This window comes from Heterodontus francisci, chromosome 28 (genome assembly GCF_036365525.1).
Source record: "Heterodontus francisci isolate sHetFra1 chromosome 28, sHetFra1.hap1, whole genome shotgun sequence".
In the NCBI taxonomy this organism is placed as follows: domain Eukaryota; kingdom Metazoa; phylum Chordata; class Chondrichthyes; order Heterodontiformes; family Heterodontidae; genus Heterodontus; species Heterodontus francisci.
The window spans coordinates 31,976,702-32,120,880 of NC_090398.1; the positions used below are offsets into that span (position 1 = coordinate 31,976,702).

The 144,179-nt window shown below is 44.4% G+C and overlaps 1 protein-coding gene and 1 long non-coding RNA gene across 2 annotated transcripts in view; both read left to right on the forward strand.

Moving 5' to 3' along the window:
* The first annotated feature begins 7,537 nt into the window (after positions 1-7,537).
* LOC137345315 (NACHT, LRR and PYD domains-containing protein 3-like) lies at positions 7,538-106,694 on the forward strand. Its single transcript, XM_068008813.1, has 12 exons — positions 7,538-7,577; positions 18,300-18,464; positions 37,410-37,505; positions 44,522-44,688; positions 52,037-52,187; positions 52,293-52,358; positions 67,187-68,924; positions 89,262-89,348; positions 92,603-92,773; positions 92,919-93,089; positions 105,328-105,495; positions 105,666-106,694. Exons 3-12 carry the CDS (start codon positions 37,442-37,444, stop codon positions 105,751-105,753), a joined length of 2,871 nt encoding a protein of 956 aa, XP_067864914.1. The 5' UTR covers positions 7,538-7,577; positions 18,300-18,464; positions 37,410-37,441; the 3' UTR covers positions 105,754-106,694.
* A 35,472-nt stretch (positions 106,695-142,166) lies between these two features.
* LOC137345316 (uncharacterized) overlaps positions 142,167-144,179 on the forward strand; it is a 15,764-nt gene continuing 13,751 nt past the window's right edge. Inside the window, exon 1 of the long non-coding RNA XR_010968569.1 lies at positions 142,167-142,225. This is a non-coding gene — a long non-coding RNA (uncharacterized lncRNA). The remainder of the gene's footprint in view (positions 142,226-144,179) is intronic.

Here is a 144,179-nt window from a genome sequence, read left to right on the forward strand (position 1 = left end):
TCCGGGTTACACACTGTCTGATCACACTGGGTCCATCCTCCCTGGGTTACATACTGTCTGATCTCACTGGGTCCATCCTCCCCGGGTTACACACTGTCTGATCACACTGGGTCCATCCTCCCCGGGTTACACACTGTCTGATCTCACTGGGTCCATCCTCCCTGGGTTACACACTGTCTGATCACACTGGGTCCATCCTCCCTGGGTTACACAATGTCTGATCACACTGGGTCCATCCTCCCCGGGTTACACACTGTCTGATCACACTGGGTCCATCCTCCCTGGGTTACATACTGTCTGATCTCACTGGGTCCATCCTCACCGGGTTACACACTGTCTGATCACACTGGGTCCATCCTCCCTGGGTTACACAATGTCTGATCTCACTGGACCTATCCTCCAGGGTTACACACTGTCTGATCACACTAGGGGCATCCTCCCAGGGTTACACACTGTCTGATCACACTGGGTCCATCCTCCCTGGGTTACACACTGTCTGATCACACTGGGTCCATCATCCCCGGGTTACACACTGTCTGATCACACTGTGTCCAAGCTCACTGGGTTACACACTGTCTGATCACACTGGGTCCATCCTCCCAGGGTTACACACTGTCTGATCTCACTGGGTCCATCCTCCCTGGGTCACACACTGTCTGATCACACTGGGTCCATCCTCCCAGGGTTACAAACTGTCTGATCTCACTGTGTCCATCCTCCCTGGGTTACACACTGTCTGATCACACTGGGTCCATCCTCCCAGGGTTACACACTGTCTGATCTCACTGGGTCCATCCTCCCAGGGTTACACACTGTCTGATCACACTGGGTCCATCCTCCCAGGGTTACAAACTGTCTGATCTCACTGGGTCCATCCTCCCAGGGTTACACACTGTCTGATCTCACTGGGTCCATCCTCCCAGGGTTACACACTGTCTGATCACACTGGGTCCATCCTCCCCGGGTTACACACTGTCTGATCACACTGGGTCCATCCTCCCTGGGTTACATACTGTCTGATCTCACTGGGTCCATCCTCCCCGGGTTACACACTGTCTGATCACACTGGGTCCATCCTCCCTGGGTTACACAATGTCTGATCTCACTGGACCTATCCTCCAGGGTTACACACTGTCTGATCACACTAGGGGCATCCTCCCAGGGTTACACACTGTCTGATCACACTGGGTCCATCCTCCCTGGGTTACACACTGTCTGATCACACTGGGTCCATCATCCCCGGGTTACACACTGTCTGATCACACTGTGTCCAAGCTCACTGGGTTACACACTGTCTGATCACACTGGGTCCATCCTCCCAGGGTTACACACTGTCTGATCTCACTGGGTCCATCCTCCCTGGGTCACACACTGTCTGATCACACTGGGTCCATCCTCCCAGGGTTACAAACTGTCTGATCTCACTGTGTCCATCCTCCCTGGGTTACACACTGTCTGATCACACTGGGTCCATCCTCCCAGGGTTACACACTGTCTGATCTCACTGGGTCCATCCTCCCAGGGTTACACACTGTCTGATCACACTGGGTCCATCCTCCCAGGGTTACAAACTGTCTGATCTCACTGGGTCCATCCTCCCAGGGTTACACACTGTCTGATCTCACTGGGTCCATCCTCCCAGGGTTACACACTGTCTGATCACACTGGGTCCATCCTCCCTGGGTTACACACTGTCTGATCACACTGGGTCCATCCTCCCAGGGTTACACACTGTCTGATCTCACTGGGTCCATCCTCCCTGGGTTACACACTGTCTGATCACACTGGGTCCATCCTCCCAGGGTTACACACTGTCTGATCACACTGGGTCCATCCTCCCTGGATTACACACTATCTGATCACACTGGGTCCATCCTCCCTGGGTTACACACTATCTGATCACACTGGGTCCATCCTCCCCGGGTTACACGCTGTCTGATCACACTGGGTCCATCCTCCCTGGGTTACACACTGTCTGATCACACTGGGTCCATCCTCCCTGGGTTACACACTGTCTGATCACACTGGGTCCATCCTCCCTGGGTTACACACTGTCTGATCGCACTGGGACCATCCTCCCAATGGTTACACACTGTCTGATCATACTGGGTCCATCCTCCCCGGGTTACACACTGTCTGATCATCTTAGTTTGTTCAGTTTGCTTACCCACTGTTTTTTTCAGGTTTGCACTTGCTGCTGTTCAATATTGTGTATTTACACCTAATCTGTACTAATGCTTTGTCTTTCAACACACCATTAACATATTGTTTGCCTTTGCTCCGTGACCTTTTGGTCAGCTATGTGGCCTCCTTTGTTATCTCTTGCTCCACCCCCATCTCACTTGCTTATAATCTGTGACTTTTCTTATATTTGTCAGTTCCGAAGAAGGGTCACTGACCCGAAACGTTAACTCTGCTTCTCTTTCCACAGATGCTGCCAGACCTGCTGAGTGATTCCAGCATTTCTTGTTTTTATTTCAGATTTCCAGAATCCGCAGTATTTTGCTTTTGTTTTATCCTATCAATGTCTTGCTGTTTCTTAGCTCCACCCAAGCAGATTCCACATTTAGTTCTTCTGATCTGAGATCCTCCCTGACTAATGTACTGAAAACATCCCTTATTTTCAGTGCAATACCACCTCTGTATCCTTTTTGCCTTTCCTTCCTACATATTGAATATCCCTGAATATTCAGTTCCCAGTCTTGGTCACCCTATAGCCACGTTTCCGTTATGGCAATTAGATCGTACCCATTTACCTGTATATCTCTATTTGCGCCTTTAAATTATCTACCTTGTTGCAAATGCTGTGTGCTTCTTGACATTATTCTGCATTTTAAGCCAAGTTGATGCTCACCTTTGTTTTTCCTGCCTTCGAATGTCACTTGCTACTTTTCTGCCTCCTGCTACCAGCTTTACTTTCTTCCTACAAAGAGAGATTGGAGAAGATGGGGTTGTTTTCTTTGGAGAACAGAAGGCCGAAATGAGATTTGATAGAAATATTCAGAATTATGAGTCTTTTGGACAGAGTAGATGGGGAAAAACTGTTACCACTCCTGAAAGAATCAAGAACGAGACGGCACAGACATAAGGCAGGTGGCAAAAATAAACAATGGTGACACGAGGGAAAATGTTTTCATGCAGCGAGTGGTTATGATCTGAAATGCACTGCCAGAGAGTGCGGTGGAGGCAGGTTCAATCAAGACATTCAATAGGGAATTATATAGTTATCTGAAAAGGAGGAATATACAGGGTTATGGGGAGAAGGCGGGGGAATGGCACTAAGTGAATTGTTCACTCGGAGAGCCAGTGCAAACATTATTGGTTAAATGGTTTCCTGCTGTGCTCTAACAATTCTGTGATTCTGTGGTTATTGGGTAAAGGCAGTTATATAGAGTGATCAGCCATGATCACATTGAATGGCAGAAAGGGCTCTCAGGCCTGAATGACCTACTGTAGGTGTAGAGATCAGTGAGGGGGATTGTGATATACCTCAACAAATTAGCATTGGAAGGGAGAAGTATTTGCGGTTTTAGCCGGCTTAAAATTGGATAAATCCCCAGGCCCAGATGAAATGTATCCAAGGCTGCTATGTGTGGAAAAAGAGGAGATTGCAGGGGCTCGGACACAAATTTTCAAATCTTCTCTGGCCACAGGAGAAGTGCCAGAGGACTGGAGGACTGCAAATGTTGTACCATTATTCAAGAAGGGTAGCAGGGATACACCAGGTAATTACAGGCTAGTGAGTCTAACATCAGTGGTAGGGACACTATTGGAAAAAACACTGAGGGACAGGATTAATCTCCACTTGGAGAGACAGGGATTAATCAGGGATAGTCAGCATGGCTTTGCCAGGGGGAGATCATGTCCAACTAACTGGAATGAATTTTTCAAGGAGGAGACTAGGTGTTTAGATGAGGGTAAAGCAGTTGATGTAGTCTATATGGACTTCAATAAGGCTTTTGATAAGGTCCCACATGGGAGATTGGTTAAGAAGGTAAGAGCCCATGGGATCCAGGGCAATTTGGAAAATTGGATCCAAAATTGGCTTAGTGGCAGGAGGCAGAGGGTGATGGTCGCGGGTTGTTTTTGCAGTTGGAAACCTATGACCAGTGGTGTATCGCAGGGATCAGTGCTGGGACCCTTGCTGTTTGTACTGTACATTAATGATTTAGACATGAATATAGGAGGTATGATCAGTAAGTTTGCAGATGATATGAAAATTGGTGGTGTCGTAAATAGTGAGGAGGAAAGCCTTAGACTACAGGACGATATAGATGGGCTGGTAAGATGGACAGAGCAGTGGCAAATGGAATTTAATCCTGAGAAGTGTGAGGTGATGCATTTTGGGAGGACTAACAAGGCAAGGGAATAGACAATGGATGGTGGAACCCTAGGAAGTCCAGAAGGTCAGAAGGACCTTGGTGTACGTGTCCATAGATCACTGAAGGCAGCAGCACAGGTAGATAAGGTGGTTAGGAAGGCATATGGGATACTTGTCGTTATTAGCCAAGGCATAGAATATAAGAGCAGGGAGGTTATGATGGAGCTGTATAAAACTCTAGTTAGGCCACAGCTGGAGTACTGTGTACAGTTCTGGTCGCCACATTATATTAAGGATGTGATTGCACTGGAGAGGGTTCAGAGGAGATTCACCAGGATGTTGCCTGGGCTGGAGAATTTCAGATATGAAGAGAGACTGGATAGGCTTGGGTTATTTTCCTTGGAGCATAGAAGGCTGAGGGGGGACCTTATGGAGGTATACGAAATTATGAGGGGCATTGATACGGTAAATAGGAAGAAACTTTTTCCCTTACCGGAGAGGTCAATAACCAGGGAGTGTAGATTTAAGGGAAGGGGCAGGAGGTTTAGAGGGGATTTGAGGGAAAAAAATTCACCCAGAGTGTGGTTGGAATGTGGAACACATTGCCTGAAGAGGTGGTAGAGGCAGGAACCCTCACAACATTTAAGAAGTATTTAGATGAGCACTTGAAATGTCATGGCATATAACGCTATGGGCCAAGTGCTGGAAAATGGGATTAGAATAGATAGGCTTCATGGTTGCACGGTTATGATGGGCCGAAGGGCCTGTTCCTGTGCTGGATAACCCGATGATTCTATGACTCTACTGTTCTCCCTATGTTCCTAAGAGCTCCAGATGTCCCGGCTGTAGTTTCTTGGCTAATATTTGCTGAGTTTGGAGCAGAGATTGTGGTGAATGAGGAATAATTTTGTTCCACAGGAACATCCGGAAGAGCGGAGAGTATGTACAGTGATGTATGACTGGAAGGGATTAATGAAAGAGGGAGGGTATCAGGCAAGAAGAGTTTATAATAAGCAGGCAAAAATCTTCAAACCAATTTACTGGTGGATTGGGAGCCAGTGGAACTTGGCACAAAGGCAGTGAACAGGTGTGTGGAACTTTATCCAGGTCAACCATTGCAATGTGACCCTGAGAATTGTTTCTGAAATTGGCTCAGTGACAGGACACAAAGGGTAATGGTCGATGGATGTTTTTGGAATGGAAGGCAGTTTCCAGTGGCGTTCCACAAGGCTCAGTGTTGGTCCCTTGCTGTTTCTGGTATATATTAATGATTTGGACTTATATGTGGGAGGCATGATTGGGAAATTCACAGGTGACACAAAAATTGGTCGTGTAGTTGATAGTGAAGAGGATAGCTGTAGAGTCCAGAATGATATCAATGGTTTGGTTGAGTGGGCGGAAAGGTGGCAAATGGAATTCAATCTGGAGAAGTGTGAGGTAATGCATTTGGGGAAGACAAACAAAGCAAGGGAATACGCAATAAACAGGAGGATATCGTGAGGGGTAGAAGAAGTGAGAGACCTTGGAGTGCATGTCTGCAGGTCCCTGAAGGTGGAAGGACAGGGAGATAGATTGGTGAAGAAGGCATATGAAATGCTTTCCTTTATTGACCGAGGTATAGAATACAAAAGCAGGAATGTAATGCTGGAACTGTATAAAACACTGGTTAGGCCACAGTTGGAGTATTGTGTACAGTTCTGGTCACTACATTACAGAAAGGACATAATTGCTCAATAGAGAATACAGGGGATATTTACAAGAATGTTGCCAGGGCTTGAAAGTTGCAGCTAACAGGAAAGATTGGATAGGGTAGGGCTGTTTCCCTCAGAACAGAGGAGGCTGAGGGATGACTTAATTGAAGTGTACAAAATTATGAGGGGCCCAGACAGAGTTATCACGAAGGAGCTGCTTCTCCTAGCGGAGACGTCAATTACCAGGGGGCACAGATTTCAGATGATTCGTAGAAGGATTAGAGGTGACTTGAGGACAAACCTTTTCACCCAGAGGGTGGTGGGTATCTGGAATTCACTGCCCTGATCAGTGGTGGAGGCAGAAACTCATTTAAAAAGTACCTGGACCTGCACATGAAGTGCTGTAACCAGCAAGACTACGGAGCAGGTGCTGGAAGGTGGAATTAGATTTGGGAAGCTGGATTTTTTTTCAGCCAGTGCAGACACGAGGGCTGAATGGCCTTTCCCTATGCCTTAGCTTTTCTCTGGTTCTATGGTTTTACCGGAGAATAAGGACTGTAAGAGGTGAGGGAGGAATGAAAACTTCAGAAGTTAGGACCATAATAGGGAGACAAACCTGCAAGGAGTAACACGGAGACAGAGGAAAGGGAATTAGATATGGGGGAGTCAAGAGAAATATAATTTTAAGTAAGAAATTAATTTTCAAATTCCTTGAAACGCAATGAATTGAATCATCTGTCAGAATTTTTAAAAATGAAATTAAAGTATAAATTTACAGTCAGACCAATAATAGGAAATTATTCAATGTTACAGTTGTTTCACTTATTTATGACCCACATTTGCTGATTCAGTTCCAGTGAGACTTGGAGTATAATACACATGGGGGTGAACATCCTGATCAAGGATGATCAATAAACTAAAGACTGTCTGATGAATTTTATAATCATTGATCTGTTGTTAATCAATGGTTGGCTGGACATTTTATTCTGGTGTTTGATTCTAAGAATCGTGATCTTTATTCCTTGCTATCTGTGTCTTTTTATAGTCCGATAATAAGCAGGCTTTGTGGTGAACAATGAAATCGGAAACACCCTATTTCTGTGAGGTCTTCTGAACCACAGAATCATTACAGCACCGAAGGAGGCCATTCGGCCCATCATGTCGCCACCAGCTCGCTGAATGAACAATTCACCTCATATCACCCCCGTGCCTTCTCCCTGTAACACCGCACATTCTTCCTGTTCAGATAACAATCTTGTGAAAACCTTGATCGAATCTTCTCCCACCACACTCTTAGTTGAGGTGGAATTTAGTCATTGTTACCATACATAGAATCCATGACATTGGATAAAAGCTCAGTAATTCAGTTCGAATTTGACTGAGACCGTGTAGGATTCAGATTCTCCTTGCTCCAAACAACAGGGCGTGTTGTGTTGTAATGAAAAGTCTGAAGGTCATCCTTCTGACTGGAATGTGGAATTAATCTTTAACTAGGGTGTGTGCAGAACACATAACTCGAACCCACCAGACACTCTGGATCAGGAGATCAGGAGACACAACACAAGGTGAGGACCGGGAATTTACTGAACACAATTATAGTCTTTTTATGTACTCGAATGGACTCGTCGCCTTTTCTCTGCGTAGTTGTTCAATGTTATTGATTAGTTGAAATATCCACAATGGATCGAGTTGGAAAGTATTGTTTTATTCAGAAATTAACTTACTGGAAGCAGCACTGTTTAATAAAAAACTTCCAAATATTATCTCGCAAGCTAACACTGTATTGTTGTAAATAACGTTTAAATGTATGTCTCGTGTATGAAATGGAAATGGCGATCAAGTTAGAGTCTGGGACTCTTCAACATAACCCCTAACTATCACCGAAATTCAAAGTTTCCAGCCCTGAGTTTGGGGGAGGGGGTATGGGGTAATGGGAGTGGAGAGGTGGGTGGTTACGGGATTGCGGGTGGGGGCACTCTTTAATCCATATAGAGTTCAGGATGTTCGGGTTCTTCGGTACCAAAGTGAGTCAAATGCTGCCTTGTTGAGGGGAATTGCAATTACCATTTCTCTGGAATTTAACTCTTGCATTTGTGAATAAGTCTGAGTCTGAAGATTTCAGGTGCAATACGAACTGAACACCCATAACCAGGTTATTGTTGGGTCAATGCTGACATTTAAAGGCACTATTGATGAGTTCATCTATCACTTTACTGATCATTGTGAGATGGCTGATTGGGTGATAAGAACAAAGAACAGTACAGCACAGGAACAGGCCAGTCGGCCCTCCAAGCCTGCGACGATCTTGATGCTTGCCTAAAATAACATCTTCTGCACTTCCGGGGACCATATCCCTCTATTCCCATCCTATTCATGTATTTGTCAAGACGTCTCTTAAACGTCTCTATGGTACCTGCTTCCACCACCTCCCCCGGCAGCAAGTTCCAGGCACTCACCACCCTCTGTGTAAAGAACTTGCCTCGCACATCCCCTCTAAACTTTGCCCCTCTCATCTTAAACCTATGTCCCCTAGAAACTGACTCTTCCACCCTGGGAAAAAGCTTCTGACTATCCACTCTGTCCATGCCACTCATAACTTTGTAAACCTCTATCATGTCGCCCCTCCACCTCCATCGTTCCAGTGAAAACAATCCGAGTTAATCCAACCTCTCCTCATAGCTAATACCCTCCAGACAAGACAACATCCTGGTAAACCTCCTCTGTAGTTTTGACTTTGTGGATAAGATACAGCTGGTCAATGTTTTATATTGTCCATTATGCCAGTGTGAGATTCTTTGGAATTGCTTTGCTCGGACAGCTTGTTATGATGTTCAGCTCTTCAGTTGCTACTGGTGGAATGTAGTCACAACCCAGGACGGTGAGGACAGAGAAGATAGATACAAACGGAGGAGTCGAGTGATAAGTAAAAAAAAGTCATGTAAGCAAAAAAGAAAGTAATATTGAAGAGGAATATTAACCAATTGCTCGTCCAGTATTGTAGGTATCATTTTCCCAACCAGTAACTACATTTGGCGGAGACTTTGAATGGCTTTGATGAATCCTTTGCAATGGATGGGAAATCCAACATGCAGCAAGATGGAGAGGGAAGCAGGGATAGTGATCCGACTTGGAAAAGGTGGAAAGGGAATCAAATAAAGAGTTGGAGAGCAAACGGATACAGGGGCAGAATCAGCAACCATGCAAGAGGAAAGGAGAGGAATTAAGATTGTTGTAGGTGGGGCGGGAAGGTAAAATCAGGAGAAACAGGACGTCTTTTCGGCTTGATGGCAGCATCCTGTTAGTGGTGAACACCACACGTGTTGCTACTGCAGAGTAGCAACGTGAAACATCTATCTTCACCTGCCTATCACACAAATGAGTAATGTGATATATGAAATTCAATGCCAGTGTGATGCTAGGTATATAGGTCTTACGTCGCAAAGACTGGCAGATCTTATCAAACAACATGTCCCTTCCACTGTTCACAAAGGGCAAGGTACAGGCCATACCCAACCAGCCCGTGCATTCAAAACTCAAAACAAAGTGTCTAACATTAGATGTGATTCCGTGATTAGACACCATTTGCTAAATAATGCTCAGTGTGCTAAGAATTATGCTGACAACGAACTTAAGATTGTAAGTCGTGCTTGCAGTGTGGGACATTTGCATGCACTGGATAAAAACGCATATCAATGCACAGGGGCCTATTCTTTGCAGACAGAAAGAACACGTACACACATTGATCCTGTTTTAGCTAAACAAAATAAGCGACACCCATTCGCTGGTTCATCCATCAGGGCAATGCATTGACCAATCAGAGTCAAGCTGCCTGGTTTAAATTTCAATCAAAGCTTATCAGTTAACTGTCAGTCACCATAAACTGCTGCATTCTCCGCGGCAACGCCTCTACCAATCAATCAGCACTGTCTTGCCATACAGTGTAAAGTTGCTGCTTTCCCTTACATTGGTATTCTTTTGAATTTTTTTTTAATTCATTCATGGGATGTAGGCGTCACTGGCCAGGCCAGCATTTAATGCACATCCCTAATTGCCCTTGAGATGGTGCAGTCCATGTGGGGTGGGTACATCCACAGTGCTGTTAGGAAGGGAGTTCCAGGATTTTGACCCTGTTTTCCTGATGAGTGCAAGATGAAAAGCTTCGACAACATGTCTCTATTTTCAGCAATACTAAATGGAAATTATAATTCTGAAATTCATGAACATTTCAGTTTTTCAGTCTCAGAATTAATTGAATCTACTGCCAAATCTTTATTTAAATGAAATGAAAAGGTAAATTTGCAATACCACCAATAAAGGTTAACCATCCAAAGGTTTTGCTTGTTTACCACACGCATTTGCAGATTAATTTCCAGTAAGTGAAACCTGGAACCTGATAATGGTGGGTGTGAACATCCTGATCAGGGCCAACACTATTACTTATTAACTGGAGATTGTCTCTTCGATTTTATGATCATTGTTCTCTAGCTAATAACTGACCAGCTTTATAAACTAACTGTAATGATGGAGAAGGGGATTGAAGTACTCCATGGCAATCCAGATCAGGGAACATTGTAAAAAGCCTGATACTGAGATTAATGCAGCTGGGATTCTATATTGCTTTATTGGTAAATTAGAATCGGCTCCAAGAAACATCTCATGATCTAAAGGGAAGATAATTCCGAATAAATAACGTGTTCAATCAGATGGTTCACTTTACCCTTCACTATGAAGTGTGATCCCAATAAACTAACCACAATCTTTGTCCATTGCTATCTCTGCCCGTTTCTACCGAATTCAGGATAAAGATTTGATTCCAGCTACAGAACCTGGTTTCAGTGTGGGATCTTCTGAACAGTTTGGGGTCAGTTTAGTCATTGTATATGCAATTAATTTTAATAACTGGTTAAAGGATTAGGACAATCCAATCTGAATGAGACAGTGTGCGATTCAGATTCAGCCCTGTGCCAGAGAATAGGGTGGGGGGAGGACTGGGCTGATCAGGATGAAGATTGTGTTTATGACTGCATTGTGCAACTGATCTTTACCCAGGGTATGTTCATTACCTGCAGAACCCACAACACTGACTTATCCGGCGACTCTCGGGCCGGAATCAGGATAGTGACCAGACCAGCAATTATATGAGAACAATCATTATGCTTTACTGTAGAGAAATGGATACATCAATTTTTATACAGTTTTCCCCTCATATTTTCCATCTGGGATTCAGATGAGCTGATGAGCCTGCAGCTACTTCTGTAATTATTTAAATAATCCTACCATTATATTTAAATTACCACCCCCTTCCCTTCCTAGTCCCCATGTTAGTTGATATTGTTAATGGCTTCCTCTCTTCAGGAACTGTCCTCCTCCGTTTCTGTTGTCATTACCCACTCATCAACAGAAACACCCTTGATCCCTCTGTCGTTGCAAACTACCATCCTATCTCCAAACTCTCTTTCCTGTCAATCTCATGAACGTGTTGTCACATCTACAATGTATGTCCATCTTTCCAGGAACACCAGGTTTGAGCGACCGCCAGTCAGGTTTCTGCCCAAACCACAGCACTGATACAGGCCCTTATTAAAGTTACAAATGATATCCTTTGTGACTGTGTTTGTTTGAAGTTCCTTCACGACCAGTCTGCAGATTTTGACATGGTTAACTACACCATCCTCCTACAATGCCTCTCCTCTGTTGTCTAACTGGGTGGGATGATCCTCTCCTGGTTCCAATGCTCTCGGAACAATAGTAGCCAGAGAATCATCTTCACTCATCGTCAAAGGTTTCTCTTCTCACTCCAGCCATAGATTTTTCACATGGCTTGTCTGACATCCAGTATTTAATGAGCACAAATTTACCTGAATTCAATAAATATTGGGGAGACCTAAACCATTGTCTTCGACCACTGATGTAAATTCTGTTCTCTGGTCACTGGCAACATCCCGCTCCTCAACAACTGTCTGAGGCCGAGTCGAACTGTTTCCAACCTCAGAGTCCATTTTGACCCTGAACTGAGCTTCTGACCACACATACTCTGCATCACCATGACAGCTTATTTTCACCTCCTCAATATCGGTGACCTCTGCTCCTGCTTTAGCTCATCTGCTGCTGAAACATTCATCCTTATTCTTGTTACTTCTCGACTCAAGTATTTCAGTGGTCTCCTGGTCAGAATCCCAGCTTGACCCTCCATAATCTTCAGCTCATCCAAAACTCTCTTGTCTGTATTTTAATGCACAGCTTGTCCCGTTCACCAATCAACCCTGTGCTCACTGACCGACATTGTCTCCCTGTCCAGCAAAACTGTGATTCAAAATTATCTTTTTGATTTAACTCCCTCCATGGTCTCACCCCTCTCTATCACTGTAATCTCCTCCAGCCCTACAATCCTCTGAGATGCCTGCACTTCTTAAATTATGTTGCATACCAGATTTTCACCATTGGGGCAGTGTATTCAGCTGCCTAGCTCCTAAACTCCGGAATTCCCTTCCGAAAGCTTTCCTCCTCTCTACCTCTCTTCTCCCTGTGGATGGTCCTTCACACTTACATCTTTTACCAAGACTTTGTGAGATTTAGTTTATTAATACTTCATGTGAATTGGATTCTGATGAAACATTAACTCTGCTGTTCTCTCCACAGATGTTGTCTGACATGCTGAGAATTTCCAACATTTTCTGTTTTTGATTATGTCACTGGAAATGACTGGATTACCAGCAGGGAGGAACAGTGCGTGTGTTCAGGAAATGTAGGGTGTTCAAGGAAGCCAGACTGTGTTTGAGCCTGGCCGTTCTGCTAGTGATTATTTAAACAGAATAATAACCAGAAAATGTTGGAAAAACTCAGTAGGTCCGGCAGCATCTATGAAGAATGAAACAGTTAACAGCTTAGTACTGTGACCCTCGAGTTGAACTATGGGCGATAATGGTTGAACCTGCCCAGGTGTTCTGTAAGCAGCTGCATCTCTCTCAAACTGCAGAACGACCTGCACAACATTCAGGTTTGAGCTGGTAAGTGGCAAGTACATAGAACATAGAACAAGTAGCGTTCACACCACACAAGTGCCAGGCAAGCAGCATCTTCAGGAAGAGAAAAACTAACCATCTCCCCCTGACATTTAATGGCATTACTATTGCTGCATTCCCCACCGGGATAAATATACAAACATATGAAATAAGAGCAGGAGTAGGTCACATGGCCCTTCGACCCTGCTCTGCCATTCAACAAGATCATGGCTGATCTGATTGTAACCTCAACTCCGCAATCCCGTTTACCACCGATAACCTTTCACTCCTTTGCTTATCAAGAATCTATCTACCTCTGTCTTAAAAATATTCAAAGACACTGCTTCCACTGCCTTTTGAGGAAGAGAGTTCCAAAGATTCACAGCCCTCTCCTCATCTCTGTCTTAAATGGGTGACCTCTTATTTCTAAACAGTGACCTTTAGTTCTAGATTCTTCCACAAGAGGAAACATCCTTCCTACCTCTACCCTGTCAAGACCCCTCAGAATCTTATATGTTTCAATCAAGTCGTCCTTTACTCTTCCAAACTCCAGTCTAGCCTGTTCACCCTTTTCTCAAAAGGCAACCCGCCCATTCCAGGTATTAGTCGGGTACACCTCTTGTGAAATGCTTCCAATGCATTTCCATCCTTCCTTAAATAAGGAGCCAAATACTGTACACAGTACTCCAGATGTGGTCTCAACAATGCCCTGTGTAACTTTAGTATAACCTCTCTACCTTTTGTATTCAGTTCCACTCGCAATAAATGATACCATTATATTAGCTTTCCTAAGTACCTGCTCTACCTGCATACTAACCTTTTGCAATTCATGCACTAGGACATCCAGATCCCTCTGAATCTCAGAGCTCTGCAATCTCTCACCATCGAGATAATATGATTTGTTTTTATTCTTCCTGCGAAAGTGGACAATTACACATTTTCCCACATTATACTCCATTTGTCAGATCTTTAGCCAGTCACGTAACCATCAATATCCCTTTGTAGCCTCCTAATTTCGTCTTCACAACTTATTTTCCTACCTATCTTTGTGTCACCAGCAAATTTGACAACCGTACCTTCGGTCCCTTCATGCAAGTCATTTATATAAATTGTAAAACGTTGAGGCCCGTGCACAGATCCCTGTGGCACACCACTCGTTACATCTTGCCAACCAGACAATGACCAATTTCTGCCTACTCTCTGTTTTCTGTTAGCTAGCCAATCTTCTATCCATGCCAATATGTTAACCCCCAACCCCCACCCCACACCATGAGCTTTTATTTTCTGCAATAACTGTTGAAGTAGCACCTGATCAAATGCCTTCTGGAAAATCTAATCACAGTACATCCACTGGTTCCCCTTTATCCACATGTTACCTCTTCAATGAGCTCCAGTAAATTGGTTAAACATGATTTCCCTTTCACCATGCCAGCTTGACTCTGCCTGATTACCTTGAATGTTGCTAAGTGCCCTGCTATAACATTTTTAATAATAGCTTCAAACATTTTCCCGATAACAGATATTAAGCTAATCTGAGTGCAGCTCCAACAACACCCAAAAAGCTCGACACCAGACAGGACAAAGCAACCTGATTCATCAGCACCCCATCCACAACCTTAAGCATTCACTCCCTCCACCACTGGCACACATTTGCAGCAGTGTGTACCATCGACAAGATGCAGTGCAGCAACTTGCCAAGGCTTCTTTGACAGTACCTTCCAGACCCATTACCTCTACCATCTACAAGGCCAAGGGCAGCAGATGCATGGGAACACCACCATCTGAAAGTGTCCCTCCAAGTCACACATCATTATAACTTGGAATAATATCACCATTCCTTCACTGTCGCAGCGTCAGCATCCTGGAACTCTCTGCCTCACAGCACTGTGCGTGGACCTACACCACATGGCCTGCATGGGTTTATAAAGGCGGCTCACTACCTCCTTCTCAAGGGCAATTAGGGATGTGAAATAAATGCTGGCCATGACCGCGATGACTGCAATCCATGAAAGAATAAAATAAGAACTATGTAACTCAGTGCTGATCAAATGTGTGAGCGGGGCTTTGTGCTCCATGTTTACAGATTGATGGGAGGAGCTGTCAATCTCCTGATCGGAGGCAATAGGAGGAGCGGACTAACTGAGGGTCATTAATTGATGCAGAGTTCTGGCTCAGTAATGACAGTGAGCATGCTCCACCTCAGTCACCAATTGTACACAGCTTCAGTTAAATATCTGTTTAGGTAAATGAAATGTCCCGGAACTCATCTCCAAATAATTCATCATGGAACAGTAAAGAAGGTTTCTGTAGATGGAATCAGTCAGTAACTTATTGATCTATACTGACCCCGTTTATATAAACTCCCAAAGATTGAAGAGATTCTGTACTTCATAAATAATTTATTACACTATTTAATCTTCAAACTCCAATTCCTCAGTCACACCTGCTGCATCCCGAGAGTGATCCCGATAAACCCGCAGGATCCAATTCCTCAGTCACACCTGCTGCATCCCGAGAGTGATCCTGATAAACCCGCAGGATCCAATTCCTCAGTCACACCTGCTGCATCCCGAGAGTGATCCCGATAAACCCGCAGGATCCAATTCCCCAGTCACACCTGCTGCATCCCGAGAGCGATCCCGATAAACCCGCAGGATCCAATTCCCCAGTCACACCTGCTGCATCCCGAGAGCGATCCCGATAAACCCGCAGGATCCAATTCCCCAGTCACACCTGCTGCATCCCGAGAGCGATCCCGATAAACCTGCAGGATCCAATTCCCCAGTCACACCTGCTGCATCCCGAGAGCGATCCCGATAAACCCGCAGGATCCAATTCCTCAGTCACACCTGCTGTATCCCGAGAGCCATCCCGATAAACTTTTCCTACTACTTTGCTTCTCTTTGAGTCATAGTTATACAGCACAGAAACAGGCCCTTTGGCCCACCGTGTCCACACTGGCCATCAAGCACCTATCTATTCTAATCCCATTTTCCAGCTCTTGGACCGTAGCCTTGTATGCCATGGTGTTTCAAGTGCTCATCTAAATACTTCTTAAATGTTGCGAGGGTTTCTGCCTCTAACACCCCTTCAGGCAGATTCCAACCACCCTCTGGGTGAAAAATGTTTCCTCAGATACCCTCTAAACCTCCTGCCCCTTACCTTAAATCTATGCCCCTTGTTTATTGACACTTCCACTAAGGGAAAAAGTTTCTTCCTATCTATCCTATCTATGTCCCTCATAATTTTGTATACCTCAATCAGGTTCCCCATCAGCCTTCTCTGCTCTAAGGAAAACAACCCTAGACTTTTCAGTCTCTCTTCATAGCTGAAATGCTCCAGCCCAGGCAACATCGTGGTGAATCTCCTCTGCACCCTTTCCAGTGCAATCACATCCTTCCTATAGTGTGGCGACCAGAACTGTACACAGTATTCCAGCTGTGGCCTAACTAGAATTTTATACAGCTCCATCATAACCTCCCTGCAGTTATATTCTGTGCCTCGGCTAATAAAGGCAAGTATCCCATATGCCTTCCGAACCACCTTATCTAACTGTGCTGCTGCCTTCAGTGATCTATGGACAAGTACACCAAGGTCCATCTGTCCCTCTGTACTTCCTCGGGTCCTGCCATCCATTGTATATTCCCTTGCCTTGTTAGTTCTCCCAAAATGCATCACCTCACACCTCTCAAGATTAAATTCCACTACAGAAGAGAATACAAAAACATTCCAGTAATAGATGTAAATCAGGAGTTGGAAGGAAGAGGGGAACTTGGTGAAATTACAATCACTGAGCAAGCAGATGGAGCTGTGGGCTGACAAGTCGCTGAGTCCTTATGGACTTCATCCATTCATCGTCTTATAACAGGTGGCTAATAAGGTAGCAGATGCATGGTGTTAAATTTTCAAAATTCGCTAGATTCTGGAAAGGTTCCAACGGACTGGAAAGTAGCAAATATAACCCCTCTATTCAAGAAGTGGGGGGAGGCAGAAAACAGGTAAATATAGGCCAGTTAGTTTGACATCTGTCATGGGAAAGGTGTTAGAATCGATCATTAAGGAGGTTATAGCTGGGCATTTAGATCAACTCAAGGTAATCAGGAATAGTCAGCATGGTTTTGTGAAAGGAAAATCATGTTTAACCAATTTATTGGAGTTCTTGGAAGGAATCCGTTGAAGGGTGGCACAGTGGTGCAGTGGTTAGCCCCACAGCCGCACAGCTCCAGTGATCTGGGTTCGGTTCTGGGTACTACCTGAGCGGACTTTGCAAGCTCTCTCTGTGACTGCGTGGGTTTCTGTTGAGTGCTCTGGTTTCCTCCCACAGACTTGCTGGTTGATAGGTAAATTGTCCATTGTAAATTGCCCCTAGTGTAGGGAGGTGGTAGGAGAATTGAGGGAAAGTAGAGATGTGCTAGGGAATATGGGATTAATGTAGGATTAGTATAAATGGGTGGTTGATGGTCAGCACAGACTTGGTGGGTCGAAGGGCCTGTTTCAGTGCTGTATCTCTCCATGACTCTAAACCCGCAGGCTCCAACTCCCCAGTCACACCCGCTGCATCCCGCGAGTGATCCCAATAAGGCTCCACCACCCCAGTCACAACCGCTGCATCCTCAGAGTGATCCCGATAAGCCCCCAAACTCCAGTTCGCCAAGTGCTGTTCGTATTGCTAGAGATAGCGATTTGATTTCTCTTCAAACTAAGAGTAGACTGTATTTAATTACACAGTCCACTGTAAATCATTCAGTTACTGATTCTAATTTTCACTCAGATATTTTATTACAGACATGTAAATATATATTGTCCAGTTGTGCATGTAAATTACGATTCATTGTGAAAGAAAAGAAAGTTAATAGCCTTTGCCATCTAACTTTACTCATTCACTACATGCATTAAGTGGGAACTGAAGACATGGACATGTGGAACAAACTGTATCTAACCAGGGACTGAAGATCGAGACATGGGGAATGAACTGTTACTAACTGGGGACTGAACCTTAAGTCATGGAGAATGAACTGCCTCTACCTATGGACTGACTATTGAGACACGTGGAATGCACGACCTCCTCTTATCAGGAACTGAAGAATTAATTTCTCACATGTTGTGGCTGTGGTTTTAAAGGGACATGGAATGTTGGAGCACAGATACTTGAGACTGTTTATTCAATTCAATATTTATTGTATTTAAGTTTGTTACCTTTATTATTAAACATTATAGAACAAATGAACATTACATTTATCTTGAAGGAAGCAATATTGTTCTCCTTTTCTGCCCTGCCATAATTAGATCTGCTGGTGAATGATGAAGTGATGAGAAAGGTCACAGCTGGAAGTAAACAGGGATTGTAGACTGAGGAACAACAGCAGGTGAACCAGCACAGGATTGTGAGAGCACCAACCAGAGAGAACCCTTCCCATTCAAAGAGCTGTCACAGATCAACTGGGGAGAAAGGTAAGAGAAAGTCCAATTTACTCTGAGAAACACTGGTCCTGTAGACAGTACACAAAGGTTACAGTGTGAGGCAGGAAATGGTGAGACTGAGACTGGCAGAGTCTGACCACCGAGACAATTATCCAGCATGAGGCCGTGACATGGATTGTGAAGTGAGATCAATTTCTGTCTCAAAACACACAGGATTGAGTGAATCTTGCATGTATTTTAGATTTCAGATGTTTCCCGTCTTGTGATATCTGGAACTAGGGGACACAGTTTAAAAATAAGTGCTTTCCCATTTAAGACGGAGATGAGGAGCAATTTCTTCTCTGAGGGTTGTTCATCTTTAGAATTCTCTGTCCCAGAGAGCAGCGGAGGCTGGGTCACTGAATATATTCATGGCTGAGTTAGACTGATTTTTGATCTACAAGTGAGTCGAGAGTTATGGAGGACCAGCAGGAAAGTGAAGTTAATGTCGCAATCAGATCAAGTCTGATCTTACTGATTGGTGGAACAGGCTCCAGGGGCCAAATAACCTACTCCTATTCCTGCTCCTATTTCTGATGTTCTTATGCTCTGGGATTGTTTAATTCAGCAGTTAAATGGTTAATGTGCTCATGTACAGAAACAGCCTTTCCCTCAGCTCACAGACAAGACACTGATTCCTGGCTCAATCTGCAATCCTTAGGAATTCAATAAGAATTTTAACAGACAATCTCCCAGATAGAAAGTAACAATTTATTTCTCACTATTTGTCTGTTTCATTGCATTTCCCTGGAAGAAGAGATAAAATAAATTATAACTGAGGTTGTTCACAGCTGAATTGGCCACAAGTTGTCTGACTGATTGAATTCGGTTTCACTAGAAAGACCTTTCCCTGTTCTGAACCAAATGAGGAATAGTTGAGTTGAAATCCATCCTGAGGGCAGGAAGCATCTTTCACACTGAGGCTGGAACTCGGAATCTCACAGAATAAGGATCAGATCAAATTCCCAACTTGTAATTTGTTAAAATCAAACAAGGAACTTCTGCCTGATTGGTTATTTCAATATAACTAGGATAGAGCTTGCAACATCCACATGTAAATAAAGAGATATAAACTCCCTGCTTCATCAAGGTGAGGTTCATGTAGCAGCAAAGCCTCATTTGTGTCTTTACTCTTTCATTTCTCTCTTGTTTCTTCCTCTGTAAAACCTGTTATGTTGCCCGGCTGTCGGGGCTCCAGTTACTCTGCAGCTGTGGGCTTACACTGTGACTGAGGCAGCACATTTTAAACAAGGGATATCAGGGTTAAACCCTCCTGGGCTCCAGAAGTCTCTTCACAGGCACATTTGAAAAATGGTTGTGAATCAGAAAGTGGGAAAAAAAAGAACTCTGGGGATTTACCCCATTCTGGTCCAGAGGCGCCTCCTTCCTACTGTTGTCGTTCACAGTTCAGACAGACAGTGTTGGGAACCTTGTCCTTCCAACTTGGTACATTTTATTTTATCATTTTGACTCGCTGAACTGTTCCTTACCCGGTACATTTTAATTTAACTGATCAAAGGCGGGATCAGAAGTTCAGACCCACCACAATTTTCAGCTCAGTAAACTATTAACACATTTGCACTGACAAATTATCCCTCTCTGCCAAGCACCTGGAAAATCAGCCTATAGTTACTTGAGGCCGGAATGAACACAATCCAGTCACAGAATAGGAGTAACTTCCGAGAGAGAACTTATTCCCGATTCATTATTACAATGAATTATTGTTTAATGCAGCAATGTCAGTTTGTCAGTTTCAGACAGTTAGGAATGGATGTGAATGAGCTGAGAATGGAGCAGGGACTTGTGTTTTTACTGAAATAAGTTCATGTTAATGAGATCATTTGTCAAACTTACTGAATAAAAACAGATGTCAGAGATAAACAAACTTCAGGAATGTTTAGATGCCAAGCGTTTCAGGGCTGAAAACCACTTTTCACACAGATAGTCGGATCCTGATGATTAAACTTCAAATAATTAACATGCCCAAATTACTAGGTAGGAGGTCTCATCACTAATCTTTATATACAAAAACAGAAACTGCTTTTATTTCAGATTTCCAGCATCTGCACTATTTTGCTTTTGCATTAGTAGTTACATAACAAGTTTCAATCCTTCTGTTTAACTGCATTAATGGTCTCCTTCCTCCTCCAGCCCAACAAGACACCCTCTGAAAACACTCCATTCCTCTAAGTCTGGTCTCTTGTGCATTTCACCCTCTCTTCGCCCCAACTATGGTGCTCACACCTTCTGCTGGCCTGGATCTCTGCTCTCCAATTCCCACCTAAACCTCTACACCCCCCTCTCCTCGATTTGGACACTTCTTAATAGCGACTAACTTGACCAATCTTTTGTCCACACCTCGTTCTACATCCTTTATTCAGCGCCCATCTTTTGTCTGATTTGGTTTCTGTGAAGTGCTTTGGGATGCTTTCCGATGTTTAAAGTGCTGTGAAAATATAATTTGTTGTTGTGTGTTTATTATCCCATTGTGAGTGAATGAAAAAGTAGGTAACTGAATTTTACAAGGTGCCAAATTTGCTTATAAATTATTGCTGGAAGATAACTTCAGCTATAGTTTGGAGAAATTACTGATGTGACAGAATCATTTTTACCTTTCCACAGTGGGTAAAGAAAAGCACGCTGACTGATAGTTTTAATTGAACACACGGGTGAGGGAAGACACACAGTGTGACACACATGTAGTTGGAGAATTATGATTGTATACAATTGTCGATGTACACTTACACATTATTTGTGTTTTCAGAGATTGCAAAACCATTTAAGATATTCCACATTTCAACGCTTTGCATCACCTCACTGTTTAAAAAGTGACAATTACAACCTTAGTGAGACTTTTAATGTTAAAAATACGACATTTAAGCACCCAGACCAATTTAAAGAATTAAATGACAGAATTTCACGTTCTAAGACTTTTTGTAACAACTAAATTAAAAGTAATCCCCATTAACGAAGTAGTACTTTGTCAGTCGCTGATACCGCAGATTACCAAGCATGGTATTTTATTTGTATATTAAAATATTGAAAACCTCACACCACACTTTGACATTACACATTTCTCTTTAATGGCAAAATATTTGTTATTAAAAGTCTCAAACTCTTTTCAGCTGCAAAGGGATGGATCTCTCAGACCTCTCCAATATAAATTTCCTCTTTGATTACTTCGCCGAGCAAGACATCTCTGAATAAGTTGATTCTTGGTGATCCATCACAAAATCAATAAAATTTAATGGGAACCTAACATCAACAGTAGATTCTCCTTTTCAAATACAGAAATTACAGAAGTCTGGTTTTCAGCAGAGTCAACTGTGTAAAGGGGATGATGGACCGACTGAGATGAGACAGTGTGTAACCCGGGGAGAATGGACCCAGTGTGATCAGACAGCGTGTAACCCAGGGAGGATTGACCCAGTGAGATCAGATAGCGTGTAACCCGGGGAGGATGGACCCACTGAGATCAAACAGCGTGTAACCCGGGGAGGATGGACCCAGTGAGATCACACAACGTGTAACCCAGGGAGGATGGACCCACTGAGATCAGACAGTATGTAACCCGTGGAGGATGGACCCAGTGTGATCAGACAGTGTGTAACCCAGGGAGGATTGACCCAGTGAGATCAGATAGCGTGTAACCCGGGGAGGATGGACCCACTGAGATCAGACAGCGTGTAACCCAGGGAGGATTGACCCAGTGTGATCAGACAGTGTGTAACCCAGGGAGGATTGACCCAGTGTGATCAGACAGTGTGTAACCCGGGGAGAATGGACCCAGTGTGATCACACAACGTGTCACCCAGGGAGGATGGACCCACTGAGATCAGACAGTATGTAACCCGTGGAGGATGGACCCAGTGTGATCAGACAGCGTGTAACCCAGGGAGGATTGACCCAGTGTGACCAGACATTGAGTAACCCGGAGAGGATGGACCCAGTGAGATCAGACAGTGTGTAACCCGGGGAGGATGAACCCAGTGTGATCAGACAGTGTGTAACCCGGGGAGGATGGACCCAGTGTGATCAGACAGTGTGTAACCCGGGGAGGATGGACCCAGTGTGATCAGACAGCCTGTAACCCGGGGAGGATGGACCCAGTGAGATCAGACAGTGTGTAACCTGGAGAGGATGGACCCAGTGAGATCAGACAGTGTGTAACCCAGGAAGGATGGATTCAGTGAGATCAGACAGTGTGTAACCCAGGGAGGATGGACCCAGTGAGATCAGACAGTGTGTAACCCGGGGAGGATGGACCCAGTGAGATCAGACAGTGTGTAACCCGGGGAGGATGGACCCAGTGAGATCAGACAGTGTGTAACCCGGGGAGGATGGACCCAGTGAGATCAGACAGTGTGTAACCCAGGGAGGATGGAGCTAGTGAGATCAGACAGTGTGTAACCCGGGGAGGGTGGACCCAGTGAGATCAGACAGTGTGTAACCTGGAGATGATGGGCCCAGTGAGATCAGACAGTGAATAACCCGGGGAGGATGGACCCAGTGAGATCAGACAGTGTATAACCCGGGGAGGGTGGACCCAGTGAGATCAGACAGTGTGTAACCCGGGGAGGGTGGACCCAGTGAGATCAGACAGTGTGTAACCTGGGGAGGATGGGCCCAGTGAGATCAGACAGTGAATAACCCGGGGAGGATGGACCCAGTGTGATCAGACAGTGTGTAACCCGGGGAGGATGGACCCAGTGAGATCAGACAGCGTGTAACCCGGGGAGGATGGACCCAGTGAGATCAGACAGTGTGTCACCCGGGGAGGATGGGCCCAGTGAGATCAGACAGTGTGTAACCCGGGGAGGATGGGCCCAGTGAGATCAGACAGTGTGTAACCCGGGGAGGATGGACCCAGTGAGATCAGACAGTGTGTAACCCGGGGAAGATGGACCCAGTGAGATCAGACAGTGTGTAACCCGGTGATTTAAAAAAATCTTTATTGGGATGTCAGTTTCAGCTAATCTTTCACCTCAATCCATATAGCCACCTTTTCCTGATATCCCTTTAAATGTTTAGAGAAGAGAAATCTATTAACGTGAGGTGTAAATTTAGCATTTGGCCCAGCATCAATTGGTGCTTGCAGCGGAGAGTTCGAATTTTCTACCGCCCTTCACACTTACAAATGTTTCCACACCTGATTCTCTAATTTGTAGACTATATCCCCTCACCCCAAATTCTCCAACCAGCAGAAATGGCTTATTTCTATTTACCCTAACCGATCCCACAATGTGTTGAAAGCTTCACTCAAATCACCTTCTTAATCCCAGGGAATGCAACCCGAACTCTGGAATCTCTCCTTGAACTTTAACCCTTGAATTTCATGTATCACTGTAGTGAATCTGCACTGCACTCCCTCCAATATATCCTTCCTAAAAAGTGGTTCCCAGAACTGACCACAGTACTACAGGTTAATGTGTGTCCGGCGAAATGGTGCACGAGAGAGTTTTAGATTCTGGAGGTAAAGGGATACGTCTGATGCAGAATAGACTTGTAGAAGATGGAGCGGTTACACCTGAAGAGAGCTGGCATCAATGTCCTCACTGTATAGTTCACTGGTACTTTGGGGGAGGATTTAAATTAATTAGGCAATGGGGTGGGCACCAGAACAAAATGTTGTGAGGGGAAACTAATGCACAGAGGACTGGGAAAGGCAAATAGCACTAATGTTAAGAATCGTGCAATAATACAAGGGATTGGACAGCAGCCGAATGTGAAGCAGTCTGGGATGTGTTTGGAGTGCAGATACCTGAATACATGTGGCATGGTAAATAAGGTCGGTGAGCTGCAAGTGCAAGTCACCACATGGAAGAATGATCCAATGGCAATCTCCGATACTCCATAAAGGAGCAATTTGGAACTTAATATTCCTGACTGCAAGGTATTCGGGAAAATTAAGAAGAAGGGATGTATTTGCAGCATTAATTTTAAAAAAGTCTATTGTAGCTCTGGAGAGGGTTGATGTTGTTGAGTTGAGAAGAGCAAAAAAGTAATAAAGATATAGGAAGTCCTACAAGAGAAGGGGCGGTACTGGACCTAATCTTAGGAAATGAAGCTGGACAAGTGGTAGAAGTGTCGGTGGGGGAGCATTTCGGGGATAGTGACCATAAATCTGCAAGATATAAAGTAGTTATGGAAAGGGACAAAGATGGACTAGAAATAAAAGTACTGAATTGGGAGAAGGCGGATTTCAATATGATAAAACAGGATCTGGCGAAAGTGAACAGGGAGCAGCTACTAATCGGAAAGTCGACATCAGACCAATGACAGTCATTCAAAGAGGAATGAATGAGAGGTCAGATCCAACATGTTCTGGTAAAGGTGAAGGGTAGGGCCAACAAGTCCAGGGAATCCTGGATGTCAAGGGATATGGAGGATTGGATAAAGAAAAATAGGAACCTTATGGCAGATCAGAGGGCTGAAAACAGCATAGGCCTGAGAGGAGTATAGAAAGTGTAGGGAGTACTTAATAAGGCAATTTGGAGAGCGAAGAGCGAGCATGAGAAAACACTGGCAGGCAAGATGAAGGATATTAAGGGCAAGAGGATAACCAGGGACAGAGTAGGGCCTATTAGGGACCAATTAGTGGCAATTTGTGTGTGGAGCTTGGTGAACTTGTCCATAGATCACTGAAGGCAGCAGCACAGATAGATAAGGTGGTTAGGAAGCCATATGGAATACTTGCCTTTATTAGCTGAGGCATAGAATATAAGGGCAGGCAGGTTATGATGGAACTGTATAAAACGCAAGTTTGGCCACAGTTGGAATACTGTGTACAGTTCTGCTCGTCACACTATAGGAACGATGTGATTACACTGGAGAGGGTGCAGAGGAGATTCACCACGATGTTGCCTGGGCTGGAGCATTTCAGCTATGAAGAGAGACTGAAAAGTCTAGGGTTGTTTTCCTTAGAGCAGAGAAGGCTGAGGGGGGACATGATAAAGGTATGCAAAATTATGAGGGGCATTGATAGGGTAGATAGGAAGAAACTTTTTCCCTTAGCAGAGGGGTCAATAACCAGGGGGCATAGATTTAAGGTAAGGGGCAGGAGGTTTAGAGGGATTTGAGTAAAACGTTTTTCACGCAAGGGGTTGGAATCTGGAACACACTGCCTGAAGGGGTGGTAGAGGCAGGAACCCTCAACATTTAAGAAGTATTTAGATGAGCACGTGAAATACCATAGCCTGCAATGCTACGGGCCAAGTGCTGGAAAATGGGATTAGAATAGTTAGGTGCTTGATGGCTGGCATGGACACGATGGGCCGAAGGGCCTGTTTCTGTGCTGTATAACTCTATGACGATAATGAATTTGATTACAATTAAGCAACAATAGAGGAGCTATTGCATTACTGAGTAATATAGGCCACCAAATAATGGAAAAGTGATTGAGGAGCAAATTGCAGGTAAGTTATAGGAAAATGAAAGAACTGCAGTGTAGTTGTGAAGGGAAATTTCAATCATCCTAATATAAACTGGGATAGTAACAGTGTAACCTACAAAGAGTGGGAGAAATTCCTGACATGTATACAAGAGAACTTCCTTTATCAGTGTTTCCAGCCCAACAAGGAAGAACGTATTGTTGAATCTAGCTTGATTAAGGTAAGAACATAAGAAATAGGAACAGGAGGCTCCTTGAGTCTGTTCCAGCATTCAGTACGATCATGGCTGATCTTCTGCCTCAACTCCACTTTCCCGCCCACTCCCCATATCCCTCGATTCCCTGAGAGATCAAAAATCTATCTCGGATTTAAATATTCTTAATGAGGAAACATCCACAACCCTCTGGGATAGAGAAATTTCAAGATTCCCTCTGGGGAATAAAGTGGAGAACTGTAGCATGTTTTAGTGGGAGAGCATTTGTGGAACCATGATCATAATCTCATCCAGCTTCGAATAATAATAGTAATGGAAAAGGACAAGGTACAATCAAGCATAAAAATACTTCAGTACAGGAGGACTCACTTTATTGAGTTGAAAAGGGATCTGGCTCAGATGGATTGGAATCAAAAAGTGGTCGTCAAAACAATAATGAAAAATGGGAGGACGTCAAATAGGAGATGCTTCATCCAGAAGAGACACATTCCTATTGGAGTGCAGGAAGGAAGGAAGGAACGGCATTCACACCGAGAGCAGCCTGGGTGATAAACGATATACAGGTTAAAATGAGATGGAAAAATACAGTACATGGGAATTGTAAAGTTCGTACTACAGTCGAGAACAAACCTAAATGTAGAAAATGCAAAGCAGATCTTAAAGGGAATATGAAGGGCCAAGACAGCGTATGAGAATAGATTAGCAGCTAACATAAAAGGGAATCCAAAATTGTTTTATAAATACATAATAATGAAAGGGTAGTCAAAAGGAATAGTGGGCCTGATTAGGGACCAAAAAATGAGAATTTATGGAGGCAGAGGGCATGGATGAGATACTAAATGAGTAATTTACATGTGCTTTTACTAGAGAAGAGGATGCTGTCAATGCAGCATGGAAGGAGGAGGCAGCAGTTTTTTTGATTATTCATTCATGGGATGTGGGCGTCACTGGCCAGGCCAGCATCTATTGCCCATCCCTAATTGCCGTTCAGAAGGTGGTGGTGAGCTGCCTTCTTGAACCGCTGCAGTCTATTTGGGGTAGGTACGCCCACAGTGCTGTTAGGAAGGGAATTCTAGGATTTTGATCCAGCGACAGTGAAGGAACAGTGATATAGTTCCAAGTCAGGATGGTGTGTGACTTGGAGGGGAAGTTGCAGGTGGTGGTGTTCCCATGCATTTGCTGCTCTTGTCCTTCTAGTTGGTAGAGGTCACGGGTTTGGAAGGTGCTGTCTAAGGAGCCTTGATGCGTTGCTGCAGTGCATCTTGTAGATGGTACACACTGCTGCCACTGTGCATCGGTGGTGAATGGAGTGAATGTTTGTAGATGGGGTGCCAATCAAGCAGGCTGCTTTGTCCTGGATGGTGTCGAGCTTCTTGAGTGTTGTTGGAGCTGCACCCATCCAGGCAAGTGGAGAGTATTCCATCACACTCCTGACTTGTGCCTGGTGGACAGGCTTTGGGGAGTCAGGAGGTGAGTTACCCGCCTCAGGATTCCTAGCCTCTGGCCTGCTCTTGTAGCCATGGTATTTATATGGCTACTCCAGTTCAGTTTCTGGTCAATGGTAGCCCCTAGGATGTTGATAGTGGGGGATTCAGCAATGGTAATGCCGTTGAATGTCAAGGGGAGATGGTTAGATTCTCTCTTGTTGGAGATGGTCATTGCCTGGCACTTGGGTGGCGCGAATGTTACTTGCCACTTATCAGCCCAAGCCTGGATGTTGTCCTGGTCTTGTTCGTAGTGATATTGAATAAGATGAAAATAGACAAAGGGAATGTACTTAAAAGGTTGGCAGTCCTTTAAAGTAGAAAATTCATCAGGCCTCATTGGGATGTATTCTGAATTACTGAGGGAAGGAAGGGTGGAAATTGTGGACCCTGTGGCCACAATATTCCAATCCTCCTCGGATGAGGGGTGGTGCCAGAGGACTGGACAATTGCAGATGTTACATCCCCGTTCAAAAAAGGGAAGAGGGATACACCTGCCAACAACAGGCCAACCAGCCGAATGTCAATGATGGGGAAACTTTTGGAAACAATAATCTGGAATAACATTAATTGGCGCTTGGAAACATATGGGCCAATAAATGAAAGTCAGTCCGGATCTGTTAAAGGCAAAATGAGCTTGCCTAAATTCATCAACTTCTTCAATGAAGTAATGGAGTGGGTTAATGAGGGTAGTGGGTTGATGTTGTATAGATGGACCTTAATGAATACTTTGCTTCAGTATTCACCAGTGAGAGGGACCTTGTCGTTTGTGAGGACAGCGTGAAACAGGCTGATATGCTCGAACAGGTTGATGTTCAGAAGGAGGATGTGCTGGAAATTTTGAAAGACATGAGGATAGATAAGTCCCCGGGGCCAGACGGGATATACCCAAGGTTTTTACGGGAAACGAGGGAAGAGATTGCCGCGCCTTTGGCGATGATCTTTGCATCCTCACTGTCCACTGGAGTAGCACCAGATGATTGGAGGGTGGCAAATGTTATTCCCTTGTTCAAGAAAGGGAATAGGGATAACCTTGGGAATTACAGACCAGTTAGTCTTACGTCGGTGGTGGGCAAATTATTGGAGAGGATTCTGAGAGACAGGATTTATGATTATTTGGAAAAGCATGGTTTGATTAGAGACATTCAGCATGACTTTGTGAGGGGCAGGTCATGCCTCACATGCCTTATTGAATTCTTTGAGGATGTGACAAAACACATTGATGAAGGAAGAGCAGTGGATGTGGTGTATATGGATTTTAGCAAGGCGTTTGATAAGGTTTCCCATGGTAGGCTCATTCAGAAAGTAAGGAGGCATGGGATACAGGGAAATTTGTCTGTCTGGATACAGAATTGGCTGGCCCATAGAAGACAGAGAGTGGTAGTAGATGGAAAGTATTCAGCCTGGAGCTCGGTGACCAGTGGTGTTCCACAGGGAAATGTTCTGGGACCTCTGCTCTTTATGATTTTTATAAATGACTTGGATGAGGAAGTGGAAGGCTGGGTTAGTAAGTTTGCCGATGAAACAAAGGTTGCTGGAGCTGTGGATAGTGTGGAGGGCTGTTGTAGGTTGCAACAGGACAGTGACAGAATGCAGAGCTGGGCTGAGAAATGGCAGATGGAGTTCAACTTGGAAAAGTGTGAAGTGATTCATTTTGGAAGGTTGAATTTGAATGCAGAATACAGGCTTAAAGACAGGATTCTTGGGAGTGTGGAGGAACAGAGGGATCTTGGGGTCCACGTCCATAGATCGCTCAAAGTTGCCACCCAAGTTGATAGGGTTGTTAAGAAGGCATATGGGGTGTTGGCTTTCATTAACAGGGGGATTGAGTTTAAAAGCCGTGAGGTTATGCTGCAGCTCTCTAAAGCCCTGGTTAGACCACACTTGGAATATTGTGTTCAGTTCTGGTCGCCTCATTATGGGAAGGATGTGGAAGCTTTAGAGAGGATGCAGAGGAGATTTTCCAGGATGCTGCCTGGACTGGAGGGCATGTCTTATGAAGAAAGGTTGAGGGAGCTAGGGCTTTTCTCATTGGAGCGAAGAAGGATGAGAGGTGACTTGATAGAGGGGTACAAGATGATGAGAGGCATAGATAGAGTGGATAGCCAGAGACTTTTTCCCAGGGAGGAAAGGGCTATCACCAGGGGGCATAATTTTAAGGTGATTGGAGGAAGGTTTAGGGGAGATGTCAGAGGTAGTTTCTTTACACAGAGAGTGGTGGGTGCGTGGAATGCATTGCCAGCGGTGGTAGTAGAAGCAGATACATTAGGGACATTTAAGCGACTCTTGGATAGGTACACGGATGATAGTAGAATGAAGGGTATGTAGGTAGTTTGATCTTAGAGTAGGTTAAATGTTCGGCACAGCTTCGTGGGCAGAAGGGCCTGCACTGTGCTGTACTGTTCTATGTTCTATGTTCTACCCTGCTACCAGGGAATGTGATCATGACACAGGAACCAGTACCAGTGAACAAAGTCAGATTCAACACCCTGCTACAAGGGAAGGTGATCAGGACACAGGAACCAGTACCAGTGAACAAAGTCAGATTCAACACCCTGCTACAAGGGAAGGTGATCAGGACACAGGAACCAGTACCAGGGAACAAAATCAGATTCAACACCCTGCTCCAAGGGAAGGTGATCAGGACACAGGAACCAGTACCAGTGAACAAAGTCAGATTCAACACTCTGCTACAAGGGAAGGAAATCACAGAATAATACAGGGCAGAAGAGGCCCTTCGGCCCATCGAGTCGGCACCGATGCATTAAAGACACCTGACCTGTCTGCCTCATCCCATTTGCCAGCACTTGGTCCATAGCCTTGAATGTTAGGACGTGCCAAGTGATCATCCAGGTATTTTTTAAAGGATGTGAGGCAACCGGCCTCTACCACACTCCCAGGCAGGGCATTCCAGACCGTCACCACCCTCTAGGTAAAAAGGTTTTTCCTCAAATCCCCCTTAAACCTCCCGCCCCTCACCTTAAACTTGTGTCCCCTCGTAACTGACCCTTCATCTCAGGGGAACAGTTGCTCCCTATCCACCTGTCCATGCTCCTCATAATCTTGGACACCTCGATCAAGTCACCCCTCAGTCTTCTCTGCTCCAGCATAAACAACATAAGCCTATCCAACGTCTCTTCATAGCTAAATATTCCATCCCAGGCAACATCCTGGTGAATCATCTCTGCACCCCCTCCAGTGCAATCACATCCTTCCTATAATGGGGCGACCAGAATTGCACACAGTACTCCACCTGTGGCCTTACCAAAGTTCTGTACAACTCCAACATAACCCCCCTGCTTTTGTAATCTATGCCTCAATTGATAAAGGCAAGTGTCCCATATGCCTTTTTCACCACACTATTAACCTGCCCTTCTGCCTTCAGAGATTTATGGACAAACACGCCAAGGTCCATTTGTTCCTCAGAACTTCCTAGTGTCAGGCCATTCATTGAATACTTTCGTGTCACATTACTCCTTCCAAAGTGTATCACCTCAAAATTCTCAGGGTTAAATTCCATCTGCCACTTTCTGCCCATTTGACCATCCCGTCGATATCTTCCTGTAACCCAAGACACTCAACCTCACTGTTAATCACTCGGCCAATCTTTGTGTCATCCAGAAACTTACTGATCCTACCCCCGACATAGTCATCTATGTCGCTTATATAAATGGCAAACAATAGGGGACCCAGCACAGATCCCTGTGGTACACCACTGGACACTGGCTTCCAGTCACTAAAACAGCCATCCGTCATCACTCTCTGTTTCCTACAGCTAAGCCAATTTTGATTCCACCGGATCAAGTTACCCTGTATCCCATGTGCATTTGCTTTCTCAATAAGTCTCCCATGTGGGAGCTTGTCAAAGGCTTTGCTGAAATCCATATAAACTACATCAACTGCACTACCCTCATCTACACACCTGGTCACATGCTCAAAAAATTCAATCAAATTTGTTAGGCATGACCTCCCTCTGACAAAGCTATGCTGACTATTCCTAATCAAATGTTGCCTCTCCAAGCGGAGATAGATCCTCTTTTTCAGAATTTTCTCCAATAGTTTCCCTACCACTGATGTGAGACTCACTGGTCTGTAGTTCCCTGGCTTATCTCTGCAACCTTTCTTAAATAGTGGGACCAGATTAGCTGTTCTCCAGGACTCTGTCACCTCCCCTGTGGCCAGAGAGGAATTAAAAATTTAGTTCAGAGCCCCTGCAATCTCCACGCTCACCTCCCACAGCATTCTGGGACACAAATCGTCCAGACCTGGAGATTTGTCCACTTTTAAGCCTGCCAAAACCTCCAATACCTTGTCACTTCCTATGACAATTTGCTCAAGAACTTCAGTCTCTGAGTTCCATATCTACATCCACATTCTCTTGAGTGAAGACAGATGTGAAGTATTTGTTCAACACGTAACCAATATCCTCTGGCTCCACCCACAGATTTGCCCCTTGGTCCCGAATGGGTCCTACTCTTTCCCTGGTTATCCTCTTCCCTTTGATATACTTAAAGAATATCTTGGGATTTTCCCTACTTTTACCAGCCAGAGCTTTCTCATATCCCCTCTTTGCTCTCCTAGTTGCTTTCTTAAGCTCCTTAAGCTACACTTTCTGTGCTCCACTAATGCTTCCGTTGATTTGCTCTCCTTGTATTTGCTAAATGCCTCTCTTTTCCTTCTCATCGTACCCTGAATGTTTCTGGTCATCCATGGTTCTCTGGGCTTGTTGCTCCTACCTATTATCCTACAGGGAACATGTTGGGCCTGTACCCTCCCCATTTCCTTTTTGAATGCTTACCACTGCTCTTCTGTATATTTCCCAACAAGTAACTCTTTCCAGTCTACCTTGGCCAGATCCTGCCTTATTTCACTAAAACTCGCTCTCCCCAGATCCGAAATCTTTTTTTTTTTTGCAACTTGTCTATTTCTTTCTCCATAACAAGCTTAAATTGTACCATGTTGTGGTCGCTATCACCAAAATGCTCCCCCACCAACTCATCAACCACCTGTCAGGCTTCATTCCCCAGAAGTATGTCCAACACTGCAGCCTCACCTGCTGGATCCTCTAGATGTTGAGCTAAAAAGTTATCCTGTATACATTTTAAGAACTCCACTCCACCTAAGCCCTTAACACGATGACTATCCCAATTAATGTTGGGAAATTTGAAATCATCTAATATAATTACCCTATTATTATTTTTACACACCTCTGCGAATTGCACACATATTTGCTCCTCAATTTCCCACTGACTATCTGGGAGTCTATAATAAACACCTCGCAATGTGGCTGTCCCTTTTTTATTCCGAAACTCTACCCATAAAGCTTCATTTGATGCCCCCTCCAAGATATCATCTCTCCTTACTGCAGTAACTGACTCCTTAACTAATATTGCAATTCCCCCTCCCCTTTTGCCCCCTCCCCTTTTTCCCCCTCCTCTGTTTAGCCTGAAGATTCTATATCACGGGATACTGAGCTGCCAATCCTGCCCCTCCCTCAACCATCTCTCCGTGATGGCTACTGTATCACAATTCCACGTGTCAATCCTTGCCCTTAACTCATCCGTTTTACCTGTAATACTCCTGGTATTAAAGTAAAGACCATCCATCCTGGTCTTACTCCCTTGAAACTTACTTCTGCTGTATTCCCTCTGACTTGTTTGCTTACCTGTGTTTAGCTGTATCCCTATTCTGCTGGGAGTCTGCATCGCCTACCCCTGCCAAAATACTTTAAACCCCTCCCAACAGCATTAGCAAACCCGCCAGCATGGAACTTGGTCCCCCTCTGGTTCAGATGTAGACCCTCCCGCTTATACAGTTCCCACCTTCCCCAGAAACGGTCCCAGTGGTCTAGGAATCTAAAACCCTCCCTCCTGCACCAACTCTTAAGCCATGCGTTCATCTGTGCTATTCTCCTATTTCTATACTCGCTGGCACGTGGCACTGATAGTAATCCAGAGATTACAACCCAAGAGGTCCTGCATTTTAGTCTACTGCCTAACTCCCTGAATTCTTGATGCAAGACCTCATCCCTCTTTCTGTCTATGTCATTGGTGCCAACATGTACCATGACCTCTGCCTTATCACCCTCCCCCTTCAGGATGCCCTGCAGCCATTCAGTGACATCCCAAACCCTGGCACCAGGGAGGCAACACACCATCCTGGAGTCACGTTGACGGCCACAGTAGCGCCTTTCTGTTCCCCTGACTATAGAATCCCCTATTATTATTGCTCTTCCTCTCTTTCCTCCTTTCTGTGCAGACAGGCTGCTTGTGGTATCAGAAGCTTGGCTCTGTCCGCACTCCCTGGAGGAACCAGCCTCAGCAGCCTCCAAAATGGAATACCGATTTTCAAGCGAGACCCCAGGGGACTCCTGAACTACCTGCCTGTTTCACTTGGACTGCCTGGTGGTCACCCATTCCCTTCCTTCCTCAAGTCCCTTCAGCTGCGGTGTGACCACCTCTCTATACGTGCTATCCACAATGCTCTCAGACTCGCGGATGCTCCACAGTGTTTCCAGCCATCGTTCCAGCTCGAAATCCGAGCTTCCAGGAGCTGCAGCTGGATACGCTTCCTGCACACATGCTGGACCCGGGCATTGGAAATGTTCCCAGATTCCCACGTGCAGGAAGAGGAGCAAGCCACGGCTTTAAGCTCTCCTGGAATGACTAAACCCTTTAAATGTAAAACTTTAGAAGACTATTATAATAAAAAATCAACTAAGTCTTGCTAAAACAATGACTTACAATTCAATCCAGTTTGAAAAATACCCATCCGGACTTACTCACCAGTCAGCTGTGCTCTTTGGAAACTCTCGGCTCCCCTCACGCTCTTTGAGGACAGGTAGGAAACGAAAGGAGCTCCTCGCTCCCTCCTCACCAGACTCTCTCTGTCACAAACTCCCACTTTAGCACTCTAATACAGCCCCAGTTAGCACTCCAGTGCAAACAAGGTCAGCACTGTAAATTGGCCCACTTTTATACTGTCTGAACCTCACCCCTGAAAACTGGTTTAATCCAATTATCGAATTAACAAGGTGCAGCTGCAAGCAGAGCCTGAGTGACCTCCATTTAAATCTAGTCTAAACCTCACCTTCTCCAACCCAAACTGCCACTGTTAAGTTAATCTGCTAAATAAAAGAAAGACTAAACTGAAGATAAAACTAACCTTTAGTTTTCCTCAGTCACAGAACTCCCACTTTAGCACTCTAATGCAACCCCAGTCAGCAGTCCAGTGCAGATCAGGACACAGGAACCGATACCAGTGAACAAAGTCAGATTCAACACCCTGCCTCAAGGGAAGGTGATCAGGACACAGGAACCAGTACCAGTGAACAAAGTCAGATTCAACACCCTGCCACAAGGGAAGGTGATCTGGACACAGGAACCAGTACCAGTGAACAAAGTCAGATTCAACACCCTGCTACAAGGGAAGGTGATCAGGACACAGGAACCAGTACCAGGGAACAAAATCAGATTCAACACCCTGCCTCAAGGGAAGGTGATCAGGACACAGGAACCAGTACCAGTGAACAAAGTCAGATTCAACACCCTGCCTCAAGGGAAGGTGATCAGAACACAGGAACCAGTACCAGTGAACAAAGTCAGATTCAACACCCTGCTACAAGGGAAGGTGATCAGAACACAGGAACCAGTACCAGTGAACAAAGTCAGATTCAACACCCTGCTACAAGGGAAGGTGATCAGGACACGGGAACCAGTACCAGTGAAAAAGTCAGATTCAACACCCTGCTGCAAGGGAAGGTGATCAGAACACAGGAACCAGTACCAGTGAACAAAGTCAGATTCAACACCCTGCTACAAGGGAAGGTGATCAGGACACGGGAACCAGTACCAGGGAACAAAGTCAGATTCAACACCCTGCTACAAGGGAAGGTGATCAGGACACGGGAACCAGTACCAGGGAACAAAGTCAGATTCAAGGACCTGCTGCAAGGGAAGGTGATCAGGACAGAGGAACTTGTACCAGTGTTGGTGATCCCACTGCAGGAACTGGTCCAAGTGTAGCGACTCCTTCCAGAGATTTAAGAAATGAGAATCATCCAAGGCTTGACCAAGAAACAGTTTAATGAAATAAAAATCATTTCAAATAAAACAATTCCGAACGTTTCCACTATTACAGCATAAGTTAACCTATTCACTTATTGACCAGTAAAGAAATAGCACCGATAAAAATATTAATTCCGTGTGGTATATCTTGTTTTCTATCCCTGTCTTATATTACTGCACGGTTTTCAGATAAAAGTCCTAATGGTGGAGTAATTGCTTTTATTACACAGAATCGACACCACGATCTAAATGGCAACCCAATCATGTGGCTACAAAGAAAGCCAGAACTGTGCCCATCCCTTTCATTAAAATGAAATAAGCAGATTATCAGCATCACCTGTGCTGCTCATTGGAGGTTCGCAGAATGATAGAAATCAACTTCACCATTGCTAATGCTAAATAATAACATCCAGGACCTCTAAATGTGGAGGAGCACTTTGACTAAGAGCAACTGCAAGTGAACCCCATTGGCACAGCGGTTAGCACCACAACCTCACAGCTCCAGGAACCCGGGTTCAGTTCTGTGTGCTGCCTGTGCGGAGTTTGCCAGTTCGCCCAGTGACTTTGTAGGTTTCTTCTGGGTGCTTTGGTATCTTCCCACATGACAAAGACTTGTGGGTTGATAAGTAAATTGGCCATTGTAGAAATTACCCCCAGTGTAGGTAGGCTGTAGGAGATTTGAGGGAAGGTGGGGATTTAAGAGGGAAAATGGGTTTAATGGAGGCTTAGGCTAAATGGGTGGTTGATGGTCAGCGCAGTCTTGGTGGGCCAAAGGATCTGTTACAGTGCTGTATGACTCGATGAAGTTTGTGGGCAATTACAGACATAGTGGACCCCTCAAGAGTCACCCAGTGTCTGCATAGAAACATCTTCAATCCACAAAGCTGCAAGAAGATATCCAGGCAAATTGTGAATGGGTTCAGGTGGTAGAAATCTGGCCCACTGCTGCAATAGAGGAAGAAGTTCCGTGTCCTCACTATGATACCTAATGTAAGCATAATAACTCACTACACCATTACTCTTTCCTTATCCTTGTGTTACCTTTTTTTTCTTCTTTCATGGGATGTGGGCAGAGTTGGCTGAGGTGAGGGTTCTTGTGAGGGTGCAGAGGAGATTTACCAGAATGGTCCTAGGGATGAGGGATTTTAGTTACAAGGTTATTTTGGAAAAGCTGGGTTTGTTCTCGTTAGAACAAAGGAGATTGATAGGAGATTTAATAGAAGTGTCCAAGGTTATGATAGGCTTAGATAAGTTAGACAAGTAACATTTGTTTCCATTAACTGATGGTACAAGGACTGGCGGACACAGATTGAAGGTTTTGGGCAAGACATGCAGGGGAATATGAAGAAGAACTTTTTTACACAGTGAGTGGTAATGACCTGGAACTCGTTGCTCACAATAGAGGAGGTGGAAGCGGAGACAACCAATGACTTCAAGAGGAAATTGAATGGCCACTTCTGGGAAATAAACTTTGAGAGCTATGGGGATCAAGTAGGGGAGTGGGACTGACTGGGTAGTTCCGTGGAGAACTGGCAGGAACTAATTGGGTTGAATTACCTCCTTCTGTGTCGTAAATAATTCTATAATTCACTGGGCAGCTGTTTGTGTTATGTCTGATGTGGAGAGTTGATCATAACGCTCGAGAATTATTCGGTCCCAGAGCTAACAGCTATTGTACTAATCGGGGAGGAGGGACTGATATCATGTTTAACAAGGCAACGTTCCACCTCTCATTTTCATTTTTCTGTGTAACCTTCCTATTAATATTGTATTTATTACAGAATATCCGAATCTGGGAACGCCTGTCACCACCATGGCTGAAGGTTCAAACAGGGGAGAAGATCCAACATCTTCAACAAGAATGAGAATGGACACAGGTAGGTTCACAAAATACTTTAAATATAATTTCTGTCCTGATAAAGGTATCCAGGTCCTGAGCAGGAAGCTGCAGCTCACATAGGAAGAGGGAACAGGACAGGGACTGAGTGAGTGATCATCTAGAGGGGCATCATATTGAAAGGTGGACGGAGCCCCTGAGCACTGGAACTGTCCAGTAGATACCTGGTATTGGGACTGTAAGGGGGATAAAGAAATAGGCAGGATTTTCCATCCGGGGGAAGGAAACAGTGGTTGGGATTGTTTCCGTGTGCCAAACCCGCCCACGGGGGAAGGAGTCACAAGCCCTAGTTTGTGCCAGACAGTTAATGGCCAGAGAGGGCAGGCTCACCGTCTAATTAATGACAGCAGACAGACTGTCGAAGCTGGAGGGTCTGTCAGAGACCGTCGAGCTTGAAAGGAGTAGCAGGCTGTAATAGAGGGTGATGATGCTTCAAAATGGAGGCACTCTCTCTATCCTCAACTTTTCCAAACTTAAATTTAAAAATAATGGATCTTGCAGCCAAGCCACCACTGTTAGTGGGGGAACCCCTCTCCTGGGCAGAGTGTGGCTGTTGCTTCACCCAAGCAGGCAGGGTGGGCCTCTAGACATTCCCGGAGTACTGGCCTTCCCGGTCTGCCGCTGGGAGGCTGCCTCCAGGCAGTTAAACTGGCTCCTGCTGCCTGCAAGGATCTGAAGGCCAAATGGAAAATCCCAATTGACCTCCTTTAATTGCCCGCAATAGGCTCTTCGTGAACTAGTCAGCTAACCGTCACATATGGTGGGGTCGTCCTGCTGCCCCCTCCCTCACCCCCATCCCGTCGCCACGAAAATGGCCTGAAGCCAGGATGGAGCTGAGGAACCAGTGTGCCAGATGGAGGGGCTATTTTAGCACCCTCCCATCCACATCCAATCCCAGCCCCGAAAGGGGTTTAAATCAAGCCCAGTGGGGTGCAGTGCGGGGCTGGGTGAGTGGGTTAAGGTGCAGGGCAAGGTGAGTGGGTTAGGGTGCGGAGCTAGGTGAGTGGGATGAGGTTGCGGGGCTGGGTGAGTGGGTTAAGGTGCAGGGCAAGGTGAGTGGGGTGAGGTTGCGGGGCTGGGTGAGTGGGTTAGGGTGTGGAGCTCGGTGAGTCGGGTGAGGTTGCGGGGCTGGGTGAGTGGGTTAAGGTGCAGGGCAAGGTGAGTGGGGTGCGGGGCTGGGTGAGTGGGGTGCGGGGCTGGGTGAGTGGGATGGGTGCGGAGCTCTGTGAGTGGGGTGAGGGTGTGGGGCTGGGTGAGTGGGTTAAGGTGTGGAGCTCAGTGAGTCGGGTGAGGTTGCGGGGCTGGGTGAGTGGGGTACAGGCGCGAGGCTGTGTGAGTGGCGTCTGGGTGCGGGGTCAGATTTGGAGAAGTGCAGAGATGTTGAAGGCTGGTTGGGGTGGAGATGTTTATGTTGATATCAGAAGCTTTGTTCTCATTCTGCAGCCTGCATTAAACATTGTGAAGACTGAGGACATGGTCTTCACCCACCGCTGTGAATTCTGTACCATCGTCAGTGACTCTATCCCCGTCCCAGACAATGTCTCGGATTGGACCAGACTGTTCATAACCTCAGTGTTCTGTTTGAGGCCTGGCTGAGCTTCCGAGACGATATTCTCTCCATCATAATGACCGCTTCTTTCCACCTCTGTAACATTGTCCATCTTCACCCTGCTTCAGCCCATCTGCTGCAGATCCCCGAATCCATACTTTTATCACCGGTAGCCTCGATTTCCTGAGTAACTGTTCTCCTTTCATCTTTCGTAAATGCAAGTGAATCAAAATCCCTGCTCGCTGATCACCCTGCCATTCTGAACCTGTATTGAATCCCGGTTCCCAAGGACCTGCAAATTAAACCTCTCAACCTCATTTAATCGTCTTTATGGTCTCATCTCTCCATGTCTCTGTAACCTCCTCCAGCCCTGCAATCCCTCCACCATCTGTAACCTCCTCCAGCCCTGCAATCGCCCCACCATCTGTAACCTCCTCTAGCCCTGCAATCCCCCACCATCTGTAACCTCCTCCAGCCCTGCAATCGCCCCACCATCTGTAACCTCCTCTAGCCCTGCAATCCCCCACCATCTGTAACCTCCTCCAGCCCTGCAATCGCCCCACCATCTGTAACCTCCTCTAGCCCTGCAATCCCCCACCATCTGTAACCTCCTCCAGCCCTGCAATCCCCCACCATCTGTAACCTCCTCCAGCCCTGCAATCCCCCCACCATCTGTAACCTCCTCTCGCCCTGCAATCCCCCCACCATCTGTAACCTCCTCCAGCTCTGCAATCCCTCCACCATCTGTAACCTCCTCCAGCTCTGCAATCCCCTCCAATCACTGAACCCCGCTCTTACTCCAACTCTGACCACTTTTACATTTCACCCTCTCCTCACCCATCTGTGTTGGTTGTACTTTGAGTTGTCCCAGCTCTCTGCTCGGCATTGCCGTCCTTAAACCTCTCAACCTCCTTCTTCTCAATCTGGACTCTCCTCTAATTCAGATCTTTGCCCAATATATTGTCCACTGCTGGTTCTACCTCCCTTTATTCAGAGTCTATCTTTTGTCTGATTCAGCTTCTGTGAAGTGCCTTGGGATGTGTTTCAATGTTTAAAATGCTGTGGAAATGTAAGTTGTTGAGTTTTTATTATACCAGTGTCAGCACGAGTGAAACAGCAGAGAAGTGATTTTTACTTTGTCTCAAACCTGGTTATAAATTACTGCTGGAGAATAACTTGAACTGTAGTTTGGTGATATTATTGATCTGAGACGGAATCACTGAGCAAAACACTCCAGTCTGCTTAACAAGAGCATTATCAATGCAAAAAATGACACTGAGACACAGAATGAGATATCAGAGCACAGGACCAAAGCCTGGTCAAAGAGGTCGGTTTTAAGGAGAATCTTAAAGGAGGAGAGAGTGTTAACGAGGTGGAGAGGATTAGGAAGAGAATTCCACAGTTTAAGGCCTTGGTAGCTGAAGGCACATCCTCCCATGATGGAGCATTTAAAATCAGGATGCACAATGTGCCAGATTTGGAGAAGTGCAGAGATGTCAAAGGCTTGTAAACTAGAGGAGGTTACAGAGATAGGAAGGGGGAGGTTGTGGAGGGATTGGAAAAGCAAGGATGTGGATTTTAAAATTGAGGTGTTGTCAGACTGGGAGGCAATGTACATCAGCAGCCACAGGTGATGGGGAAATGAGACTTGGTGCAAGTTAGGATAGGAGCAACAGAGTTTAGGAACATTAGTAAGGTAAAGCTGCGTGTCATTGACAGGAGCACAGGAACATAGGAGTAGCTATTCAGCTCATCAAGCCTGCCCCACCATTCAATATGATCATGGCTACTTATCCACTTCAATGCCCCTTTCCCACATTTTCCCCATATCCCATATGTCATTTGTATTTAAAAATCTGTCAATCTCTGCTTTAAACATACTCAATGACTGAGCTTACACATTCCTCTGGGACAGAGAATTCCAAAGATTTACAACCCTCTGAATGAAGACATTTTTCCTCATCTCTGTCCTAAGTGGCTTCCCCCTTATTTTGAAATTGTGTCCCCTGGTTCTAGACTCCCCAACCGGGGAAAGATCTTAGCTGCATCTACCCTGTCTATCCCTTTAAGTGTTTTGTAGGTTTCAATTACATACCTCTCATTCTTCAAAACACTTCTTCGATTAAAGGCCCAGTTTCCCCAATCTCTCTTCATAGGACAGTCCTGCCATCCTGGGAAGTAGTCTGGTTAATCTTTGTTGCCCTCCCTCTATGGCAGTAATATCCTTCCTAAGGTAAGGGGACCAAAACTGCACACAGTACTCCAAGTGCGGTCTAACCAAGGTTCGATACAATTGAAGCAATACTTCACTACTCCTGTTCTCAAATCCTCTTGCGATAAAGGATAACATACCATTAGCCTTCTTAATTGCTTGTTGCACCTGCATGTTAGCTGTCGGTGACTTATTGACAAGGACACCCAGGTCCTTTTGTACATCTACACTTTCTAATCTTTTACCATTTAAGAAATACTCTGCACGTCCATTCTTCCTATTAAAGTGGATAATCTCACATGTTTCCACATTATATTCCATCTGCCACATTCTTGCCCACTCACTAAGTCTGTCCAAATTCCCTTGAAGCCGCTTTGCACATTCCTCACCACACATTCCGACCTAGTTTTGTGTCATCCGTGAACTTGGAAATATTACATTTGGTCCCCACATCCAAATCATTGATATATATTGTGAACAGCTGGGGCCCAAGCACTAATCCCTGCGGTTCCCCACTAATCACGGCCTGCCAATGCGAGAATGACCCGTGTATTCCTACTCTCTGCGTTATGCCAGTTTAATCCGTGCCACCATATTCCCTCTTATTCCATGTGCTTTAATTTTGCTAACCAATCTCTTGTGGGGAACTTTATCGAAAGCCTTCTGAAAATCCAAGTATACCACATCCACCGACTCCATTTATCTATTCTGTTAGCAACATACTCAAAAAACTCCAACATGTTCGTCAAACATGATTTTCCATTCATTAATCCATGTTGACTATGCCCAATCAGATCATTATTACACAACTATTGACATCATTTAGAATAGATACTAGCATTTTCCCAATGGTTGATGTAAGGTTAACAGGTCTGTAATACCCTGTTTGCTATTTCCCTCCCTCCTTAAATAGTGGGATGACATTTGCGACTTTCAAATCTGCAGGAACCGCTCCGGAATCTATAGAATTTTGGAAGATGATCACCAATGCATCCACTATCTCCATAGCTACCTCTTTCAACACTCTTGGATGTAGAATATCAGGTCCTGGGAACTTATCACCCTTCAGCCCCATTAAGTTCTCCAATGAAACCTTCTTATTAATATGAAGACTAATTGCCTTTGATTCCTCATTCCCCCTAATCCCTTGGATCTCTAATTCTGGGAGATTTCTTGTATCTTCCTCAGTGAAGACAGACAGAAAGTAATCATTTAGCTTCTCTGCCATTTCTCTATTCCCCATGATAAATTCTCCTGACTCTGCCTGTAATGGACCCAAATTTGTCTTAGCCAAACATTTACTTCTCGATGTATATGTGAAACCTAATCCTATGTTTTCGGATGATGTCGCCAAGGGGCAGCAAGTTGATGAAAAATGGAAGGGAGCTAATGATAGATCATTGGGGACTCCAGAGGTAATGGTGTAGGAACAGGAAGAAAAGCCAATGCCAGTGATTCTCTGACTATGATTTGATAGATAAGAATTAAACCAGAAACCACTGACACAGTTCCACCCAGCCTGGCCGATGGAGGATGATGGTGTGGCCAACCGTGTCAAAGGCTGCAGACAGGTTGAGAAGGATTACAGTAAATCATATACCACTGTCAGAGTCACAGAGGATGTTATTTGTGATTGTGATAAAAGCTCTTTCAGTACTGTGGCACTGTTGGAAATTTAATGGGAGGGATTCGAACATGGACTTCCGGGAAAGATGGGCATGGATTTGGGAGGCAACAACATGTTCAAGGACTTTGGAGAGCAAAGGGAGGCTGGAGATGGGGCAAAAGTTTACAAGGACAATAGGGGTCAAGATGGACTTTTTGAGGAGGGGGTGATAACAGCGGATACATTGTGAAATAACTGTTAAATCTGTCACCTATATCTTCATGGCATTATGTGAGATTGTAAATTCCTGAAGATATTTCTAAAAACAAATTGCTGTGCAACATCTCACTGTTTAAAGTTCTTGTTTCAAGTCTTTCACATTTTTATGTATCCATCCAACTGTCCTCTTTTATATTTGTTCATGGATGTCAAGATCAACTTTATTGGCCTTGGGAAGGTGTTGTTGAGCCACCTCCTTGAACCTTGCAGTCCATCTGGTGCGTGTACACCCACACTGTTGTTAGGGAGGGAGTTCCAGGATTTTGATCCAGTGACAGTGGAAGAATGGCGATATCGTTCCAAGTGAGCATAGTGTGTGGTTTGGAGGGGAACTTCCAAGTGTGCAAGTGGCTGCTGCCCTTGTACTTGGTGGTGGAGGTTATGTGTTTGGAAGGCGATGTCGAAGAAGCCTTTATGAGTTATGGTACAGACCACTGCAACTGTACGCCAATGGTAGAGAGAGTGAATATTTAAGATCGTAGATGGGGTGCCGATCAAGTGGACTGCTTTCTCTTGGATGATATCAAGCTTCTTGAGTATTGTTGGAGCTGCACCCATCCAGGCAAGTGGAGAGTATTCCATCACAGTTCTGATTGTGCCATTTAGATGGTGGACAGGCTTTGGGGAATCAGGAGATGAGTCACTCGCTGCAGAATTCCCAGCCTGCAATTTGTTTTTATAGCCATGGTATTTATGTGTCAGGTACAGTTAAGTTTCTGGTCAATGGAAATCCCTTGGATGTTGATGGTGAGGGATTCAGTGATGATAATGCAATTGATCATCAAAGGGAGATGATTAGGTTCTCTCTTTGGTGCTGATCATAGCCTGGCACTTGTGTGGCGCAAATGTTACTTGCCACTTCCCATGCCAAGCCTGAATTTGTCCAGGTCTTGCCTGCGGGCACGGACTGTTCCAGTACCTGAGGAGTTGCGAACGGAAAAGGAAGAAAACACATTTTTCAGTTGGTTTTACAGACTATCAAGAATGGAGATGAGATGGAGGGGGAGGGGGTGGCATGGATTGTGGAAAAACTCCTGGAGTCTGTTTCGAGTTTGAACTAGTGACCATTCAGAGACACAGGAGGTGGCTTGGGGAGTGGGGTTCAGGTGCAGATCTGGGAAGCTGGAGCTGATAAGTTGAAGGTCAGTCATGTTTGACAAACTTGGCTCCTGTTTTTAAGAAGTGACTATACAAGTCAGTGGAATGTGATACATGTGGTGTTTCTGGGTTTTCAGAAGTTGTTTGCTAATGTGGCTCACGGGAGGTTTCAGCTGTTTGGTATCAGAGGAAATGTAACAGTCCGGATAGAATACCAATAATGTGTTTAATTTTCTCCATTTGTGTTCACAGATCCGAACTCCACAATCACTGAATTCCTGACAAAGTACGACGATTACCAGCTGTTCAAGTTGATGAAATTCTACCAGGACAGACTAGAACAGGTGATTGAAGAAGGAGTGGAGGGACTCAGTCTCATATTAACAGGCGAGGACCATTTCACTGGACAAGAGTATCAAGTAAGTGGGAGGGATACAGAATGAGATTAATTTATTCTAACATTACAGAACTGATGGAATACAGTAACATGGGAACATTGGAAATTCTGGTTGAAAAATAACCTAGGTCTGACTCACCTTCTAACATCCAGGTAGTCATATACTGCACTGATAATGGAGTTGTTAACTGATTTCTGAAGGAAATTGGATGGGCAGGTGAAGGAAATAAACTCGCAGGGCTACAGAGATCGAGCGGGGGAGTGGGACTGACTGCATTGTTCCATGGAGAGCTCGCATGGACTTGATGGGCTGAACAGCCTCCTTCTGTGCTGCAATTGACTCAGTCGACCCCGCAAATTCCTCAATACCACCTAAAGAGTTGTAACAATATTTGACAGAATTTGTACCACAGTTTAGTCAAACAACAGGCTGACATGGGCATGATTCTGTGAATATGACCATCAATAAACATCCCAGATCCCTCCATTACTATTCACAGGTCTGTCCTTTCCCACCAGATAGACTGACGGGAGATGGTGGCCCAGTGATATACAGTAAACAGGGTTGGTCCTGAGAGTCCCCAGCTTTGATTCTGGACCTTGTGAAATCTCATGGCATGAGGTGAGACATGGACAAGGAAACCTCTTGCTGATTATTGTCCTCTCTCAGTTGATGAATCTGTATTCCACCATGTCACCTGGAGGAAGCAAGGCCACAGAATTTACTCTTGTGAGGGTTGATGGTGGAGAGGGTAGTGCTGGGGAACTTCAATATCCATTATCGAGTGGCTCAGTAGAACCACTACTGACCGAGCTGGCCAATCCTGAAGGACATGTCTGCCAGACTGGGATTGCAGCAGATGTCAAGAGAGTCAACACGAGGGAAGAATCTACTTGTCTTCACCCATCTACCTGTTGCAGATGCATTTGTCCATGACCATAATAGTAGGAGTGATCACCCCACCTTATGGAGATGAAGTCACGTTTTCGAATTGGAGACACCGCCATCATATCGTGTGGCAGTATCACCATTCTAAATGTGATAATACAGAATAGATCGACCATCTAAAACTGAGCATCCATGAGGTGCTGTGAACCATGAACAGCAGCATAATTGTATTTCACCACAATCTGTGACCTCATGCCTTGTGTATTCCTCACTCTGCCATTAGCATCAAGCCAGGGGACCAACTCTGGAGACAGTGTCAGGAGCAGCACCAGGCATATCTAAAAATGAGGTGCCAACCTGGTGAAGTTACAACACATCAATACATGTATGCTGAACAGAGAAAGCAGCATGCTATAAATAGAGTCAAATAATCCCACAACCAACGGATCATAAAACTTTACAGTACTGCCACTCCAAGTCATATAGTGATGGACAATTAAACAACTAACTGCAGAGGTTCTTCCACGAACATTTCCATCCTCAATGATGGCGGAGACCAGGGCATGAAAGACAAGGTTGAAGCATTTGCAGCCATTTTCAGCCAGAGGTGCTGAGTGGATCTCGGCCTCCTCCTGAGGTCCACACCTTCACAGATGTCAGTCTTCAGCCAATGTGAGTCACCCTACGTGATAAAGGAATGGCTGAGCGCTCTGGACACAGCAAAGTCTACGGGCCCCAACAATATCCTGACTGCACTGCTGAAAACTTGTGCTGCAGAATTAACCAGATCTCGAAGCTGTCCCAACATTGGCATCATACCTGACAAATTGGAAAAAATTGCCCAGGTATTTTATTTTATTTAGAGATACAGCACTGAAACAGGCCCTTCAAGTCTGTGCTGACCAAGAACCACCCATTTATACTAATCCTACGGTAATCCCATATTCCCTGCCACCTACCTACACTAGGGGCAATTTACAATGGCCAATTTACCTATCACTTGCAAGTCTTTGGCGGTGGGAGAAAACCAGAGCACCCAGCGAAAAACCACACAGTCACAGCGAGAACTTACAGACTCTGCACAGGCAGTACCCAGAATTGAACCCAGGTCCCTGGAGCTGTGAGGCTGCGGTGCTACCACTGCGCCACTGTCCGGCTCGACAAAACGCAGAACAAATCCAATCTGGCCAGTTACTGCCCATTAGCCCACTCACAATCAGCAAAGTGATGGAAGGGGGCGCCAACAGTGCTTTCAAGCGGAACTTACCAATAACCTGCTCATCGACGCTCATCCACCAGGGGCACTTGGCTCCAGTCCTCATTACGGCTTTGGTTCAACCTTGGCTAAAAGAACTAAATTCCAGAAGAAAGGTGAGAGTGATTGCCCTTGACATCAAGGCAACATTTGACCGAGTATGTCACCAAAGAACCCTAGTAAAATTTAAGCCAATGGGAATCGGAGAGGTGGGGGGGGGGGACTCTCTGCTGTTTGGAGTCATACCTAGCACAAGGGAAATTGGTTGTGGTTGTTGGAGGTCAATCATCTGAGCTCCAGGACATCACTGCAGGAGTTCCTCAGGGCAGTGTCCTCGGCCCAAACATCTTCAGCTGCTTCAGCGATGACCTTCCTTCAATCATAAGGTCAGAAGTGGAGATGTTCGTTGATGATTGCACAGTGTTTAGCACCATCCGCAATTCCTCAGATACTGATGTAGTCTGTGTAGAAATACAACAAGATCTGGACAACATTCAGGCTTGGGCTGATAAATGGCAGGTAACATTCCTGCCACACAAGTGACAAGCAATGGCCATCTCCAACAGGAGATAATCTAATCGTCTCCCCTTGTCATTTAATTGCATTACCATTGCTGATTCCCCCACTATCAACATCCTGGGAGTTACCATTGACCAGAAACGTAACTGGACAAACCGTATAAATACTGTGGCAACATGGTCAGGTCAGAGGCTGGGAATTCTGCGGTGAGTGACTCACCTCATGACTGCTCAAAGTCCACCATCAACAAGGCACAAGTCAGGAGGGTGATAAAATACTCTCCTCTTGCCTGGATGTGTGCAGCTCCAACAAATATCAAGACGCTCGACACCATCCAGGACAAAACAGCTTGCTTGATTGGCACCCCATTTCCCAGCTTAAACATTCACTCTCTCCACCACCAATATACAGTGGCAGCAGTGTATACCATCTACAAAATGCATTGAAGCAACTCACCAAAGCTCCTTCGACAGTACCTTTCCAACACGTGACCTCTCCCTTCTAGAAGGACCAGGGAAACGAGTGCAAGGGAACATCACCACCTGCAAAATCTCCTCCAAGTCACACACCATCCTGACTTGGAAATATATTGTCATTCCTTCATCGTCACTGGGTCAGAATCCTGGAACTCTAACAGCAGTGTAGGTGTACACATGGACTGCAGCGGTTCAGGAAGGCAGCTCACCCCCACCTTCTCATGGGTAATAAATGCTGGCCAGGCCAGAGGCATCCACATCCCATGAATGAATAAATAAAAACTGTCATATCTTAAATTACACTAATGGTACATCTCAAAATGTTATTTTCTGAAATATATCTGTCTAATTCACATTTGAATGACTCAATACTAACTACAACCTCCCTAGGGAGTGTGTCCGACAGACTGACTGTTCACTCTGTAATATTGTTACGAGAGATTAGTTGTGAATTTACCCTCCTTGAAGCTCAGGCTGTGTCCTCTGTTTCTACTGTACTGGACAAAGTGAAACAACAATCATATCACCTCTCAACATTCTCTTTTCCAGTGAGGACATTCCCAGATTACACAATAGTTCCTCAATTCCAACCACTCCCTTCTCTCAGTTATTCTAGTTGGTCAATAGCAATGTTAACGTTTGTGTATAATTCTGGTTGCCACAATACACAATCATTTAAGTGCAGTCACAGGAATGATTTTAGGAAAATAAAACCCCCCAGGTAGAACATCAGGAAATGTTACTCATTCACTGTAATTTTCTATCCACGTGCTCTTGGCGTAGAATGTTAGTCCCGAGGGGAATGCAAGGAAATTGTGATCATTGGTTCAGCAGCTTCCTGACCCTGTGGTCTTGGTGTGGAATGTTACTCCCCATGTTCCTTCTGTTCAATATTGGAAAGATTGACACCATCATCTGCGATCCCCACCACAAACGCTATCTCTTTACTTCTTGATTTTATTCCACTCCCTGGCCACTGCCTGAGACTGTCTGCGATTTTGGCATCCACCCTCAAGCTGAACTCCATATCTGATATTCTCTCCATCACGATGATCCCCTACTTCTATCTATGTAACATTGCCAGTCTCTATTCCTACTTCAGCTCATCTCCTGCTGAGCCCTCGTCCATGCCTCCAGATACGACTATTCCAATGTTCTCCTGCCCAACCTCCCACCTTACACACTCTGTAATCTTCAGCTACTCAGAGTCTGCTGCCTGTACCCTGTCCCCTCCAGGTCTCATTTCTGATATCACATGTGTGTTCACATACCTAGAATGGCTTCCAACCCTCAAACCTTCAATTTAAAACTATTTCTGTTTAAATAACTTGCTGGCTTGATACTTCCAATCACTGTAACCTTCTTCAGTACTCATACTACTGGAATTTTCTATTGCTCTGACCCTGTCCTCTTGTGCAGCCCTTCCTTCACACCACCACTGGTGACCAAGCTTTCAGTTACCTTGGGCCCCATGCTCTGAAATTCACTCCTGAAACCGATCCCCTTCCCCTCCTTCTTAAAATTACCTTTTCTTTTAACATTTAGTCAGCTGTGGCAATTTATCCTGCTTTGTCTCGGGCCTGTTGTTTGATTCTGTCCCTGTGAAACAGCTTGGGTTGTTTCTCGACATTAAAAGTCTGATATTAAATGTAAGTTGTTGATGGAAGTCCTGACTATCCATTGCTGGATATGTTCTCCCAGTTACTGATGTTTCATGCTGGCAGTGGGTGTACAAAACATTGAGTATCTGACATTTCAGTTACTGAGGGGAATATATACGGAGTGATTGGACTTTCAGTATTATTATTATTGGTCGATTCTCCTGACTGATAAATCATCAGTGGTTGTTTCAATTGGTTGGTGGTAATTTCTCAGACAGTTTTCTCGCTGCTTCCCTCAGTTTAGAGACGTCCCTTCCCTATCACTTAGAATCATAGAATGTTTAAGGCACATAAAGGGGCCACTTAGCCCATTGCATCTGTGCCATCTGAAAAACGCTCCACCTATTCGAATCCCGCCTTTCAGCATTTGATTCGTAGCCCTGCAGAGTATGGCACCTGAGGCGCATATCCAGACTCCTTTTAAATGAGTTGAAGGTTTCTGCCTCAACTATCCTTTCAGGCAGTGAGTTCCAGACCCCCACCACCCTTTGTGTGAAAACATCTTTTCTTCAGCTCCCCTCTAATTTTCCTACCAATCACTTTAAATCTATTCCCCCTTGTCACTGACCTCTCTGCTAAGGTGAAGGGACTCTCACAGTACTCAAGTTGTGGCCTAACCAATGTGTTGTACAGTTCCACCATAACCTCCCTGCTCTTGTATTCTATACCTCAGATAATAAAGGAAAGGATTCAATAAGCATTTTTATCCACCTTATTGACTTGTCCTGCTACCTTCAGGGATCTGTGGACATTCATTTCAAGGTCCCCCACTTCCTCTACATTTCTCAGTGTTTTCCCATTTACCGAGTATTCATTTGCCTTGTTTGACCTCCCCAAATGCATCACTTCACACCTTTCCAAGTTGTATTCCATTTTCCACTTTTCTGCCCGGACCATCAATATCTCCCTGCACGTACAGCTACCCTCCTCGCTATCTACCATACTACCAATTTTTGTGTCATCTGCAAACTTCTTGATCATGCCCGCAACATTTACCTTCAAATCATTAATATGCATACAAAAAGTAGGGGACCCAGTACTGAGGCCTGTGGAACTCCACTGGAAACAGCCCTCCAGTCGCTAAAGCACCCGTCAACAATTACCCTCTGTTTCCTGCCACTGAGACAATTTTGTATCCACCTTGCTGCATTTTCCTGGATCCTATGGCATTTTGATTTTTTTAACCAGTCTGTAATTTCTGACCTTGTCAAAAGCCTTGCTAAAATCCATGTAGACCGCATCAACTGTACTAGCCTCATCTATCTTTCTTGTTACTTCTTCCAAGATTCCGATCAAGTTGGTCAACCAAGATCTTCCCTTAACAAATCCACTGACTATCCTTGATTAACCTGTGCCATTCTAAGTGACAGTTTATCCTGTCTCTCAGAAAATATTACAATAATTTGCCCACTGCTGAGGTTAGACTGACTGACCTGTAATTACTCGGTCTATCCTTCACTCCCATTTTAAACAGAGGTACAATGTTAGCAGTTCTCCAAACCTCCAGCACCACAGCTGTATCCATTGAGGACTGGAAAATGATGGTCAGACACTCTGCTATGTCTTCTCTTGCTTCTTTTAATAGCCTAGGATACATTTCATCTGGTTCTGGTTATTTATCAACTTTCAAGGATGCTAATCCCATTAATACTTCCTCTCGCTCTATGTTTATTACATCCAATACTTCACACGCTTCTTCCTTAACTACAATAGCTGCATCATCCCCCTCTTTTGTGAAGACAGACACAAAGCATTCATTAGGAACCATACCGATATCTTTTTCCCCTACACATAGGTTACCTTTTTGGTCTTTTATGGGCCCTACTCTCTCCTTAGTTATCCTCTTATTCTTAAGGTATTGATAAAACATCTTTTGGTTCCCCTTGATTTTGCTTGCAACTATTCTCTCATAGCTTCTCTTTGCTTTCTAATTTCCTTTTTGATTTCACCCCTCCACTTTCTGTACTCCTCTTGGCTTTCCATAGTTTTGAATTCTCGGTGTTGGACATAAGCTTTCCTTTTCTGCCTTATCTTACCCTGTCCGTTCCTTGACATCCATGGGGCTCTAGATTTGGCCATTTCAGCCTTTTTCTTTGTGGGAACTTGTTTACTCTGAACCCTTGAATCTCCCCTTTGAAAGCCTCCCACTGCTCTGACACTGATTTACCTTCAAGTAGTTGTTTCCAGTAAATGTTTGCTTATTCACTCCTCAGTTTAGTAAAATTGGCCTTGAGTTTTGATTCGCTGCTGCTTTATTTCGGAGTGAATCACAAAGTGTGACAGCAGGAAATAAGTGTGAGAACCAAGTGGATCATATTGTCAATCAGTATCTGATGTCATGTCAAACTAATCACATTAAAACTATTGCCGATTCTCAGTGATACCTCACTCTCCGAGAGCAATACTTCTGATTTTGAATTTAGTTTTATCACATTTATTTGCCATTAATGTCTGAATCAGGATGTTTACAGAATATTCAGCCCATGTTCAGAATGGATCAGTACCTGGCCCAGTGACTGCTTTCTGTGCTCAAAACTGAGAATTCAGATATTCATTATTATTCTTTACAGAAAGTCACTGAGCTCGTGGAGAAGGGAAACTGGGCAGACAGTTCCAAACTTCTCCTAAATCTGGTGGTGGAGAAAGGCTCTCGGGCCCGAAGGCTGATGTCGGAATCCTTTGTGAAGTTGGATAAAATACTGAAAGGCATACAGGAAGTCGGTACGGTAAAATCACACACTGAATTCAACTTCAGATTCAAACACTGCAGAATTTACTATAATATTACAGAAATCTGATTTCATGTAAATTAATTGATTTTAACAGGTAATGATTCATTTGATTCTATGGATATCGCAAGAGGTTTATCTGAAGTACCCAGTGACCTGAAAGGTAAGTGATGACATGGAGATTTCAAACTGTTTATTTTACTTCCGAGAATCAGAATGATTGACTGTAGCCATTTGTTTAAGAGATGGACAGAATCTGGGAATCAGAAAATCAAAGGCTGGAGAAACAAGATTGAACATTGTTTGGATTTGTTGTCAATTCTCAAATATTCTGCGTAGATTCAAGTTACAATTCATATGATTTCTGTCATATCCTGTAAATATGTGAACATTGTATTTCACTTAATCCAGCTGCTGATCATTATTATTTCTGAAATCTTACACACATCTGGCAGGATCCTGATAAGCTGTGAATCTTAATACAAACCTCCGTGTGCTGCACGGATGCTCTGGGCTCACAGTAAAGAGCAGTGCCTTGACCCAGATGTTAAAGGTTCCCAAGAAATATGTCCCACCGAAATGATGAACAGGAAGAGACCAGATGGTCCATCAAAACTACCTCACGCCACGAAAGAACGACCATTATGGCTAAACACTTCATCCCTCCCTCACCCCTTATCCCCACAAGACACCACCCCAACAGCCAAGCAAAAAACTGGAAACACCCAGAGCCAATATGGGAAAAAGTGCTCGGTAATATTCCTCTCTGACCTACGCCCACCCCCCCACCACCCCCAGCCTATCGAATCCAATCCAGGTGATAATGCGGGCCACATTTTACCTGTAAAGACACTTATCTTCTATATTGTGAGGTCTCTGCCCCAGTCAGGAACCAGTCCATCTCCCTCTTGAAGGTATACAGAGAGTCAGCAGCCACCACAGCAGCTGGTAGCACATTCTAGAGCCTCATCATTCTTTGGTAAAGAAGAACCATCGAACATCCAGGAAAATAACTAAGGAAGGGGTCATGAAACCACTTACATAGTTTAAATGTGTGTTTGCTGATCCTCCCAATCTGATGAACTAGAATAATCTATCAATAGAGATTCTATCCAGCCATTCAGTTATTCAATTGACCTATATCAGGTAGCCTGTCAGTCTGTGCTGCTCTACAATAAGTAGTCCAAGGTCCTTGAGCTTGCCTGAGTAGCTCATATTCCCTAAGCTGTCCTGTAGGACTTTTTGAATGGCACTATATCAACCATTGTGCAGGAGGACCAACATTTGTCACTGTGTCCAGATGTGTTCTGAACAGTGATGTGTACAGTGTCAAAGTGGTGTCTTATCTTTTATACTGAGTGGTTCTATGAATGCAGGCCAATACTTTGATAGTTTTAGCTATGATTTATTTGCATTGGTCATGAACCTTCAGTGATCTGTGTGCAATAACATCAAGATCTTTTCTTCTGTCCCGTGGTCTCTCAGTATTTCTCCCTGCAAATGATACCCGTGTCCTCTGCTGGCCTGACCAATATGGGTGGCACTACATTTAGCTAAATGGAATGCCATTTGCCATGCGTAGTTCACTCTCCTAGCACATCTACAATGTTTTTGGATCTGATTTCCCTCCTCGACCGTCTTAACCCTTGCACAGATGTTGATGTCATCTGTAAACCTACTTACCATACTCTCAACACCATTCCAGGTCATTAATAGAGACTGTGAAGATTAGCAGGTCTAGGACCGATCACTTGTAACATGTCTTCAACCTGAACCACATCCGTTAATTACAACATTTTGGTTTAGGATTGAAGACAATTCCTAATCCAAAGTTTCAAATTTCTACTGATACATCAAGATTCCATCTTCTGAAGTAACCTAGTGTGAGGAACCTTATCAAAGACTTTCTAAAAGTCCAAGTAGACAATGTGCACAGGATTTCCCTCCTCCACCATGCTAGTGACTTCCTCAAAGGAAAAACTCTGCAAAATTAGTTGGGCAGAAGCTGTTTATTTTTTCAGAAGCTCTATTATGAATTTCTATTGGTCCCTCCCTTTCCCTGTAAAAATAAAGGACATCTCTTCATATCCCATCTCGCATCTTCCCAATAAGGGCTGTCAGGCTCATCGGCCTATAGTTCCTTGGCTCTGATTTGTCTCCTTTCAAACTGTAAGGAAAGAGGTGGAGAAATGTGAAACATTAAAACGTTGTCATTTAAAAGCACAGAATGAGACGTCAGAAAGTATTTGATCCAATCTGAGAATATGTGTAGATGTTCACACAATAGAACATTAATCCATGGAGAAATGTGAAGAAAAAACAATGTTCATGGTGTCTGGGAAGTAAGTTCTTGGCTAACTTACCAATGACAGTGAAAGAGAGAATCTCATTCTACTCAAAGAATAATCCTTTAACTCCGGAGTTGTTTGTGAACCCAATGTAATGACTAACAGAAACATATTTTTTAAATGTCATAAAACTGCATTATAGGAAATTCGGATCAAAATTAAACATTGGTATAATTTTTGGTAGAGCAGTTCAAGTGAATTGCAAATCTTTTCTGCTCTAACATTACACTGTGTGAGGTTGGCAGTAGTTCCATTTCTAATTCGAATTAGGAACATAACAGGATTGTTATAAAACCGCAATCAATGAATGTATGTGTAAAACTGCTGAATAGGTGTTCACGATTCCTGAAACACAATATAGCAGGAAATGGTTAGAGACAGGAAAAGGCCTCTTGGCCCAAATAAGCTGTTCCTGTTCCAGAGATGAACAAACCTGTCCCTCCACTCAGTGTATCCATACAATGACCGTGAATTGTCTCTAGACCCCACTTACACTGCCCCTTTAGTGTCCTTCCCTGGTAACTGACCCCCTGCTCTATTACCCTTTAGGTGAACAAATTACCCTGATTTCCCTTCTTACTTCTAACTTTCAATTTTCTGTGTTATTGATTACTTTGGGAATTGTGAGCCTGTTTCCTGAACTAATGTTCTGAATTCCATTAAAACATTTCAATACCAAAGTCTCTTGCCCAAATAAAATATATTAAACTCCCTCACATTCTCCTCAACTAAACATCTAATAGATTAACCATTTTTCAGCATTCCGAAGGGACCATTCCCTCTGCGACATCCTAATCCACTCCTTAATCACCCCAACAACCTTTTCCCTTCCTGCGACACCAGTTCATTCAAGCACAGGAGATGCAACACCTTCCCTTTTACCGATTCCATTCCCACCATCCAGCGTCCCAAACACTCCTTCCAGGTGAAAGAGTGATTTACTTGTGCTTTTTCCAATTGCTCACAATGCAGCCACTTTTACACTGGGGAGACCAAACGCAGTTTGCATGACCATATTATGGGACACCTTTGATCAGGCTGCAAGAGTAACTGTGAGCTTCCAGTCGCCTATCATTTTAATTCTGTGCCGCCTACCATTTTAATGGTCGCCCTCATTCCAACTCTTAACTTTCTGTCTCGCTCCTACGCTGTTCCAATGAAACTCAATTGAAGCTCAAGGGACAGCACCTCAGCTTTCGATTAGGCACATTTACAACCTTCCTGTCTTAACACTGACTTTAACAATTTCATCTCCAAGTCTCCACCACCATTTTTCTGGACAGCAGCTATTGGGAATGATGCTGCTGTTCCCATTCACACATCCTCGAGATCAGGGTTGTCCAACATACGGTCTGGAGCCAAGATCCGGCCCACCAAAGGTTTGCATCAGCCCGCGGATGTAAACTGTGCCCGAGCCGTTCCTCATCCTCACCAGGGTTCTGTGACTGGAGTTGTGAAATTTCCGTTGTCAGATCTCCTTTTAAACCATTGCGCTGTCAGTATGACAGCTGCTGACATCAGGAATCGTAGTTTCCCAACAGACTTAAGGTTTTCTGGAGAGTTCTGACATTTTGTGAGAAAAGCCCACCGGAAAACCCCAAGTCTGTTGGGAAACGGCTGTTCCTGATGTCAGCAGCTGTCAACTATGAGACTGACAGCGATCTTTATTAAAAGAACTAAGAAACCATCTGCTCGGTGTTCTGCTCTCTGCAACTGTGTGAGAGGGAGAGAGTGGGGGGAACAAGAAAGGTGGGGGGAACAGAGAGAGTGGGGGAACAGAGAGATAGAGGTGAGATCTAAGAGAGGGACAGAGAGAGAAAGGGCGAGAGGCAGAACGGGGGAGAGACAGAGAGAGGGGGGACTGAGAGAGAGAGGGACAGAGAGAGGCGGAGGAAACAGAGAGAGTGGGGGAACACTAGTCGGGGAACTGGGAAGACTGAGCGGGGAACATTGAGTCGGGAGTGGGGATCATTGGAGACATGGGGGTGGAGAGAGTGGGGTCGAGTTGGGGGGGGAAGGAGGCATAGAGGGGGGAAAAGGAGACAGCAAAGGAAACAGGCAGCTAGAGAGAGAGAGACAGACAGAGAGAGGAGAAACGGGGGAGAGACAGTGAAAGAGTTATTTACTTATGACACAAAAGGAGACCATTTGGCCCATAGGGTACATGCCGTCACTCCACGGAATTATGCAGCCAGTCCCACTGCCTAGTTCAATTCCCGTATCCATGCAAGTCCATTTCTTTCAGGTGGCCATCCAACTTCCTCTTCAAGTCATTGATCGTCTCCACTTCCACCACCCTTGTGGGCATTGAGTTCCAGGTCATTACCACCTGCTGTGTAAAAAAGTGCTTCCTCATATTCCCCCGGCATCTTTTGCGCAAAACTTTCATTCTGTGTCGCCTAGTCCTGCAGATGGCAGCGGGGGCAGGGTGGGGGGTTGTGGGTGGTGAGCGGGGTGGCGCGAGGGTGGTTGGTGGTGCTAGTGGGAAGAGAGAACGAGACACACACAGCACGGGGAGACGTGGGAGAGAGATCACGGTTTCTCCTGGCAGATGGATATCTATCTAGAATACGCTGCATCGCTACATCACGTGTGCGGGCAGAGATTGACTACATATGCAAGCAGAAACCATGCCAGATATGTTGTGAAATCAGTGTTCAATACAGTGACGAGAAAGTAAGTCAATAAATTAGTCTTCTCATTTAAAGCTTCTTCACAAAAATGCACATTTGTTGTCGTTTTCATTAGTAAACAATTTTTTTTAAGTCATTATCTTTCGAAATTTGCTCACTGCCACCCCGGGCCGAGAAAAAATCATAATGCTGCACTCTGCCTGAAAAGGTTGGACATCCCTGTTCTAGACCCACTCAAAAGCAATACACTGCAGTTGCTGGAAATATGAAGTAAAAGCAGAAAATGCTTTAAATACTCAGCAGGTCTAGCAGCATCTGTAGAGAGAGAAACACAGTTAATGTTTCAGGTTTGTGACCTTTCATCTTTTCTTCTTGTCCCATTATTATCTCATTTTGCCTGCACCATCATCCATTTTGTCATTTCATCTCCCTTCCCTCATAACCTATCACAGACCTTCCATTTTGTTCTTATTCCTCCCTCGCCTTTCCCTGCCTCTGTACTTGCTTAATATCTGTTACATCTATAGCTTTTTCCAGTTGTCAAACAGCAATCGACCTTAAACATTGGGTGGAATTTCATGCTCTCCGCCGTGGCGGGTATAGAGGTGGGAGAGCGTAAAATGGAGTGGGATGGTGTTGAGCAGGGCGGGGTTGTGGTGATGGTGGGGGAGGGCGCGGTGTGGTTGCTGCCATCATCCCGGCTCTGCTAAAATTCAGTCTCGAGCAGGAAGGACTGTGAATTGCCATCCATACCCACGGCCAATTGAGGCCCTTAACTGTGTCATTAACATCCAATTAAGGGCCTCTTTCTGCCGCAGCCACAATTGCCTGTGCAGGGGCGGCCCTGTTACTGCACGAGAAGCATGGTAGGAAAAAGAAGAAAGAGAAATTTCTCTGATGAGAACTGCAAAAATCCAAAATTATCAATTGTCCCGAAGCAGTTTTTCCCAGTGAAAATACAAATCTGGGTGCTCAGTTTCAGATGATGCAAGGTGGGAGGTTGACCAGGAGATCATTGGAATAGTCGCGTCTGGAGTTAACAAAACCACTGATGAAGGATCCAGCAGCAAATGAAGTGAAGTGGGGACAGGTGTTTATTGTGATGGTGAGGATATGGGATCAGAAGCTCAGTTAGAGTTCTGATAGGGTGCCCAGTGGAACTTATCTCCATTCACAGTCTGTTCATCACCCGATGTTAATAATCTAGATAACCTGTCCAAGGCCTACTGTAATAACAGTGGAAATGCTGACCACTCACAGTCTGTTCCTCTCCCACTGATATCCAATGTCCTATTTCCCATTGCTGCAGAAGATCAGCACCACTGACCATTGTGAAGATCGATCCACTAGAACATCTACTGTTGTAAACTAGGATCATGTGTGGATTTGTAATGAGATGTCTACAGTCTGGGGCAAGTCAGATAGTATTAACTATCAGAGGGAAAATATCACCTTCAGAGAAATCTTCAGGCTCAGGAAATATAAATCTGACAATTTTTTCAAGAGTATTCACTTTCAAGCGAGGTTTCCATTAACTAAGTTTTCATTCTAATACACACCTCTATTGAAGCTTTGAATTAAACGTATCTATTCAGTAAAATGGTATTGAATCACAGAGTCACAGAATTGTTAAAGCACAGAAGGAGGCCATTTGGCCTAATCATGTCCGCACTGGCTCTCAAAAAGCAACTCCTTCAGTCCCATTCCCCTGCCTTCTCGCTGTAACCTTGCACATTCTTCCTTTGCATATAACTGTCTAATTCCCTTTTGACTGCTTCAATTAAACCTACCTCCACCACATAGTCAGGCAGCACATTTCAGACCTTAACCACTCGTTGTGTGAAAAGGTTTTCCTCATGTCACGTTTGCCGTCTCGTTCTCAATCCTATCACAAGTGGGAACACTTTCTCTCTATCTACTGTGTCCAGACCCCATGATTCTGAATACCTCTATCAAATCACCTCACAGTCTTCTCTTCCCCAAGGAAAACAGTCCTAACTTCTCCAATCTATCTTCATAACTTAAATTCCTCATCACTGGAACCATTCTCCTGAATCTTTTCTGTACTCTCGCCAATGCCCTCAAGTATTTCCTCAAGTGTGATAATTAGACACAATACTCCAATTGAGGCTGAACTAGCGTCATCTACAAGTTCAACATAACCTCTTTGCTCTTGTACTCTATGCCCCTATTAATAAATCCCAGGATATTGTATGCATTATTAACCACTCTCTCAACCTCTTCTGCCACCTTCAATGGCTTATGCATATATGCATCCAGGTCGCTCTTCTACTGTACCCCTTTAGAATTGTACCCTTTATTCTACATTGTCTCTCCGTGTTCTTCCTACCAAAATGAATCACTTTACATTTCTCTGCATTGAACTTCATTTGCCACCTGTCTGCCCATTCCACCAACTTGTCTATGTCCTTTTGAAGTTCTGCACCATTCTCCTCACAGTTCACAATGCTTCCAAGCTTTGTATCATTTGCAAACTTTGAAATTGTGCCCTGTACACCAAGGTCTAAGTCATTAATATATATCAGGAAAAGCAAGGGTCCCAACACTGATCCCTGGGGACATCGACTACAAGCCATCCTCCAGCCGAAAAACATCCATTAACCACTAGTCTTTTGTTTCTTGTCACTCAGTTAATTTCGTATCCATGTTGCTACCGTCCCTTTTATTCCATGAGCTACAAGTTTGCTCACATGTCTGTTGTGTGGCACTGTATCACACTCCTTTTTAAAGTCCATGTGCACCACATCAACAGCATTTCCCTCATCAATCCTCTCTGTTACATCCTCAAAAAACCCCAGCAAGTTAGTTAAACATGTTTTTCCCTTAAGAAATCCAAGCAAGCTTTCCTTAAGTAACTCGCATTTGTCCATGTGACTATTAATTTTGTCCCGCGTTATTGTTTCTAGACATAGGGCGGCACAGTGGCGTAGTGGTGAGCACTGCAGCCTCACAGCTCCAGGGACCCGGGTTCGATTCTGGGTACTGCCTGTGTGGAGTTTGCAAGTTCTCCCTGTGTCTGCGTGGGTTTTCTCCGGGTGCTCCGGTTTCCTCCCACAAGCCAAAAGACTTGCAGGTTGATAGGTAAATTGGCCATTATAAATTGTCACTAGTATAGGTAGGTGGTAGGGAAATATAGGGACAGGTGGGGATGTTTGGTAGGAATATGGGATTAGTGTAGGATTAGTATAAATGGGTGGTTGATGGTCGGCACAGACTCGGTGGGCCGAAGGGCCTGTTTCAGTGCTGTATCTCTAATCTAAAAAAAAAATGTTCCCACCACCGAAGTTAAACTGACTATCCTGCAGTTGCTGGGCTTGTCTTCACACCCTTTTCTGAACAAGAGTGTAACGTTTGCAATTCTCCAGTCCTCTGGTTCCATCCCTGACTCTAAAGAAGACTGAAAAATTATGGCCTGTGCCTCTGCGATTTCCACACTCACTTCTCTTAGTATCCTTGGATGCATCTCATCCAGCCCTGGAGCTTTATCCACTTTACGTATAGACAGCCTATCTAATACTTCCTCTTTATCAATTTTAAACCCCTCTAGTGTCTGACCTACCTCCTCTTTCAACACTGCAAGGGTTGCATCTTCTTCCATGGTAAGGATAGATTCAAAAAAGCATTTAATACATCAGCTATGCCCTCTGCCTCCATGTGTAAATTCCATTTCTGGTACCTAATTGGCCCCACTCCTCCTTTTCGCACCATTGTACTATTTATGTGCCGATTAGAAAGCTTTGGAATTTCCTTGAATGCTGGTTGCCAGTCTCTTCATGCTTTCTCTTTCCTTCTCTTATTTGCTTTTTCACTTCTCTTCTGGACCATCTATATTCAGCCTGCTTCTCTATAGTATTTTCTACCTGGCATCTCTCATAAGCACACCTTTATCTTAACCTCGACCTCTTTTGTCATCCAAGGACCTCTGGATTTGTTTGGTCTACATTTCCCCTTCGAGGGAACATACCTTGGCTGTACCTGAACTATCTCTTCTTTGAAGGTAGCCTTTTGTTCATCTACCAGTCTTCCTGCCAGTTTTTGACTCCAATTTATTTGCCCCAGCTCCATTCTTACCCCATTGAAGTTAGCCTAACCCCAGTTGTTACCCCGGATTACTCTTTGTCCATTTCCATAGTCAGCCTAAATCTTATGATCACTATCCCCTAAATGCTCTCCGACTGATACTTGATTCGCTTGGCCCATCTCATTCCCAAGAAGCACATCTAGCAGTGCCTCCTTTCTCGTCGGACTATCAACATACTTTTGCAGATTTTTTTCCTGAACAAACTCCAGGAACTCTTGCCCTTCACTGCCTTTTATCCCAGTCTCTGTTTGCATAATTAATGTCCCCCATTACAACTACTCTAAAAGTTTTACATTTTTCTGTAATTTCCTTGCAAATCCTTCCATATCCTTCCCACTGGCTGGTGGCCGATAGACAACACCGAGCAATGTAACTTCACCTTCTTTGCTCCTTAGCTCGAGCTAAACTGATGCTGTCCTCGACCCCTCTGGGACATCCTTTTTCTCCAACATTGCAATACTCTCCTTCATCAATACCGCCACCCCTCCCCTATTTTCCCTTTCTTATCTTTCCTGAACACCCTGCATCCAGGAATATTTAACACCCAGTCTTGCCCTTGTTTGAGCCAGGTCTCTGTTATAGCCACAACATTGTATTTCCACATGGCAATCTGCACTGGTATCTCACTAATCTTATGAAACAAACTCCGTGCATTCACCTATATGCACATTAACCCTGATTCAGGCTTTATTATTTTCTCCCTTACTCTGACCCCACCTAATAACGTACTATTCCCTACTCTTGTGCTACCTATCTCCCCCAGTATTCTGTGTACCTTAGTATTCCTCTCTAATACTTGATCCTGGGTCCGACACCCCAGAGAAGTTACAGTTTTGCTTCCCTCCATTCCGAGCTCCCTCTCAGGTTCCCACCATCCCCCACCCCCCGACAATTTAGTATAAGCCCTGCACAACAAGACTAGCAAATCGCCCTGCAGGGATATTCGTCCCAGTTCTGCTACGGTGTAACCTGTCCATCTTGCACAGGTCCCACCTGCCCCAGAACCGGTCCCAATGCCTCAGAAATCTGACACCCTCACTCCTACCCCAGTTCTCCAGCCACGTGTTCAATCATTCAGTTCTCCCGTTCCTGTGTTCACTTGCACGTGGGACTGGGAGCAATCCTGATATTGCTGTTGTTGAGGTCCTACTTTTTAATCTCCTTCCTAACTCCATAAGATATGCTTTCAGGACCTCGTCCTCCATCTTCTGAATGTCATTGAAGCCAATGTGGACCACAACCTCTGTCTGTTCACTCTCCCCCAGGAAAATGTCCAGCAGCCTCTCCGTGACATTCTTACCCTGGCACCAGTGAGGCAACACACCATCCTGGAGTCACATAGAACATAGAACATTACAGCGCAGTACAGGCCCTTCGGCCCTCTATGTTGCGCCGACCTGTGAAACCATCTGACCTACACTATTCCATTTTCATCCATATGTCTATCCAATGACCACTTAAATGCCCTTAAAGTTGGCGAGTCCACTACAGTTGCAGGCAGGGCGTTCCACGCCCCTACTACTCTTTGAGTAAAGAAACTACCGCTAACATCTGTCCTATATTTATCACCCCTCAACTTAAAGCTATGTCCCCTCGTGTTTGTCATCACCATCCGGGGAAAAAGACTCTCACTATCCACCCTATCTAACCCTCTGATTATCTTATATGTCTCTATTAAGTCACCTCTCCTCCTCCTTCTCTCCAACGAAAACAACCTCAAGTCCCTCAGCCTTTCCTCGTAAGACCTTCCCTCCACACCAGGCAACATCCTAGTAAATCTCCTCTGCACCTTTTCCAAAGCTTCCACATCCTTCCGATAATGCTGTGACCAGAACTGCACGCAATACTCCAGGTGCGGCCTCACCAGAGTTTTGTACAGCTGCAGCATGACCTCGTGGCTCCGAAACTCGATCCCCCTACTAATAAAAGCTAACACACCATATGCCTTCTTAACAGCCCTATTAACCTGGGTGGCAACTTTCAGGGATTTATGGTCCTGGACACCAAAATCTCTCTGCTCATCTACACTACCAAAAATCTTCCCATTAGCCCAGTACTCTGCATTGCTGTTACTCCTTCCAAAGTGAATCACCTCACACTTTTCCGCATTAAACTCCATTTGCCATCTCTCAGCCCAGCTCTGCAGCCTATCTATGTCCCTCTGTAACCTACAACATCCTTCGGCACTATCCACAACTCCACCGACCTTCGTGTCATCCGCAAATTTACTAACCCACCCTTCTACACCCTCATCCAGGTCATTTATAAAAATGACAAACAGCAGTGGCCCCAAAACAGATCCTTGCGGTACACCACTAGTAACTAAACTCCAGGATGAACATTTACCATCAACCACCACCCTCTGTCTTCTTTCAGCTAGCCAATTTCTAATCCAAAGCTCTAAATCACCTTCAATCCCATACTTCCGTATTTTCTGCAATAGCCTACCGTGGGGAACCTTATCAAAAGCCTTACTGAAATCCATATACACCACATCCACGGCTTTACCCTCATCCACCTGTTTGGTCACCTTCTCGAAAAACTCAATAAGGTTTGTGAGGCACGACCTACCCTTCACAAAACCATGCTGACTATCGCTAATGAACTTATTCTTTTCAAGATGACTATAAATCCTATCTCTTATAACCTTTTCCAACATTTTACCCACAACCGAAGTAAGGCTCACAGGTCTATAATTACCAGGGCTGTCTCTACTCCCCTTCTTGAACAAGGGGACAACATTTGCTATCCTCCAGTCTTCCGGCACTATTCCTGTCGACAATGACGACATAAAGATCAAGGACAAAGGCTCTGCAATCTCCTCCCTGGCTTCCCAGAGAATCCTAGGATAAATCCCATCTGGCCCAGGGGACTTATCTATTTTCACACTTTCCAAAATTGCTAACACCTCCTCCTTGTGAACCTCAATCCCATCTAGCCTAGTAGTCTGTATCTCCGTATTCTCCTCGACAACATTTTCTTTCTCTACTGTAAATACTGATGAAAAATATTCATTTAACGCTTCCCCTATCTCCTCTGATTCCACACACAACATCCCACTACTATCCTTGATTGGCCCTAATCTAACTCTAGTCATTCTTTTATTCCTGATATACCTATAGAAAGCCTTAGGGTTTTCCTTGATCCTATCCACCAATGACTTCTCGTGTCCTCTCCTCGCTCTTCTTAGCTCTCCCTTTAGATCTTTCCTGGCTAGCTTGTAACTCTCAAGCGCCCTAACTGAGCCTTCACGTCTCATCCTAACATAAGTCTTCTTCTTCCTCTTGACAAGCGCTTCAACTTCTTTAGTAAACCACGGCTCCCTCACTCAACAACTTCCTCCCTGCCTGACAGGTACATACTTTTCAAGGACACGCAGTAGCTGCTCCTTGAATAAGCTCCACATTTCGATTGTGCCCATCCCCTGCAGTTTCCTTCCCCATCCTACGCATCCTAAATCTTGCCTAATCGCATCATAATTTCCTTTCCCCCAGCTATAATTCTTGCCCTGCGGTATATACCTGTCCCTGCCCATCGCTAAGGTAAACCTAACCGAATTGTGATCACTATCACCAAAGTGCTCACCTACATCTAGATCTAACACCTGGCCGGGTTCATTACCCAGTACCAAATCCAATGTGGCATCGCCCCTGGTTGGCCTGTCTACATACTGTATCAGAAAACCCTCCTGCACACACTGGACAAAAACTGACCCATCTAAAGTACTCGAACTATAGTATTTCCAGTCAATATTTGGAAAGTTAAAGTCCCCCATAACAACTACCCTGTTACTCTCGCTCCTGTCGAGAATCATCTTCGCTATCCTTTCCTCTACATCTCTGGAACTATTTGGAGGTCTATAGAAAACTCCCAACAGGGTGACCTCTCCTCTCCTGTTTCTAACCTCGGCCCATACTACCTCAGTAGACGAGTCCTCAAACGTCCTTTCTGCCGCTGTAATACCCTCCTTGATTAACAATGCCACACCCCCCCCCCCCCCCCCCCCACCCCTCTTACCATCTTCTCTGTTCTTACTGAAACATCTAAATCCCGGAACCTGCAACATCCATTCCTGCCCCTGCTCTACCCATGTCTCCAAAATGGCCACAACATCGAGATCCCAGGTACCAACCCATGCTGCAAACTCACCCACCTTATTCCGGATGCTCCTGGCGTTGAAGTAGACACACTTTAAACCAGGTTCTTGCATGCCAGTGCCCTATTGTGTCCTTGTAACCTTATCCCTGACCTCACTACTCTCAACATCCTGTACACTGGAACTACAATTTAGGTTCCCATTCCCCTGCTGAATTAGTTTAAAACCCCCGAAGAGCATTAGCAAATCTCCCCCCCAGAATATTGGTACCCCTCTGGTTCAGGTGAAGACCATCCTGTTTGTAGAGGTCCCACCTACCCCAGAAAGAGCCCCAATTATCCAGGAAACCAAAACCCTCCCTCCTACACCATCCCTGCAGCCACTTGTTCAACTCCTCTCACTCCCTATTCCTCGCTTCACTAGCACGTGGCACGGGCAACAATCCAGAGATAACAACTCTGTTTGTTCTCGCTCTAAGCTTCCACCCTCGCTCTCTGAATTTCTGCCTTAAATCCCCATCTCTCTTCCTACCTATGTCGTTGGTGCCTATGTGGACCACGACTTGGGTCTGCTCCCCCTCCCCCTTAAGGATCCCAAAAACACGATCCGAAACATCACGAACCCTGGCACCTGGGAGGCAACACACCAACCGTGAGTCTCTCTCGTTCCCACAGAACCTCCTATCTGTTCCCCTAACTATGGAGTCCCCAATGACTAATGCTCTGCTCCTCTTCCCCCTTCCCTTCTGAGCAACAGGGACAGACTCTGTGCCAGAGACCTGTACCCCATTGCTTACCCCTGGTAAGTCGTCCCCCGCAACAGTATCCAAAACGGTATACCTGTTGTTGAGGGAAACGGCCACAGGGGATCCCTGCACTGCCTGCTGGTTCCCTCTCCTTCCCCTGACGGTAACCCATCTACCTACTTCTTTTACCTGAGGTGTGACTGCCTCCCAATAACTCCTCTCAATAACCCCCTCTGCCTCCCGAATGATCCGAAGTTGATCCAGCTCCAGTTCCCGAACGCGGTTCTCGAGGAGCTGGAGTTGGGTGCACTTCTCGCAGATGCAGTCAGCAGGGACACTCTTGGCGACCCTTACCTCCCACATTCTGCAGGAGGAACATTCAACTGCCTTAACCTCCATTCCCTCTATTCTAAATTCCCAACAAATCTACTGAAAAACCAAAGAAAAAGGTCAAAACTTGTTAGCTTAGCAATCCGACAGACAGTCATGTTTAGTGCTGCAGAAAAGCCTGTCTGTTCTCCGAACTAACGAGTTCCCCTATCACTATTGCTCTTCCATTCTTCTTCCTCACCACCTGTGGTGCCACAAACTTGGCTCTGACGATACTCCTCTGAAGAACCATAACCCTCATTAGTATCCAAAATAGAAAACCGATTAGCGAGTGAGATCATATCAGGGTATTCCTGAATTACCTGCCAGGTTCGTTTAGACTGCCTGGCGGTCACCCATTCCCTGCATGCCTGCATGCTCCTAACTTGCGGTGTGACCACCTCGCAAAACATGATATCCATGTCGTCCTCCACCCCGTGGATGCACAACAGTGACTCCAGCTGCTGCCCGAGTTTCGAAACCCGCAGTTCAAGCGTCTTGAGCAGGTGACACTTCCTGCAGATGTGTTTGTCTAGGACACGTGGTGCATCCATGACTTCCCACATGCCACAAGCTGTACATTCCACTCGGCAGAGCTGCCTTACATACCTTAACTTTACAAACTACCTATTTTTTGAGAAATTGTTGTGTTGATACAACTAACATTGAAAACCACTTTCTGTCTGTTCTAATTGAAGATGTTCAACAGAAACACAAGGAAACACTCCGGGTACAAACTGAAACACTGAGAGTGAACACTATCCTAATAAAGGAGAAGGTTAAGATTTTCCAGCTGGTTGATCGATACGCTGAGCTAACGGTCATTTCTACTGTTCGAGATCGGACACTTGTAGAACATGAACTGCTGGCAAGAGGCCGAGATCATGATGAGTGGAGAAAGAAACATCTCCGGAAAGAAATGGAAAAAATCCGAACTGATCAATTGTTCCAGAGCAGTTTTTCCTGGGGAAAATCCAAATCTGGGAATTCAGCAGCAGTGAGTGGAGTCCCGGGGATTGGAAAAACAACAATGGTACAAAAGATTGTTTATGACTGGGCCACTGGGAAAATATACCCAAACTTTCAATTTGTTTTCAGTTTTAAATTACGGGATTTGAAAACTATTAACTGTGGAATAAACCTGAGGAATCTGATACTGGATCTGTATCCATACTTTGGGAATGTTCTGGGAGAGCTCTGGAAGAATCCAGAGGGATTGCTGTTTATATTTGATGGTTTGGATGAATTCAAGGACACGATCGATTTTGCTGACAATCGGAGAAATACAGAACCTCAGTACATGTGCACAGATCCCGAATGCTGGTGTGAAGTGTCTGACATTGTGTACAGTTTAATACAACACAAGCTGCTCCCAGGATGTTCAGTGTTAGTGACCAGTCGTCCCACTGCATTACATTTATTGGAAAAGGCTGAGATCAGTGTCTGGGCTGAAATCCTGGGATTTGTTGGTGATGAACGGAAGGAATATTTCAACAAGTTTTTTGAAGATCAGACGGTGGCAGCAGCTGTTTTCAAACACGTGGAGGAGAACGAGATCCTGTACACCATGTGCTACAACCCTTCCTACTGCTGGATCCTCTGTCTGTCACTGGGTCCCTTCTTTACACAAAGAGACAGAAAACAGCAGCAAGTTCCCAAGACCATCACCCAGCTATATTCCTACTATATTTACAACATTCTGAAAAACCATAGCCCAGAGATTGAAAACCCCCGTGATGTGTTACTGAAGATCGGTGAGATGGCCTTCACAGGAGTCTCCAGGAAGAAGATTGTGTTTAGAGATGGAGATTTGATCGAGTACAATCTGCAACCTTCCCAGTTCCTGTCTGGATTCCTGATGGAACTTTTGGAGAGAGATGATTCTGTCCAGAGTGTGGTTTACACATTCCCGCACCTCACCATCCAAGAGTTTGTAGCTGCACTCGCACAATTCCTGACTGCAGGTCGCAGGGACATCCGGAATCTCCTCGGTGACATTCACAGGAAGAAGGATGGGAGATTTGAGATATTTCTGCGTTTTGTTGCTGGTCTCTCCTCCCCACAGGCAGCTCGACCCCTGGAGGAATTTCTGGGTCCATTTCCTCATCAAACAACCTGTCGAGTGATTGACTGGGTGAAGGAGAAGGTTAAAGGACAGATTGGAAACACAGGGAGTGAAACTGGTAAAAGGAACCTCCTGAACACATTGCACTACCTGTTTGAGTCTCAGAATAAGGTATTGGTTCAGGACACAGTGGGATCTATGGAAATGCTTACATTCAATGGATTGAAACTGACCCCAATTGACTGTGCAGTCCTGTCTCACGTTATTAGTCTCTGTGATAACATAAAAAAAATTGATCTCGAGCAGTGCATCATTCAGTGTGAAGGACTCCAGCGGCTGGGACCTGTACTGCACAAATGCCAGGAGTTGAGGTAACTGTTTATTTGTCTCTAACTGTTGGGTGAATTGTAGAACAGTCACAGATTGTGTTGTTGCTCCGTAATGAAGGGAAAGAAACAGTTCTGTTAAACCAGAGAGAAACAAATTCAACATAACGTTGAATATAATAAGCGGATTCTTTAGTATTACCATCAGGACTGGAAAATCTAAAATGAATCCTTGTGAACCATTAGGGATTTTACAATTTGTATGGAATCAGTAAATACAGGTCACTGAAAGGGTCTGATAATTTAATTACAATAAATCATCATTAATAAGACCGGGCAGCAGAATGCAAATATAAAATATAAACCAGCAGCACAGAAAATTGATATCAGATATTTTCCACGTACACCATTTTAACGAGAAACAGGACAGAAACCCAAGTTTAAATAATTAACAGTTAGATATTTAATGCAATCCCATGCAGGATGTGTATGTTGAGGGAGACATTTCCTGGATTGGGAGTATTGGGAAAACAGGAATTATTTTCGCTGTAAATGTTTAGAATTATTCACAGTCCTGAACATTAAGAAAAGAGTGACATTTGGGAGGATACACTTGCTGATAAAAAGGCTCCAATTCAACGTGTTACAGAGTCATAGAGAGATACAGCACTGAAACAGGCCCTTCGGCCCACCGAGTCTGTGCTGACCATCAACCATTAATTTATACTAATCCTACATTAATCCCATATTCCCCACAATTCTTCTACCACATACCCTCGGAGCAATTTACAATGGCCAATTTACCTATTGACCTGTAAGTCTTTGGCTGTGGGAGGAAACTGGAGCACCCAGTGAAAACACACACGGTCACAGGGAGAACTTGCAAACTATGTACAGGCAGAACCCAGAACCAAACCCAGGTCGCTGGAGCTGTGAGGCTGCAGTGCTAACCACTGTGCCACTGTGCTGCCCAAATCACAGAGATCTTCATTGCCTGGCACTTGTTTGGCTCGAATGTTACTTGTCACTTATCAGCCCATGCCTGAATGTTGTCTAGATCTTGCTGCATATGAACACAGACTGCTTCAGTATATGAGGAGTTGTGAATGGAACTGAACATCATACAACCATCAGCGAAAATCCCCACTTCTGACCTTATGATAGAGGGAAGGCCATTGATGAAGCAGCTGAAGATGGTTGTCCCTAGGACACTACCCTGAATAACTCCTGCAGCAATGTCCTGAGATTGAGATGATTGGCCTCCAACAACCACAACCAGCTTCCTTTCTGCTAAGTATGTCTGCAACCAGTGGAGAGTTCCCCCCCCCCACCCCCGATTCCCATTGACTTCAATATGGCTAGAGATCCTTGATGCCACACTCTGTCAAATGCTGCCTTGATATCAATGGCAATCACTCTGACCTCACGTCTTGAGTTCAGTTCTTTTGTTCATGTTTGGACCGAGGTTGTAATGAGGTCAAGAGCCGAGTGGCCCTGGCGAAACCCAAACTGAGCATCAGTGAGCAGGCTGTTGCAGTTTAAGTGAAGTGGCGCTTGATAGCACTGTCGGCGACACCTTCCATCATTATGTGGATAATCGCGATTAACTGATGGGGCGGTTCTTGGCTGGATTAGATTTGTCCTTCTTTTTGTGGCCAGGACATACCTGGGCAATTTTCCACTTTCCACATTGTCGGGTAGATGTCAGTGTTGTAGCTGTACTGGAACAGCTTGGCTAGGGGCACGGATAGTTCTGCAGCATAAGTCTTCAGTACTACAGCCAGGATGTTGTCAGGACCCATAGCTGTATCCAGTGCCTTCAGCCATTTCTTGATATCATGTGGAGTGAATCGAATTGACTGAAGACTGGCATCCGTGATGCTGGGGACCTTAGAAGAAGGCCGAGATGGATCATCCACTTGGCACGTCTGGCTGAAGATGGTCACAAGTGTTTCAGCCTTGTTATTTTCACTGATGTTCTGGGCTCCTCCATTATTGAGGATGGAGATATTTGTTGTATAATCGTCCAACCACCATTCACAACTGGAGGTGGTAGCAGAGCTTGGATCTTATCTACTGGGATCGCTTAGCTCTCTCTATTGCATGCTGCTTCCACTGTTTGGAATGCAATAAGTCCTGCGTTGTAGCTTCACCAGGTCGTCACCTCATTTTTAGGTATGCCTAGTGCTGCTCCCAGCAGGCTCTCCTGCACTCTTTATTGAACCATGGTTGATCTCTTGGCTTGATGGTATTGGTAGAGTGAGGGATATGCTGGGTCATGAGGTTCCAGATTGTGGTAGTACTAGACTAACCAGTACTAGACTAAAACAAAATAATTCAGTATATACTAATGTTTAATAAATTTTGGTCAAGAAGATGAGTTTTGAGCAGTATTTTAAAGATGGATAGACAATGGGGAATTTCGGAAGCAGTTCCAGAAATTAGGTCCCGATGTCACTTGTACTAATAGTGGAGTGAAGGAAGGGGCCAGAATCGGGGGAATGAAGGGTGCTGCAAGAAGTTTCAGACAGGTTGGATGAAACTGGAAGTTGAAGATGAAGATTTTAAGTTTAATAATGGGGCTGAAATTCCATGGGACTCCTCCCACTGCCAACCATAACTTTGACGAAAAGTTCAAAAAATGATATAAACACATGTGAGCTTGTTGGTGGAGATGATGGAGAGTTTGAAGCTCACTGCTGAGTCAAAATGGACACAAAGGTTTTGCATAGTCTTATTTGTGGGGTATTAACCCCGGAGTACAGACACACACCGGCCAGCGGTGGGGCCGCACAGCAGCAGCTCCTGGGGAAAACATGTGGCTTCAACCCGGGAATTTTCCATAATCTATCTCCTGTATGTGAGGCTGCAATCCGGGAGGGAACTCACAAAAATTCCCCAAAAACTGTCGGACTGGTTACACTTGAAATAACTGCAGCGCCAGTTTAATGGGGAATAAAGTGAGAGACTCCCCTCCCCTGTAAAATAGGAGCACAGGCACATTTAAAACTTACAACGGGACAGAATCAATTCTCCTTGTTATATAAAATCCTGGGGGAATGGACTTTACAGCAGCAGTTAGCACCATTTCACAATATAACTCACCCCAGGTATTATACAGATTGATATACTGTACAGAGTAAAAAGTACAATAAATCACCGTTTTATCATTTAATTCAGGGGAAATCACCCCATTCCCATAAAATCCAGGATTTAAGAAGTGACAGAAATGAGACCATTTTCCCCAAACATGACGAGGCTGGTCACTAATCTCCAGGAGGGTAATTCTGATCATCAGGCAATGAGACCAGACTGAAGGACAGTTAAAGACTTCACACAGACAGTACTGTAGTACATAGGATATACAGCACAGAAACAGGCCATTCGGCCCAACCAGTCCGTGCAGGCATTTATGCTCCACTCGAGCCTCCTCCCATCTTTCCTCTTCTAATTCGATCAGAATAACTCTCTATTGTCTTCTCTCTCATATGTTTATCTAGCCTCCCTTTCTACGTATATAAACTATTCGCCACAAACATCTAATGTGAGAGCAGGTTCCACATTCTCATTATAGAGTCATTATGCCACAAAAGGAGGCCATTCGAGTCCCTGATTCCATGCTAGCTCTCTGTATAGCAATTCAGTCAGTTCCATTCCCCTGCTCTATCCCCGTAGCCCTGCTAGTTTATTTCCCTCAAGTACGTATCAAATTCCCTTTTGAAATCATTGATCGTCTTCACTTCCTCCACCCTCATAGGCAGTGAGTTCCAAGTCATTACTACTCGCTGTGAAAAAAAATTCTTCCTCACTTACCCCCTGTATCTCTTGCTCAAAATCTTCAACCATGTCCTAGTCGTTGTACCATTAGGTAATGGGAACAGATTTTCTTTGTCTATCTTAACTAAACCTGCCATAATCTTGTACACCTCTATCAGATCTCCTGTAAAACTTCTTTGCTGCAAGGAGAACATCCCCACAACCCCAGCTTCTCCAACTCAGCCTTGGAGCTAAAATCCCTCATCCCTGGAATCATTCTGATAAATTGCCTCTGCACCCTCTCAAAGACCTTCGCATCCTTCCAAAAGTGTGGTGACCAAAACTGGAAGCAATAATCTAGTTGTTGCCTAACTAGAGCTTTATAAAGGTTCGATATAACTTCCCTGCCTTTGTATTCAGTATTTATGAAGCAAAACATTCCATAAACTTTGCTAACTACTCTCTCAATATGTCCTGTCACATCCAAATGCTCATGTACATGAACCCAGATCCTACATTTCCTGCACAGTCTAGAACTGTGCCATTAGTCTATACCAGTGTTGTCCAACGTACAGCGCACCAGCCAGTATCGGGCCCACTGAAGGTTCCCATCCGGCCAGTCGGTGTAAACTGTATTGGGGCTGTATCCTCACCAGGGGTCCGTGACTGCTGATGGGAAATTTCCCTTTGTCAGACCAACTTCTAAAAAAGATCGCAAGTCGGTTTCACAGCTGACAGATCCTGACATTGGGAACAGCAGCTTCTGAACTTCAGACAGATTCGGAGATGATTAAAAGCCCGCTGAAAAACCGGCGACAAAAATTGTAATGTGGACCCCCATGTGAAAAGGTTGGATAATCCTGGTCTATACTGCCTCTCCCTATCCCATCATGTCACACTTCTCTGGATTAAATTCCATTCTCTGCCCATTCTTCGAGCCTATCTATGTCCTGATGTAGTCAATTGGTATATTCCTCATAAGGAATAGGAGGTGGTGTAGGCCATTCGGCCCCTCCAGCCTGCTCTGCCATTCAATAAGATCATGGCTGATCTGATTGTGGCCTTAATTCCACTTTCCTGCATTGTTTCCCCGCCCCCTTCCATGACCCTTAATCCCCTATAGTTCATGAAACTATTTCAGCCTTCAATATATTCAATGACTCAGCCTCCACAGATCTCTGGGATAGATCATTGCAAACATTTACAACCCTCTGAGAAAAGAAATTCCTTCTCATCTCCATCATAAATGGGCAATTCCTAATTATGAAACTGTGGTCCCTGGTTCTAGATTCCCCCACGAGGGGAAACATCCTCTCAGCACCTATACTGTCAAGCCCCCTCAAAATCTTATATGTTTCAATAAGATCACATGTCATTCTTCTAACCTTCGATGTGTATAGGCCCAACCTGCTCAAACTTTCCTCATAAGGCAACCGCTTCATCTCAGTAATCAGCCTAGCCTTCTCTGAACTGCCTCCAATACAAGCATATCCTTCTTTGGATAAGGTTACCAAAACTGTACACAGTACTCTAGGTGTGGTCCAACAGTGCCCTGTATGGTTGTAGCAAGACTTTCCTACTTTTATACTCCACCCCCTTGCAATAAAGGCTAACGTTCTATTTGCCTTCCAGATTACTTGCTGTACCTGAAGACTAATTTTTTGAGTTTCATGTACGAGGACACTCAGATACCTCTGTACCGCATAAGAGTGTAGTTTTTATCCATTTAAACAACAATCTGCTTTTTTATTTTTCCTACCAAAGTGGGAAAATTCACAGGTTATAACATAGTACTCCATCAGCCATTTTTTCCCACTCACCGCCGATCACAATCCACGTTGCTTGTTACTTCCTCAAAGAACTCTATTAAATTTGTCAAACACAATTTCCCTTTCACAAAAGCAATGTTGACTCTGCCTACTTGTATTGTGATTTTCTCGATCTCCCGCCAATACCTCTTTAATAATGGATTCTAGCATTTTCCCAACAGCAAATGTAAGGCTAACTGGCATATAGTTTCCTGCTTTCTGTCTCCCTCCTTTCTTGAAAAGAGGTTTTACATTTGCAGTTTTACAACCTGCTGATACCTTTCCACAACCTAATGAATTTCAAAAGATTACAACCAATGCATCCATTATCTCTGCAGCCACTTTATGACCTTTGGATGCAGGCTATCAGGACCAGGGGAATTATCAGACTTTAGTCCCATTAGAATTCCCATTAGTTTTTCTCTCGTGGTCGTGATTGTTTTAAGTTCCTCCTTCCCGTTTGCCTCTTGATTTTTGCTGTTTACTACAGCTCCAAGTTTGGCAAATTTTGTAATTTTACTCTGTATTCCGATATACAAGTCATTTAGACATAATCAAATAAAGCAGAGGTCCCAGTATTGACCCTTGAGGAACACTACGGTCTACCATTCTCCAGTCTGAGAAACAACCATTTCCCGCCTCTCACTGTTTTCCATTTTAAACTGACACTGACCATCTTATTCATCTTTTTAACCAGCCTTTTATGTGGTCCTTTGTCAAATGCTTCCTTAAAGTCCACATAGACAACATCCACTGAATTCCCTTCAACAACCTTCTCTGTTACTTCATCATAAAAAAAACAACTAGATTAGAGTAAAGGGAGGGGGTGGTGCAGTGGCATTGTCATGGACTAGGAACACACAAACCTAGGATATTGCTCTGGGAACATGGGTTTGAATTCAATTAAACCTTGAATTAAAAGCTAGTCTAGTGGTGACCATGAAACCATTGTCGATTGTTGTTAAAACCTATCTATTTCACTAATGTCCTTTAGGGAAGGTAATCTACTGTCCTTATTAGAATTAGAATTAGAACATTACAGCGCAGTACAGGCCCTTCGGCCCTCGATGTTGCGCCGATCATCTGACCTACACTATTCCATTTTCATCCATATGTCTATCCAATGACCATTTAAATGCCCTTAAAGTTGGCGAGTCTACTACTGTTGCAGGCAGGGCGTTCCACGCCCCTACTACTCTCTGCGTAAAGAAACTACCTCTGACATCTGTCCTATATCTTTCACCCCTCAACTTAAAGCTATGTCCCCTCGTGTTTGCCATCATCATCCGAGGAAAAAGACTCTCACTATCCACCCTATCTTACCCTCTGATTATCTTGTATGTCTCTATTAAGTCACCTCTCCTCCTCCTTCTCTCTAACAAAAACAACCCTAAGTCCCTCAGCCTTTCCTCGTAAGACCTTCCTTCCATACCAGGCAACATCCTAGTAAATCTCCTCTGCACCCTTTCCAAAGCTTCCACATCCTTCCTATAATGCGGTGACCAGAACTGCACGCAATACTCAAGGTGCGGCCTCACCAGAGTTTTGTACAGCTGCATCATGATCTCGTGGCTCCGAAACTCGATCCCCCTACTAATAAAAGCTAACACACCATATGCCTTCTTAACAGCCCTATTAACCTGGGTGGCAACTTTCAGGGATTTATGTACCTGGACACCAAGATCTCTCTGCTCATCTACACTACCAAGAATCTTCCCATTAGCCCAGTACTCTGCATTGCTGTTACTCCTTCCAAAGTGGATCACCTCACACTTCTCCGCATTAAACTCCATTTGCCATCTCTCAGCCCAGCTCTGCAGCCTATCTATGTCCCTCTGTACCCTACAACACCCTTCGACACTATCCACAACTCCACCGACCTTCGTGTCATCCGCAAATTTACTAACCCACCCTTCTACACCTTCATCCAGGTCATTTATAAAAATGACAAACAGCAGTGGCCCCAAAACAGAACCTTGCGGTACACCACTAGTAACTAAACTCCAGGATGAACATTTGCCATCAACCACCACCCTCTGTCTTCTTTCAGCTAGCCAATTTCTGATCCAAAGCTCTAAATCACCTTCAACCCCATACTTCCGTATTTTCTGCAATAGCCTACCGTGGGGAACCTTATCAAACGCCTTACTGAAATCCATATACACCACATCCACGGCTTTACCCTCATCCACCTGTTTGGTCACCTTCTCGAAAAACTCAATAAGGTTTGTGAGGCACGACCTACCTTTCACAAAACCGTGCTGACTATCGCAAATGAACTTATTCTTTTCAAGATGATTATAAATCCTATCTCTTATAACCTTTTCCAACATTTTACCCACAACCGAAGTAAGGCTCACAGGTCTATAATTACCAGAGCTGTCTCTACTCCCCTTCTTGAACAAGGGGACAACATTTGCTATCCTCCAGTCCTCTGGCACTACTCCTGTCGACAATGACGACATAAAGATCAACAACAACGGCTCTGCAATCTCCTCCCTGGCTTCCCAGAGAATCCTAGGATAAATCCCATCTGGCCCAGGGGACTTATCTATTTTCACTCTTTCCAAAATTGCTAACACCTCCTCCTTGTGAATCTCAATCCCATCTAGCCTAGTAGCCTGTATCTCAGTAATCTCCTCGGCAACATTTTCTTTCTCTACTGTAAATACTGACGAAAAATATTCATTTAACGCTTCCCCTATCTCCTCTGATTCCGCACACAAATTCCCACTACTATCCTTGATTGGCCCTGTTCTAACTCTTATCATTCTTTTATTCCTGATATACCCAGAGAAAGCCTTAGGGTTTTCATTGATCCTATCCGCCAATGACTTCTCGTGTCCTCTCCTTGCTCTTCTTCGCCCTCCCTTGAGATCCTTCCTGGCTAGCTTGTAACTCTCAAGCGCCCTAACTGAGCCTTCACGTCTCATCCTAACATAAGCCGCCCTCTTCCTCTTGACAAGCGCTTCAACTTCTTGAGTAAACCACGGCTCCCTCGCTCGACAACTTCCTCCCTGCCTGACAGGTACATACTTATCAAGGACACACATTAGCTGCTCCTTGAATAAGCTCCACATTTCGTTTGTGCCCATCCCCTGCAGTTTCCTTCCCCATCCTACACATCCTAAATCTTGCCTAATCGCATCATAATTTCCTTTCCCCAGCTATAATTCTTGCCCTGCGGTATATACCTGTCCCTGCCCATCGCTAAGGTAAACCTAACCGAATTGTGATCACTATCGCCAAAGTGCTCACCTACATCTAAATCTAACACCTGGCCGGGTTCATTACCCAGTACCAAATCCAATGTGGCATCGCCCCTGGTTGGCCTGTCCACATACTGTGTCAGAAAACCCTCCTGCACACACTGGACAAAAACAGACCCATCTAAAGTACTCGAACTATAGTATTTCCAGTCAATATTTGGAAAGTTAAAGTCCCCCATAACCACTACCCTGTTACTCTCGCTCCTGTCGAGAATCATCTTCGCTATCCTTTCCTCTACATCTCTGGAACTATTCGGATGACTATAGAAAACTCCCAACAGGGTGACCTCTCCTCTCCTGTTTCTAACCTCGGCCCATACTACCTCAGTAGACGACTCCTCAAACGTCCTTTCTGCCGCTGTAATACTTTCCTTGATTAACAATGCCACACCCCCCCCCCCCCTTCTTTTACCCTCTTCTCTGTTCTTACTGAAACATCTAAATCCCGGAACCTGCAACATCCATTCCTGCCCCTGCTCTACCCATGTCTCTGAAATGGCCACAACATCAGAATCCCAGGTACCAACCCATGCTGCAAGCTCACCCACCTTATTCCGGATGCTCCTGGCGTTGAAGTAGACACACTTTAAACCAAGTTCTTGCGTGCCAGTGCCCTCTTGCGTCCCTGTAACCTTATCCCCTACCTCACTACTCTCAACAGCCTGTACACTTGAACTACAATTTAGGTTCCCATTCCCCTGCTGATTTAGTTTAAACCCCCCCAAAGAGCACTAACAAATCTCCCCCCCAGGATATTGGTACCCCTCTGGTTCAGGTGAAGACCATCCTGTTTGTAGAGGTCCCACCTACCCCAGAAAGAGCCCCAATTATCCAGGAAACCAAAACCCTCCCTCCTACACCATCCCTGCAGCCACGTGTTCAACTCCTCTCTCTCCCTATTCCTCTCTTCGCTAGCACGTGGCACGGGCAACATCCCAGAGATAACAACTCTGGTTGTCCTCGCTCTAAGCTTCCACCCTAGCTCCATGAATTTCTGCCTTAAATCCCCATCTCTCTTCCTACCTATGTCGTTGGTGCCTATGTGGACCACGACTTGGGGGTGCTCCCCCTCCCCCTTAAGGATCCCAAAAACACGATCAGAGACATCACATACCCTGGCACCTGGGAGGCAACACACCAACCGTGAGTCTCTCTCGTTCCCACAGAACCTCCTATCTGTTCCCCTAACTATGGAGTCCTCTATGACTAATGCTCTGCTCCTCTTCCCCTTTCCCTTCTGAGCAACAGGGACAGACTCTGTGCCAGAGACCTGCACCCCATTGCTTACCCCTGGTAAGTCGTCCCCCCCAACAGTATCCAAAACGGTATACCTGTTGTTGAGCGAAACGGCCACAGGGGATCCCTGCACTGCCTGCTGGTTCCCTTTCCTTCCCCTGACGGTAACCCATCTACCTACTTCTTTTACCTGAGGTGTGACTGCCTCCCTATAACTCCTGTCAATAATCCCCTCCGCCTCCCGAATCTGGTCTGGTCTACATGTTACTCCAGACCTACAGCAATGCCTAGGTTTTTAAATGACCCATCAAGCCACTCATTTGTATCCAACGATTACAAAGTCAATAAGGAGTGAAACTGCACAGTCGACCTAGGCACCTGAAATGACAACAGCAAACCAAACCCAGTCCTGTCGACCTGGCAAAGGCCTCATTACTAACATCTGTGAGCTTTCCCAAAAGTTGGGAGAGCTGCCCCACTTGCTAGTCAAGCAACAACCTGACATACTCAAACTCATGAAATCATTCATTACAGACAATATCCCAGACACCACCATCACCAGGTATGTCCTGTCCCATTGGCAAGAAAGACCCAACAGGGGTGGCAGCACTTTGGCATACAGTCGGGAGGGAGATGCCCTGGGAGTCCTCAACAATGGCTCCAGACCCCATGAAGTCTCATGGCATCAGGTCAAACATGGGCAAGGAAACCCCCTGCTGAATACCAGATACTGCCCTCCCAAAGCTGGTAAATCAGTACTCCTCCATGTTGAACAGAATTTGGAGGAAGCACAGAGGTGGTAAAAGTGCAGAATGTACTCTGGTTGGGGGACTTCAATGTCCATCACCAAGGCGGGCTCGGTAGCACCAGAGCTGGCTGAGTCCTAAAGGACATAGCTGCTATATTAGGTCTGCAGCAGGTGGTGAGGAAACAAACAAGAGGGAAAAGCATACTTGACCTCATCCTCACCAATCTGTCTACCACAAACGCATCAATCCATGACAGTATTGGTAGGAGTGACAACTGCACAATCCTTGTGAAGACAAACTCCCATCTTCACATTGACGATACCCTCCATCGTGTTGTGTGGCACTCCCCCACTGTACTAAATGGGATAGATTTAGAACTAACATTGCAATGCAAAACGGGGCATCCATGAGGCTTTGTGAGTCAGCAGCAGAATTGTATTCAACCACAATCTGTAACCCTCGTGACCCAGCATATCCCCCACTCTATAATTACTATCAAGCCGGGAGACCAACCCTGGTTCAATGAGGAATGCAGGCGGCATGCCAGAAGCAGCACCAGGCATACCTTAAAATGAGGTGTCAACCTGGTGAAGCTACAACCCAGGACTACTTGCATGCCAAACTGCGTGAGTAGCATGCGATAGACAGAGCTAAGCGATCTCACAACCAACGGATCAGATCTAAGCTCTGCAGTCCTGCCACATCCAGCCGTGGATGGTGGTGGACAATTAAACAACTAACTGCAGGAGGTGGCTCCACAAATATCCCCATCCTCAATGATGGGGGAGCCCATCATATCAGTGCAAAAGATAGGGCAGAAGCATTTGCAACAATCTTCAGTCAGAAGTGCCGAGTGGATAATCCATCTCTGCATCTTCCTGAAGTCCCCAGTATCACAGATGCCAATCTTCAGCTAATTCAATTCACTCCGTGTGATATCAAGAAACGACTGAAGGCACTGGATGCTGCCAAGGCTATGGGCCCTGACAACATCCCGGCAATAGTGTTGAAGACCTGTGCTCCAGAACATACTGTGCATTGAGCCAAGCTGATCCGGTACAGCTACAATACTGGCATCTGTCTGGAAATGTGGAAAATTGCCCAGGTATGTCCTGTACACAAAAAGCAGGACAAATCCTAGCCGGACAATTACTACCCAATCAGTCTACTCACAATCATCAGTAAAGTGATGGAAGGTGTCGTCAACAGTGCTATCAAGTGGCACTTGCTTAGCAGAAACCTGCCCAGTGCCACTCATTTTGGGTTCCACCAGGGCCACCCAGCTCCTGACCACATTAGAGCCTTGTTTCAAACATTGGACAATAGAGCTGAACTCAAGAGGTGAGGTGAGAGTGACTGCCCTTGACACCAAGGCAGCAATTGACCGAATATGGCATCAAGGAGCCTGAACAAAACTGGAGTCAGTGGGAATTGGGGTAAAATTCTTTGCTGGTTTGAGTCATGCCGAACGTAATGGAAGATGGTTGTGTTTGTTGGAGGTCAATCATCTCAGTTCCAGGACATTGCTGCAGGAGTTCCTCACAGTAGTGTCATAGGCCTAACCATCTCCAGCTGCTTCATCAATGACCTTCCTTTAATCAGAAGTGGGAATGTTCGCTGATGATTGCACAATGTTCAGCACCATTCGTGACTCCTGAGATACTGAAGCAGACCGTGTAGAAGTGCAGCAAGACATGGACAATATCCAGGCTTGGGCTGATAGGTGGCAAGTAACGTTCGAGCTACATAAGTTCCAGGCAATGGCCATCTCCAAGAAGAGAGAATCTAACAATCTACCCTTGAAATTCAACTGCATTACGATCGCTGAATCTCCCACTATCAACATCCTGGGGGTTACCATTGACCAGAAACTGAACTGGAGTAGCCATACATATACCGTGGCTATAAGAACAGGTCAGAGACTTGGAATCCTGCAGCAAGTATCTGATCTCCTGATTCCCCAAAGCCTGTCCACCATCAACAAGGCACAAGTCAGATGTGTGATGGAACACTCTCCGCTTGCCTGGATGGGTGCAGCTCCAACATTCAAGAAGCTTGACACCATCCAGGACAAAGCAGCCCACTTGATTGGCATCCCTCCGTCACCGACGCACAGTGGCAGCAGTGAGTACCATCTACAAGTTGCAATGCACCAAAGCTCATAAACCCGTGGCCTCTACCACCTAGAAGGACAAGGGCAGCAGATGCATAGGAACCCCAGCACCTGCAAATTGCCCTCCAAGCCACACACCATCCTGACTTGGAACTATATAGCCGCTCCTCCACTGTCGCTGGGTCAAAATCCTGTAACTGCCTTCCTTATAGCATTGTTGGTGCACCTACACCCCACATGGACTGCCGTTGTTCAAAACGGCAGCTCATCACCAGCTTCTCGAGGGCAATTCAGGATGCTGGCCCAGTTCAGTGACGCCCACAACACATGCACAATTTTTAAAAAAATGATAAACATGATATGCTGTTTACAAATCCGTGCTTACTATCTTAATTGACTCAAACCTCTCCAAGTCCCGATTTTTTCTCCATGATCATTGTTTCTGAAACCTTGCTCACCACTGATGTTAAACTGAAACAAATACAGAAAGTTCTGGAAATACAGAGCAGGTCTGGCAGCATTTGTGGAGAGAGAAGTACATTTAACGTTTCAGGTCTGTAACCTTTCAAGAGAACTGGCAATTGTTAGAAATGTAATAGATTTTAAGCAAATAAAGTGGGGGTGGGGGAAAAGGGAACAAAGGGGAGGTGTTGATAGGACAGAGGGTCACAGAGAATAACTGACTAGGAGGTCATGGGGCAAAGACAAAGGCAAATAGAGTGTTAATGATGTGGTGAAAGTCAAAGCATTAGTGCAGAGAGGGTGTGAAATGACAGAATGATGAACAGCTCCAGCCAAAATAACAAACATGAAAAGACAGTGGGAAGGCACATGGTTAAAAAAAATCAATGAAACAAAATAAAATAAAAATGTTCAGTCCAGTAGGTTGTAGGATGCCTCATTGGTATATGAGGTGCAGTTCCTCGAGCTAGTGTTGATATTCACTGTAACACTGCAGCAATCCCAGGACAGAGATGTGAGCATGAGAACAGGGGGGAGTGTGTTGAAATGGCCAGCAACTGGAAGTTCGGGGTCATGCTTTTGGACTGAGCGGAGGCGTTCTGCAAAGCGGTCACCCAATCAGTGTTTGGTCTCTCCAGTGTAGAGACCACATTGTGAGCAGCGAATACAGGATGCTACATTGAAAGAAGTACAAGTAAATCGCTGCTTCACCTGAAAGGAGTGTTTGGGGCCTGGGATAGTGAGGAGAGAGGAGGTAAAAGGGCAGGTATTACACCTCCTGCGATTGCCATGGGACGGGGACGAGGTGTCGGGGGTAATGGAGGAGTGGACCAGGGTGTCGCAGAGGGAATGTTCCCTTTGGAATGCTGACAGGGTAGGGGAGAGGAAAGATGCGTTTGGTCGTGGCATCACCCTGGTCGTGGCGGAAATGGCAGAGGATGATCTTTTGGATGTGGAGGCTGGTGGGGTGGAAAGTGAGGACAAGGGGAACCCTGTAATGGTTCTGGTAGGGAGGGGAAGGGTTGAGGGCAGAGGTGCAGGAAATGGGCCAACATGGTTGAGGGACCTGTCAACCACAGTAGGGGAGGTAGTGGGGCGGGGGTTGGTGGGGGGTGAAATCTTGATTGAGGAAAATGGAAGACATGTCATGTTGTGGAAGGTTGGATCATCAGAACAGATGCGTTGGTGATGGAGAAGTTGGGAGAATGGAATGGAGTCCTTACAGGAGGCAGGGTATGACGAAGTGTATTCGAGATAGCTGTGGGAGTCGGTGGGCTTATAATTAATGTTAGTGGACAGCCTATCCCCAGAGATGGAGACAGGGAAGTTGAGGAAGGGAAGAGAAGTGTTGCAGAAGGACCATGTAAAGGTGAGTGAAGGGTGGAAATTTAAAGCAAAGTTGATGAAGTTTTCTAGTTTAGGGAGGGAGCAGGAAATTGCACCAATACAGTCAGCAATGTACCGGAGAAAAGAGTTGGGGAGGGGGCCTGAGTTGGATTGGAACAAGGAATGTTCGACATATCCGACAAAAAGACAGGCCTAACTAGTGCCCATGCAGGTCCCCATACCTGCCCTTTTACCTCCTCACTCCTCACTATCCAAGACCCCAAACACTCCTTTCAGGTGATGCAGCGATTTACTTACTTTTCTTTCAATTTAGTATACTGCTCAGAATGCAGTCTCAAGAGCACAAGAACACAAGAAATAGGAGCAGAAGTAAACCAAATGGCCTATCGATATTCATTCAATATGATCATGGATGATCGCGGGCTCAATTCCACTTTCCTGTCTCCACTACATTGGGGAGACCAAACGTAGATTGGGTGTCTGCTTTGCAGAACACCTCTACTTAGTCCAAAGACATGACCCTGAGCTTCCATCACATTTGCCATTCCATCACACGCTCCTGCTCTCATCCCCACATCTCTGTCCTTGGCCTGCTGCAATGTTCCAGTGAACATCACCGCAAGCTCAAGGAACAGTATCTCATTTACCGATTAAGCACTCTAAAGCCTACTGGACTGAACATCGAGTTCAATAATTTCAGAGTATGACTGGCCCTTTTTTATTTTTAATTAATTTTGTTTCATCATGTTTTTTTTTTAATCATGTGCCTGTCCACTGTTTTTTTTTCATGTTTGTGCTTTTGACTAGGGCTATTCATTATTTTGTTATTACCACTCTGTCTGCACTAATGCTGTCTTTCACCACATCATTAGCACACTTGCTTCACATTTGCCTTTGGCCCATGACCTCCTTGTCAGATAATCTCTCTGACCATCTGTCCTATCAATATCTCCCTTTTGGTCTCTTCACCCCCACACCACTTTGTTTGCTTAAAACCTATTACATTTCTAGTCTTTGCCAGTTCTGATTCCAGGGATGAGGAATTTCAGTTATGAAGATGGACTGGAGAAGTTAGAACTGTTTTCCTCGGAGCGAAAAAGGCTGAGGGTGATTTGATAGCGGTTTTCCAAATCATGAGGGGTCTGGACAGTGTAGATAGAGAGAAAATGTTCCCACTCGTGAAAGGATCGAGTCTGAGAGGGCACAGATTTAAAGTATTTGGTAAGAGAAGCAAAAGTGACATGACAAAACACTTTTTCATGCAGCGAGTGGTTAAGGTCTGGAATGCACTGCCTGAGAATGTGGTGCAGACAGGTTCAACTGAAGCATTTAAAAGGGAATTGGACAGTTATATGAAAGGGAAGAATGTGCAGGGTTATGGGGAGAAGATGGGAGAATGGAACTGAGGGAGTTCCTCTTTCAGAGAGCAGGTGCAGTAATGATGGGCCTAATGGCCTCCTTCTGCAGTGAAACAATTCTGTGACTCTGTGATGAAAGGTCACAGATCTGAAATGCTAAATCTGTTTCTCTCACCACAGATGCTGCCGGATCAGCGGAGTATTTCCACTACTTTCTGTTTTTATTTCAGATTTCCAGCATCCACAGTGTTTTGCTTTTACTGATGTGAAACTGTTCGTCCGGTAGTTGCTACGAATGTCCTTGCACCCTATCTTGAGTCAGTGTGTCATATTTGCCACTTTCCAATCCTCTGGCACCTCCCTTGTCACTAGGGAAGATTAGAAGAATATGACAAGCCCTTCTGCAATCTCGATCCCGCTTCCCTTAGCAACCTGGGATCTAAGCCATCCGGACCAGACGACCTATCCACTCCAAGCAAAGGCAGTCTTTCTAGTCCATCCGGCCGAGCAATTTTCACCCGTCCATTACTTCCAGCATCTCCACTTCTACTGTTATTTTGTCAGCATCATCTTCCTTAGCAGACACCAATACAAAGTACTGATTAGGTATTTTAACCTTACCCTGTGTCTCTAAACATATATCACCTTTTTAGTTACTAATAGACCCCACCCTGCCTCTGACTACCCGCTTACCATTTACATGCTAGTAGAAGATTTTTGGATTCCCTTTTATATTAACTGCCATTCTATTCTCATATTCTCTCTTTGCCAGTCTTATTTTGCTCTTCACTTCCCCTTTCAACATATTGTATTTGTCCTGGTTCTGTCATGAAGAATCCAGCTGACATGAATCATACACCCTTTTCTTGTTTCAGTATATTCTCTACCTCGTTCATCATCCCAGGAGTCCTGGCTTTGGTTCCATTAACTTTTACCCTTGTTGGAATGGACTGAACCTGTACCTGAAACATCTCCTCCCATTGGAGACTGCTGAGAATGACAACACATTGGAGAGCAGTCCAGACCATGAGCAAGAGACTGCACAGGGGGGAACAGCAAAGTGTAGAAATGCAGTGGTTATAGGAGATTCCATAGTCAGACATTTCTGTAACCCTCATTGTGAGTCCCACATGGCGTGTTGCCTCCTTCTGGCCTGGGTAAAAGAGTGGGTGCAGAATAGTTTGCAGGGGTAAGGAAGTGAGCCAGAAGTTGTGGTACACATCAGTACCAACGACATAGAAAGAGCGGATATTGAGGTCTTACGATCAGATTTTCAGGAACTAGGACGGAAGTTAAAAAATCAGACCTCGAAGGTAATAATCTCTAGATTACTCCCAGTGTCACACACCAGTGACAGTAGAAATTGGAAGATAGGGAGCATCAATATGTGGCTTGAAGCATAGTGCAGGAGGGAGTTCTTCAGAGTCTTGGGGCATTGGGACCAGTTCTGGGTCAGGAGGCACCTATTCAAAAGAGACTGGTTCCACCCGAACAGGACTGGGACCAATGTCCTTGTGAAGATGTTCACTAGTGTGGTTGTGGAGGGTTTAAACTAAATTGGCAGGGGGTGGGCACTAGTATATAGAAGTAGAATAGAGGAATAAGGTACCTAAAGTAGTGAGTGTATTGGATAGTACTAGAGAAGGAATTAGTACCATATTAGATAGGAGCAGACAACAACAACAGCTGATATTTATATAGCACCTTTGATGTAATAAAATGACCCAACGCACTTCACAGGAGTATTATAAAACAAAGTACGACAGTGAACCACGTGCATGTGTCAGCTCTGGCTCAGTTGGTCGCAATCTCGCCTCTGACTCACAATGTTCTGAATTCAAGTTCTACTCCAGGGCTTGAACACAAAAATCAAGACTGACACTGAGTGAGTGCTGCACTGTCGGAGGCACCATCTTTCGCATGAGATGTTAAACTGAGGTCCCATCTGCCAGCTTGGGTGGATGTAAAAGATTCTATGGCACTATTTTGTAGAAGAGCAGGGGGATTTTCCCTGGTGTCCTGGCCAATCCTGACCCTCAATGAATGTCACAGAAACAGATTGTCTGCTCATTATCACATTGCTGTTTGTGGGAGTTTGCTGTGTGTAAATTAGCTGTCACACTTCCTACATTACAACAGTGACTACACTTCAAAAATACTTCATTGGCTGTAAAGTGCTTTGAGACGTCCGGTGGTCGTGAAAAGCGCTATAGAAATGCAAGTGTTTCTTTTTATTTACATATCAGGTGACCAAAAGCTTGGTCAAAGAGGTAGGTTTTTAAAAAAGTCTTAAAGGAGGAAAGCAGTGCAGGGAGGGTCTTCCAGAGCTCGGGGCCTACACAACTGAAGGCACAGCCATCAATGGTGGAGCGATTAAAACTGTGGATGTGCCAGAGGCCAGAATTAGAGGAGTGTAGGTAACTTGCAGAGGTGTGGGGCTGGAGGAGATTACAGAAATTGATGAAGAAGAACTATCGAGAATAATACAAAGACATGTTCAGAATGCATGGACTGGATTTTACCGGGCTTCTGATGTCAGGCTCCTTGGTGGGGGAGAATCAGAAGATCGTTCCGGCAGAGGCCACCACATCGGGAGGGTTGGGCCTGATTTTCCTGGCGGCAGCGAGGCTCCATGGCGCCCCCCCCCGCCCCCGGGCGACGGGGCACGGCTTGGCAATGAACATCATGAATACATTTAAATAAACTTACCTGGGATTTTTCGGCCCACCGTGATCTTCAATGCAGCAGCTGGCATTACCGTGTCTTCACTTCCCCGTCTGGGGAAAGAAGGCCTGACACTGGTGAGGAGGGGAGGAGTTAAAATTTTTAGTGAGGGGGGTGGGGCGGGGGTCGGGGTCAAATAAACATAATGGGTGCAGAGGATGATGGGAAGGGGTGAACTTTAAATTTTGTACAGTTTGCGGGAGGGGGAAGGTCATATTCCCAAGGTAAGTCTTATGTGGGGAGGGGAAGGGCAAATATTTAATTATTATTCGGGGGTGGGAAAGGGACATTAGAATTTGATTAGGTGCATTGTGTTGGGGCGGGGGAGTTCTTTAAAAATGTAAATTAACTGGCAGAATCTGACTGATCTCCTGATCTGACTGTTTCTTTGCCAATTTGCATGTGGATTGGGAAATAATCCAGTGATTATTGCCCTTGAGGTCCTGCTTTTTTAGTTTAGCTCCTAACACCTGATATTCTCTCAGCAGGATCTCCTCCCGGTTCCTACATATGTTGTTTGTTCCAACATCGACCAGGACAACTGGATTATTCCCTCCCCTTCCAAATTGCTCTCCTGCCACCATAAGATATCCCTTACCCTGGCACCTTGTAGACAACGCGTCCGACAGGATTCTCATTCATGTCTGCAGAGGACACTATCCATCCCTCTAATTATAGAAACCCTTATCACTACCACATTCTATTCTGCTCTTTCCCCCTTGGACAGTCTTCTGAGCCACAGTACCTTGGTCTACATTGTGACTGTCCTCCCCACAGTCTTTCTCCTTGTCCTCACAGGTAACAAGTACATTGTACCTTTTGGACAGGACCTGTGTTTGAGGAACCTCCTTCTCAATCTCTCCTCAGTCCTCACCACGCTGCTCCCTAATGGTTACATCTTCTTCTTGAACCTGTGATTTTCTCTGAACTGTGACTGTGTTCTGGATAAAACTGTGAAGACATTCCACCCCCTCCCTTATGTTTGGGAATGTCTCTAACTCACATTCCAGCCCATTGACTCTGAGCTGGAATGACTGAAGACGGAGACATTTCCTGCTGGTGTGGGAATGTGGGACAGTCTCACTATCCTCAAACTCCCACATGCTACAGTCCGAACACGTAGCCTGCCCTGTCCTCTCTAGTCTTTTATAATTAATTTGTTTATTGATAATCTGAATAAATGTAATTAGGTCTTTTAAAACAATTAATAAAAAATGCTACTTTTATGTATTACATTTATCTAATAAAGTAGTATATTTATTTCCCCAAGCAATGTTGAATTCAGATGCTGTCACTTAGAGAGATAAAAACACACTGTAATACTCACCAACCAATCACCTACCTTCTGTCCTGTTACTTCCCTCTTTGATGTTTATTGACAGCTCCTGAATGTATGAGGAGTTCTACAGTGTGAGATTCATTGTCAGTGATGGGAAAATCTGGTTATTAATTTTCTCAAGTCTTTTTCAGTGTTTCCTGTAACATTCAACAGAAAGTGAATTGTATCAGGTCCAGGGTTTGATTCAGTTTGTTTCTCACTCTCTGTCTGTTTGTGTTTAGACTGGGTTTCAATAATCTGGGAGATTCAGGAGTGAAACTACTGTCTGCGGCTTTGAGGAACCCGGACTGTAAAATACAAGAACTGAGGTAAGTACCAGATTGTGTGAGATTGTGTTTATAATAACTGGGTAGCTGACACTGTATATTATTATTATCAATAACAGTATTATTAATAAACACTTTACATTATTATTAGTATCATCATTAGTGTGAATGCTAAGCATTGAACATTATTCATACCAATAATGGTGTTATAAATAAATACTGGGGATTTACTCTGATTCCTGTTATTTCTCCATCTTTGATCCCAGCCTGCAAGTAAACACTGTCTCAGATTCTTGTCTTGAGCATCTCACCTCCACTCTCAGTATAAACCAGTCACTGACAGCTCTGTACCTGAGTGATAATAAACTGGGAGATTCAGGTGTGAAACTACAGTCTGCAGCTTTGAAGAACTCAGACTGTAAAATACAGGCACTGTGATAAGTGCCAAATGTATATTAATTATCTTTAATTGTATGCAGATTGTGGGCATGAGCCCAGACTGTAAAATACAGACACTGGAGTAAGTCCCCTCTCGCCACTCCAGTTCACCATCCGCTTCCACACCTGTATGCTCGCTGTTCCCTCCCGCTGCTCTCTCCCCGCGTCGCTGCCAGGAGAAGCGGCCTGGAGGGGGTGTGTGGTATGCGAGCGAGGTGCCAGCGACGATGCAGGCAGTGTGTGGCGGGATGGAGCAGCAGATGAGCCGGTGCGCGTGATGTGTGCGAGCGGGGTTTCAGCGGCGAGGTGGGATGCTGCGGTGAAGAGCTTGGAGCAGCGAGTGCACAGGCGCGGGAACGAAAACAGGAGTGAACAGGGAAGAGAAGCGGCGACTGAGGCGCCGATCGCGGGAGGGAGCGGGGTATAGTTGGAGGGATGGAGATTGCAATCGCGCGATCATTGAGGGCTGAAGCAACACTCTGAAATTTTACGTCTGACGTCATTACGTGCTGACGTTGACGAGCGCTTGCAGGGGCCCATCCTGGCAAGCTGGTGATGACGTCGGTGATTGATCTGCACATGCTCTGCGTTGTCAGGAGCCTTTCCGGGAAAAACCCCATAAAAAACTACAATCCCAGCAGCAATGATCAGAAATGTTAGAAAGCAAGAGTAAATTGTTGGGCGTTGATTACCCTCTGATGTTCTCAGAACCTGAACCATATGACCAGGTGAGGTGAAAGTGATTGCCCTTGATATCGAGGCAGCATTTGACCGGGTGTGGCATCAAGGAGCCCGAAGCAAATTGAAGTTATTGGAATCAGTGGAAAACTCTCCAGTGGTTCGGGTCATGACCGAGGATGGAGGAGTGCACTGTCTTTCTCTAGTTCCACTTCTCCACAGGTCACAACATGTATTTAAATGTTTTACCCAGTTACTGATACAGTGACCTATTTTCAACTTCATTTTCCCACGGACCCGTCATATCCCTTTATTCTCAGAGAGACCAAAAATCTGTCTATCCCAGCCTTAAATGTATTCAACGATGGAGTATCCACAACCCTCTGGAGTAGAGATGCACTGAAGCAAGTCACTATGCCTCCTTCAACAGCATCTTCCAAACCCACGACCTCTCCCACCTAGAAGGACAATGGCAACAGACGCGTGGGAACACCGCCATCTGCAAATTCCCCTCCAGGCCACACACCATCCTCACTTGGGAATATATTGCCGTTCCTTCACTGTTCCTGGGTCAAAATACTGGAATTTCCTCTCTAACAGCATTGTGGATGTACCTACACCAGAGAGACTGCAGAGGTTCAAGAAGGTAGCTCACCAGCACCTTCCCAAGGGCAATTAGGGATGGCCAACAAATGCTGGCCTTTGCAGCGAAGCCCACATCTACGAAACAAATAAGTATAAAAAAATGACCAGTGGAAGAATGAAGTGGAGATGTGGACATGGGTTGTGTTCCGACGAGAAAGCAAACAAGGTATGGCCTTGGCGTTGCTTCGGACCAGAAGTAAAATAAGAAGTAAAATGCTTTGTGAGCTGCCTCCCTGTCAGTTAAAAACTGATGATGGTTTGGATCTTCTATTAGAGTTCTTGGATGAAATGTCATTGTCATAGTTTGATATGTTTTGGAAAATAGATGTTTATTCAAAGGAAGAATATATCATGTACTTTAACAGATTGTATAAAAGATTGGCAAAATTCACTTTAGAGATCCCTGGTTCAGTGCTAGCACTTAAATTGCTGGCTTGTGCCAAGGTGTAGCATAGGGACATGTTCCTGGTTCTAACTGGTCTTCAGTTCTTGGAGAGAGAGAGACTCCCTGTTTGATCAGATGTCTGCTCTTGAAAAGATTCCTGGGGCCTTGGTGGAGCAAATGGGATATTCGCAGTAACACAAAGAATAGAAGAATGAATGATTGGCAGATTTGGAAATGGACCAGATACTGGATACAGGGGTCAGTACAATGGAATGGTTATGGACAGTCAGATCCGGCTATTATAGCAAAGACAAAATTGGAAGAGCAATAAAATGTGACTGAATCCCAGCAATGGCAAAGGAGCAGTTAATAGATGCATCTGGTGTGGCTCCAAATACCATTATGCCATGATCTGCACAAAGCGTAGAGGCAAAGTCCTCAATAACACATGGGACAGAGGATTCTGAGATGAAGACTTTGATGAAGCCGAACAAATTGTACATGTCACAAGGAGTTTTAGTCCTTTACTGAATGTTGCTCACAGGCCTGTTTCACTGTGTCGTGCTAGTAGTGCTTGCACTTCAACAGTGTGTAGAACAGATCGGTTAAAATGTTATCCATGTTTACTAAGTTGTGAGAATTGACGCAATGCTTAAGTGTATAAAAGGACTAATTGCTTCAGGTTTAGTGATGACAACACATTGTGGACAGTACGGAGAATCAGAATACCATGTGAAATAGCTGGAGCAAGCCATGTTATCAGTTCTGATGTCTCTCGTGAGATATCTGTGCGGATGAATAAACCTTCTATCAAAGAGGAACAAATGGAACTTGACATACAGTGTGATAAGGCAATTACTCTTAGAAAATATGTGGATCTACAGTTTGCCCAATCAGGACATTATTGCATCCCCTTAGCAAAACACATTTTTTCTTATCAGAGTGTTAGACAATTATTAATAGAGTCATAGATTCATACAGCACAGAAACATGCCGTATTTTTCTATGTTTTTATAAACACTGCATTATTATTAGTTTCAGAAATAGTGCTATTGCTAAGCACTGCACGTTATTCGTATCAGTAATGGTGTTATAAATAAACACACGGAATTTACTCTGATTCCTGTTATTTTTCCATCTTTTATACCAGGCTGAAAGAAAACAATCTCACAGATTCTTCTGCCGAGGTTCTTGCCTCTGTTCTCAGTATAAACCGGTCACTGATGGTTCTGAACCTGAGTGATAATAAACTGGGAGATTCAGGAGTGAAACTACTGTCTGCAGCTTTGAGGAACCCGCACTGCAGAATACAAGAACTGCTGTAAGTACCAGATTGTGTAAGATTGTATTTATAAAAATTGAATGTCTGACAATGCCCATTATTATTATTACTATCAGTAATAGTGTTATTAATAAACACAGCAAATTTACTCTGACTCCTGATATTTCTCCATCTTTGATGCCAGACTGGAAGATAACGACCTCACAGCTTCTTGTATGAATGATCTCGCCTCTGCTCTCAGCACAAACCAATCACTCACGTTTATGGATCTGGGTTATAATACACTGGGAGACTCAGGACTGAGACTAATGTCTGCAGCTCTGAAGAACCCAGACTGTAAAATTCAGAAATTGCGGTAAGTGCTAATTGTATATTGATTTGTTTAATTGTGAGCAGGTAGAGCGCATTAACTGGGGTTTCACATGAGCACATATAAAGAGGCACTTATTGAAATTGTGCTGTGATTGAGTGGGAAGGTGTATGCTTGTAATGCTTAACTCTATAAATTAATAGAAGACTGAGTAAAGATTATCTCCAATAATATTCTTCACCAACTGCCTTTCCAGAGTAGAATATGGTAACAGAAAATGGTTGCCTCAAGGTGAAGGTCCAAGACTATGAAAATAAGGCTGCGTTTGCTGTCAATGCAACCACTAGGTGGCGCAGTATGGGCAGATTTGCAAATGTAGCCTCAGCGACTGAAACGTCACTGTCCGCACAGCAGATAGGAAAAGGAGTGGAAGAATTATAGTGATAGGGTATTCTGTCGTAAGGGGTACAGATAGGCGTCTCTGTGGCCACAAAATTGACTCTAGGATGGTATGTTGCCTCCCTGGTGCGAGGGTCAAGGGTATCATTGAGTGGCTGCAGGGCATTCTGAAGTGGGAGGGTGAACAGTCAGAGTTCGTGGTACGCATTGGTACCGACGACACAGGTAGAAAGAGGGATGAGGTCCTGAAATAAGAATTTAGGGAGCTAGGTAGCAGATTAAAAAGCAGGACTTCAAAGGTTGTAATCTCTGGATTACTCCCGGTGCCACATGCTAGTTAGTATAGGAATAGGAGATGAATGCGTGGTTGAAGAGATGGTGCAGGAGGGAGGGCTTTAGTTTCCTGGATCACTGGGTCTGTTTCTGGCAAAGGTGTGATCTGTACAAGTTGGACGGGTTGCACCTGAATCGGAACGGAACCAACATCCTTGCTGGGAGGTTTGCTAGTGCTATTGTGGCGGGGGTGGGGGGGGGGGGGGCGCGGGGGGGAGTTGAAACTAATTTGGCAGCAGAATGGGATACAGAGTGGAGGTGCAGAGAAACTGTGTCAGTCTGGAAGGCAGAGCAAGTATAGACCTGTTAAGGCACAAGTGAAAATTGCAAGGCTGGATTGCATCTATTTTAATGCAAGGATTCTTACTAGTAAGGCAGATGAATTGAGAGCGCTGAATAGCACATGGGATTATGATATTGTTGCTATCACAGAGACAATGTTGAGGGAGGGGCTGGACTGGCAGCTCAATATTCCAGGGTAAAGAATCTTCAGGCGTGACAGGGGAGGGGATAAAAGAGGAGGTGGCATTACACTGTTGATCAAGGAGTCAATTACTGCAGTAAGAAGGGATGATATTTTAGAAGGTTCCTCAAATGAGGCCATATAGGTACATTGAAAAACAAGAAGGGGGCAATCACTTGGCTGGATGTGTCCTAAAGGCCTCCAAACAGTCAGGGAGCGATAGAGGAGCAGATATGTAGGCAAATATCAGAGCGGTGTAAAAATAATAGGGTAATAACTGAGATATTCTTAGTGTAAAAGGCTTAAAGGGGACAGAATTCTTAAAATGCATAGAGCAGAGCTTTTTGAGCCAGTACTTAGAAGGTCCTACAAGTGAAGGGGCAGTACTGGACCTAACCCTCGGGAATGAAGCTGGCCATGTGCTAGAAGTGTCAGTGGGGGTGCATTTCGGGGATAGTGACCACAACTCAGTAAGATTTAAGGTAGTTAGGAAGAGGAACAAAGACAGGCCCGAAATAAAGGTATTGAATTGGGGGAAGGTCGATTTCAATATGATAAAACAGGATCTGGCCAAGGGAGACTGGGAGCAGCTACTTGTCGGAAAGTCTACATCAGACCAGTGGGAGTCATGCAAAGAGGAAATAGTGAGGGCTCAGAGCCAACATGTACCCATTAAGATGAAGGGTAGGACCAACAAGTTCAGGGAACCCTGGATGCCAAGGGATATAGAGGATTGGATCAGGGAATAAAAGGAGGCTTATGGCAGTTCGGAGCGCTGATAATAGCGGAGGCACTAGAGGAGTATAGAAAGTGTAGGGGGGGGGGGGGGGTACTAAAAAAAAGCAATTAGGAGTGCGAAGAGTGGACATGAAAAAACACTGGTGGACATGATAAAGGAAAATCCTAAGGCATTTTATAAGTATATTAAGGGCAAAAGGATAACCAGGGAAAGAGTAGGTCCCATTAGGGACCAAAGTGGCAATGTATGTGTGCAACCGGTGGACATGAGTGGGGTTTCAAATGATTACTTTGCATCTGTGTTCACTATAGAGAAGGACAATTTAGGTGTAGAGATCAGGGAGGGGGATTGTCATATACTTGAACATATTAGCATTGAAAGGGAGGAAGTGTTATCTGTTTTAGTGGGCATAAAAGTGGATAAATCTCCAGGCCCAGATGAGATATATCCCAGGCTGTTATGTGACGTAACGGAGAAGATAGCAGGGGCTCTTTCACAGATTTTACAATCCTCTCTGGCCACAGGAGAGGTACCAGAGGACTGGAGGACTGCGAATGTGGTGCCATTATTCAAGATGGGTAGAAGGGATAAACCAGGTAATTACAGGTCAGGGATTCTAACATCAGTGGTTGGGAAACTATTGGTAAAACCTCTGAGGGACAGGATTAATCTCCACTTGGAGAGGCAGGGATTGATCAGGGATAGTCAGCATGGCATTGTCAGGGGCGATCGTGTCGAACTAACGTTATTGAATTTTCCAAGGCGGTCACTAGATGTGTCGATGAGGGTAAAGCAGTTGATGTAATCTACATGGACTTCAGTAAGGCTTTTCATAAGGTACCAAATGGGAGATTGGTTAAGATGTTAACAGCCCATGGGATTGAGGGCAATTTGGCAAAGTGGATCCAAAATTGGCTTCGTGGCAGGAAGCAGAGGGTGATGGTCGAGGGCTGTTTTTGCGAGTGGAATCTGTGAACAGTGGTGTACCACAGGGATCGGTGCTGGGACCCTTCCTGTTTGTAGTGTACATTAATGATTTAGACATGAATATAGGAGGCATGATAAGCAAGTTGGCAGAGGACAGGAAAATTTGTGGCATTGTAAATAGTGAGGAGGAAAGTCTTAGATTACAGGACGATATAGATGGGCTGGTAAGATGGGCAGAACAATGGCAAATGGAATTTATTCCTAATAAATGTGAGGTGATGCATTTTGGGAGGACTAACAAGGCAAGGGAATATGCAATGGACGGTAAGTCCCTAGGAAGTACAGAAGGTAAGAGGGACCTTGGTGTACTTGTCCATAGATCACTGAAGGCAACAGCACAGGTAGATAAGGTGGTTAGGAAGGCATATGGGATACTTGCCTTTACCAGCCGAGGCATAGAATATAAGAGCAGGGAGGTTATGATGGAGTTGTATAAAACACTAGTTAGGCCACAGCTGGAGTACTGTGGCACCACACTCTAGGAAGGATGTGATTGCACTGTAGAGGGTGCAAAGGAGATTCACCAGGTGTTGCCTGGGCTGGAGCATTTCAGAGAGACTGAAAAGGCTAGGGTTGTTTTCCTTAGAGCAGAGAAGGCTGAGGGGGGACCTGATTGAGGTTACAAAATTATGAGGGGCGTTGATAGGTTAGATAGGAAGAAACTTTTTCTCAGCGGAGGGGTCATTTTGTAGGGGGCATAGATTTAAGGTCAGGGGTAGGATGTTTAGCGGGGATATGATGAAAAATAAATCACCCAGAGGGTGGTTGGAATCTGGAACACACTGCCTGACGAGGTGTTATAGGCAGGAACCCTCACAACATTTAAGAAGTATTTAGATGAGCACTTGAAACGCCATAGCATACAAGGCTACTAGCCAAGTGCTGGAAAATGGGATTAGAATAATTAGGTGCTTGATGGCTGGCACAGACACGATGGGCCAAAAGGTCTGTTTCTGTGCTGTATAACTCCATGACTCTCAGGCAGCTATCAGTATTAAAATGGGGCTATTCAATCTAACACAAAAAAATTTAACCCAAACCCTCCGCCCCCCTCAATGACTGTGATCACCGCCTCCACACACCCCCATACCCCACTCCCGCTGCAATCACCGCTTCTCTTACCCGCTCCCTCCCACACCCACCTTCCTGCCGCTTCCGACTGCTCACCACTCCATTTCACTATTCTCTCCCGCACGCGTCTGCTCGCTATTCCCTCCTGCCCAATCCCCACCTCGCCATCTAGAGAATTGGCGGGGGTTGGGGTGGGGAGGGGGGCCAGCGAGGTGCTAGTGGCAAGGCGGGATGGAGTGGCAAAGAGTCGGGAGCGCCGAGCAGGCGAGCGCAGGAGAGAACAGTGGGAGAGAGCTGGGAAGAAAAGAGGTGACTGAGGCGCCTATGGCGGGAGGGAGCGGGGTACTGTTGGAGGGATAGAGATTGCAATTGCGGCCATTGAGGGGTGAAGCAACACTCTGACGTTATTTCGTCTGACACCGTTACATGGTGACGTTCACGCACACGTGCACACACCCATACTGGCAAGCTGGAGAATGTTGGGACACAGTGATGACGTCGGCGATCGCTCTGCACATGCTCTGCATTGTCAGGAGATGTTCCAGAAAAAAAGATATTAAAAAAAGTACAATCCTAGCAGCAATGATCAGAAATGGCCGAAAGCAAGTGTAATTGTTGGACTTTGGTTACCCTCCGATGTTCTCGGAATCTGAACCATATGACCAGGTGAGGTGAAAGTGATTGTTCTTGATATCCAGACAGCATTTGACCGAGTGTGACATCAAGGAGCCCCAGGCAAATTGAAGTTAGTGGAAATCAGGGGAAAACTCTCCACTGGTTGGTGTTATGACCGAGGATGGAGGAGTGCACGGTCTTTCTCTAGTTCCACTTCTCCACAGGTCACAACATATATTTAAATGTTTTACCCAGTTACCGATACAGCCAATTAGAAACTTCATCTATTTTAGTTTCTGAATAAAGTTTCATTAATAATCAGGAAAATTATTAATTTATTATAAAACAAGATTCATTTCATAAAGATGCAAAGCTTTTTCACACACAGATTGAAATATGAACGTACAAATATATTCCCATCGAAATAACCCAACACACATGGACACACACACACACACACACCAGTTAAAGGAAAAATAAAGATGCTTTCTCTGCAGAGATCAACTTTTCAAAAAGAAAAACAAAAAAAAATACTTTGGACAAGTGTTTGTTAATTCTTGGAGAAAAAGTATAAGATATGGAATGTTCCAGTTAGACTGGTGTCTGGATACATGTAGACGGGAGTCACTCGTCACATGCAGTTTTGACTGGGATCTTTTCAGAAGCAGTTCGTTCAGGAGATGTGAAGAAAAAGTCTTGCAGAAACTTCTCAGGAGAAATGCTGCATCAGTTTCTCCAGTTCTCACACTGGATTCTCAGATTTCTCAAAGAGGTGGAACAGGGTGAACTGGTGACCTCTCTCTCTTAGAAGGCTGACACCCCAACTGTCCATTCAAACAGTTCAAAATGAAACCAACTCCTGACCACCATAAATCTAGACATGTGACTTCTCTGTAAACAACTCCAATAGTCAGCAAGGCCTCTGTTGTTTACTTAGCTTGAGACATGTGAGTTCCAGTAAATGTTATTAAACAAAGTCACAAATGTCGTTCCAGTGACCTACTTTCAAAAAACAAATTACAAGTCCAGCATCTCCTCAGGTATTTCCACAGTCTTTTGAACACCATCCCTCAAAAAATATTTAAAATTGGAAGCACCTTCATAACATTGAAGTCAAACTTAGCACAAAGGAAGGTGGTTGTGGTTGTTGGAGGTCAATAATCTCAGTTCCAGGACATCACTGCAGGAGCTCCTCAGAGTAATGTCTTAGGCTGTACCATCTTGAGCTGCTTCATCAGTCACCTTCCTTCCATCATAAAGTCAGAAGTGAGGATGTTCGGTGATGATTGTACAATGTACAGTGTCACATGAACACAAGAAATTGGAGCAGGAGTAGACCACATGACCCATCGAGCCTGCTCTACCATTCAGTACGATCATGGCTAATCTTAGACTTCAACTTCACTTTCCTGCCCACTCGCCATATCCCTTGATTCCCTGAGAGACCAAAAATCTGTCTATCCCAGCCTTAAATGTATTCAACGATGGAGCATCCACAACCCTCTGGGGTACAGAATTCCAAAGACTCTCAACCATTTGAGTCGACTATTTTTTTTCTTCACGGTCCTAAATGATCGGCCGCTAATCCTGACACTGTGCCCCCGTGTTTTCGATTCCCCAACTAGTGGAGACAATCTCTGTGTCTACTCTATCCAATCCCTTCAGAATCGTAATTTTCCATGAGATGCCTCTCATTCTTCTAAACGCCAGAAAGTATGGGCCCAATTTACTCAACCTCTCATCATAGGACAACTCCATCATCCCAGGCAAACAATCTATTGAACCTTCGCTGTACTGCCTCCAGTGCAAGTATATCCTTTCTTAAATGTGGAGACAAAAACTGTGCACAGTACTCCAGATGTGGTCTCACCAAAACCTTGTACAATTGTAACAAGACTTCTTTATTCCTGTACTCCAGTCCCCTTGCAATAAATGCCAACATGCCAATTGCTTTCCCAATTGCTTGCTGTACCTGCGTGCTAACTTTTTGCATTCAAGCACACCCAAGTCTCTTTGAACATCAACACTTGCAAATTCTTCTTCTTCTTCTTTGGTCTCCTTATCTCGAGAGACAATGGATAAGCGCCTGGAGGTGGTCAGTGGTTTGTGAAGCAGCGCCTGGAGTGGCTATAAAGGCCAATTCTAGAGTGACAGGCTCTTCCACAGGTGCTGCAGAGAAATTTGTTTTTCAGGGCTGTTACACAGTTGGCTCTCCCCTTGCGCCTCTGTCTTTTTTCCTGCCAACTACTAAGTCTCTTCGACTCACCACACTTTAGCCCCGTCTTTATGGCTGCCCGCCAGCTTGCAAGTTTCATACCTTTTAAAAACTATTCTGTTTTCTATTCTTACTACCAAAGAGAGCAACTTCACATTTCCCTACATTATAGTTTATCTGCCATTCTCAATTCCTCAGGAACTGAAAGTAGTCCATGTCCCCATGCGGCAAAACCTGGATAACATCCAAGCTTGGGCTGATAAATGCCAATAAACATTCATGCAATACATTTGCCAATCGGTGACCATCTTTAACAAGAGAGAATTTAACCATAACCCCTTGACATTCAACTGCATTACTATCTCTGGGTCCCCCACTATCAACATCCTAAAGGTTACCATTAACCAGCAACTGAACTGGAGGAGCAGTTTAAATACTGTGTCCACAAGAGCAGGTCAGAGGCTTGAAATTCTTCAGCAAGTAGTCCACCTTCTGACTCCGCAAAGCCTGTCCACCATCTACAAGGCACAAGTCAAGAGTGTGATGGAATATTCTCTACTTTCCTGGATGGGTGCAGCGCCAACAACAGCCAGGGAGCTCGACACCATCCAGGATAAAGGAGCCCACTTGATCAGCACCCCATTTACCACTTTAAACATTCACTCCGTCCGCCAGGGATGAACAGTGGCAGCAGTGTACCAGATGCAAGATGCACTGCAGCAACTCACCATGTCTCCTTCAACAGCACCTTTGAAATCTGTGACCTCTTCCACCTAGAAGAACAAGGGCAGCAGACGTGTAGGAATGCCACCATCTGCAAGTTCCCCTCCAAGCCACACACCATCCTCACTTGGGAATATATCGCTGTTCCTTCACTGCTGCTTGGTGAAAATACTGGAATTCCCTTTCAACGGCACTGTGGATGTACCTACACCAGATGGACTGAAGAGGTTCAGGAAGGCAGCTAACCACTACCTTCCCAAGGGCAATTAGGGATGGCCAACAAATATTGGCTTTGCCAGCGACGCCCCATCCCACGAAACAAATAAGTATAAAAAATGACCAGTGGAAGAATAAAGTGGAGATGTGGACATGGGTTGTGTCCCGATGAGAAAGGAAACAAGGTATGGCCTTGGCGTTGCTTCGGACCAGAAGTAAAGTAAGAAGTAAAATGCTTTGTGAGATGAATCCCCATCAGTTAAAAACTGATGATGGTTTGAATCTTCTATTGGAGTTCTTGGATGAAATGTGCAAGTAAGGTGATCTATTAAATGCCTTTGAGGCATGGTCAGAGTTTGATACATTTTGGAAAACAGATGGTTATTCAAAGGAAGAATATATCATATCCATTAACAGATTGTCTAAAAGATTGACAAAATTCACTTTAGAGATCCCTGGTTCAGTGCTAACACTTATATTTCTGGATTGTGCCAAGGTGTAGCCTAGGGGCATGCTCCTGGTTCTAACTGGTTTCCAGTTCTCGGACTGAGAGAGAGATTCCCTGTTGGATCAGATGTCTGCTCTCTTGAAAAGATTCCTGGGGCCTTGGTGGAGCAAATGGAACATTTCGCAGTTACAGAAAGAATAGAAGACACAATAATTGCCAGATTTCGAAATGGACCAGATACTGGATGCAGGTGTCAGTACAATGGAATGGTTTTGGACAATCAGAATGAGGATGAAAGCACCTTTAGTAGATCTGGCTATTATAGCAAAGACAAAGTTGGAACAGCAATAATAGGAGACTGAATCCCAGCAAAGGTTAAGGAACAGTTAATAGGTTCATCAGGTGTGGCTCCAAGTAACATTATGCCATGAACTGCACAACGTGTAGAGACAGAGTCCTCAAAATGACACATGGGACAGAGAATTCTGAGGCAGACGATGAAGACTTTGATGAAGCCGAGCAAATTGTATAGGTCACAAGAAGTTTTAGTCTTATACTGTATATGTTATTCGTAGACTTGTTTAACTGTGTCATGCTAGTAGTGCTTGCATTTCAACAGTATGTACAACAGATTGGTTAAAATGTTATCCAGACTCACTAATTCGTGAGAAATGATGCAATGTTAAAGAGTATAAAAGTACTACTTGCTTCAGGTTTAGTGCTGACGAGCATTGAGGTCACTAAAAAGAGTCATAATTCATATAAAATAGCTGGAGCAAGCCATGTTATCAGTACTGATGTCTCTAGCGAAGCACAAATGAAACTTGACATGGAGTGTGATAAGTCAATTACTTTCAGACAGTCAGTGGATCTGCAGTTTACCCTGTCAGAACACTATTGTGCCCCCTCAAAAAAAAACTGTTTCTTTCTTATCAGAGTGTTAGACAAGTATCAATAGCATCAGTTGATAAGAATTTTAGAGTAGAGGAGCATATTGGCTTGAAGTAATGTAGACAATTTGCTCACCCTGCTTGTCAGAGGTTAAAAAACCCTGCAGTGGTTAGCACTGCAGCCTCACAGCTCCAGGGACCCGGGTTTGATTCTGGGTACTGCCTGTGTGGAGTTTGCAAGTTCTCCCTGTGTCTGCGTGGGTTTTCTCCGGGTGCTCCGGTTTCCTCCCACAAGCCAAAAGACTTGCAGGTTGATAGGTAAATTGACCATTATAAATTGTCACTAGTATAGGTAGGTGGTAGGGAAGTATAGGGACAGGTGGGGATGTTTGGCAGGAATATGGGATTAGTGTAGGATTAGTATAAATGGGGGGTTGATGGTCGGCACAGACTCGGTGGGCCGAAGGGCCTGTTTCAGTGCTGTATCTCTAATCTAAAAAAAAAGAAGCAGAACAAAGAGAATTAGATAGTTTGAGACCGTTGAAGTTTACTCTGTGATACCAGATAAGGGGCAAGCAGCCTTGTCACATAGGTTGAATTGTACTAAAAAGGTTCTTGCAGATGGGACTTACAAGGCTAAAGCAAGGCAGGTTTCTTGGGTTTTTGTAGAAGGGCTGGGAAATACAGAAGTTGCAGTGGGCTCCCACACTCCTGGGACAATAATTCCGAAAATCATTTTCGCTCTTTTGGTAACATATTCATGGGAGTGGGGATCAATTGACCTGAAAGCTGTATTTCTGCAGGGCGATACATTTCAGAGAGGTGTGTTTCTGAAACTTCCCAAAGAGACAGCGGATGCAGAAGGGAAACTATGGAAACTAAACAAATGCACGTATGGCCTGAATGATGTTTCCAGCGTGTGGTATTGAAAGGTCTGAGAAATACTCTGCTTTAAAATTTCAACACTTGGAGTCCAGTTGTAATAGTCAAGAGGTGTCTTTATTATGCATGCGCGGAGCCAACGCTGGACATTCCAGGTGCTTCTCCACCAAATGAGCACAGTTTATATATGTTTTCATTATCAGTTACAAATTTATGGTATTAAGTAGGCAAAGTCCACAGCACACTGGCCTCCAGTGGGCTGATAATTGTTCTCCTGTACAGTACTTGTAATGCAGGGACTTAGTATTTACAGAGTAGAACAGTAAGTACCAGACTGTGTGAGATCACGTTTATAATAACAGGACAATGAACAATATTATTATTATCAGTAATAGTGTTATTAATGAACACTGTACATTATTATTAGTATCAGTAATAGTGTTATTAATGAACACTGTACATTATTATTAGTATCAGTAATAGTGTTATTAATGAACACTGTACATTATTATTAGTATCAGTAATAGTGTTATTAATGAACACTGTACATTATTATTGGTATCAGTAATAGTGTTATTAATGAACACTGTACATTATTATTGGTATCAGTAATAGTGTTATTAATGAACACTGTACATTATTATCAGTATCAGTAATAGTGTTATTAATGAACACTGTACATTATTATTGGTATCAGTAATAGTGTTATTAATGAACACTGTACATTATTATTGGTATCAGTAATAGTGTTATTAATGAACACTGTACATTATTATTGGTATCAGTAATAGTGTTATTAATGAACACTGTACATTATTATTAGTATCAGTAATAGTGTTATTAATGAACACTGTACATTATTATTGGTATCAGTAATAGTGTTATTAATGAACACTGTACATTATTATTAGTATCAGTAATAGTGTTATTAATGAACACTGTACATTATTATTGGTATCAGTAATAGTGTTATTAATGAACACTGTACATTATTATCAGTATCAGTAATAGTGTTATTAATGAATACTGTACATTATTATTAGTATCAGTAATAGTGTTATTAATGAACACTGTACATTATTATTAGTATCAGTAATAGTGTTATTAATGAACACTGTACATTATTATCAGTATCAGTAATAGTGTTATTAATGAACACTGTACATTATTATCAGTGTCAGTAATAGTGTTATTAATGAACACTGTACATTATTATTAGTATCAGTAATAGTGTTATTAATGAACACTGTACATTATTATTAGTATCAGTAATAGTGTTATTAATGAACACTGTACATTATTATTAGTATCAGTAATAGTGTTATTAATGAACACTGTACATTATTATCAGTATCAGTAATAGTGTTATTAATGAACACTGTACATTATTATCAGTATCAGTAATAGTGTTATTAATGAACACTGTACATTATTATCAGTGTCAGTAATAGTGTTATTAATGAACACTGTACATTATTATTAGTATCAGTAATAGTGTTATTAATGAACACTGTACATTATTATTAGTATCAGTAATAGTGTTATTAATGAACACTGTACATTATTATCAGTATCAGTAATAGTGTTATTAATGAACGCTGTACATTATTATCAGTGTCAGTAATAGTGTTATTAATGAACGCTGTACATTATTATTGGTATCAGTAATAGTGTTATTAATGAACTCTGTACATTATTATCAGTGTCAGTAATAGTGTTATTAATGAACGCTGTACATTATTATTGGTATCAGTAATAGTGTTATTAATGAACACTACATTATTATTGGTATCAGTAATAGTGTTATTAATGAACACTGTACATTATTATTAATATCAGTAATAGTGTTATTAATGAACACTGTACATTATTATTAGTATCAGTAATAGTGTTATTAATGAACACTGTACATTATTATTAATATCAGTAATAGTGTTATTAATGAACACTGTACATTATTATTAATATCAGTAATAGTGTTATTAATGAACACTGTACATTATTATTAATATCAGTAATAGTGTTATTAATGAACACTGTACATTATTATTAGTATCAGTAATAGTGTTATTAATGAACACTGTACATTATTATTAATATCAGTAATAGTGTTATTAATGAACACTGTACATTATTATTAGTATCAGTAATAGTGTTATTAATGAACACTGTACATTATTATTAGTATCAGTAATAGTGTTATTAATGAACACTGTACATTATTATTAGTATCAGTAATAGTGTTATTAATGAACCCAGGCGATTTATACTGATACCTGTTATTTCTTTCACTGATCTGCAGTCTATGGGATGTCAGTCTCACAGATTTGTGTGCCAAGTATCTCGCCTCTGCTCTCAGTACAAACCTGTCACTGACGTTACTGCACCTGGGATTAAATTCCTTCACAGACCGATCAGTCCCCGCTCTCCGCCGCCTCATACTGAATTGTCAACGTCTGGAGCAGATCGAGTGAGTGTTTGTGTTAATGTTTAATGTAATAAATAAAATAGAAATGGGATTCAGTCACTCTTATCAGTAATATCTCGGTAATTATTATTGAAATATTAATCCCAGTCTCCCTGTTATTTACACTATTGTTCCATCTGTTTATTTCCTATTTAATCTTTAATCTGTTTCAGGTTGTGGGGGAACCAATTCAGTTCAACCGGAAAGAATCAGCTGAAGTCACTGCAGGGTAGAAGACCCAAACTGTTTGTGGTTGTGTGAACATTTCAGTTTGTAATCATTACTGGTCTCTCTGTCTGAACATTTTTGGCCAATTTTCTGTCCTTCCCCTTTAATTGGCCGCGCTCCAGGTTTAAATCCTATTGGCTGTTTCACTGTTTCTAGTTCGAGCTGAGCGAGTGTCATCTCCCATTGTGACATCAGAGGCCCAGCAACAGGGTCACGTGACTCAGCCGCCCGGCCCCACAGCGCTGCTTCTGCAGGATATCCGGGACTGAATGTTCCCCAATGGGGCACTGGGGAAATGTACAGACAGGAAGGGTCCAGGGTGGGGCTCAGTCTGGGCTGCAGTGGGACACACAATATCCCTGGGTTTGGGAATTACGTTATCCAGGGTTCACACTTAGTATCAGTACCCAGTGACCCTGCTGGGAAGTGAACCTGTGTGTGTTCAGGATGGAGACAGGCTCTGTTCAGCTTGGATAGATCCCACCGTCCAGTAGATACCAATACCCAGTGTCTGGGGTCACCCAGAGGGAGTATCCTATTGGGGAGGTTCCTGAAACTGGTGCACCCAGGATGGGTCAGCACTGCGAGAGGAGAAATGGGGAAAGTGCCAGTCGGGAATCCCACTGTTCTGTCTGGGTGATCGTGAGCATTTGTAGTGTTTAAAGATCCTGAACTTAATGTGTTTCTGGCACCAACATGGGAGCAGGTACTGGTGTTACCATGGAAATTAAACATTGTGTACTTACTGTGGACTGAATTTTCAAATGGAATCACCTGAGACTGTAAACCATGAGATTGTGAAAAGGTGCAATGACCCTGTGAAACATCCTGAGGAAACTGAGGGGTCGATGAACGGACTTGTTACCTGTACTCACCTGGATTTGTATAATGACTTCCACTTGGAAATGTTTTATTAAACTTCACCTCTGTATCACTGCCTCCTGGATGATGTAACAGTACTGATGAGAATTGTTATTGTGTGATGTTGAATTAAATGATACATTATCTTAACAAGTACATCTCAGGACTTCTTACCAACTTCAAATTTGAGAATAGTTTCAGAGAGTTTTGACCATGGAATCCCTTCTTATATTTTCTGGTCATAGAAAAGCCTCTGGAGACTGAGTTCATTCAATCGTGACCTCACTATTGTTTGAATTGTCCAATTAGGAAACAATCTGTCCACCCGAACCAGGTCAGAATCTCAAAATCTCTGACTTCCCACACTCGGACTCCTATCAGCTCGAATGTGAACACCTGGTAAAAGCAAGTAGAAATGATGTGGCCTTAACATCCAGCTAATTTGCCTCGGCACTACCTATATCTGAGCCTCTGAGATTCTGCTAAGGTGTTTATCTTTTACTTCTCACACAGAAGGTCACCTGTTTTCACACTCTACTGCATCTCTGTTGAAGTTTACTATTGACCAGGGTTATAAAGTTACAGTCAGATCTAGGCTGATCAGGGTGATGTCAGGAAGCTCTCCCCCAATAAGAAAAGTGGAAATCTGGATCCTCACCTGTGTCTCCAAGTCCTTGTAACATTTGTTGATGGGAACACCTTTTCCATATTTAACTTATCTAAGACTGTGATAATCTTATACGCTTCTATTAAATCTCCCTTCTATCTCCTTTGTTCTAAGGGGAACTAATCAAGCGTTTCCCATTTAACCTTGTAACTAAATTCTCCATCACTGGAACCATTCTGGTAAATCTCCTCTGCACCCTCTCACGGCCCCTCGCATCCTGCCTAAAGTGTGGTGACTAGAACTGGACACAGTTCTCTAGTTGGGGCCTAACCAGCTTTATAAAGGTTCACCATAACTTCTCTGCTTCTGTACTCAATGCATCCATTTATGAATCCCAAGATCCCACATGCTTTAATAACCACGCTGTCAGTATGCCCTGCCACCTTTAAAAATCTATGCACATGCACTCTCACGTCCCACTGTTCCTGCACACGCTTTAGAACTGTCATTAAGTATATATTACCTCTCCTTATTCATTCTGCCAAAATGCATCAGCTCACACTTGCCAATATTAAATTCCAGCTGCCACCTCTCTGTCCATTCTGCCAGCCTATCTATGTCCTATTGCAGGCAGTCCATATCATCCTCACTGTTTCCTAAACCTGCAAGCTTGGTGTCATCGGCAATTCGAAGGAATTTTGGAAGATCATAGCCACTGTATCCACTATCTCTGGAGCTGCCTGTTTTAGAACCCTGGGATGTAAACCATCAGGTCCGGGGGATTTGTCACATTTTAGTCCCTTCTATTTCTCCAGTACCACTTCTGTGCTGATATTCCCTTAAATTCTCATTATTATTAGCCCCTTGGTTATCCTCTATGTCTGGTATGTAACTTGTGTCTTCTACTCTGAAGACAGACACAAAATATTTGTTCAATGTCTCTGCCATTTCTTCATTCCCCAGGGTAATTTCTCCTGTTTCTGCCTCTAAGGGATCAGCCTATTTTTTTTAGGCTGCGTTTGCCGACAACGCAACCACTAGGTGGTGCAGTACTGACACATGCGCAAATGCAGCCTCGTCACTGCCATCTCAGGCAGCTGCCAGTACAAAAGATGGCGCTGCTCAATTTGTCACAAAAATAAATTAAACACAAACCCCCTCAATGACTGCAACTACCGCTTCCATCTTACTCCCAACATTACCCCACTCCCTCCTGCCATCACACTTCTCTTCGCCGGTCCCTGCTATGCCCGTCTGCTCCCCCCCGCCTCACCGCTGCCTTCCCTCAGCCACTCACTTCAGGGGGAATATGGAATTTAATATGGAATTCGACTTTATTGTGAGCACTTTTTCCCCAGCAGATCTTTTACTATGAGATTACTAATTAACACTGCCTCATTGTGCTTCTACACAGGGCATAATGGTAATGCTGTTGTGGTTTGATACTGCTGCTCAGACTTTAGCATGTAGCAAGTCTTACTTATCCTGAATAAAATATAACCACTGTCACCAATAAGGTTTGTGTCATTTAGGGAGGGATTAAAGGGTGAATTGACTGTTACCCCAAATTCCGACGACAGCCAATGTTGTTGATGGCACAAAGATAGGTGGCATTGTAATCAGCATTGTTAGTATTATAAAATTACCAACAGTTATTAATAGATTAAGTATATGGACAAACTCTGGAAAGTGGATTTCAATATAGGGGAGTGTTCAGTGTCACCAACTTTGGACTAAAGAGGATAGAACATATACTTTATAAATTGAGAATAGCTAGAAACGGTTGAAGCCAAAAGAGACTTGGGATCTATGGACAAAGATCGTTAAAATATCATAAACAGGTACAGAAAAGAATGAAAAGAGCTAATCAAATGCTAACCTTTTATATTGTGAGGACTAGAATACAGTGAGATTGAAATCATGCTTCAGCTATACAAAGCCCTGATTAGACGACACCTGGAGAACTGTGAGCAGTTCCTGGCACCACACCTTAGGAAAGAAAAATTTGTCTTGAAGGGAGCGGAGGGTAGATTTACCAGAATTATACCTTGGGTCCAAGTTTAAATTGCAAGGAGAGATTACACAAACTGGTTGCATTTCCTGGAATTTTGCAGATTAAGGGGTGATTTGATCAAAGATTTCAAGAGATAAAGGGGAACTCATAGGATTGATAAAAACTTTTTCTGCTGTTTGGGAGTCTCGGATTAGGGAGCTTAGTCTAAAAGTTAGAGACAGACCTTTCAAGACTACAATTAAGGAACACTTCTACACACAAAGGGTGGCAGAAGTTTGGAACTTCATTCCACAAACAGCAATTGATGATAAATGGACAAATCAGTTGTCCATTTAAAAACTGAGACTGAGATGTTTTTGTTATCCAAAGGTATTAAGGGATATGAGCAAAGGCGGGCATATGGAGCTAGGTTGTAAATCAGCCATTTACCAGAAGTTTCCAGGGATTTGAGTTACAAGGTTAGGTTGGGAAAGCTGGGGCTGTTCTCCTTGGAGTTTGAGGGGAGATTTGATAGAGGTGTACTTATGACAGGCTTAGATAGGTTAGACAAGGAAAAGCTGTTCCAATTAACTGATGGTACAATGACTAGGGGATACAGATTGAAGGTTTGGGGCAAGAGATGTTGAGGGGATGTGAGGAAGAACATTTTCACACAATGACCTGGAACCTGCTGCCCACAAAGATGGTGGAAGCAGATAATTTCAAAATTAAATTAGATAGACTTCCAGGGCTACAGGGATCGAGCCAGGAAGTGAGACTGACTGGATCCCTCTGCGGAGAGCTGGCATGGACTCGCTGGATGAATGGCCTCCTTCTGTGTCATAAATGCCTCTACAACCTCATTGAATTCCAGAACAGGCTCAAGGGGCTAAATGACCTCCTGCTGTTACTTTTCTTCCCTCTATACCTGGTCATCTCACTGGCCTGTCTACTATTGTCTCAACAATAAACAATAAAATCACTTCCACATATCCCTCACAACCCACTTCCAACACCACTTCTTGTGTCTGTCACTGCACCAAACTCACCCCTGAGTCATTTACTACCATAATTTTAAATTACCAACTATTGGCTCAGCATTTGTCATGATATTTCTATTGCTGTTGATCTACCCCTCTCCCAGTGATGACCTGGATCCCAGTAAATTCCTTCTGATCTGGCCTCCATCTTAGGGATTCAAATGTATCTGGTTCACAACTGGTTCAACCATCCATCAGTAGATCTGACTGAACCACATCAAACACTAACCTTACGTAATGGAGACATTCAGATAAAAATGCTTCAAAATGACACAAGCAGCAGGTTTTAGTTTCAGCAAGTTCTGATTCAACATATAATTGTTTTAATAAATTACCAGGAATTCCTACGACTGAGAGAATGGGAAAATAAATGGGCTAATACAATAATCATGGAGAATTCTAAACTCCATACAGAATGGGCAAACCATATTCAGTAATAATGTGGAGCATGAGTACATGGTATGTATACAAGGTAGTTTTCTTGATCAGTCTGTTGATGAACTGATTAGGGAACATGCTTTTTGGATCGATAAATGTGCAATGAGGAAGAATTAATTGATAACTTGTAGTAAAGAGGCTTCTTGAGAAGGATTTTATATTGGGTTTGAAAGTGATTTAGTTAAGTCCAAAACTGGCATCTTAAATCTAAACAAAGCAAATGACACAGGTATGAAGGGCGAGTTGGTAAAGGTAGATTGAAAACTACATTAAAAGATATGATGATGGGCAAGCAATGGGTAGCATGTAATAAAATTAATGGATAATTTGCTAGAAATATACATTCCTAAGGCATAAAAACTGTGGCTAAGAAGAGGAGTTAAATATACTATTAGATAAAAGGAAGAGGCTTATAATGTTGTCTAAATGTTACTACAGAAAGCCAAGAGGATTATAGAAAGTGGAGGGGTGAAATCAAAAAGCAAATTATGAAAGCAAAGAGAGAACATGAAAGAATATTGGCAATAAAATCAATGTGAACCCAAAAATGTTCAACACGTTAACAGTAAGAGGATAACTAAGGAAAGGGTAGGGCCCATATAAGACCAAAAATGTAACTTATGCATGGAGACGGAAGATGTTGGCATGGTTCTTTACGAAAACTATGCGTCTACACAAAAGAGGAGGATGATGCAGATATTGTAGTTAAGGAAGCGGGGTGTGAAGTATTGGATGTGACAAACATCGGGAAAGAGGAAGTATTAATGGGATTAGCATCCTTGAAAGTTGATAAATCACCAGGGCCAGATGAATCGTACCCCAGGCTATTAAAAGAAGCAAGGGAGGAAATAGCGGAGGGTCTGACCATCATTTTCCAGGCCTCACTGGATACAGTTGTGCTGCCAGAGGATTGGAGGACTGCTAACATTGTGCCTCTGTTTAAAAATGGAGTGAGGGATAGACTGAACAGTGACAGGCCAGTAGTGGGCAAATTATTGGAATATGTTCTGAAAGACAGGGATTAACTGTCAATTAAAAAGGCACAGATTAATCAAGGACAGTCAGCATGGATTTGTTAAGGGAAGATCTTGTCTGAGTAACTTGATCAACTTTTTTGAAGAAGTAACAAGGAAGATAGATGAGGGTAGTGTGGTTCATGTGGTCTACATGGATATTAGCAAGATTTTTGACAAGGTCCCACATGGCAGACTGGTTAAAAAAATAAAATCCCATTGGATCCTGGGAAATTCAGCAGTAAAATTGGCTCAGTGGCAGGAAACAAAGGGTAATTGTTGACGGGTGTTCTAGCGACTGGAGGGCTGTTTCCAGTCGTGTTCTACACGGCTCAGTAATGGTTCACCTGCTTTTTGTGGTATATATTAATGATTTGGACAAAAATGTTGGGGCACGATCAAGAAGTTTTCAGATGACACAAAGGTTGGCCGTGTGGTAGATAGTGAGGATGATAGCTGTAGGCTGCAGGAAGATATTGATGTTCTGGTCAAATAGGCAGAAAAGCGGCAAATGAAATTCAACCTGGAGAAGGGGATATCAAACAAGGCAATGGAATAGATAATTAATGGGAAAAGTGTAGAGGAAGTGAGGGACCTTGAAGTGAATGTCCACAGATCCCTGAAGGTAGCAGGACAGGTCAATAAGATCGCTAAGAATGCATATGGAATCCTTTCCTTTATTAGCCGAGATATAGAATATAAGAGCATGGAAGTTATGCTGGAACTGTATAAATCATTGGTTGTGCCACAACTTGAGTACTGTGTGCAGTTATGGTCACTCACAATAGAAAGGATGTAATTGCATTAGAGAGGGTTTAGAGATTTATCAGGATGTTGCCGGGACTGGAAAATTGCAGCTATGAGGAAAGAACTAGATAGGCTGGGATTGTCTCCTTGGAACAGAGAAAGCTGAAGGGAGATCCGATGGAAATGTACAAAGTTGTGACGGGCTTGGAGAGAGTGAAGGTAAAGCGCCTATTTACTTTAGCAAAGAGGTCAGTGATGAGGGTGCATAGATTTAAAGTGATTGGTAGAAAGATTTGAGGGGAGACATTGGTGGTAGTCATTTCATAAATAAACTCGGTAAGTTGTTTTCTGACATTTCAGAATTAGGGAAAAGATTAACACTAAGGCAATTTTAAAAACACAGAATTAAAACATTATTTACAAATTGAACGACTGTGGATCCCATTCCCACAGGACCAGCCAATGTCACTCGCTTTGCCCGAATTGTCCTGACGCTGACTTTCCTGTTGATTCTAACCTATTGATTCAACACCTGTAGATCAGGCAGCAGAAGAACTACTGCAATATTTGTGATAAAAATGGTCCTGAAGCAATACAGGTGAGTATAGTTTTCTGAGACTAGTGGGACCACTACATGTAAACAGAGGTCTACATGCTTATCCTTGTTAGAGTTACACCACATTCACACTAGAGGTGGCCATAGACCTCCAGAACTAGTGGTACCCTTCGATTATGCTTGAGGTGAGCAGGATGTCTCTGTAATAGTGGTGTGACATCACTTACTCTAGAGGTGACCAAGTTCCTTTCGGGCTAATGGCACCTATGATTACAGTAAACGTGTCCATCTTCCTCTGAACTAGTAGCACCTACACTGACAGGAAATGTGACCATCCTGTTCCAATACTAGTGGTTCCCTACATTTACAATGGAGATAAAAACCATTGTCTGATACACGTAATTCCCTTTATTTACTGTAGAGGTGGCCAATGGTGGTAACCTTACACTCATATAAGGTACGTAGTTACCTATAATTGCAATGGAGGTAACAGTGCTCCTCCATTACTAATGGTTCCCTGCACTTACATAAGAAATAAAGAAAATGAGAAAAAAGATCAGGAGTAGGCCATATGTCTGTCAAATCTGCTCTGTTACTCAATGCGATCACTGCTGATCCTTTTCCTCAACTCCACTTTTATGTCCACTCCCTACAATTCTATTCCATGAAAGGTTATGAATGTGTCTATCTCAGCATTAAATATATTTTTTAAAGGATGGCGCATCCACATTCCTCTGGAGTACACAACTCCAACGATTCACAACCTTTTGAGTGAAGAAATGTCCCTTCAGCACTGTCCTAATCTTAACCCTAACCCTAAACCCTTATCCTGAGACTGTGGCCCCACATATTCTGGATTCCCCAGGATTACAATTCACAGCGTTTAGTCTAACAAACCCCTTCAGATTCTTATTTGTTTCAATGAGATCGCCGCTCATTCTTCTAAACTCCAGAGAGTATCGGCCCAATTTACTCAGCCTCTCATCATTGGACAACTCATTCATCCCAGAAACCAATCTGGTGAACTGCTTCCAAAGCAATTATATTTTCTCTTCGATATAGAGACTGAAACTGTGCAAAGTACGCTAGGTGTGGTCTCACCAGAGCCCTGTACAATTGTAGCAAGACATCCTTATTACAGTACCTCGATCTCCTTGCAGTAAAGACCAACATCCCATTTGTCTTCCTAATTGCTTGCTCTTCCTGCATGCTATTTTGTTGGCGTTCCTTGTACGAGCATACCCAACCCCGTCTGAACATCAACATTTAGAAGTTTCTCAACTTTAAAAAAAATAGCTTTTCTTTCTTCCTACCAAAGTAAATAACCGTACCATTCCCTGCATTATACTCCATCTACCACCACTTTGCCCACTCACTTAACCTGTCTATATCTCTTGTAGTCTTTTTGTGTCCTCATCACAAATGAAAGGTGTATTTGCTACTCCAGTACAAGTGCAGCAACCACAATTGCACTGGAGGTGATCGTGCCTCTCCTGTCCTAGTGACACTCTACACTTACACTAAAAAATGTTCTTCCAGTATGAGTGGTAGACCTGCACATGAATTAGAGGAGACCATGTTCCTCCAGTACAAGTGTTAACCTAAACTCACACTGGAGATGGACTTCCAACCCCGATGTGAGTGCAATCCTAAACTTACTTTCGAGGGACCATTCTTCCTCCAGTGCCCGTGGTAATCCAACATTTACACGAGAGGTAAAAATGTTCCTCTGGTACTGGTGGTGCCCTACCCTTGGGCTAGATAATACAGTTTTCCTCTGGAATACAGTGGAGACATATATACTGCTTCAGTACTAGTGGTACCCTACAATTACACTAACAATGACAATCGTCCTCTGGTACGAGTGGTAAACTGCACTTACATAAGAGATGATAGTGTCCATCCGGTACCACCAGTAACGCACAGTTACACATGAAATGTTCATGCTCCTCTGTTACTCGTGCTGCAACATCAACCAAGCTAGATCTGACCGTGCTTTTCCGGTACTAGCAATGCCCATACACATACACCAGGTGTGATCGTGCTCTTCTGGTACGAGTGATGTTCCTACACATGCACTGGTTGTGAGCAAGCTCTTAAGTAACCAGTGGTTCCCGACACATACATTATCAGTGACTGTGCTCCTCCGTTAACAGTGTGCTTGACAAACACATCTGCAGGAAGTGTCACCGGCTGCAAAAGCTTGAACGCCAGGTTTCAGAACTCGAGCGGTGGCTGGAGTCACTGTGGTGCATCCACGAGGCAGAGAACGATGTTGATAGTGCATTTCAGGAAGTATTCAGCCCAGAGCATAAGAGATTGCAGGGAGAGAGAGATTGGGTGCTGCCAGGCAGACAGGAAGGTCAAGGCAGGAGACCCCAGGGAACATCCCACTGTCTAACCAGTATTCAGTTCTGAGTACCGATTGAAGAGAGGGTTCCACTGGAGAGTGCAGCAAGAGTCATGACCAGAGCATTATGGGTGGCTCAGCTGTGCAGAGAACGATTAGAACAGGCAAGAGAGCAATAGTGGTAGATGATTCTATAGTTAGTGGAACAGATAGGTGTTTCTGTGGTCGCAGACGTGATTCCAGGCTGGTATGTTGCCTCCCTGCTGCAAGGGTCATGGATATCACTGAGCGGCTACAGGCCATTCTGGAGGGCGAGGGTGCACAGACAGAGGTCGTGTTCCATGTTGGTACCAACGATATAGGAAGAGGGATGGGGTCCTGCAGGTTGAATACAGAGAGTTAGGAAAGAGATTAGCAAGGAGGACTTCAAGGGTCGTCATCTCTGGATTGTTCACAAGGCCACGTACTAGTGAGTATAGAAATAGGAGAACACACCAGATGAATGTGTGGCTGGAGAGATGGTGCAGGAGGGAGGGCTTCAGATTTCTGAGACATTGGGACCAGTTCTGGGGAAAGTGGAACCTGAGCAAGCAAGATGGTCTACACCTGAATTGGGTTGGGACAAATATCCGTGCAGGAAGGTTTGCTAGTGCTGTTGGGGATGGTTTAAACTACTTTGGCAGGTGGACCAAACCTGAGGGACAGCTTCTGATAGGACAATACTCCCGTCTCATTTCATATTCCCAGGTCTAAAATGGCCAGTTCCTTGATTGGCACCAGAACCTACTACTCTCAGAAATTGCACTAAATATACTCTTTGAACTTATCTTCCAGACTACATTTGCCAATCTGATTCGTCCAATCTATATGTACATTAAAATCACCCATGAATATTACAGTACCACATCTCTCTTCTCCCCAGCCCGCTCTGCCCCATCCCCTATATAAAGCCCTTTCATGCCTTATTTATAATACTCGCCAGGACTCTGATCCCAGCATGGCACAAGGGAAGCTTATTCCAAAGATACAGCTCCGTCTCTCCCCAGTACTTGTGCCAGTGTCCCATGAATCGATACCCATTTCTCCAGCACTAAGTTTTGAGCCACGCATTCAACTCTCTCATCTTATTTATCCAATTCCAATTTTTAGGTGCCTTTGATAGTAATCTAGAGATGATAACCTTTGTGGTTCTGCTTTTTAATTTAGCCCCTAGCTGCTCATAATCTATAAGCAGAACCACTATCTTAGTCCTATCTACGTCGTTGGTACCCTGGTGGACCACAACAACTGGACTCTCTCCCTTCCGCTACAAGTTCCTCTTCAGCCCTGAGCAAATGTTCCGAACTCCAGCAACACAGCCATCTGGAGTCACACACTTGAGTGCAGAGAACAGTGTCGATCCCACTGACTGTCCTGTCCCCTACGACCAATGCATTCCTATGTACTCCTTGCACTCGAGTGGCCTCCTGCACCACGGTGCTGATGTCAGTTTGTTCATCCACCCTCCTGTCCCCACTCTCTTCCATACAAACTGCAAGAACCTCTAACTTGTTGAACAATTGCATGTGCTGAGGCTCCTCCACATAAAACTTCTCAATCCCCTTACCTGCCCCACTCGCAGTCACACCCTCCTGTTCCTGACCACTGACCAAATCACCAAACCCTAGCCTAAGTGGTGTGACTGCCTTCTTGAACAAAGTGTCCAAGTAACTTTTCCCCTTCCTGATGCATCACAGTGTTGTCACTTGGCCTCCAGCTCGTCAAATCTGAGGTGAAGTTCCTCGAGCAGCAGACACTTACTGCAGCTGTGGTTGCAGTGGATCACACTCGTGTCCAGCAGCTCCCACATACTAGAGCTGCAACATATCCCCAGCCCTGCCATCCCGATTGTGTTTTACTTAATTAATTAATTATCTTCTTAATTATTTTAATTAATACCTCTACTCACCATCCACTTACGTTACTAACTTACATCCTTCTAATACTGAAAAACGTTACGCCTTATAGATAAACAAAAAATTCTACCACTCATTACTTTCCTTTGACTGGGGTTTGTTTAATTAATTATAAAGAAGCGAATTAAGCCATATTTAATTTTTATTTTTACCTTTTTTCTCATCTCCACCTGTTTACATTGTTATGATCCTGCAGTTTTTTTTGTCTTTTCTGGGAAGTATTCGGCGTGCCTTTAAGGCTGCAAAAGGATCATTCCTGCTTTAAGAACAAACAAGCTTCAGGAATTGCTAAGAAGATGCATTTTAGTTGCCGTTGGATGCAACCACACGGAGAGGAAACTAACTAGATTCAAATAAAGCATCCTGGTTACCCAGAAACAGCCATTTGGAGAACAAGGACAAAGAAACAATGATTGCTGATTCCCTTTTGCAAAATTAGCTTAAAAAACTGGCTTTTGTCAGACACAGTTAACAGACACACAGATATCTGTTCTGCCAGCATGTACTGAAGGAGAGTTCTCCCCCGGTTTATTTAAACCCTATTTATTATACTCTCCGAATTCTGATAAGTCAAGCCAGGTTAATTTCTGAAAAGAAAATAATCAATTACTTTCACTATTGAACTGTAATTGCTGAAATCACCGCTGGGAGAAGAAGAGCATCACTTCAACTGGAACTAGACTATTGACTGTCCAACTGCTGAAGAGCCTGTTTTGTCCATTGGACAGCTTCAAGTAACTGCAGTGAGACAGGGACACCAGCAGATGGAGATGGTGAGAGGAGCAGTAACTGCAGTGAGACAGGGACACCAACAGATGGAGATGGTGAGAGGGGGACAGTAACTGCAGTGAGACAGGGACACCAGCAGATGGAGATGGTGAGAGGAGCAGTAACTGCAGTGAGACAGGGACACCAACAGATGGAGATGGTGAGAGGAGCAGTAACTGCAGTAAGAGAGGGACACCAGCAGATGGAGATGGTGAGAGGAGCAGTAACTGCAGTGAGACAGGGACACCAACAGATGGTGATGGTGAGAGGAGCAGTAACTGCAGTGAGACAGGGACACCAGCAGATGGAGATGGTGAGAGGGGCAGTAACTGCAGTGAGACAGGGACACCAACAGATGGAGATGGTGAGAGGAGCAGTAACTGCAGTAAGAGAGGGACACCAGCAGATGGGGATGGTGAGAGGGGCAGTAACTGCAGTGAGACAGGGACACCAGCAGATGGAGATGGTGAGAGGGGCAGTAACTGCAGTGAGACGGGGTACCAGCAGATGGAGATGGTGAGACGGGGCAGTAACTGCAGTGAGACAGGGACACCAACAGATGGAGATGGTGAGAGGGGGACAGTAACTGCAGTGAGACAGGGACACCAACAGATGGAGATGGTGAGAGGAGCAGTAACTGCAGTGAGACAGGGACACCAACAGATGGAGATGGTGAGAGGGGGACAGTAACTGCAGTGAGACAGGGACACCAGCAGATGGAGATGGTGAGAGGAGCAGTAACTGCAGTGAGACAGGGACACCAACAGATGGAGATGGTGAGAGGAGCAGTAACTGCAGTAAGAGAGGGACACCAGCAGATGGAGATGGTGAGAGGAGCAGTAACTGCAGTGAGACAGGGACACCAACAGATGGTGATGGTGAGAGGAGCAGTAACTGCAGTGAGACAGGGACACCAGCAGATGGAGATGGTGAGAGGGGCAGTAACTGCAGTGAGACAGGGACACCAACAGATGGAGATGGTGAGAGGAGCAGTAACTGCAGTAAGAGAGGGACACCAGCAGATGGGGATGGTGAGAGGGGCAGTAACTGCAGTGAGACAGGGACACCAGCAGATGGAGATGGTGAGAGGGGCAGTAACTGCAGTGAGACGGGGTACCAGCAGATGGAGATGGTGAGACGGGGCAGTAACTGCAGTGAGACAGGGACACCAGCAGATGGAGATGGTGAGAGGAGCAGTAACTGCAGTGAGACAGGGACACCAACAGATGGAGATGGTGAGAGGAGCAGTAACTGCAGTGAGACAGGGACACCAGCAGATGGAGATGGTGAGCGGAGGCAGTAACTGCAGTGAGAGAGGGACACCAGCAGATGGAGGTACTGAGCCATTGTTGATGGGGAGATTCTCTGTTCATGAGTGTTTGAAAGTTTGCTGTAAGTTAGAGGAATGTATGTTTGTTTCAATCTGAAACTTTATGCAACATTTAAATGCTTAATGAAAGAATTTAAATACAACTTGTGTTAAATGGTAATTTTATAACTATGTAAATGCTTGTAACGTTATCCTGGTTTCTGTTTGAAAAATTATTTTGAGTGAGTAAGCGCTAATGCAGAAATAAAACAAGATCAAATAAAGTCCAAATATTCATTTACAATTGAAAATTCTCTGAATAAGTTGCGTTGAATTCTTCATCACTAAAGTTATGACATCTCTCACTTTCCTTTTTGTGCCGTTATCTTCTCTGCTATTAGTGAGAGGAATTGAAGTATTGATGCAATTGTCTTTTGAAAATGGATATTAAATCTGCTTTCACCAACCTGTCAGACAGTGCATTCCAGACCAGAACAACAAGTGACAAACATCCCTCTGAATATCCCAGGAAAGCAGAGGATAGAAACAGTCAAGATGGAAAGTGAAACAAGTGACACTTTAATGCAGCAGCAAAAACTCATTGCCAGATTCTCGAGGTATTTATTGCTAACTTTATGTAAACTGGAGGTGAAAACTGAAAGACCTTTCATAACATTTGTGCGAAATGGCTGTTTTTCAACTTTGTAAACCCTTGTGATTTTACAGTGGTAAATGTTGAGAAAATTATTTTGAATGCTTACCGGCTAATGCAAAAATGCAACAACATCAAGAAACGAATCATTTACAGATACAAGTGTAAATATGGGTCAGAATTGTTCTGTGAAATGTAACCAGTTTTCTTGGCTGCATCATTTACCTGGCTGTAATTTCAGGGATTGTCACCCAGAGTAACTGAGAAACCTAAGAAAAATTGGCTGTTTCTCAATCTGCAGCAAACAGGCCTCGCCAGCAAAAACTCTTTGCCAGAATTTCAAGTTATTGCTGCCCTTTCTGTCAAATGGAGATGAATAGTGAAAGGCATTTAATACAATTTGTCTAAAATGGCCATTTTCCAAACAGGCCACTCCAGGTTTTACATTGCAACAGTTTTTCTACATTCAGTTGTTAATGAGGTCTTGGGGATGGGGGGGTGGGGGCGGGGGTGTTGTGCAGGAGGAGAGGGAGAGAGTGATAGGGTCCTGAAATGAACCATTTGCAACATTCACAGGAATATCCCTACCCCATTCACTTACCATTCCCGTTGGAGGGCCCGAAATATCTCTTCTTTGAAGGTTTTTGTGTGTTTGTGTGCATATGTGTGTGAATGCCATTGCATCCTTCTGGTCTCTGTGCAATCAGCTCTGTCAGCACAGATCCTGGAATTGGAACCTGGACCCTTTCCCATCTCAGAGTAACCACTAACCGAGCTCCCTTATTTTATTATATCTCATTCCCTTCCATTGACACATAGTGTTCTCACCAGACAACTGTGAGCTCCTCCAGACTGAAGGAGATATTTGCAGTAATGCATAAAATACTAGGAATTTAAAGATCATTGCCATGAGAGTAAAGAGCATCAGCAAGCCTGTTACTTCAGATGATTTTTTTAAACATAATTAAGACAAGGAATTAAAATCAATCGCCTCATTCAAACTGCTGGTTAGGCCTCAACTGCATAATTGTGTTCGATCCTGGGCACCACACTTTAGGAAGGATGTCAAGGCCTAGGAGAGAGTGCAGAGGAGGTTTACCAGTCTCGAAGGAAGACTGTGTGTGTATGTGAGAGAGAAAGGGGAGAGGTTTCAAGGAATGGCCAACAATTTTATAGTGATTAAAATTGACTAGGAGTGATTAAAATGCAACTTTAGTGGGTAGTGTAATAAATAGGCAAAAGAGACAGATTTCCACTTTGGAGCATCTTTGTTTTAAGATATACTGAAAGAGACAGGACTCTATACTTCAGAGAAAGATAGATTTCAGGGTGAGCTGATGCACATTTACAAGATGAAGAAGGAAACATATTGTGTTACAGTTAGGTTTGTTCCAATGAAATAGGTTAGTGTGGACCCTGGAAACAAGGGGCACTTTATTGGAGCAGTGAAAACTCTTTGTCAGAATGTGGAGGTCTTTATCAGTGAACTTTCGAAAACTGGAGGTGAAAAGTGGAAGATCTTTAATACCATTTGTGTTAAATGGCCATTTCCCAGCTTTGTAAACCCTTGTAACATTAAACTGGTAAATGTTAAGAAGGTTTGTTTTGATTGATTACAGGCTAATACATAAACACAGCAGCAAATACAGTACAAAGAAATCATTGACAAATATAACTGTAAATATGGGTGAGAATTATTGTGTGAAATGTCACCGGTTATAAAAGTTCTCTTGGCTGCACCATTAACCTGTCTCTAGTTTCAGTCTTTGTCACACAGTGGAATTGAAAATCCGAATTAAAACTGCCTGTTTATACTGCAGTCAAACCGGCCTCTCCAGCAAAAACTCAAGGTAACTGCAGTGAGACATTCTCAGTTATTTTCTGAACTTTCTGTTAACTGGAGGTGAATAGTGAAAGACATTTAATACAATTAGTGTTAAATGGTCATTATCCAAAGTGGCCCCTCCAGGCTTTAAATTACAGCAGCTTTTCTGCTCTGTTAATGAGGTTTTTTTGGGGGGTGGGGGAAAGTGACAGACAGGTTTCTGTCTGGAATGGTCCATTTGGGATATGGCTGGAATATCCCTCTCTCCCCCATTTCCTGTTTACACAGAAACACAGCTTGGACTGTCCCATACCTGGGAGGGAGGGTCCAGATGGAGGAAGCTGAGAGTTGGTTGGATGAGCTGTATTTTGGATGGACTGGTGTTTTCAGTGACAGGTTCTGGGATATATTAGGACAACATCAGACTCCATTCTTTCTTTCCATGCGGCTGGTTTGTGAAGGTGAGTTTCTGTGTCTCAGTGCCCAGGAGAATTGCAAGCAGATTACAGTGTGTGTGTGTATGACAGAGAGAGAGAGAGAGAGAGAAACAGTGAGGGAGAGAAAAAGAGAGAATCTCTCTCTCTCTCTCTTTTTCTGTGTTTCTCTCTCTCTCTCTCTCGTGTATCTCTAGCTCTCTCGTGTTTCTCTCTCACTCTCTCTCCGTGTGTTTCTCCCTCTCTCTCTCTCTCTGTGTTTCTGTGTGTGTGTGTTTCTGTGTGTGTGTGTGTATTTCTCTCTCTCTCTGTTTCTGTGTGTGTGTGTCTATTTCTCTCTCTCTCTCTGTTTCTGTGTCTGTGTGTGTGTGTTTCTCTCTCTCTCTGTTTCCCCATCTCTCTCTCTCCCTCACTTTGTGTTTCTCTCTCTCTGTTCTCTCTCTCTTTCTCTGAGTGATTGTATCTTTCCGTCTAATGGCTTTCTCTGTCCTTCTGTCTCTCAATCTCTCTCTCTCTCGGTGATTCTGTGTGCCTTTCTCTCACTGGCTTTCTGTCTGCCTCTTTGCTGCCTGCAATTTCTTTCTGTCTATGTTCTTTCCCTCCACTTTTTTCCCCTCCTCTTTTTGTATGTCTCTTTCTGTCCTTTGACTATTTCTGACTTTTTTTCTCTTTTCTCTACTTTCTCTGGCTCTCTCTGGATTTCTCTCACTTTGTGGCATTTTCTCTCTTTCTGGATTGCCCCCCCCCCTGCAAAAATTACCCCCCGCGCAAAAATTACCCCCCCCCCCGCAAAATTTCCCCCTCAAATTATTTCCCCCAGCAAATGATTCCCTCCCCTGGAAATTATTCCCCCCCCCCCGGAAAATATCCCCCTGTGAACAGACACCCCCCACCCCCATCTAATACCCTCACTGTGAACAGACCCCATCTAATTATCCCCTCCCCCCGTTCAAAGACAACCCATCAAAATACCTCCCCCCACCCCACCGGGAACGGGCCTTCATCTAAATACCATCCCCGGGAACAGACCCTAATCTAATACCCTTCCTGTCGACAGGCCCCCATGTAATTAGCCCTCCGCCCTCCCAGTAAACAGTCTCACATCTAAACCCCCTGGAACAGACTGGAGAATCCTCCCCCCCCTCCTCCCATTTTAAACCTGGAGAATCCTCTCCCACCCCTTCAATTTTTAACATATCTAATTCCCTCTGTGAATATCACCCTCTAATTCTCCCCCTGCCCCCACTGTAAACACTCCCCCCTTTCTAAATACCCTCCCTGTGCTGTAAAAGCCTCCCCACCACTAATTCCCACCCTGTATCTTCTCCTCCGTGAACAGACTCCCCCCTGTGTAACTCCCATCCCGTCTTGAGTTTGTTCAAGAACATTCCCTTTTTATTTGCATACGAACCTCAGCAAATAATTAACAAGGTGCAGTGGGGCTGTCGGGCAAGAGTGGAATTTTTTTCCTCACCACTCGGTCCAGCGTGGATATGGTTTCACAGCGCCTGGGTCATTTGGCTTCCTTTTACTTTAATTGTCTCATTTAATTGTTCAACCATTGGACGTATTTTAGTGGCCAATAGAACCCGCAGGAAACTCCGGGGTAACAGGAGTGAGAATCACAGTGATTTAGAAATGGAGAACCGAAGGAAATCCATTATTTTATTGTTCACTGTGTCGGGCAGTTTTATACTCTTGTGGTTGACAGCTGCCGTGAGTTTCGTGTCGACCAGACTGACAAACACCAATTATTACCGAGGTGACCTCACAGCCCCAGGATTATATCGCCGATGAAACCGGAACTTTCCTTAAGTTTTTGAGTTGTATTGCACATTTATTTACTTAGAGACACAGCACTGAAACAGGCCCTTCGGCCCACCGAGTCTGTGCCGACCAACAACCACCCATTTATACTAACCCTACAGTAATCCCATATTCCTTACCACCTACCTACACTAGGGGCAATTTACAATGGCCAATTTACCTACACCTGCAAGTCTTTGGCGGTGGGTGGAAACCGAAGCACCCAGCGAAAACCCACGCGGTCATAGGGAGAACTTGCAAACGCTGCACAGGCAGTACCCAGTATTGAACCCGGGTCCCTGGAGCTGTGAAGCTGCGGTGCTAACCACTGCGCCACTGTGCCGCCCTTTATGTTGCGACCCAGAGAAACTTCGGAGAAGAGCTGAAGAATGTGTTGAAATCTTCCTGGCCAGTACTTTTGAGATTAGTTCAAAATGCGGATAAAATTAAATGAAGCTTGTTCACATCTGAAGCTCAATTTCAACTCATTTCCTACCGTACAAGTTCCTTCTTTTCGGAAATGTGAAAATTAGATGAGCTCTTTTGCAAACTGTTCTTCCATTTTGTAGCATACGTTTGATGTCAACATTATATTCTTTCTTCACCCTTCATTCATTGAGTAAACATAACTTATTCCTGCAAAATCAGCATATTTCAAGTTCACGTTTCAAAGATAACAATCTTTGGGCTTCACTTGGTGCAGAAACAGGTTCTGCGATGGTTGATATTGGTAACATTCCGGAAGCTTGGTGTGAATATTGCCAGTGTGGGTCTCACTGTCAGGCACCATTCCTCATTGACAAATATAACCAGGATCTTGTAACATGATAAGTTTTCGAATGGAGCAAACTGTCAGAACACGACACTGATCAATGTGACATTTCACCTCTTTTGCCCCAGGTGCTGAATTGAATTCTTCACTGTGACACAGAGTTCAATCACCACGAGAGACAACATGTGAAATTAGAAAAGGGATACTCCTGTCAGGACATATACTTCAGTGTAGAAGAACAGAATGAGAATACTAATGCTTAACGGTATTACAGAAATTCGCAAAAATTATCCTGACAGTTTGTAATGGGATAGTCTGTGGCACCTGTCCCTACTTCAGTATATCAAAAAAGAAAACCCTGACAACTCAGTTAGCTGCACTTTAATGAAGTTCAAATAGTGGAATTCTGTCGTATTATTTTTACCAAACCCATACAGTGCAACAGGTGTATGGAATATCCTGTACTGTGAATTCAAGTATTCTCCTCAGTTGTGGAGATCCTGTGGTAAGAAAGCTAAGTTCTGATAACCTGAAAGATAACAGCTAAAGCATCAGACACATCCTACATTCCCTCCTTTAACTCATAAGTAAGGAATTGTCTGGGATTGGTGGGAGGCGGTTGGGTTAGGTGGTTAGGTTCCAGTCTTTTTGCAGCGGCGACAGGGAGAGCGAGGTGGCAGCTGGGTAAGTGAGTTTACAGGAAGTAAGTCCTATATATTTGGGCAGCGGCTGATGTCCCTGACTCCTTCATGTGCAGGAAGTGTGTCCAGCTGCAGCTCATGTTAGACCACATGACGGCTCTGGAGCTGCGGATGGACTCGCTTTGGAGCATCCACGATGCTGAGGAAGTCGTGGATAGCACGTTTAGTGAATTGGTCACACCGCAGATTAGGATTGCTGAGGGAGAAAGGGAATGGGTGACCAAAAGGCAGAGAAAGAGCAGGAAGGCAGCGCAGGTGTCCCCTGCGGTCATCTCCCTCCAAAACAGGTATACCGTTTTGGATACTGTTGAGGGAGATGGCTCACCAGGGGAAGGCAGCAGTAGCCAGGTTCATGGCACCGTGGCTGGCTCTGCTGTTCAGAAGGGCGGGAAAAAGAGTGGAAGGGCTATAGTTATAGGGGATTCGATTGTCAGGGGAGTAGATAGGCGGTTCTGTGGTCGAAAACGAGACTCCCGAATGGTATGTTGCCTCCCAGGTGCACGGGTCAAGGATGTCTCAGGTCGGCTGCAGAACATTCTGAAAGGCGAGGGTGAACAGCCAGTTGTCGTTGTGCACATAGGCACCAATGATATAGGTAAAAAACAGGATGAGGTCCGACAAGCAGAATTTAGGGAGTTAGGAGCCAAGTTAAAAAGTAGGACCTCAGAGGTAGTAATCTCAGGATTGCTACCAGTGCCACGTGATAGTCAGAGTAGAAATGAAAGAATAGTCAGGATGAATGCATGGCTTGAGAGATGGTGCAGGAGGGAGGGGTTCAGATTTTTGGGACATTGGGACCGGTTCTGGGGGAGGTGGGACTACCACAAATTGGACGGTCTACACCTGGGCCGGACTGGAACCAATGTCCTTGGGGGTGCTTTTGCGAACGCTGTTGGGGAGGGTTTAAACTAATATGGCAGGGGGATGGGAACCAAATGAGGAGGTCAGTGGACAGTAAGGAGGTAGTAACTAAAGCCTGTAAGGAACTAGATAATGAAGTCAGCGTGACTAAGGGAAAGAGTAGACAGGGAGCAGATGATGAACGCAAAGGGACTGGTGGTCTGAGGTGCATTTGTTTTAATGCAAGAAGAGTAGTAGGTAAGGCAGATGAACTTAGGGCCTGGATTAGTAGTTGGGAGTATGATGTTATTGCTATTACTGAGACTTGGTTGAGGGAAGGGCATGATTGGCAACTAAATATCCCAGGATATCCCAGGAGGTAAAAGGGGTGGAGGAGTTGCAGTACTGGTCAAAGAGGATATCACAGCTGTGCTGAAGGAGGGCACGATGGAGGACTCGAGCAGTGAGGCAATATGGGCAGAACTCAGAAATAGGAAGGGTGCGGTAACAATGTTGGGGCTGTACTACAGGCCTCCCAACAGCGAGCGTGAGATAGAGGTACAAATATGTAAACAGATTATGGAAAGATGTAGGAGCAACAGGGTTCTGGTGATAGGAGATTTTAATTTTCCCAACATTGACTGGGATTCACTTAGTGTTAGAGGTCTAGATGGAGCAGAATTTGTAAGGAGCATCCAGGAGGGTTTTCTAGAGCAGTATGTAAATAGCCCAACTCGGGAAGGGGCCATACTGGACCTGGTGTTGGGGAATGAGCCCGGCCAGGTGGTTGAAGTTTCAGTAGGGGACTACTTTGGGAATAGTGATCACAAATCCGTAAGTTTTAGAATACTCATGGACAAAGACGAGAGTGGTCCCAAAGGAAGAGTGCTAAATTGGGGCGAAGGCCAACTATACCAAAATTCGGCAGGAGCTGGGGAATGTCGATTGGGAGCAGCTGTTTGAAGGTAAATCCACATTTGATATGTGGGAGGCTTTTAAAGAGAGGTTGATTAGCGTGCAGGAGAGACATGTTCCTGTGAAAATGAGGGATAGAAATGGCAAGATTAGGGAACCATGGATGACAGGTGAAATTGTGAGACTAGCTAAGAGGAAAAAGGAAGCATACATAAGGTCTAGGAGGCTGAAGAAAGACGAAGCTTTGAAAGAATATCGGGAATGTAGGACCAATCTGAAATGAGGAATTAAGAGGGCGAAAAGGGGTCATGAAATATCTTTAGCAAACAGGGTTAAGGAAAATCCCAAAGCCTTTTATTCATATATAAGGAGCAACAGGGTAACTAGAGAAATGATTGGCCCACTCAAGGACAAAGTAGGAAAGTTATGCGTGGAGTCAGAGAAAATGGGTGAGATTCTAAACGAGTACTTTGCATCGGTATTCACCGAGGAGAGGCACATGACGGATGTTGAGGTTAGGGACAGATGTTTGATTACTCTAGGTCAAGTCGGCATAAGGAGGGAGGAAGTGTTGGGTATTCTAAAAGGCATTAAGGTGGACAAGTCCCCAGGTCCGGATGGGATCTATCCCAGGTTACTGAGGGAAGCGAGAGAGGAAATAGCTGGGGCCTTAACAGATATCTTTGCAGCATCCTTAAACACGGGTGAGGTCCCGGAGGACTGGAGAATTGCTAATGTTGTCCCCTTGTTTAAGAAGGGTGGCAGGGATAATCCAGGTAATTATAGACCGGTGAGCCTGACGTCGGTGGCAGGGAAGCTGCTGGAGAAGATACTGAGGGATAGGATCTATTCCCATTTGGAAGAAAATGGGCTTATCAGTGATAGGCAGCATGGTTTTGTGCAGGGAAGGTCATGTCTTACCAACTTAATAGAATTCTTTGAGGAAGTGACAAAGTTGATTGATGAGGGAAGGGCTGTAGATGTCATATACATGGACTTCAGTAAGGCGTTTGATAAGGTTCCCCATGGTAGGCTGATGGAGAAAGTGAAGTCGCATGGGGTCCAGGGTGTACTAGCTAGATGGATAAAGAACTGGCTGGGCAACAGGAGACAGAGAGTAGCAGTGGAAGGGAGTTTCTCAAAATGGAGACGTGTGACCAGTGGTGTTCCACAGGGATCCGTGCTGGGACCACTGTTGTTTGTGATATACATAAATGATTTGGAGGAAAGTATAGGTGGTCTGATTAGCAAGTTTGCAGACGACACTAAGATTGGTGGAGTAGCAGATAGTGAAGGGGACTGTCAGAGAATACAGCAGAATATAAATAGATTGGAGAGTTGGGCAGAAAAATGGCAGATGGAGTTCAATCAGGGCAAATGCGAGGTGATGCATTTTGGAAGATCCAATTCAAGAGTGAATTATACAGTAAATGGAAAAGTCCTGGGGAAAATTGATGTACAGAGAGACTTGGGTGTTCAGGTCCATTGTTCCCTGAAGGTGGCAACGCAGGTCAATAGAGTGGTCAAGAAGGCATACGGCATGCTTTCCTTCATTGGACGGGGTATTGAGTACAAGGGTTGGCAGGTCATGTTACAGTTGTATAAGACTTTGGTTCGGCCACATTTGGAATACTGCGTGCAGTTCTGGTCACCACATTACCAAAAGGATGTGGATGCTTTGGAGAGGGTGCAGAGGAGGTTCACCAGGATGTTGCCTGGTATGGAGGGCGCTAGCTATGAAGAGAGGTTGAGCAGATTAGGATTATTTTCATTAGAAAGACGGAGGTTGAGGGGGGACCTGATTGAGGTGTACAAAATCATGAGAGGTATCGGCAGGGTGGATAGTAAGAAGCTTTTTCCCAGAGTGGGGGATTCAATTCCTAGGGGTCACGAGTTCAAAGTGCGAGGGGAAAAGTTTATGGGGGATATGCGTGGAAAGTTCTTTATGCAGAGGGTGGTGGGTGCCTGGAACGCATTGCCACTGGAGGTGGTAGACGCGGGCACGATAGCATCTTTTAAGATGTATCGAGACAGATACTTGAATGAGCAGGAAGCAAAGAGATACAGACCCTTAGAAAATAGGCGACATGTTTAGATAGAGGATCTGGATCAGCGCAGGCTTGGAGGGCCGAAGGGCCTGTTCCTGTGCTGTAATTTTCTTTGTTCTTTGTTCTTTGTAGGTGAAGGGATGAATGATGTTTGACTAAGTTCACGATCTCTGTTGCATTTTACCCAATTGGGATAAAAAAGAATGCAATTTATTAACCATCGATTAAGTTATGCCCAAGCTTCTGAGTGAGAGAATTTCTCGCAAATGAACAGGAAGAATCCAAACTCTCCCCCAAGTACTAAATAAATTAAGCAGTCACAAATCAGAGCTGCAAGTTAAAGTTTAGCACACAGGAGCTTAATAAGCATTAACACATATAAAAAGATTTTTCTAACAATGGAGTACGAAAACACTGATGGGTAGAGTTACTTCACAAACTTCAGTAGCGAAGGTTGTCCAGACAATTAACTTATCATTATAAATCAGCATCAAAGGATGTCGAGCTTTCAGCACAACAGTAACCAGACACTACTGTTATAAATTGGTGAGACGTTATTTATTCATTCACGAGATATGGGCGTGGCTGGAAAACCCAGCTTTTGTTGTCCATTTTAATTGTCCGTGAGGAGCAGGTAGTGAGCCCGGTTTTGAACAGCTGCTGACCATTTGCGACGGTCTGTTCACAGTGAAGCTCTTGTATTTTATCCCAGCAACAGTGAATGAAAGGTGTGTGGTTTGGAAGGAAACTTGGAAGTGGTGTAGCATTAATGGTTAAAGGAATCAATAACAGCTGTGAGGAGGAATGATATGCTAAATGATGGTTCCCCGAGCAGACCGTCAAAGTCATTTGGCGGAATGCCTCATCACCAGAACTTTCAAACAAGCACCAAGACGTAGCTTGGCTGGTGGTGAGAAGGGCCCTCCCCGTCAGATCCTTCATGCACACCCGAAGTCTCGCCCCCTCCGCACAGTGCCCCCGCGTTGGCTGTGGTGGGGAAGAGACGGTCGCCCACCTCCTCCTGGAATGTGGCTTTGCAAAGCAGGTGTGGAAAGAGATGCAGTGGTTTTTGTCAAGGTTCGTCCCAAGCAGCTCTGTAACACAGGAGTCTGTGCTCTACGGGCTGTTCCCAGGGACGCACACCGAGACAAACATCAACTGCTGCTGGAGGACTATCAATTCGGTGAAAGACGCCCTTTGGTCTGCCCGAAACTTGCTGGTCTTCCAGCGCAAAGAGTTGTCCACCACCGAATGTTGCAGACTGGCACATTCCAAGGTCCAGGACTACGTGCTGAGGGACGCACTAAAGCTTGGGGCAGCCGCAGCAAAGGCTCAATGGGGAAAGACCACAGTGTAAGGTTCCCCCACCAAGCTAGACTGAGGGGCTGGATCCATGGGAAACCCCTCGAACTGTATCATTAATATTCTGAATTGCTGTAAATGTAAAACTGTAATTGACATGACAATTGAGAAACGGAAGGGTTGGGAAGAAACTCATGACAGTATTGAAGGAAACTGATCTCCCTTGCAATGTTTGTATTTTTTGGTGCTGTTTGGAAACTGTTTGGCAATGTAATTTTTACAGATTTTTATGAATAAAGTATATTTTGGAAATAAAAAAAAAAAAAATGCTAAATGAAACCCCGATCAGACCTGTACTGTACCCGGCAGGAAGATCTCTGATAGTCTCGCGCTACTCAGGGATACGATCGCCTACGTACGGGACAGGAGGGTGGACACCTGCCTCATCAGCCTGGACCAGGAGAAGGCTTTTGACAGGATATTGCACACCTACATGATGGACGTGCTTTCCAAAATGGGGTTTGGGGAGGGAATCTGCAATTGGATCCAACTGCTCTACACAAACATCAGTAGCGCAGTGTCAATCAACGGGTGGGAATCAGAAAGTTTCCCGATCAAATCTGGAGTCAGACAGGGCTGTCCTCTGTCCCCGGTCTTGTTTGTTTGCTGTATTGAACCCTTTGCTGAGTCTATTAGGAAGGATGCGAGCATAAGAGGGGTGACAATCCCAGGCAGCGGAGGCACTCAGGTCAAAACCTCCCTGTACATGGATGACGTCGCCATCTTCTGCTCGGATCCGCTGTCCGTGCGCAGACTGATGAGCATCTGCGACCAGTTCGAACTGGCCTCGGGAGCCAAAGTTAACCACGGCAAGAGCGAGGCCATGTTCTTTGGGAACTGGGCTGACCGATCCTTTGTCCCCTTCACCGTCAGGTCAGATTACCTGAAGGTGCTGGGGATATGGTTCGGAAGTGCCGGGGCGTGCACCAAAACATGGGAGGAGCGAGTAGCCAAGGTACGACAAAAGTTGGGCATGTGGGGGCAGCGATCTCTCTCCATTGTGGGTAAGAACCTGGTCATCAGGTGCGAGGCGCTCACGTTGTTGCTCTACGTGGCGCAGGTCTGGCCCATACCCCACTCCTGCGCCGTGGCAGTCACCCGAGCCATTTTCCGCTTCGTCTGGGGATCTAAAATGGACCGGGTCCGGAGGGACACGATGTTCAAATCTCTGGACATGGGCGGGAAAAATGTACCCAACGTGGCCCTCATCCTGATGACCACCTTCGTGTGCGGCTGCATCAAGCTATGTGTAGATCCCCAGTACGCAAACTCCAAGTGTCACTACGTGCTGAGGTTCTATCTGTCCCCGGTGTTGCGAAGGATGGGCCTGGTCACATTGCCGCGGAACGCACCATGCAGTTGGGCGGCGCCGTACCACCTATCCTTCGTGGAGCAGTTTCTGCGGAAAAACACCTTTGACCACCGGTCCATCAGGCAGTGGTCTGCACGGAATGTCCTCAAGGCCCTACGGGAAAAGGAAACGGTGGATCCTGTCGGATGGTTCCCCGAGCAGACCGCCAAAGTCATTTGGCGGAATGCCTCATCACCAGAACTTTCAAACAAGCACCAAGACGTAGCTTGGCTGGTGGTGAGAAGGGCCCTCCCCGTCAGATCCTTCATGCACACCTGAAGTCTCGCCCCCTCCGCACAGTGCCCCCGCGTTGGCTGTGGTGGGGAAGAGACGGTCGCCCACCTCCTCCTGGAATGTGCCTTTGCAAAGCAGGTGTGGAAAGAGATGCAGTGGTTTTTGTCAAGGTTCATCCCAAGCAGCTCTGTAACACAGGAGTCTGTGCTCGACGGGCTGTTCCCAGGGACGCACACCGAGACAAACATCAACTGCTGCTGGAGGACTATCAATTCGGTGAAAGACGCCCTTTGGTCTGCCCGAAACTTGCTGGTCTTCCAGCGCAAAGAGTTGTCCACCACCGAATGTTGCAGACTGGCACATTCCAAGGTCCAGGACTACGTGCTGAGGGATGCACTAAAGCTTGGGGCAGCCGCAGCAAAGGCTCAATGGGGAAAGACCACAGTGTAAGGTTCCCCCACCAAGCTGGACTGAGGGGCTGGATCACTGGGAAACCCCTCGAACTGTATCGTTAATATTCTCAATTGCTGTAAATGTAAAACTGTAATTGACATGACAATTGTGAAACGGAAGGGTTGGGAAGAAACAGATGACAGTATTGAAGGAAACTGATCTCCCTTGCAATGTTTGTATTTTTTGGTGCTGTTTGGAAACTGTTTGGCAATGTAATTTTTACAGATTTTTATGAATAAAGTATATTTTGGAAATAAAAAAAAAGATATGCTAAATGAAACGTCCAATGAGGCCATATGGGTTGAGCGCAGAAATACTGAAGTGGCAACCACACTATTAGGAGTGTACTATAGACCCCCAAATAGAGAGAGGGAGATAGAAGAACAAATATGTAGGCACAGATTTGAGAGCAAAAACAAGAGGGCAATAATAGTTGGGGATTTCAACTACTCTAATGTCGACTAGAATACAAACAGTGTGAAGGGCACAGAGGGCACAAAATTCTTGAACTGCATTCAAGAGAAATCTTTTAACTGGCACGTAACAAGCCCAACGAGAGGGGGCACAATTCTAGATTTAGTCCTCAATAATGAAGCTGGACAAATGGATGAAATAGTAATGGGTTATCATTTTGGAGCTGGTGACCTTTTACAGAGCTGACAGGTGATCTGGCAAAAGTGGACTGGATACAGCTACTTGAAGGAAAATCAGCGGCAAATCAGTGGGAGGCATTCAAAAGTGAGAATCTATAGGCATGTCCCAAACAAGATAAAGGGTGGTACGGCCAACTCTATAGCCCTCTGCGTATGTAGAAGCATATAGGATAAGATTAGGCAGAAAAAGAAAGCTTATTAGGTCACAAAAAAACTTAATATCGTAGAAAATCTACAGGGTTGAAGAAAGGAGGAGAGGTGACTTTCTAGAGACATATAAGATAATCAGAGGGTTAGATAGGGTGGATAGTGAGAGTCTTTTTCCTCGGATGATGATGGCAAACACGAGGGGACATAGCTTTAAGTGGAGGGGTGAAAGATATAGGACAGATGTCAGAGGTAGTTTCTTTACGCAGAGAGTAGTAGGGGCGTGGAATGCCCTGCCTGCAACAGTAGTAGACTCGCCAACTTTAAGGGCATTTAAGCAGTCATTGGATAGACATATGGATGAAAATGGAATAATGTAGGTCAGATGGTCGGCGCAACATCGAGGGCCGAAGGGCCTGTACTGCGCTGCAATGTTCTAATTCTAATTCTAAAAAAAAAGTACAGAGGTGAAGTAAAAGAAGAAATTAGGAAAGCAAAGGAAGGACATGAACAATTATTGGCAGGTAAAATCAAAGAAAACCGAAAGAGGTTCTTTCAGTGCATTAAGTGCAAGAGGATAACTCAGGAAAGGATAGGGCCTATCAGAGATGTCCAAGGGAACTTATGCGTGGACACAGATGATGTGGGCAGTGTTCTTAATGAGTTCTTTTGTCTTTGTCTTCGCAAAGGAGTTGGATGACACAAACATTGTAGTTAACCAGGAGGAGTGTGAAATATTAGATATGATAAGCATAATGAGGGAGGAAGTGCGAGAGGGTCGAACATCCTTGAAAGTGGATAAATCACCAGGGCCGAATGGATTGTGTCCGAGGTTGTCAAAAGAAGCCAGCGAGGAAATAACGGATGCTCTGAGGATCATCTTCAAATCATCACTGGATACAGGTGAGACACTGGAAGATTGGAGGTCTGCAAGAGTTGTACCATTGGTTAAAAAGGGTGTGAGGGAAAGGCCTAATAATTATAGGCCGGTCAGCCTGACCTCAGTGGTGGATAAATTATTAGATTCAATTTTGAGACAGGATAAAATGCCAGGGAGAAAGGCACAGATTTATCAGGTATAGTCAGCATGAATTTGTTAAGGAAAGGTCATGTCTTACTAACTCGATTGAATTTTTTGAGGAAGTAACAGGGAAGATTGATGAGAGTAGTGCAGTGGATGTGGTCCACATGGATTTTAATCAGGCATTTGACAAGCTCCCACATGACAGACTGGTCAGAAAAATGAAAGCCCATGGAATACAGCGGAATGTGGCAAGCTGGATCCAAAATTGGCTCAGTGACAGGAAACAAAGGGTAGTGGCCGATGGATATGTTTGCGAATGGAAAGTGGTTTCCAGTAGCGTTCAATGGGGCTCAGTGTTGAGTCCCTTGCTGTCTGTGGTATATATTAATGATTTGGACTTAAATGTCGGAGACATTATTGGAAAATTTGCAGATGTCACAAAAATTGGTCGTCTAGTCGATAGTGAAGTTGAATCCTGTAGACTCTTGAATGACATAAATGGTTGGTTTGAGTGGCAAAGTGGCAAATTGAATTCAATCTGGAAAAGTGTGATTTAATTCATTTAGGGAGAGCAAACAAAGCAAGGGAACACACAAACACGGCAGGAAATTGAGAGGTTTGAAAGAAGCGAGAGATGTTGGAGTACATGTCCACAGGTCCCTGAAGGTGGCAGGACAGGTAGATAGAGTGGTGAAGGAGGCATACGGGATGTTGTCCTTTATTGGCCGAGGTACAGAATACAAACGCAGGGATGTAATGCTGGTACTGTATAAAACTCTGGTTATGCGATAGCTGCAGTTTTGCATACAGTTCTGGTCACCACATTACAGATGGGACAGAATTCCTCTGCAGACACCACAGAGGAGATTTACAAGAATGTTGTCAGCGTTTGAAAGTTGCAGCTATGAGGAAATTTTGGATCAGCTCGGGTTGTTTTCTTGAACAGAGGAGGCTGAGGGGCGACTTAATTCAGGTTTATCAAATTATAAGGGGTCCAGATAGAGTAGACAGGAAGGATCTGTTTCACCTAGTGTAGAGGTCAACTACCAGGGGGGCATAGATTTAAGGTGATTTGTAGAAGGATTGGAGGGGACATCAGGAAAATCTTTTTCACCGAGAGGGTGCCTGGAATTCACTGCCCGACCGGTGGTGGAGTCAGAAACCCTCAATTCATTTTAAAGTTAGCTGGACATGGACCTGAAGTGCTGTAACCTGCAAGGTTATGGACCGGGTGCTGGAAGGTAGGATTAGGTAGAGATCCTAGTGTCTTTTTCTTTTTCTGTTGGCACAGACACGATGGGCTGAATGGTCCCCTTCTGTGCTGCAACTTTCCTATGGTGTTATGGTTCTGCAGTAACACTCAGAAAGAACACTTAAAACAGTTAGAAGCGATGTATGTAAAAAGGAAGCTAATTCGTTGGCAAATCTGGCAAAAAGTGAATTCGCAAAAGCAGGCATGACCTACCTCTTGCATACAGTGGTGCAAGTGTTGCCAAAAATGGAAAAAGCACAAGCCTTAGTGGAGGTTCCTATCCCGAATACTAAGAGTGAAATCATGAGGTTTTTGGGGATGTGTGTTTTCTGCAGAAAGTTTGCACCTAATTTCAGTACTGTAGCCACTTTACTAACTGATTTGCTACAGAAAAAGAAAACCAAGGTAGCGTGGTCAGGTGAATGCCAGGCATCTTTTGAAAAGATAAAGGCAGTTTTGACTACTGAACCAGTGTTGGCTGCTTCAAATTTTACAAAGCCCTTCAAGGTATTGATTGATGCTAATGACCTGGGGGTCGGTGCAGTCCGATTACAAGATGACGAATCAGGCATAGAACAGCCAGCAGGGTAATTTTTCAAAAGAATTGAAGCACCACCAAACAAGTATTCCACTGTGATAAAAGAATGTTAGGCTTATGGCTAGTTGTTGAACATGTTAAACTTTATGTCCACCATGATTATAAAACAACATTGATATACACTGACCATAATCCATTAACCTTCTTCAAGGGGTTTGAAACCCATGATGCCAGAGTGTTCCAGTGGAATTTGTTGTCACAGCCTTGCCGCTTGAAGATTGTAAACATTTCGGGAAAAGAACAATATTATCATAGATGGATTGTCAAGAATTTAACGGAGCTTGATTCGTGGGTAGTCTGAGATGGGAAATCGTCCAGGTTCCAATTCCAGGATCTGTGCTGACATAGCTCATTGTACAGAGACCAGAAGGATGCAATGGCATTCACACACATATGCACACAAAAACCTTCAATGAAGTGATATTTTGGGCGCTCCAATGGGAATGGTGTGGGAATGGGGTAGGGATATTCCAGCGAATGTTGAAAATGGATCATTTCAGGACCCTATCTCTCTCTCCCTCTCCTCTTACACACTCTCCCCACCCCCACCACACCTAAGCCCTCATTAACAACTGAATGTAGAAAAACTGCTGCAATGTAAAACCTGGAGCGGCCTGTTTGGAAAATGGCCATTTTAGACAAATTCCATGAAATGCCTTTCACTATTCATTTCCATTTTACAGAAAGTGCAGCAATAACTTGAAATTCTGGTGAAGAGTTTTTGCTGGCGAGGCTTTTTTGCTGCAGTTTGAGGAACAGCCAATTTTTACTAGGTTTCTCAGTTCCTCTGGATGACAATTCCTGAAATTGCAGCCAGGTAAATGATGCAGCCAAGAAAACATTTACAACTGGTGACATTTCACAGAACAATTCTGACCCATATTTACACTTGTATCTGTAAACGATTCGTTTCTTGATGTTGTTGCATTTATGCATTAGCCAGTAAGCATTCAAAATAATTTTCTCAACATTTACCACTGTAAAATCACAAGGATTTGCAAAGTTGAGAAACAGACATTTTGCACAAATTTTATGAAAGGTCTTTCACTTTTCACCTCCAGTTTACATAAACTTCAGCAATAACTACCTCGAAAATGTGGCAATGCGTTTTTGCTGCTGCATTAAAGTGTCACTTGTTTCACTTTCCATCTTGACTGTTTCTATCCACTGCTTCCCTGGGGGATTCAGAGGGATTTTTGTCACTTGTTCATCACTGTCCAAATTCAGCAGCTACTAGTTAATCTGCAGCTGCCCTGGAGAAGCAAATAGCATTCAAATTAGATTAGATTAGATTAGATTAGAGATACAGCACTGAAACAGGCCCTTCGGCCCACCGAGTGAAATTCTTTCACTCAGTTTGGATAAATGAGGACAGTTTGTTTCCAGTAGCCGAGAGGGGCCAGGAACCAGACAGCACAGAATGAAGGTGAATAAAAATGGGACAGCGATGCGAGGAGATAATCAGGGGAAATAATCAACCACACGTTGTTCTGGTTTGGAATGCACTGTCTGACAGTTTGGTGAAAGCAGATTTAATCTCCATTTTCAAAAGACAATTGCATCAATACTTCAATTCCTCTCACTAATGGTAGAGAAGATAACAGCACAAAAAGGACAGTCAGAGATGTCATAACTTCAGTGATGAAGAATTCAACGCAACTTATTCAGGGAATTTTCAATTGTAAATGAATGTTCGGACTTTATTTGATCTTGTTTTATTTCTGCACTTACTCACTCAAAATAATTTTTCAAACAGAAACCAGGTTAACGTCACAAGCGTTTACATAGTTGGAAAATTACCATTTAACACAAGATGTATTTAAATTCTTTCATTAAGCATCTAAATGTTATGGAGCGGAGAAGACTGAGGGGTGACCTGATCGAGGTGTACAAGATTATGAGGGGCATGGACAGGGTGGATAGGGAGCAGCTGGTCCCTTCAGTTGAAGGGTCAGTTACGAGGGGACACATGTTTAAGGTGAGGGGCAGGAGGTTTAAGGGGGATTTGAGGAATAACTTTTTTACCCAGAGGGTGGCGACGGTCTGGAATGCACTGCCTGGGAGGGTTGTAGAAGCAGGTTGCCTCACATCGTTAAAAAGTACCTGGATGCGCACTTGGCACATCATAACATTCAAGGCCATGGGCCAAGTGCTGGCAAATGGGATTAGGTAGACCTCGTTCTGTGCCTCGTGGATGCACCACAGTGACTCCAGCAACCGCTAGAGTTCTGAAACCCGGAGTTCAAGCTTCTGCAGCCAGTGACACTTCCTGCAGATGTGTTTGTCAAGCACACTATTAACAGAGGAGCACAGTCACTGATAATGCATGTGCAGGGAACCACTAGTTACTTAGGAGCTTGCTCACAACCAGTGCATGTGTAGGAACAGCACTCGTACCAGAAGAGCACGATCACACCTGGTGTATGTGTATGGTCATTGCTAGCACCAGAAGAGCACGGTCAGATCTAGTGTAGTTGATGTTGCAGCACTAGTAACAGAGGAGCATGAACATTTCTGGTGTAACTATGCATTACTAGTGGTACCGGTTGGACTCGATCATCCCTTGTATTTGTGCAGTTTACCACTCGTACCAGAGGACAATTGTCATCGTTAGTGTAATTGTAGGGTACCACAGGTACTGAAGCAGCATATATGTCTCCACTGTATTCCATAGGAGAACTGTATTATCTCGCCCAAGGATAGGGCACCATCAGTACCAGAGGAACATTTTTACCTCTCGTGTAAATGTTGGATTACCACTGGCACTGGAGGAAGAATGGTACCTCGAAGGTAAGTTTAGGTTTGCACTTACATCGGGGTTGGAAATCTGTCTCCAGTGTGAGTTAGGACAACACTTGTACTGGAGGAACATGGTCTCCTTCAATTCATGTGCAGGTCAACCACTCATACTGGAAGAATATTTTTTAGTGTAAGTGTACAGTGTCACTAGGACAGGGGAGGCAAGATCACCTCCAGTGCAATTGTGGTTGCTGCACTTGTACTGGAGTAGCAAATACACCTTTCATTTGTGAGGAGGACACAAAAAGACTACTGGAGATATAGACAGGTTAAGTGAGTGGGCAAAGTGGTGGTAGATGGTGTATAATGTGGGGAAGTGTAAGGTTATTCACTTTGGTAGTAAGAAAAAAAAGGTAATATTTTAAAAGTTGAGAAACTTCTAAATGTTGATGTTCAGACGGGGTTGGGTATGCTCGTACAAGGAATGCTGACAAAATAGCATGCAGGAAGATCAAGCAATTGAGAGGCAAGTGGGATGTTGGCCTTGGCTGCAAGGAGATCGGAGTACTGTAATAAGGATGTCTTGTTACAATTGTACAGGGCTCTGGTGAGACCACTCCTAGCGTACTTTGCACAGTTTCAGTCTCTATATCGAAGAGAAAATATAATTGCTATGGAAGCAGTTCACCAGATTGGTTTCTGGGATGAATGAGTTGTCCTATGATGAGAGGCTGAGTAAATTGGGCCTATACTCTCTGGAGTTTAGAAGAATGAGAGGAGATCTCATTGAAACAAGTAAGAATCTGAAGGGGTTTATTAGACTAAACACTGTGAATTGTAATCCTGGGGAATCCAGAACATGTGGGTCCACAGTCTCAGGATAAAGGTTTAGGGTTAGGGTTAAGATTAGGACTGTGCTGAAGGGACATTTCTTCACTCAAATGGTTGTGAATCGTTGGAATTGTGTACTCCAGAGGAATGTGGATGCTCCATCCTTGAAAAAATATATTTAATGCTGAGATAGACACATTCATAGCCTTTCATGGAATAGAACTATCGGGAGTGGACATAAAAGTGGAGTTGAGGAAAAGGATCAGCAGTGATCACATTGAGTAGCAGAGCAGATTTGAGAGACATATGGCCTACTCCTGATCATATCTCTTATGTTCTTTAGTTCTTGTGTAAGTGCAGGGAACCATTAGTAATGGAGGAGCACTGTTACCTCCATTGCAATTTTAGACAATCACATACCTTACATAAGTGTAGGGTTACCACCATTCACCACCTCTACAGTAAATAATGGGAATCAAGAGTATCATACAATGGTTTTTATCTCCATTGTAAATGTAGGGAACCACTAGTATTGGAACAGGATGGTCACATTTCCTGTCAGTGTCGGTGCTACCAGTATAGAGGAAGATGGACACGTTTACTGTAATCATAGATGCCATTAGTATGAAAGGAACTTGGTCACCTCTAGAGTAAGTGATGTCACACCACTATTACAGAGACATCCTGCTCACCTCAAGCATAATCGAAGGGTACCACTAGTTCTGGAGGTCTATGGCCACCTCTAGTGTGAATGTGGTGTAACTCTAACAAGGATAAGCATGTAGACCTCTGTTTACATGTAGTGGTCCCACTAGTCTCAGAAAACTATACTCACCTGTATTGCTTCAGGACCATTTTTATCACAAATATTGCAGTTGTCCTTCTGCTGCCTGATCTGCAGGTATTGTATCAATAGGTTAGAGTGAAGGTCAGCGTCAGAACAATTCATGCAAAGCGAGCGACATTGGCTGGTCCTGTGGGAATGGGATCCACAGTCATTCAACTTGTAAATAATGTTTTAATTCTGTGTTTTTAAAATTGCCTTAGTGTTAACCCTTTCCCTAATTCTGAAATGTCAGAAAACAACTTACCGAGTTTATTTATGAAATGACTGCCACCAATGTTAATTATGATTAAAGCTGATTAACTCCTTGGAGGTTTAAGGCGTGTATAAATATAGGTTTCCTTGCACAAGCTCAGAAGTGCACCAGTCTTTCTACTTCTACAGATTCCATCCATTCTCACATAAAATGGGGAAACCAGCTATTCTGCTGACGAAAGACATTTACTACCCAATTCTCGCACCCCTGGGTGTCCTTGGTGAGCCATTATTAACTATTTGTTCGTAATCTGTGTTAACTATCACTTTGTTTATACTGCATGTTGAAGAAGATAACATGTTTCTCCGATGTCAGCATTACACAACCGGTGGTTACTGGAGGAAATTCGTGAACAGGGTACCCACACTTTCTCTGTTTCCTTCAATCTGACAGCCTTACTGATGTTATAATGTTCCTACAAGGTCCCATATAAAGAATCAAGTGTCACCCGTGCAGAGGGAGCGCGACAGCAGCTCATTAAAATATAGGTTTCCCAGGAACTTACTCCACTGCTAATCTTATATAATCACACTGTATGGAGTAAAATGCTGTCAAGAGATATCACCATTTATATTTCAAACAGCCACTAAAACGTTATTTATCTCGTTTCCCTTTCTTACAGTGAACTTGGTGGCGATTGTGATTCTCTCCCGACAAAACTGCGGCCTTTCCAAATGTATTTCTGTTGAGATGGTGGCCATGGCAACAGCAGATCTCCTGGTCATGATCATCAATGTAATGGTGTATCGTATTTTCAGCTATCACTTTCCACTTTCATTCCTGTCTTACACTCCTGTGTGTAGGATTATTATATACATGACAACTATCACCTTTGATTTGTCTGTTTGGTTCACAGTCTCCTTCACATTTAACCGTTTTGTCGCTGTCTGCTTCCAGAAGTTTTTTTTTGCGAGGAGCAGCCTTGATAGAACGGGGTGCGGAGCGGACTTTCAGCTGAGCGGTCAATTTCAGTAAGTTACAAGTTAATCCCTTTTTTGTTTCGGAGGACCGGGGACTGCTGGGTAGGGGAAAACTATTTATTTGGGCAGTTTTAAAATCTTTGTCTTTTGCGAGGAGCAGCCTTGATAGAACGGGGTGCGGAGCGGACTTTCAGCTGAGCGGTCAATTTCAGTAAGTTACAAGTTAATCCCTTTTTTGTTTCGGAGGACCGGGGACTGCTGGGTAGGGGAAAACTATTTATTTGGGCAGTGGTCTCATTTAATTGTTCAACCATTGGACGTATTTTAGTGGCCAATAGAACCCGCAGGAAACTCCGGGGTAACAGGAGTGAGAATCGCAGTGATTCAGAAATGGAGAACCGCAGGAAATCCATTATTTTATTGTTCACTGTCTCGGGCTGTTTTGTACTGTTGTGGTTGACCGTTGCTGTGAGTTTCGTGGCGACCAGACTGCCAAACACCAATAATTACCGTGGTGACCGCACAGCCCCTGGATATATCGCCAATGAAACCGGAACTTCCCTTAAATTTTTGAGTTGCATTCAAAACCCATGTATTTATGTCGTGACCCAGAGAAAGTACAGAGAAGAGCTGAAGAATGTGTTGAAATCTCCCTGGCCAGTACTTTTGAGATTAGTTAGAAAATGCGCTTAAAATTACAGAAAGCTTGTTCACATCTGAAGCTCAATTTCAACTCATTTCCTACCGTACAAGCTCCTTCCTTTCGGAAATGCGAAGGTATGATGAGCTCTTTTGCGCACTGTTCTTCCATTTTGTCGCACACGTTTGATGTCAGCATTACATTCCTTCTTCGCCCTTCATTCATTGAGTAAACATAACTTATTCCTGTAAAATCTGCACATTTCAAGTTTACGTTTCAAAGATAACAATGATGGGCTTCACTTGGTGCAGAAACAGGTTCTGCGATGGTTGATATTGGTAACATTCCGGACTCTTGGTGTGAATATTGCCAGTGTGGGTCTCACTGTCAGGCACCATTCCTCATTGACAAATATAACCGGGATCTTGTAACGTGATAGGTTTTCGAATGGAGGAAACTGTCAGAACTCGACACTGATCAATGTGACATTTCAGCTGTTTTGCCCCAGATAATGAATTGAATTCGTCACTGTGACACGGAGTTCAATCACCACGAGAGATAACATGTGAAATTAGAAAAGGGATTCTCCTGTCAGGACATATACTTCAGTGTAGAAGAACAGAATGAGAATACTAATGCTTAACGGTATTACAGAAATTCGCAAAAATTATCCTGACAGTTTGTAATGGGATAGTCTGTGGCACCTGTCCCTACTTCAATAAATCAAAAAAGAAAACCCTGACAACTCAGTTAGTTGCACTTTAATGAAGTTCAAATAGTAGAATTCTGTAGTATTATTTTTACCGAACCCATACATTGCAACAGGTGCATGGAATATCCTGTACTGTGAATCCAAGTATTATCCTCAGTTGTGGAGATCCTGTTGTAAGAAAGCTGAGTTTTGGTATCCTGAAAGATAACAGCTGAAAAATCCGACACATCCTACATTCCCTTCTTTCACTCCTGAGTAAGGAATTGTCTGCGATTGGTGGGAGGCGGTTGGGTTGTGTGGTTACCTCCCAGTGTAGGTGGAGGGATGAATAATGTTTGACTAAGTTCATGATATCTGTTGCATTTTACTCAATTCGGATCAAAAGAATGCAATGTATTAACCATTGATTAACTTATCCCCAAGCTTCTGAGTGAGAGACTTTCTCGCAAATGAGAAGGAAGAATCCAAACACTACGTCATGCACTAAACAAATTAAGTGGTCATAGAAAATAGAACATAGAAAAGTACAGCGCAGTACAGGCCCTTCGGTCCACGATGTGTGCCGACCCTTTAACCTACTCTAAGATCAAACTAACTACCTACCCTTCATTCGATTATCATCCATGTTATTCAACATGCAGTATAAACAAAGTGATAGTTGACACAGATTACGAACAATGAGGGCGGCACAGTGGCGCAGTGGTTAGCACCGCAGCCTCACAGCTCCAGCGACCCGGGTTCGATTCTGGGTACTGCCTGTGTGGAGTTTGCATACTGCCTGTGTCTGCGTGGGTTTTCTCCGGGTGCTCCGGT

Coding starts and splice junctions, on each gene's coding strand:
- LOC137345315 (XM_068008813.1), top strand. CDS start 37,442: ATGGCTGAAGGTTCAAACAGGGGAGAAGATCCAACATCTTCAACAAGA. Junction 52,359..67,186: donor AGTACCCAGTGACCTGAAAG/GTAAGTGATGAC, acceptor TTCTAATTGAAG/ATGTTCAACAGAAACACAAG. Junction 89,349..92,602: donor TGTAAAATACAAGAACTGAG/GTAAGTACCAGA, acceptor CTTTTATACCAG/GCTGAAAGAAAACAATCTCA.